This window comes from Phocoena sinus, chromosome 5 (genome assembly GCF_008692025.1).
Source record: "Phocoena sinus isolate mPhoSin1 chromosome 5, mPhoSin1.pri, whole genome shotgun sequence".
NCBI classification, from domain to species: Eukaryota; Metazoa; Chordata; class Mammalia; order Artiodactyla; family Phocoenidae; genus Phocoena; species Phocoena sinus.
Window position 1 is genome coordinate 122,413,732 of NC_045767.1, and position 144,179 is coordinate 122,557,910.

The 144,179-nt window shown below is 39.3% G+C and overlaps 2 protein-coding genes and 1 pseudogene across 4 annotated transcripts in view; 1 reads left to right on the top strand and 2 right to left on the bottom strand.

Annotated features, from left to right (window-relative positions):
• ADH5 (alcohol dehydrogenase 5 (class III), chi polypeptide) overlaps positions 1-1,021 on the top strand; it is a 13,247-nt gene extending 12,226 nt beyond the window's left edge. For all 3 annotated transcript variants that reach the window (XM_032632366.1, XM_032632367.1, XM_032632368.1), the window contains 2 exons: positions 449-587; positions 726-1,021. In XM_032632366.1, coding sequence (XP_032488257.1) covers positions 449-587; positions 726-750 — 164 coding nt within the window. In that variant the 3' untranslated portion in view covers positions 751-1,021. The remainder of the gene's footprint in view (positions 1-448; positions 588-725) is intronic.
• Positions 1,022-2,611: 1,590 nt separating this feature from the next.
• Positions 2,612-3,111, bottom strand: LOC116754014 (annotated as a pseudogene).
• Positions 3,112-9,452: 6,341 nt separating this feature from the next.
• On the bottom strand, positions 9,453-77,861 carry METAP1 (methionyl aminopeptidase 1). Its single transcript, XM_032633140.1, has 11 exons — positions 77,646-77,861; positions 40,776-40,827; positions 34,813-34,928; positions 33,180-33,240; positions 28,942-29,033; positions 28,125-28,208; positions 25,287-25,425; positions 23,402-23,533; positions 19,505-19,648; positions 14,513-14,578; positions 9,453-10,986 (listed from the first exon to the last, which is right to left on the bottom strand). The coding sequence occupies exons 1-11, from the start codon at positions 77,757-77,759 to the stop codon at positions 10,823-10,825; spliced, it is 1,164 nt and encodes a 387-aa protein (XP_032489031.1). The 5' UTR covers positions 77,760-77,861; the 3' UTR covers positions 9,453-10,822.
• Positions 77,862-144,179: the final 66,318 nt, after the last annotated feature.

A 144,179-nucleotide genomic window follows, 5' to 3' on the forward strand; every position in this document is an offset into this window, starting at 1 on the left:
AAGATCACCTACTTTGCTTTTCAATTTCAGTTTTCTCTTCTGCGATGGTATCCTTATTGTTGAAATTAAAACCACAGAAATAGTCATGTATCACATCAGTTTTTTTCTTCCTTGAATTTCACGATTACAGAAATCTTTGCTGTTGTGGACTTAAATAAGCTTATTCTGAGACTTCTATCCTGTATGGTTTAAAAATCTCCATTAAGATTTAATGAGATTTTAGTAAACCTTAATACAGAAAAAGGCAAGTGCTCAAAAGGCATTTATTTTTTTCTTTATTAAAGATGTGCATTTCTTCTTCCTCTCTATGCTGATTTTGAAGTTTTTCATTCCTCTTTAGTTCGTGAAAAAATTCATTCTCTTAAATGTCTTTGTCACCCACTAAGTAATAAGCATACTGTAGAGATTTGTTGGAAAACTTAATGAATAGATGTATGATTTCTTTTAGGATGGAAGAGTGTAGAAAGCATCCCAAAGTTGGTGTCCGAATATATGTCCAAAAAAATAAAGATTGATGAATTTGTGACTCACAATTTGCCTTTTGACCAAATTAACGAAGCCTTTGAACTGATGCATGCAGGAAAGAGGTGAGCTTTCTCTTTAGCTGTTTAATGTAGAATGTGGTAATGATTTGGGGCTTATGGAGGGAGAAGGGTAAAAAAAACAGTTTTAGTGGTCTTCAAAGAAATCATTCAGAACCTGTTTATTGCTTTCTTCTCTTACAGCATCCGAACTGTTTTAAAGCTTTAAATTCAAAAGAGAAAAATTCTTCCATCCTTGTAACTAAGTCTTGTGGTCTGATTGGAGCAGCCAGACAAGCAGGAAGGAGCTCTTTCAAGTTCACAGCTTCTTAGACCTTCATTAACTGACTCTGGGGAATAATGTTTTCTGTATAAATTCATAAATGTCTAATCAAGGATAAGGCTAATACTGTCATAAGTCTGTTTTCTGGACTCTTCACATAAATAATTGCTGGCTCATTAAGGAATATTTTTAACATAATAAAAGGAATTTCTGCATATGTGTGGAAGTTGTCAGCTCTGTTGTATGTCAAATTCTTTGTCATCGTTGCTCTCCCCATTAACTTCATTCTTTAAAGGAAAGATGGAGGAAGAAGGGCGGTGGTGAGTATCTGAACCTTGTCTTCTACTGTCCTTGGTAACTTTCGCTTAACTTTTAAGGGTCTCAGGCCCATTTACTAAAGAACAGATGTCTCCAATCAGCAGTAGCACAGTTAATCAGAACCCAAATCTGCTTCTGTGAGATTATCTCCTTGTGGGCAAGTACCATGCATTGTTCAGACTTAGACTCCTAATTCCTAGTATGACATCTGGCCCACAAATTCATCATTGAAACTACCTTCTGAGCTTAAGTAGGTATATATGTGTTGTTGGTCACTCTGAACTATTTCAAGCATATGGAAAATATTTATATACTGAATACCCAAATTTCCAGTACTTATTTTGTCAGATCTTAACATCTTACTCTTCCAGGCCACTTTGCCTTTCCTCTCCTGCGGTATAGTCGACATCCAGAATTGGCTGTTTATCACTCCCATGCATGTTGCCGTACTTTGACTACATATATTCGTAAAGCCTTTAGTCTTCTGTATTGTCATACATGTTTTAAACATGATACTGTCTCATTCTGCAGCTTTCATTTTTCACTCATTATTTTGTGATTAATCCCTGTTGTAGGTGATGCTCCCATTCATTAATTTTAGTACTGTGCAGTAGTAGTCAATTATATGAACCATAATTTATCTGTCTCCAGTTGATGGCATATAGTTGTTGCCCCAATTGTTTCTGTATTGCTAACAACACTGTGGTGGAACATCCTTGTACATTGTGCTCAGTGCGTTAGTTATGAAGGATGTGTACCATAGGATAAACACATTTTAAACCTTATTAGAAATTGTCAGATTGCTCTTAAATGTGGTTGGACATTTTTGCAAATCAGATGGGTGTGAAATGACTTTAATTTGCCTTTCCCTTAATAACTAAAGTCTTTTTTTTTGGTTGTGGCACACAGCATGGTGGGATCTTAGTTCCCTGACCAGGGGTGGAACCTGAGCCCCCTGCATTAGGAGTGCAGAGTCTTAACCACTGGACCGCCAGGGAGGTCCCAAGTCTTTCATTCTTTTGGCCATTTGTATTTCCTTTTTTGTGAGGCATCTGTTCACATCCTTTGCCCATTTTTCTGTTGGATTACTTCTCTTTTTCTGAGTAATTTTTAGGGGTTCTTTATTCTAGATGCCAATCCTTTGTAAGTTTTATATTAATATATTTTATATTTCTTAATTTTTATTTTAGTATAGTCAAATCTATCAGTCTTTTCCCGGTGCTGTTAAGTAACATTTAGGTTTCTTTACCCTGAGCAGAATAAAGAAGCAAACGAAAATGATGCATAGTCTTACCATCCAGGTGATCCATTAACACAAAAATAAATACATGAAGGCAATACATCCAAGAGTTAGAACATTCAAATAGTAGAGAAAATTGCATAAGAAAAGCTACACTTCCCTTTTCCCCCCCAAATAAGGTGACCACTATTCAGTTTATGTATCTTTCCCATTAGTTTCTATGAATATAATAGCATTTATACATATACTTTAACACGAAGGAATACTATTAACACTATCCTGTGCTTCCCCCCGCCCCCCGGTCTCCATACCGTTTATTTCTCCGTCCCGGGAGGTGGGGTCGCTGGGGGCGGGGCGGGCAGAAAACCGCGTGCGGGCTGCGGGCCTGGGGCAGGGGGCTCCGGAGCGCGAAGTGCAGACGAAGGTGGAGCCGTTCCAGCCCACGTTGGCCGCGTTCATGTAGTAGTTGATGTAGATCCTGCCCGGGCTGACGCGCAGGCGTCACAGCAGCTTGCTGTCGGAACGGTTCTGCGCGCCGCCGATCTTGCCGATGCTGTGCAGGCTGCAGAGCGCGCACGGCTCGCTGGAAACCCCCAAAAGCCAGGAGTTGGTCCGGGACCACGTGCACCGCGATGTACAGCGCCAGCTTGCCCGTGGCCTGCCTGCGCCAGCTGCTGGGTGAGATCTGAGAGGAGCCCGTCCGGCACAGAGGCGCGGGGCACGTTGGTGTTCACCAGGAATATCGACATGACGGCTAGGGAAGGCGGGGACAGGGATACAGGAACCAACCGACTCTCGTGTGAACGGCGCCCCGCCTACTATGTGCCTTTTTCTTCTTTCTACATCATAGCATAGTTTAGACTGTTTTTGTGTCAGGACGTCAGATATGTCATGCACATACATATCTTTTGGTTGGATTGAAACCATGTGCTTTTTCTTGTTTTAATTCTTTTGACTGATGTAGCTTAATTACTCCCAAAGTTTGTGTTTCTGAGAGAGCAATATTTAGTTGACTGAAAACTGGTATAGTGGCAGTTATGGTCAGGACTTCTTTTTTGGATCTCTGGTGCATTTGAAGGACTAGGCAGTATGACCTAGCTTCTCTCATTTTACCTAGAGGGGTGGAGACCCAGTCGGGGCCCAGATGGCTCCAACCTATTGTTCTGGGTGAACTGGAAGAACAGAATAAAAATAGCTTCTACCCTAGCTATAGGAAGTGTGCTTTAATCTGATTTGTTTTAGCTCAGCCTTCCAGGAACAAAGTATATTATTGCCTTAAGCGACTGCAGTAACAGAATGGGTATATAGGGTAATAATGGAGGAGAACTAATAATTTTTTTGGTTTTTTTTCGCCTTTATTTTTCTTCTCATACATGAATTATACTTGAATGAGAATGGCAAACATTATGTTCTCCAATAATGAGAAAATAATTTTAAGATAGTAAAATAATGTAACTCCAATTCTTGTAGCTGGTCAATTAGGGAGTTTACTTTTCTGTCACAGTCATGTACATAGTCTTGAGCCAGCTAATTCAGTTTAACAAGTATGAGCATTTCCTGGCTGAAAGTACAATTGTCTCTTTCAAAGAACCAGTATTAAGAATCAATTTTACAAGATCTTTAATATAAAGATTCTTGGAACATGGAACTATAGGTATAAAGTATTTCTTGTTAAGATACTTTTAATACATCCTCTTGGATGGCATCTAAGTTGTTATGTATATTGCGAAACCAAATATTTTTTGGAAGAACATACACAACATAGGGCTAAAAAACATTCACTATGTGCATGTCAGCCAATCTATCCTGGTTGTCCAAAATGAGGACTCTACCACCTTAGAAGTATTGTCGGGAATTTTTTGAAGTTATGTTTAAACTGCTTTCTTGGATAAAAGGTATATAATTTTAACACAAGTCGCTAACCTCTGCTGTATTTTTCACGAAAGTTAGTAAAAAAAATTTTTAAGGATCCAAAATTTTACAATATTAGGATGTATCTTTTAACAGCTTTTTGTTTTTCATTGAAAATGCTGGTATACTTGGCATTTTTCAAATCTTTCCTGCTTTTCCATTTTCAGCATGTTGGGCTATTCTGCTTTCTATTTAACCCACCTAGTGATGTTTACTGTAGAAAGATAGTCCATATACAGGCTGACTTGGAATTCCATGTCTGACTTGGAATGAGTTCTTTACTACATGCACAGAGAACTAACATAAGGTAGAACCTGTGGAATGATGAGGTTATTGAGATGAGGGAAAAAACTGCATTATTTCCAAACTTTGTTACAGTGGAGCCAGTTAATGTGTGTACAGCTTAAACAAATACAGCTCCGAAAGATAAACACAATGCTACTTCCATTTATCCCATTTCAAAGCAAAATTAAATGTAGCTCACGATTCTCAAAATGTTTTGTTGATCTGAGAAACAGGGAACATATTTTTACATGCACAGATGCTTCAGAACATTTTCTGCATGGCTACCAATCTCCCAAGTAGGTTGATGATCAAAGTCCTAAAGTAACTGACAGTTCTTTGGGCCTAGAGATACTTTGTGACCCAGGAAAAACCAACTTTGCACTCAGCCAATTTTGTTTCAATTAACATGCAAGATCAGATTCTCTGTCAGCAAATACCCTGCAGAAAAAACAGACAGAAAACACATTTGGAAAACATTAAGTATATTTAAACGGTTACTTAGATAATAAGTACATAGAACTATACCAAGGAAATCATATCTTTAAAGATAACAACTAGGAAGTAAACCAGCACAGTGAACCGGTACGTACAAAGTCCTGCATTATACAAACTTCTTTTGGTGGAACTTTACAGGAACAGAGCAAGTGGGATGGGCTTTTAAGCAGATTGACTTTTATCAAACTGGACATCGTAACAATTCATTGAGAGGTAACATGTACATGCTCCCTTCAGGAAAGGAGTGCTAATCCACCACAGAACTACCCAGAGTTTAGATGTGGACTGAAATATTCCTGACTACCAAAAATATCTAGATATGTTAAACAAGATAAAACAGTGGAAATTTGCTTTAAAATACCTGTTGTTCTCTTTCTTAAATCTATATTTTAATATTAAATGTTCTTATCCTTGGCTATTTTGTTTTCTCAGAATCACCCAGGGCTCAGATTTACTGGTAAAGTTTGGAAAATTCTATTCTGAATTTTCTGTTGATGTCTGACCCAAGTACTGAAATAAAGCAAATTCGCTTTATAGTCACATTATATATAGAATAAAACAGTTGCTAAGTTGTGGCGTCATTACACAAATAGGATACCTCCATAGAGAAATATGGTGATTTGTCCAAGCCATTCAGCTAGTTTAAAAAATCAGAGAACTGGGCTTCTCTGGTGGCGCAGTGGTTGGGAGTCCGCCTGCCGATGCAAGGGACACGGGTTCGTGCCCCGGTCCCGGAAGATCCCACATGCCGCGGAGCGGCTGGGCCCGAGAGCCATGGCCGCTGAGCCTGCACGTCCGGAGCCTGTTTTCCGCAACGGGAGAGGCCACAACAGTGAGAGGCCCGCGTATCGCAAAAATCAGAGAACTCAGAGCCCTAGTGTCCTGATTGTTGATCTCGTGATCGTCTCATGACACCACAGAGCAAATATGCCTGCAAGTTTGTCATGTGTTTGTTGTTGGGAGTTGAATGAGGAGGCTTGAGTAATAGTAAAAGGGCCAAGCACCCAGGAGATGGAAGCAATTATTCTACTCAAAGCTTTGCAATAGTAAAAAGGCTGGACATTCACAAGAAAAATTATTAAAATACTTTGAACTCCAACAAACATCAGTGGTAAGTGAAAATCTTTCCAGGAAGCCCTTCTTGAGTGCTCCGCATATTGACTTTGGGGCACATTTTAGTGAGATAAACCAGTGTTGACACGTTTGAATGTAATCACATAATTACCATATACAGACAGTTCTGTTGTTCCTCACCACAGTCCCCAAAATGCAAAGCAGCAGGTAACAGGTAGCCAAGGCCACCTGACTCCTGGCTTTTTTTTTTGCAAAATAACCAAATGCAAACCACTGTTTCTCTTTTTCATACTTAGCAGCAAAAGGAAAAAGAGGTAAGGAAGGAGGCTGCCACCAAAGGCTGCTTGTGAGTTCAAACACAGTTGGACCACAGAATTTCGATGCATGGAACCTGTGCTGCCTTCCTTTCGATGTTCATTTTTTAAATGAAGCAAAACACATTAATAACTTTTAGAATATCAGCACAATGCAGCCTACGTTGTGAAACAATCTGTTCCTAAAACAATGTCCAGATGTTTTTTCCTACTCTATACTGAAAATAGGCTATACATCCACATTACAAGTGGTAATAATTTGCTCCTCTGGTAGCTAGAGAACTTGGTAGAAGCCACACACCATCAAATGTAGACAGAATCATATCACACTATCTCAACTGATTCCAGTATTTCTAACTCCCAGACCGCTAAAAAAAAATCTTCCCCACCTGTATAGCATGCTTTGCCCCCAAGATTCACTGCATTTACTGTTGAAAAATAACTTCATGGTTTATGAAATTTAGAATACTGCAGGATCAAAATTAATTACTTCAAATAGCTTTTAAACCAATACTCTGTACCCCCTTAGTGAAATATGTTCCAAGAATAGGAACTATCACAACTTTTACACTTACATTTTTGGTAGTGATTTTGGTATAGTAATTCTAAAATCATTTTACATGTCATGTAGAATCAAGCAAATAAGTAAATATTAATGTTGTTCAGAACCTAAGTTCTCACCATGGGATAAGGAAGATACAAATATGGAACAGGGAAGGGTGAGGAAGATTAGTGTTGAATTTGAAATCAAAGTATCAGAATGAATTCATGATTTATGAAAAATGCATTTGCTGGCTCTGTTCCCTGAACGGCCCTAGGAGCAATGACACCCCAGCAGCACCCAGATCTTGATTTCCAAATACCATTCCCCATGAAAAGAAACTAGGGCTCCTTGGAGAAGAAGCCAATTCCCAGGCTGGGGCAGGAAGAGTGTAAGATAAATCTAGAACATCTTGATATGGCAAAAAGCAAGAAGGTGCTCAAAGACTGACAGACACAGATCAAAATGACCCATAAATAAGCTTAAAGGTGCTTCCACTGGCCAAATACAGACCATTTAGAGTAACTAATTGAATTTTTAAAAACAACGAGCCCACACTGATACTCAAAAAAGTGCTTCTTTAGTAAAAGAATGCCAGCCAATAAATGCAGACAGAATGCTAGATTTAGAAAGTCCCTATTTGCAGCCACCAATGTAACAAAATAATGGATTCCGGCAAGGATTATTAATGAATGCTAAAATCATTAAGTGAACAGGATATCCAAATGGTCTCCAAGTATCTCCTCCCAAATTATTTGCTTAAGAAAGGGATCTTAAAATAGAAAATCTGAAAGAAACCTAGTGAGCAAACATATATCGGCAATAATGTGACAATGACAGTATGTGCCTTGTGATGTGATGTGATGCGATGCGATGAATGGGACACACCACATGCCATCTATGGAGTCTTCTGCCAAAACATTTATCCTGAACCTACTCATGAGGAACAATCAGGGAAGCACAGAATTCTACAAGCTAACTGGCCTGCTTTTTCAAGTCAGTTTCATAAAAGATAAAAAAAGGTGGAAGGATTGTTCTAGAGTTTAAAAAACCCTACAGATGACAACCAAATGCCATGGGTTTGGATTCTGCATTTTAAACAAGACAAACGCTTTAAAGTACGCTTGGGGGGAAACTGAGCCTCAGGTTTGAATGTGTACTATACATTAGATAACTCTATGAATAATCAATTCCTTGGGTGTGACAAGAGTATTATGATTGTGTAGGAAATGTCCTTATGTTCTAAGAGAGACACGCTGCAACAGTAGCAGGTGAAGTACAACAATGCCATTTCTCTCAAAGGAAAAATGCTTTTTATATAGAGAGATGTGATGCAATAACAATTGCTGAATACAGGGAAAGGATATATGGTTATCTCACTGTACCATCAACTTTTCTGTAAATTTGAAATTTTCAAAATGAAAAGCTAGAAGTAAAAAAAAGAAAAAACGGGGGGTGGGTGGGTAGGACAGAAATAGCTTACAGATACCAGGAGGGTGCATTTGGGGGCTTTAGCAAACTGGAGCATCCCACTCTCAAATTTAACCAAACTCAATGAAAAGCCAGAAGTGGTGACAGGACAAACTGAGGAATCAAGCTAAGATGGCAAATTCCTAAACACCCTCTTCCTGTTAATTTAGACATGTGGATGGCAAGTAATATAAAGGTGTTGGTGAACGGGTTCTAATGTACCTTTATACATTTTACCAGCAAAAGACATAAAATGAAAATAAAAGGCAAACACCTTTCCCTTCTAAATTATAATTCGAAGGGGGATGAAGGACTGTCAGGGGAAAAAAAGGATTATTTTAAAGTTAATACAAAAAATAAAAAGTTAACACACTGACATTTTTGAGAGTTGGCAGAATGATGAAACTACCCGAGATGTTTTCTCATCTAAACCTACTAAACAAACATTTGTAATCAGACATATACAATTAGACTAGAGGACATAATGTTTTAAAATCTCCCAAACCGAGAAAAGCATCATCACCAGTGTGGTGGTTATCTTTTAACAGCAACAAAAAAAACCTACCCACCAAGACTTTTTTCTTTGAGCTTATTTTCTAATAGTAGACACTGAGTAAGCCCACACTGTTAATTCCACTATCAGTACATAAAATGCTGCCTCACATATGCAGCAATCTCCACCTTAAACTATCTCAGAAATATGGTTGCATTTCAAATACTGCTGGTAGACTGCTGAACTAAACACAGTACTGGGATTTGTATATAGACATTCAACTTAAAAACGTATTTTTACTCAAATTTTATTTTAGATTATGAAATTAGCCTCCCCATTCCCACCACTTCCTTCTGAAATCCCCAACAAATACAGCAAAGTTAACAACTACGTGGTGGGGTAGTCATTCAAACTTTTTAATCTCCCTTTACACATTATATTAACATTCATATTGCAAGGCATTCCGTTCACAAATATTACAGTTTGATAAAAAACTTCACACACATACCAGATTCAGCCACTTTACTAAATCATTAAAATAATAAAAGTAATGAAAACATTATAATTCCTTTAAAGCAATAAAGGTCTGAGGCACTCTGGGAAAGATGTTCTTATACAAATGTAACATGTCAGTGGTATCGAATTATCTTAGAATAAACTTACCAGATACCTAGTAATCAAGTACTCTCTAATGACAATGACCTTGATCTGATATGTCTTCACTGGATGCACTCCCATTTGGACTGAACTACTGAAAGGAACACAGATGTTGGGCAGCTGAGGTCATTTCTAATGAGGTTCCCAACTATGTAAAGGAGAATTGTGGTAGCACACCAAGGACAGCTGCATCCCTGCAAGGCAACAGTCCAATTTCAAAGAAGTTCCTTTCTCATCCCCACCAGGTTTATTAAACATTAGAATTTCCAGACTCTGCTCACTGCTGGAGAGATTTCAGAACTGTCTTTCCCCATCAACCTCCACAGTGCAGCCTCCACCCTTCTCTGAAAATCTCCAAGGTATGCCTTTGAAATAAGAGAGAAGGGAGCGTTTTTCCTACCATTATGACCAAACAGAGGTCTGAAATAGCAACGTATTACAAAAATCCCATTCTCTGCAACAGCCAGCTTCCGCTTGGAGCGTGGCTATTTTTGCCATAAACTAGATTTTTTAAAACCTGATCATCTTTTTCCAAAGTGAATTTTGCCATAGCCATTCACGCACACAGAGTCCACACTGGAAAGTCTCACTGACCGAGTGCTTCCTTACACACAATTACGAGGGTAAATTAGCAGGGGAGGAGGGAGGCCAATTCCCAGCTGGGAATTAAATCACTGCAAATGATGGGTCCATTTACGACAGCATAGAACCCTGTCAGAATCAACACAAACCCCAGGTCACATAGTGTTTGGTAATTACATATATGGAATTTAAAATGTATACGTATATATTTCCATACATATATAATTAAAAAAAAAATCGGGAGCAAAATATGTTGCTAAAGTTTCAGGGATTCTCATCTCCAACATTCACCTGGAAAGCAGGTGGCTCTGAAGGCCCGGTTGTGGCAGTGATAAAAGCAACTAGAAGCAGGTTTAAGTAAAAGTGCTCAAAGGGCAAATGAGAAAACAGGGGTGCAGAGATTTTTTTGTGTGGGGAGAGGGGAGCATTGAAAGGAGTTGAGAAAGCTTCCTTTATTCTTCTTGGCTTTTTCAGACCCAAGACAAGTTCTTGAGGACACACATCAAATGCTGTAGTCCTTCCTTATCTATAGTCGAAACAAAACAAGTTATAAAAAATGTCCTCTTCCATCCTGTACTCTCAATAAAATGCCGAGTACAGCCAGAAGGTATCACTGAGATGTGCCATCTCGGGAGAAATTAAAATTGGGACATGAAGTGAGGCCGCGCGCTATCGAGTCGCCGGGTTAGGATTTCGCAGCCAGTGTCCGTGACCAGCAGGGTGTGCTCGAACTGGGCAGACCGTTTCCCATCTCTCGTCACTGCTGTCCAGCCATCCGGCCAGGTTTCATCCTGCCATCCGCCTTAAACAAACAAACACCAGTTCTTAATTCTATCACTCAGTTTGTTTTCTTAATAAACTCTCTAGGCAAGTGTACTGGCCTGTACTCCTATATCCTTGGATATCTCAGAAAACTAATTTTAAAATTCACTATTAAGATTCCTATTTACACTTCAACTGTAAAGCCTTTTCTATTTCATTTTGGTCTTTAGTCCAACAAAGTAAGAACAGTGTTTAAATTTTAAAACTTCACATTTTGTATACTTCCCAAATATTAAATCAAGTTGGTATGTCCAAAATAAAGGCACTCAGTTTCATTTTCAGAAACATAACTGATAACCACTCATCACAGAACTACAAGTAAGAAACTGAATTAATGAATTTAGCTCTCTCCTGGTATAACTTTGGAAACTGACTGAACTATAGCCGATGTATATTGTGAAGGAAATAGAGTAACTTCTTATACTTTTATTATAGCATTTAATTCCTGATATAATTTTTAAATGGCAGGCACAAAGATGGTGAGAACAGATTATACTCTGAAATTTTTATAGGCCACACCCCCTGTAACCAGAAAGAGGGCAGAGAAAAAGAGAGATTGGTGAGAAAATTTTAAAATTATTGGGAGTTCCCTGGTGGCCTGGTGGTTAGGATTCCAGGCTTTCACTGCTGTGGCCCAGGTTCAATCCCTGGTCGAGGAACTGAGATCCTGCAAGCTGTGCAGCGCGGCCAAAAAAAAAAAAAAATTATGATGAGGGAGAATGGGTTAGAGAGAGGGTTAGAAAGGAAACGAAGGGACAATGAAAAGAGCTGGGAGACAACACAGGAAAAAGAGAATGGGGGGAGGAGTGGGGCAGGGGAGGAGAGGCAACAGTGGAATGACAAAGTTCTGCAATTCCAGATACTACTATAAAAATGTGTTTACAGAGACTTTCTTATCTCCAAATTAGATGTAAAAAAAAAAAAAATCAATATTCTTCATTCTGAGTAATCTTTTTTGCCTTGGGGGTGGGGGGCCCACACTTTGCAGCTTGTAGGACCTTAGTTCCCTGACCAGGGATGGAACCCAGGCCCACGGCAGTGAAAGCGCCGAGTCCTAACCACTGGACCGCCAGGGAATTCCCATTTTGAGTAATCTTTACCAAAGATTAGGTCTTACTGCCTCAGACACATCCCAGAGTACAAAGTCTGCAGTGAAGTTACCTACTTTTGCAATATTAAACCCCAGTCTAAAAAGAAAATATGAGGTAGCTTAAAGAAAGTTAACTCATGCTTTGTCAACCATCTAAAGATGAGTAAACAGATATTTCTCAATGTAATGAATGATCTTTTCACAAACGGATTTAAGACATAATACATCGGGGTTTTTTAATAAATTTATTTATTTATTTATTTTGGGGCTGCGTTGGGTCTTCGTTGCTGTGCGCGGGCTTTCTCTAGTTGCGGCGAGCGGGGGCTACTCTTCATTGTGGTGTGCAGGCTTCTCATTGCAGTGGCTTCTCTTGTTGCGAAGCATGGGCTCTAGAGCACATGGGCTTCAGTAGATGCAGCGCGCGGGCTCAGTAGTTGTGGTGCACGGGCTTAGTTGCTCCACAGCATGTGGGATCTTCCCAGAGCAGGGCTCAAACCCATGCCCCCTGCATTGGCAGGTGGATTCTCAACCACTGCACCACCAGGGAAGCCCGACATAAATACATCTTTAATTTTATTGTCATCTGCTAAAACAGATCCTTTACTAATGTCAAGTTAAATATATTAGACTACTATTCTAAGGAAATTCAAATTCTTCTTTGGATTAGAGACCTTCCACTAAGAAGCTGGGATTTAACCTAGCTGAGTTACACTGAGGTATATTTGTTATAATCTGACGATTGTCTGAACCAGCTCAACACTGTGTTATTTGCTTACTCCCGGAAATACCACTTCATGTCTCACCAGCTAAGTGCCAGTTAATGGAAATAGGTATGTAACCAAAATGACACTTTCCTCTCACTGTCTTGCCTTTCTCTGCTAATATACTCCATGCTCTTGCAATTGGTTACATATGATCATTATTCTTATTCCAGGGAATGACAAAACAATACCTTACATTTGTACAGCCCTTTAAAGGTACTTTGCGTTAATACAAATCATCTCACTTAATTCTTACAGCAGCCCTGGGGATTCAGCAGGATAAAGATTGTAACTTCCATTTTACAGAAAAGGGAACAAAGGACCAGGTTAAGAAGGCAGCCTCTAAAACAACCTCCAATGCTCCTCTCCCCTTGAGTGTGGGCTGGATTTAGTGACTCACTTCTAAGGAAAAAATCTGGGAGAAGTGATGGGATATCACTCTGAAGATTAGGTTATAAAAAAGACTGGAAGGATCCCAAGGGGACGCATCCTTTAACACAGGGACCAGGACACAAGAGCCCTACTACTGTTGCCCCACTCTGCATCCCCCAATCCCAGCGAAGAACTGGCAGAAAGCAAAGGTGAAGGCCTCATGAAGGAGGCCCCAGTTATTACTGACAGCCTCAGTGGGGGGCTCCAATCGTGACACCAACCATCACTGCCATGTGCCTGTCACAGTGACCAACAACAACGAGGACATAGAACTGCCAGTGCTAAGCGTGTCTATGCTGTGCTTTTTCCACAGTAGTTGTATGACACCACCTGACGATATGAGTGCAGACCCTCAAGCGGCAGAATGGCTCATGAGTTTAGAGTCCCACAAATTCTGCCACATAACTAGCTAAGTGACTTTGGGCAAGTTACTTAACCTCTTCAAAAATCAGTTTCCTCTCCTGTATAATGGGGATAGCACCTACCTCATAAGTTGTGGAGAATTAAATTATATAACTCCGCCGCAAAACGAATAGCTCGGACTTCCCTGGTGGCACAGTGGTTAAGAATCCGCCCGCTAATGCAGGGGACACAGGTTTGAGCCCTGGTCCAGGAAGATCCCACATGCCACGGAGCAACTAAGCCCGTGCGCCACAACTACTGAGCCTGTGCTCTAGAGCCCGTGAGCCACAACTACTGAGCCTGCGTGCCTAGAGCCCGTGCTCTGCAACAAGAGAAGCCACCACAACGAGAAGCCCACTCACCGCAACGAAGACCCAATGCAGCCAAAAAATAAATAAATAAAAATTAATTAATTAATTAAAAAAACAAAAAGACAAAAAAAAAACAACCAAATAGCACTAACTTCTTTTTTCCTCCTCTTCCTCACCCCCATCAAGACAAGAAAGAATTTCTACACAGGTTTGATGGAGGCACCTAATTATTACAATGCACCCTTTGACAGGATCTTTATGAAAACGGACCAGGATTCAAGTACTTCAGCATCTACTGACAGCAGGCAAATTACCGTGGAGAAGGTATTGCTTTCTTGCCAACCCTTACAATTTTCAGTTCTCTAACATGATACTGAATCAAGTTAGAGATAGGATGGGGAGTGGAAATGAAGCAAAAAGCAAGTAGAGCAGACTACTAATCTGATCATGAGTAACCAAAAGTAAATAAAACTTCAATTAAAGAATGTTACAGCATCCCTTTTTTCTCACCTTCACAAATCATTGGCTCAATTGTAAATACGTGGCCGGCCTTCATCACTCCAACTGCTTTATTTTCTGAAATTAAAAAAAAAAATCTCAGAACACAGCAAAAAACCTACAGCATATCGTTAAGCAGCTCCCTGGGAAAAGTACACAACTTATATTCCCATGAGTGATTCTTAAATTAATGACTTTCTCCTCTCCTGATTCCCCTTGCTTAAAGCAGATCATTCAACAAACAGGGATTTTACTGAAAACCGCCTACTCTGGGGCAGATACTGTCCTAGGCATATGTCATTTTGTTTACGTCTTCTCTAGGAAAATACAGAGATGCCCTAGGCTGGATCTCAGATGTGGTTATCGCTTCTATAAAAGGAAAAGTGCCCCCATTTATGTTATAGCAGGGTTAGAATTGCAACCATGCAACCCAGCAAAGCGCCACACTCATGGAGGTATGACGCTTTAAAGAAGAAGACATTTCGAATTCCACGAGAAGCCTCCTACCTCTTGGGTGCGTGTAGGGGTGTGGATGCGGGTGGAGATGGGGGCACAGCCCAGAGAAACAACTGCACCATTTTTAAAAAGTTTTGTAAATTGTCTTATCTTCGGAGGGGGACAAAGCCCCGCACACTAACCTACTTTTCTTTAATGCTGACACGATTATTCCTTTCTATTGGAAACAAAAAATCCATTTCTCCCTCCAAAGACTTTTTGTCCAAGTTCACCAATACAAAAGTATTTTTCAGGATCATTGTGAGAAACTCAACTATCAGTGCCCAGGCGTGCCATCTCCCCAAGAAGGCCAAAAATTTTAAACAGGGATAGGCCTTTTTAGACAATCTCAGACGAAAATGGAGAATCAGTTTAAAGTTCAAACTGTCAATAAAAACCAAAAACTGGTAAGAGCATCGGTAAACAAGTGACTGCATTTGCGCTGCCTGACCACCAGGTGGCGAAAGCACCGGCTTTCAGGGGTTTTCTGCGTAAGGCTGCGGTTCTTCTGGAAGGCAACCCATGTGTCGAGGGAGGCAGACCCTGCTCAAGCTGCTCTGCCTAGGTATGGTCTAACCTCTCACCCGCACGTTTACACTCCTGCACGCCCTTCCTTGTTAATAGCTATCACGCCGCTTTCCGCTATCTTAGGTATTGCCAAAATACACTTATTCTACAGATTCCAAATCAGGAGTTTCTAAATTATTATAAAACTCTGAGGGGCAAAAATAATCTTTTTATTTCTAATTTCATGAACTTTCTCTCCAAATGACATGCAATTTACTACATATATAGACTTGGTCATATTCCCTTGGGGATATCAAACAGAAAATGTCAAAGAGAGTCAGTGTGGTGTCATGGAAAGAAAAAAGGATAAAGGAATTGATAGCTGTGCTGTCCAGTAAGGCAGCAACTGGGTGCATGAAGCTAGGCACTTGAAAAACGGCAAGTCAGAATGTACATGTAAAAATATGCCGATTTCAAAGACAAAAAAAGCATGTAATATATCGCAATGTTTTTTTTACACTGATTAAATGTTGAAATGCTAATATTTTTAATGTAATGGATTAAATAAAATATAAAATTAACTCCATCTGTCTCTTTTTACTTTTTCAATATGACCACTAGAAATCTTAATATTACATATGTGCCTCATATACACTGGACAGCGCAATACAGAGAATCCAAGTTCCACTCCTGTTTCTGCCATTGATTCATTGTTGTAGAAGTTACAACTCCCAGCTAACCCTGACTCATGGTTTCAGCTTCTCAACAAGGCTCACTCAAACAAACATACATCGTCTAGCGACTACACTATAGCAGGTACTACTGCTGAGTGCTTTTCCAAAAGTGTGTACCTGCTCTACCGTCTGCCTCCCAGAATTACCGTGATATATACATTCTAAAGATAGGGTAGTATCACCTTTACTTCCGAACCATAATGACAAAGAAGCACACTAAACTCTCATCTAACAAGGACTTCTCTTACACGGAAGGAGGTGGAGGGAAGTTACACAACAATTTCCTGGTTCCGTGCTCAGGTGCTTAGGAATATGAAGTTACAAGCCAAAGCAGGGATCGTTTACATCTCAAAAGGCCTCTGCAGTACAGAGACTCTCTCAGCAGCTTCCGTTAACGCGTCCCTAAAGGGACCACACATATTTTGTTTTATCTAAACCCGATTAACACTTGACTTTTCAAAAACATATCAGTTGGATGAAATGAAGTATACCTGGGTCCTTGTTTCTTTTTTCAGAATTTTTATATCTAATTAAAGAGTTTAACATGAAACTCAAGCGCCATCTCCTGTGTATGGGTGGTATGGTATTTTGTTGACACCATCATCACTGACCTGTGTCTCCGTCTCCCGTAAATTCTATTTCCTTCAAAAATAATCTCTCTTTGTGACACATAAAATAATCTCTCTTTGTGACACATGCACACTACTGTGTATTGATATGAAGTCGGTAACTCCTAAGGGCCTCTACCGAAGAGCACAGGGAGCGCTACATGGGAAAAGGATCTGAACAACAGTGGGTACAGGTATGTGTATAACTGATTCATTTGCTGTACAGCAGGAACACAACAATGTAAATCAACTGTACTCCAATCAAAATTAATAGACATAGACAGATAGACAAAAAGTCTCTATCTAGTCCATACCTAAACCTAAGTTTGTTACCTCTGCAAGTAAGGGCGCTTTTTGCATTCCCTCCCTTGCACACTCTTGCTCCACACACAAAACACACACACGTACACGTGTGGCACACGCCAGTGTCATCAGAATAGCTACTTCCATTCTGTTAAAGGCAATGCACATCAGGTGATCACAGGGCTTACCAGGAAGGAATGAAGTTGGCTACCTATTTTCTATTGCTAGCTTCTATTTCAAGCACAATTCCAGCTGAAATAAAAAGGACTATGTGGTCTGCTGATAAATGCTTATTGATTTATGTCAAATGCTGTGCCCTAAGTGACTTCTCTAGCTTCTCCTGTTGAGACGTTTCTCACTCTTTCCCTTTCTCTTCACAACTACTGACGTCTTAGATTTTACCACCTCACATCTGGATTACGACAACGGTGCATCAGGCTGACGAGCCTGGCTAACTCACACCGGCAATACATTCTAGACACCACTGCTAACTTTTCTTCCCCAAGTGGCAATTTCACCTTGCCATTCTTCTGCCAAAAAATGTTCTACAAATCCCTAAAAGGAAGTCAAATATCCTCGATCTGGCACTGCCTATTTCTAGTCCTTAACACATAATTCTCAGCCCAAGCTTATCTTGTCTCTGTTCAGTCTCAACTTGAAGCACCTATTCATGCTTCCCCACCACCTGGAATGCCCTTCCTCATCTCTCCAGCAAAGCAAAATCTCAATCTATATTTCTCCCACAAGACCCAGCGCCAAACTGCTTCAGTCCTTCCTAGGCAGCACGGGAAAGACTGACTCTAGAAAGCCAGACAGAACCTAGGTACCAATCCTACACCTGACATTTATTTACTAGTTTGTGTGGACTTGAATAAATACATCACTTCCCTAAACACAGAATCTGCTTTTTAAAAACAGGGCTAAGAGGGCTTCCCTGGTGGCACAGTGGTTGGGAGTCCACCTGCCGATGCAGGGGACGCAGGTTCGTGCCCTGGTCCGGGAAGATCTCACATGCCGCGAAGCGGCTGAGCCCATGAACCATGGCCGCTGAGCCTGCGCACCTGGAGCCTGTGCTCCGCAACGGGAGAGGCCACAACAGTGAGAGGCACCGCAAAATAAAAAAAAAATAAAATTAAAAAAAATAGGGCTAAGAAATTATTCAGAGTTGTGATGATCAAATGAGATAATGTATATCATCACCATCATCATCATCATCACTCTAAAAGTTAACACGCATTATCTCACTTAATCCTAGTAACAGTTCTAGGGTAGGTACCATTCCCTGCTGTTGTGCATATGAGGAAAAACGTAAGCACAAGGAGGTACATGAAAGTGTCTACATAGCAGTGGCTCCTACATATTTGTTAAATTCCTTCTTAGGTCACTTATTGTGGACGGCTTTCCTTTCTAGCACTAAATAACAGAGTCACCCCTGCATGTCTTAACTCTCCAAGAGAAAGGTTTCTGTAAGACATTAATCGCCCAAAACTTCCTTTGTTAATCTATCAGACAGCACTCAATTTGAGAAAAGGTACTTTTTTTTTTTTTTTGCAGTACGCAGGCCTCTCACTGTTGTGGCCTCTCCCGCCGCGGAGCACAGTCTCTGGACGCGCAGGCTCAGCGGCCATGGCTCACGGGCCCAGCTGCTTCACGGCATGTGGGATCTTCCCAGACCAGGGCATGAACCTGTGTCCCCTGCACTGGCAGGTGGACTCTCAACCACTGCGCCACCACGGAAGCCCAACAAAAGGTACTTTGTCGATCCCCCTCTATACCAACAAAGAATACAGTAGGTGACGTGTACTGAGAACTCAAATCAAACCCAGCTGAACCAATTTCATTTAAGGAATCAGAATGCATGTGGCAGAGAGTACTGGCTGTTCACCAAAATTACTAGTCTCCTTCTCTTCCCGAGTACTCAGCTGGATTACATTTCCCCACCTCCCTTGCAGTTAGTGTAGCCATGTGACTGAAGTCCTGCCAATGAAAAGTAAATGTAAGTGATTTATGCCAAGTCCAGGCTGGCCCATTAAAACCTCCCAAGCATACCCCTCCATGCTTCTCCCCTTGTCCCCAATATCTGTACGACTAGGAGGGGAACCCCCAAAGTGATCTTGAAAGCTATAGGTTGAAAGTGACAAGAGCATGGGTCAGAGAATAACTGTCCCACCCCCCCCCAGAGTGACCAAACACATATGCTGTGGACTGTTATGTGCCTTGTGTTTACATTTTGGGGGGGTCTATTTATAACAGCTAATAGATTACTTTAATAAATACAAAACAGTAGGTCCTGTTAAATGTTTGAATATTTGTTGAATGAATAGTTAGCAAATACCAAATCTTTGGACAGTACTTACTGGCATAGTGGGGTACATTGGGGGCCGTATGAAAAAGCTTGTGGATTCCATGCCCACAATAGCTTCGAACAACTGAAAATCCATTTGCTTGGGCATGCTTCTGAATAATGTTTCCCAATTCTCTGTATCGAATACCAGGTTTCACTGAAAGGAAAAGAGAAGACTCATGACAAAGAGAAAGAAAAACTAATAATTACTAAGCAATCACTGTCTATGCCAGGAACCTTTCTGAAGGCTTTACACACCTACATTCCGAGACTTTCAAGATGAGGAAACCGAAGCACAAAGAGGCTATACTGCCAGGAGACGGCAAAGCTGAGATCCAAGCCAGCAGCACCTGGGTTTCCTCCTTTGCTGCAGAAGAAGAGGGTGTGTGCAGCAGTAAGGGGCTGGGAGAGGCACCGCTTCCTCTCTGAATAAACAAGAGAATGGAACACACACTTCTCTTCCTCGTCTTCCCTAAGGTCAGTGTGCTTTCCATTAAAGCGAGCAGAAGAGATAAGAGAGGAAAGAGCATCAGGAGAAAAAGGAATGTCCAAAAAGGAACTTGACTTGTCCTCAGTTTTAGTCTGGTCAATTTCTCAAAGAATTACTTCCCCTGGGCTTCTTTATCCCCATGAAAGTGGTTCTCAAATTATTCATAGTTGCCTCTGCAGAAGGTCTTAGGAGTAGGATGTAGAAAGGTACTTCTCACTGTATATTTCCAGCCCCGTTTAATTTTTATGACTTTTACCACTCATTAAATAAAAACCCAAAGAAGAGGTTCTTATTGCTGCTACAGCTCTCCTAGCATGGAGACTCCTAGGGAACCCGGCCACGGTTCTGGGGGTCCTCCCACGCCCTACAGTCCCCTACTGTGCCTCTCTCATCTCCAACCTAAGGTGCAGGCACAACACATCCTCTCCCATCAATCAAATTTCCAGGTGAACGGCTCAAGGCATCACTTTCATAACATTTACTTGCTCTTAACCACATGTTCCAGCTTGACTTTTTTTGGGGGGGCGGGAGGTTAATGATTTTTGAGGAACATGCTGACTTGCATAATGATTTTCTTGCATTTCCATCCAAGCCGTCCTATCAGCCCCAGTCAGCAGGGAGGAAAGGAAAATTTTAACCATGGTGCACAACACACAAGAAACTGTTCAACAACAATGACAGAGGGTGAGAGAGGAGACTTCTCCCCTAATTCTCAAGCCAGAGGGAATTCTGGTCCGAGGGAAGTACACTTCATAATATGTGGAGACATTTCTGGTTGTCACAACGAGGACTGGTGGTGCAAACGGCCTCTAGCGGGTAGAGACCAGGAATGCTGCGAAGCATCCTACAGTACGCAGGACAGGCTCCCACAGCAAAGAATTATCAGACTCAAAATGCCATTAGCATGTAGACTGAGAAGCCCTATTCTAGAAGGCTAATTTCATAGCTGGTCAAGCTCTCTAGTGCTCTGCACCAGAGTGGGCAGCTAAATTATTGGAAAACAAGAGGCAGGAATGATACATACAAATGTGTTAATAGCACTTTCCAGAGAATGAAGCAACTTCTATTCTTTCCTGTCTACTGTTAATGAAGACTTTGGTTTTTTGTAGTTTCTTAGCAACTTTTATTCCTCTGTCACTGTGAAACAACATTCCCGCTGTCTGGTTATTTCAACTCACAGAGAAGCAAAAGGGACATAAACATTGAACACAGAAACCCTAAAAATGATTTAAAGCTTCCAAAATGAGAAACTAAATATTAAAGTCCTCATCTCACAATACCAGAGAATATCGAAGTTTTTAAGTATAATCAACAGTGAAAAATAAGGAAAAGAATATCTCACATATTGATATATAAATATAATCACATGCTTTCATTTTTCATTCCTCTGACTTCATTAAATTAGTAAAAATTGCATCATATCCTATATTTTTGCCTAAGAACCCTGTCCTGTCCAATACATTGTTGATGATATATCAGATTTATTTAACAGGGGGTAGGGGGTGGATAATACACTGAACAATAAGGTTGAAATGCTGTGGATTTTAACTGAAAAGTTATTTGCCCTCAAACTGTCCTTTGTAATAGTCTATTAACATTTGCAACAAGACTCTCCTTCTCTTTCCTCACAAGATATGGCATAAATTTTTAAAAACCTGGATGAACTGTTGTATGTGAGAAAAATCCCACAGAAATACACCTCTACCCAAAGATATTATTCACTGCAATAGCAAGATGTATGGAAAACACCAAAATCCAGTAGGGGAATAGCTGTAGAAATTTTTATACTGCGGAATATAATATATAGCCATTAAAAGAATGGAGATCTACGTATACAGGTATGTACGTATTCTAATATGGAAAGACCTCTAAGATATTACTGGTTGAAAAGTACCAAATTATAGAATACCGCAAATCTTATGATTCCGTTTAACCTAACTAAATACATACATACAGTTATGTGTGTTTCTATGTGTGTATTAACGTACTGCAGAGAAAAAATCCTAAATGTTAAAAGTGGACACCTCTGGGGACTTCCCTGGTGGCGCAGAGGTTAAGAATCCACCTGCCAATGCAGGGGACAGGGGTTCAAGCCCTGGTCCGGGAAGATCCCACATGATGCAGAGCAACGAAGCCCGTGCGCCACAACTACTGAGCCTGCGCTCTACAGCCCGCAAGCCACAAGTACTGAGCCCGTGTGCCTAGAGCCCGTGCTCTGCAACAAGAGAAGCCACCACAATGAGAAGCTCACGCACTGCAACGAAGAGTAGCCCCCGCTCGCCACAGCTAGAGAAAGCCTGCGCGCAGCAACAAAGACCCAACGCAGCCCAAAATCAGTAAATTTATTAAAAAAAAAAAAAAAAAAGTGGACACCTCTGGAGAAGAGAGATTAAAAAACAAAAAAGGAGAGACCAATGTAAAGGAAGATCACTCATTTTTCTCTTATAATCTAACACATTCTTTCACAAAATAATTAAAAAGTAGGAGAAAAGTTGCACTCAAGAACTATCCACAAGTCAGAAAGAGAAGAACAAATACTGTATGTTAACACATATATATATGGAATCTAAAAACAATGGTTCTGATGAACCTAGGGGCAGGACAGGAATAAAGACGCAGACATAGAGAATGGACTTGAGGACACAGGGAGGGGGAAAGGAACCTGGGACGAAGTAAGAGAGTAGCATTGACATATATACACTACCAAATGTAAAATAACTAGCTAGTGGGAAGCAGCTGCATAGCACAGGGAGATCAGCTCGGTGCTTTGTGACCACCTAGAGGGGTGGGATAGGGAGGGTGGGAGGGAGACACAAGAGGGAGGAGATAGGGGGATATATGTATATGTATAGCTGATTCACCTTCTGAATCAGCAGAAACTAACACAACATTGTAAAGAAATTATATTCCAATAAAGACGTTAAAAAAAAAAAAAGTAGGGCTTCCCTGGTGGCGCAGTGGTTGGGAGTCCGCCTGCCGATGCAGGGGACGCGGGTTCGTGCCCCGGTCCGGGAGGATCCCGCATGCCGCGGAGCGGCTGGGCCCGTGGGCCGTGGCCGCTGAGCCTGCGCGTCCGGAGCCTGTGCTCCGCGGCGGGAGGGGCCACAGCAGTGAGAGGCGCGCGTACCGCAGGAAAAAAAAAAAAAAAAAAAAAAAAAGTATCCACACATTCCTCCTCATTTATCAGCCAGAGAAAAGGAAGATAAATCATAGAAGAGTCAAAAGAATAAGCAATAGTCCGGTCCATCCTCATCAAGGGATTCCCAAATCATCCTTAAACCTACTACTGCCAAACCCAAAGCTAACTCAGGTAGGATAGAGGCACAGCTGGGAGGGATAAGGCATGCACAGTATAGTGACAGGTCACTCAAGGCCCACACCACACAGTAGCTCCAGCGGGTGCCCAGCACTGAGCCTGACCTGCATCAATGGCTTGCATCAGGCACTCATACGTGGTCTGAACCAATTTCCGAGCTCCCTCATCCACGTCTCCAACAAAAAACGTCTCATTCAGGTCCCCATGATAACCATTGCGATAAAGAGTGATGTCCACTGCAAAAGAATGTGCAAACATAAAGACCACACTTGTTTTTTATCTCAAAATTGAAGTTAACTTTCTCCAACATGACAGAATCAAGCAGCTTAATGAGAAAGATAACTTCTGCATTCACAAGTGACACCGATGAATACATACTTAATGCCCAAGAGACACTTCTTGTCTGTAATGCAAATGAACTCACTGTGGAAAACAGGTCCGTGGTCTCCCAGCACAAGCCAGACGGTGGGCTTTAATACTCTTACAGCAGTGGTTAGATCGTTTACGGCAGAAGAAAAATGTATCCCCGGATACATTCATGCAAGATCAATGACCCAAGTTAAGAACATTAAATGAAGGACTTTGCCATGTTTTGACATTAAACAGGAAATACTGCTTTCATTAGTTATCTTTAACGACTTTTTCCTCATCCTAATGAATCAATAAATAGAAACATTTACACTATTCTACACTTATTTTTCAAAGACTCATTTGCCTTTCACTGATTTGTGACTATTCCTGTGTTTAAAAATACAGATTACCACTACACCACTAAACTACACTAAATGTATACTACGGAGCACATTAAATGAGTATTCTTAAACCATAAATTTTCAATCCACTTAAAATATCGCAATATAGGTGTGTTGGCTCTAGCACAACACTCACGTTCCTGAAAAACCTCACACGTTATGTGTGTAATAAAAATAATAAGGCTTATATGTGAAAAACAGCATTGGGCAGACCCCTCAAAACTTATGGAACTTTATAAACAGATACTCTAACTGAAGCAAAAACAGTGTCAGGGCTTCCCTGGTGGTGCAGTGGTTGAGAGTCCTCCTGTCGATGCAGGGGACACGGGTTCGTGCCCCGGTCTGGGAGGATCCCACATGCCGCGGAGCAGCTGGGCCCGTGAGCCATGGCCGCTGGGCCTGCGCGTCCGGAGCCTGTGCTCCGCAACGGGAGGGGCCACAACAGTGAGAGCCCCACGTACCGCCAAAAAACAAACAAACAAGCAAAAAAAAAAACAGTGTTGGTCAAGTCCCCACTACCATTCACAGCCAGCATCACAGTTGGTCCATTCTCTGTAGCCTTTAACACCTGGGCTCAGGCTTCCTTGTTTGATATATAGATCCTTGAAGATATCTGATTACTAAAGAGACCAAGTTCATCAATATTAAAGATACCATCGAGGGGAGCCTAATTCATCAACATTTTTTCAATCACAGAGGAAAATGTTTTTTGCAGCTTCTTTCTCTGCACTTGGAGTTTCCCAAAATAGCTTAACACAGTGGTCCCTAAAGCCACTTTCTGAACTTCTTACATCAAGGACAATACTTCTGCAGAATTTTTAGCGTTTTTTCTTAAGAGCTTCATATATTACTAATGATTTCTCTTTATCTGTAAGAAAGCCTGCCCTGATTTCTTCAAAACCAATAGTGGACTAAAAGGAATAAGCAGAAAAAAATCCCACTTGAATCAACATTACTTCCACACTTCACTGACATCTTTCCCCTATTTACCAATCACATAATGATCATCTGCATTAAAGAACCTGTATCAAGCACATCATACTAGAAGCACCTTGAAAGCAGTTAAACATCTTAAAACCATAAGATAGGTTTCCAGAGATTTTCAATTTATTTTAAGTTTTAAATATGACAAAAGTAAAAGACAGGAAGCAAGTGAAGAAAATGCAAGTCACTATTAGACTCCCAAAGCCTTGCTGTTTCTTTGCTAACAGTGACAAAAGTCACACTTATTTCTTACCATTAACAATATCACCTTCTTGCAAGGGCCGTCTGTCTGGAATTCCATGGCAGATCACTTCATTCACTGAAGTACAACAAGACTTTGGGAAATTATAATAATTCAGGGGAGAAGGATAGCAATTTCTTGCAATGCATGCCTATAATAAATTAAAAATACGGAGAGGATAATCTGGAATGTGCCAAAGAAAAAGTTAATCTGTATACAATTAATCATTTTAAAATTTGAAAAACGTGGAAAATTTTGTTGTACAAGTGCTCCTAATGAAGAACTTATTTAAGATTTTATTTTAGAAATCCTAGTAGCTATTACCTTAAACAGCAGATAAATAGTAGGGTTTGTAAGTCAGACCACAGGCAAACCAGTTTACTTGATAATCGCAAAGGAAAAGAAAATTCACATATTTCAAATACTTACATATACAGATGTCACTATATGAAGATTTTATTTTAGAATTACCTACTCCTTATTAAAAACATATTATTTAAATTTAAAATTTTAAATTAATGTGCACACTTCATGTAGTTATAATTTCTTATATAGAAACAAGCCTCTATCCCTAATAATAAAATAAAAGTAGTAAAAATAAAAATACTAGTAATAATTAAGAGATGGTAAAGTATTCCCTGAGACATTTTAACCACTACATTCATGTGGAACAACAAAAGAAACTCTAAGAAAATGATCTGGTTCCCCATAAATAAGTCTTATTTTACTTGGATGTTTTTATACAGTGGTAGTCAGAGCATACATAATTTCTCTTTCCACATTGCCACAGCCTTCCTACAAATAATTTTAAAATAGTTGCCTAGAATACACTTTGAGGAATGTACTATAATTTTATTGGCAATTCTAGTATTGAAAATTTATATTAGTTTCCTCAATTTCAAAAAAAATTATGATCAATAACTACATGCCTATCATTTTTCCTTATATTTAACGATATGCTTCTGTATTTCTTACAGCAGTATAAATACTAGTTAAGAGCACACAGAAGCAGATTGCGTTGACTGAAAATGCCAACTCCATTACTTACAAGTTGTGTAACCCTGGGCAACTTAACCTCTCTCTGTCTCAGTTTCCTTATCTATAAGATGGAGATGACAGTAGCATCTATCTCATTGAGTTGCTGGGGAAATTAAATGAGTTAATAAAAGAAGCACGTAAAAGAGCACCTGGCCTATAGGAAGCATTCAAACTGCTATTAATGCATACCACATACAGCTGACACGAACAACCTGGGGCCACAGCGGGTGGGGGAAGGATGGAGGGGGAGGGGGGGGCACTGACCCCCTGCGCAGTCCAAATTCCACATATAACTTGACTCCCCCAAAACTTTACTAATACCCTACTGTTGACCTTACCAATAACAGACAGGTTAACACATATTTTGTATGTGTTATATACTGTATTCTTTATATTATATTATTCTTTGTATTATATACTGTACTCTTACAATAAAGTAAGCTAGAGAAAAGAAAATACTATTCTAAAAATCATAAGTAAAAAAAGAATGCCACGTGGTGAGGCCAAAGAATTTTTTTAAATTTTTAATTAAATTTTTTTTAAAAATCGAAAGGAAGAGAAAATATATTTACAGTAGATATATATATTTATTAAAAAAAGATGAAAGATCTTTTTCATCACATGAAAAGATCCATGCAGGGACTTCCCTGGTGGCACAGTGGATAAAGACTCTGCGCTCCCAATGCAGGGGGCCCAGGTTCGATCTCTGGTCGGGGAACTAGATCCCACATGCATGCCACAACTAAGGAGCTCACCTGTCACAACTAAGGAGCTGGTGAGCAGCAACTAAGGAGCCCTGGAGCTGCAACTAAGGAGCCCACTGCAACTAAGACCTGGTGCAACCAAATAAATAAATAAATACTAAAAAAAAAAAGATCCATGCAGTTCAAACCTGTGTTGTTCAACGGTCAACTGTACTTTATAACATGGAACAATACCCAAAAATCAGGATTTATAAAATTCCAAATAAAAAAATGTTCTAAACATTTCTATAGCTCAAGACACATTGCCAAATTTCCTTCCAAAAGGATAGTTCCAATTTACAATACCACCACCATGCAAAGGAGTACCAATTTCACCATCTTCCCGTAGGCAATGGACATAAACATCTTTAAAATACTTACTAATTTAGTAGGTCTTTATGACTTGCATTTGTTTGATTACCAGAGCAGGTTTAACTAGTTTTCCATGTGATTTATTAACTAATTATTGCTCTTCTACTATGAATAACCTAATCATATCATATATGTACTCATCTACTGTAGGGTATTTTTTTTTGTTTTTTTTTTATGATCATGAATATTTATTTACTAAAGGGTTTTAAGGTCTCTCTTTGGTGGATAAGCAATCTTTACTTTAAAAGTATACCTATACCATATTTACTACAAACATGTATCTGGTCTGTTTGTGGCCTTGTTATTACAGATATAAAAAGGAAGATGTTTTCCTACTAATCTAGTTTCAGAAGTTATATTCTTTTTTATTTCAAAATATTTGATGCATGTGGTAGCGTGATTTACTTAAAGCGCTAATAAAGCTAATCATCTTATAAAAGCTAAACTAAAATGTTATGAAATGTGAGGTTTCAGAAACAAGATATTTCAAGCTTACCTCAGACCCCAATACCACAGATACTTAAAGATGGGAATAATGACTGTTGAATACTTTCTATATTTGAAACAAAGTGAAAACTTTGCTTTCAAATTAGCCAAGTGTAGATATTCAGAACTTAGGCTTACTTAATTTTTACTTTAATGTTTTAGACTAAACAGTATGAAAAAATTTTTCAAAGCATAAAATTAAAATTCTTACTAAGTGTACAGCATGATCTATTTCTTCAGTAGTTACACCTGGTTTAATCATATCAGCAGCAATGTCCAGTACTTCTCTGGCAAGCTGTAAAAGAGAAACACTTCATACATTCAAGAAGAAATGAAATAGAAATAGAAATCTGTACCCTTTGGACTAACTTAGATTTTGTAGGATATTGATAATACGAACCTCACTTTGCATATTATAATCCTGAATTTTCAGTTTACAACCATTTGTATGTATTTCTAACACCCATTAATAAAAGTGTATGCATGTGTGTGTAAACATATAAATAAAATTGGGCTAACTAGAAAATAGCTTAATAAGTACGTCTGACTGATTTCTATGTGAAAATGTACATCCTAAGTAATCTAAACAATAATGAACTGATGAAGTTTGAAGCTTCTCACAATTCTACAATGGGGAACGGAAGGGAGGGAAATAAAAGAATAGATGAATGATTTTCCTCAAAGAACCACAGAAAATAACTATTACATGTAGAATGGATAAACAACAAGGTCCTACTGTACAGCACAGGGAACTATATTCAATATCCTAGAATAAACCATAATGGAAAAGAATATAAAAAAGAATGTATGTATAACTGAGTCACTTTGCTGTACAGCAGAAATTAACACAACATTGTAAATCAACTATACTTCAAAAAGTAAATAAATTTTAAAATAAAGTAAATATGGCTAGTCACAGTTTTACTATGTAACATTTGCTACCTTTATAAATGAGCAAATCATTGACTTCATGTGTTATAACTACTTAAACATGTTCTATCCCATGGGCGGGAGAAAAAAACTCTTACCCTACATACGAGTCGCATCCCTTCTATATCTTCAGATGAGAGTAACTTAATTTGAGAAGTACCTTTAAGAGCCTGCTCAGATTCAGACATTCCTGGTAAAGAAAATCAGTAAGTAAAACCAAAATGAACAAAAAGACGTAGTATATATTAGCGTAATTATCCCCTAGGTGATATAATAATAGTCAGGTCTCACTATTTCACACCATGGTATTTCATAATATGGGAGGGTCCAGGTCAGGTTTTCTGAAAAACTACTTGCAACATGAAATTTGCTAAACAAACTGAAAGAACAATTTTAAAGAACAAATTTCCAAATCTATGAGAAATCATTCAAGATTGAGTACTTATTATTTGCCAGGGAGTGTGTTAATAAGGTCAGTAAGTGATTCTCATTTGAAGAGCACCATACACTTTATAACTGTTTTCATGATCATCATCTCATGAAGCAAGTATATTATCAACAACTGATAAATTAATTACACTCATTTCTTTTTTGAAACCGGAACCTAAGTCAGTGTTTTTTAAATGGCAGTTTGTGGCCCTTTAGTGGCTGTTAGTGGGCTATGACTAATATTTTTTTATAATAAATAAATGGAATAGAAAATAATAGACTATATCATACAGGATAAGTAAGTAAGCAAGTAAGTGCTGTTGTAAAATGTTTGACTGTTAATTTATACACACACACACATATACACAGATCATGCTATAAAATACAGTTCTCTGGGTCATAGTAACAAAGTTTGAAAAATACTGCCCTAAGAATTTTCACTAATAAAATTAGCTTAATTGAAGTTATTCATACATTTAAAAGCATTAAAGCCAGTATAATAATTATTTCAAAATCTGACAAAAAGAATATAACCATAAACTACTCTTTTTATAAATGCTGATATAACAATACCAAATAAAATATTATCAAACAGAATCCAAAAAACATAGTACAGCATGACTTCAGTGAGATTCATATTGGAAAGGCAAGGATAGTTCAATATTAAACTATTAATATAACTCATCATAGCCATAGATTAAGTAATGAAAAATAAATGATCATCTAGAAAGATAAGTCTGATAACATAGCTAGCTACCACTTTTACATGATAAATATAAATCTCAAGCCAAGAACCAACATCATGGAATGCCCACTATCAGCACTAGTATTTTTAGCACTGTTCTGACAGTACTAGCAGATGTAGTAAACGAGAGAAAGAAACAAGACATATAAAATTAGGAAGAAAAGGAAAAACTCCTTATCAATTTCAGATATGATTATATATCCCTAGAACAAGGGAATACCTGGTAAATGACTAGAAATAAGAATTCGGCCAGTTGGCAGATAAGAAAAATATATAAAAATCAATAACTTTCCCATATACAAACAAGCAAAAAATACAGAAGATATTATATTCACAAGAATAACTTAAAAAGATAAAGTATCCAGGAATAACTTAACCTTAAAAAGGCCTAATGAAGGAAAGAAAAACATACCCTGTTCTTGGATAGGAAGACTCAATATTGTAAAGGTGTCAATTCTTCCAAAATTAGTCTATAAATTTAATACTATCCCAATAAAAAAATGGCAACAGGACATTTTTGGGAACCAGACAAGCTGATTCTAAATTTCACATGGAAAAACAAACATGCAAGAACAGCCAGGAAAATTCTGAAAATGAGGAAAGGCGGGGGCAACAAGGCCTATCAAGTATTAAAACATGATATAGCTGTAATAATTAAGAGTTTGGCAATGGCATATGATTAGACAGATGGGTTAATGAAACAGAACAGAATCCAAAAACCTAAAGACGTGAAGGTTTAATATAGTGATACAGCTTGCATTTTAAATCAGTAAGAAAGACTAATTTTTAAAAATAACTTGTGATGTCACAACCAGATATTCTGCTGGGAAAAAAATTAAGTTGCATCCCTACTTAACTCCTAAAGATAAATAAGTTTCAGATGGGCCAAAAATTTTATCACACACAGAAGAAGAGTAAAACTATAGAAATAGAAGAAAACATGGGAAAATATTTTTATAATCTCTGAACCCAAAAGGTCTTTCTAGGTCATAAAGCCACAGGCACCTTATAAGAAAACACTGATGAATTTTACTACAGAAGAATGTTGAAAGTTTGTCATAAATGTAATGTTACAAAGACAAAAATGTAACTGCTTGATTGGGAGAAAACATTTCATAGTACATACATCAAGAGATTATTTTCCTTAATATAGAAAGAGCATTTATAAGTCAGTATGGAAAAAACTAAGTAATCTAACTGGGGGGAAAAAAATCTAAGGATATGAATAGACAGTTCAAAAGGAAAAAAATACAAATGATTTTTAAAAATATAGAGACGCTCAACCTTACTCAAAATGCAAATTTAAGAAACTGCAAAATACCATTTTTCATCTTTCAAATTAGCACAGATCGCAAAACTTGATAAGATTCTAAGCTGGGGAAGATATACGAAAAGAGGACTTCCCAGGTGGCTCAGTGGTTAAAAATCCGCCTGCCAACGCAGGGGACACGAGTTTGAGCCCTGGTCCAGGAAGATCCCACATGCCAGGGAGCAACTAAGCCCGTGTGCCACAACTACTGAAGCCCACGTGCCTAGAGCCTATGCTCCGCAACAGGAGAAGCCACCGCAATGAGAAGCCCATGCACCGCAATGAAGAGTAGCCCCCGCTCATGGCAACTAGAGAAAGCCCGTGCGCAGCAACGAAGACCCAATGTAGCCAAAAATAAATAAATTTATTTAAAAAGAAAAAAAGATACAGGGAAAGCGACTCTCATATGTTTTTATCTGGCAAAAAAATCTCTGAGATTTATAATACCACTCAAAATTTTTAAAAATGCATGTATCCTGTGATCTAGCTATTTCACTTTAGGCAATTAACCTACAGAAATACTCTCAACATGTGGACAAGTATGTAATTATAAGAACAATTCCTGCAGTCAAATTGTTAGAAGTAAAAACCTGGAAATAATCTAAACATACATTAGTAGGAGTCTGGTTTAATAAATTGTAACATGTCCACACAATGGAATACTTCAGTCATTAAAAAGAAAGAAATGGTTTTATATCGGATTATATGGAATATTTACAACATAAAATATAACAGAGCAAGGTGAAAAGGTATATATAGTTTGTTCGTTTTGTGTATAATTGGGTGGGGGCGTGTTAATGTGTGTACACACAACAAATATCTCTGAAAAGTTGTACAAGAAATCATTAATAGTGATTACTTCTGGGGAAAGGTACTCACTTTTCACTGTGCAACATTTTATCCTATTACAATTTACCTTATCTATGTACTCTTTAAAAATACAATCTAAAACTATATTCAAGAATATTAAATACAGTGTAATGAAATTATACATCCTCAACAGTATTCTATCATTCAGACTCTTTTCCTTCAATTTATCTGAAACAGTGGAATTTAACTAAATTTTCAAATTATATTCATAAGGACTTAATACAGTTCCCTTTTTTCCTTTGAGAAAAAAGCAAAGGTAGCTTAGCTCAGTAGATTAAACCACATTCAACCATTTTTGACAAGCAAACTCAGTAATTTCACATAATCCAACTTTAGCCTATGCTGTAAAGCACCTATCTTCTCTGCATGTCTCACTATCATTAACCACAAAGGGAGAAGACAATAGAACCCACCCCAGGAGTGTTGAAAGTATTAAATGGAGTAATACATGTAAAGAGGTTGGCACAGTGCCTGACACACAGTTATGAAAAAATATCAGTTATAGAATCATCAGCATCACCACTACTATTATTATCATCACCATTACTACTATCTATGTAGTACATCACCATTACTATCTATGTCTATTACTGCTACAGTCCAGAGTCTTTAGTTAGGCATGCATTCAAGGCCTCCACCATCTGTTATTTCCTAGATGGATATTATTTAATTAAGGTTGGAGAACATGCTAAAATCAAAACTATTTTTAAAATCTAGAATTTGATATAACAACACTAAATACAATATTATGTTGAATGTAGCCTTTAACAGCCACATAAACAATGTTTTCAGAATTGATTAGATTTCTAATGAGAGGAAAGAATCTTTAATGCTCTCAAATGTTCTAGTGTGCCTTGAAAACATATTTACATTTATTAGAAATCCAGCACTGAAACTTTTCTACTAAAACAGCACTCTTTTCCTCTGTAGTAGTCAGCAAGCCCACAAATTGAAATATGAAGAAACAGCACAGCAGAATTTACCTAAAGGGTGATCAGCATAATCTGGTCTTTGAATATAACTTGGCACTGGCCTTGTTGGCATCTGAAAAAAAACGAAGAGGTTAGATGTATCTGATTCAAACGTGAAAGTAACTTTCATTATTAAAATCTACTAACAGGGCTTCCCGGATGGCGCAGTGGTTGAGAGTCTGCCTGCCGATGCAGGGCACATGGTTTCGTGCCCCGGTCCGGGAAGATCCCACATGCCGCGGAGCGGCTGGGCCTGTGAGCCATGGCTGCTGAGCCTGCGCGTCTGGAGCCTGTGCTCCGCAATGGGAGAGGCCACAACAGTGAGAGGCCCGCGTACCGCAAAAAAAAAAAAAAAAAAAAAAAAATCTACTAACAAAGAAAATAAAAGTGGGGGAATAAACACCAAATTCAAAAGTTCATTCATTTCATTTAAATCAGGGGTCCCCAACACCTGGCCAGAGACCCGTACAGCACAGCAGGAGGTGAGCGGTGAAGCTTCACCTGCCGCTCCCCATCACTCACAGAAGCGCCTGAACCACCCCCCAGACCCTGCCCCGTGGAAAAACTGTCTTCCATGAAACCAGTCCCTGGTGCCAAAAAGGCTGGGGACCGCTGACTTAAATGAAAAAAAAAGTTTTAAATGACATCTTAAATATCACAACATATCTGTTTTGTGAAGATCGAGCCTAGTGCTAATGCCACCCCCTTTCCCAGGATATGTAAGGAATGGGGAGAGTGACAGAAGCCATTAAAGATTTAAGATTACATGCAGACAAGGAAGGTGCCCGTGTTGTTCCAAACAAATTGGTGAACCACAATCAGTAACAAAATGATGTCTCAAAGTAAATGTACACCAATATGTTCCTGGACATTATCTCTGGGAGCTACAATTAAACTTTCTTATATTTTTGATATTTTTCCAAATTTTAAAAATTAAAGATGTATCTCTCTTTTTTTTTTTTGCGGTACGCGGGCCTCTCACTGTTGTAGCCTCTCCTGTTGTGGAGCACAGGCTCCAGACGCCCAGGCTCAGCTGCCATGGCTCACAGGCCCAGCCACTCCGTGGCATGTTGGATCTTCCCGGACCGGGGCACGAACCCGCGTCCCCTGCATCGGCAGGTGGACTCTCAATCACTGTGCCACCAGGGAAGCCCCGATATATCTCTTTTATAAAAAGAATACAACAGTAAAAAGAATTTAAGTATTTGAGAATGAGTTGAAAATAAATTTCAACTTAAGTCAATTCCTAGGTTAAGACTCTGACGTCAGTCTGCCAAGAACGCTGGAAGGAACAGGAGTGGCAGAAAAGCCATATCAAACTTAAGGTAGAAGAATATCACGCTGAAAAAATTTTAGAGAAGTAGTAATATACACTACCATTATGTTGGCCTAAAAATATCTATTCTACCTCATTCTTTCTTAAATATTAAAGAATCCTTCATCTCAAATTTTTCTACTTCATCCATGATTGCCAATTATCCCTACTAACTTCTAAATAATGTACCATAAAAGTTAAAAAGCTAGAATGTAAACTTAATCTTGATCATATGATTCATAATTGGAATACAAATTATTAAGTATCATTTTTAGGAAACTGAAAATTGGTTTAAAAGAATGTTAAATTTTTATTACCTTATTTACTCACCAGTGGATAATGTGGTCTGAGTTTACCAGTATATCGATAACCTGCCCATGGGTCAGTGTTGATATCACCTTCCACAGTCCAGGGAGACACAGATTCTCGCTTGGCCTTTTCATCTTCTGGGAGATGGACAGATGAATGAGAGAAAGAAACACCTCAGTGGTCAAGCTACTGAGCAGCAGCATACTTTAACTATCACCATTTGAAAGCCAAGCCAAAGAGCCCAGGCACAAAATCCAGCAAACTTCTACCCTAACCTAAGTCACCAAAGCTACCGCTTTCTTGCTACGTCCACATCCCTATGACTCCTCAAAGATCTAAGTGTCTTGGGAGAAAAAGCCCAAACTAAACATATTCTCATTTTTTACACAATGTTGAATAGGAACAGCTCATAGCTGAACTCCTTTTCTCAAGTAAATACTAAATGTATTCTCTCTACAATGTCAATTTATAGGAAGCCTGCTTTTTGAAATACAAAATTTGAGCCTGGGGAAAACTTCCCAACTGAGAGCAGATATTACAAATGGATTCTGTGCTTTTACTAAAAGAACAGATTCTAAATAATCCCAAAGCAAATTTAAAGTAAAAAACAAAAACTTCTCACTTAGTTGATGAATGACTTTCAAGTTAACATTTTAAGTTGCTTAGAAAATTTGATGAGTACCATTTGCCTTTTCTCAGGAAGGAGGTAACAGAAAGAAGTAGGTAATAGAAGGAAGTAGGAAAAGGCAAAGATAAGGGGAGGGAACAATCAATCGGAAGTTACTGAAAATTCATTAGAAAAATTAAGAACCAAACACATACCTTACTACCAGGTTAGTTAATAATATACAATGTTGTATTTACTGAAATACACCTAAAACTCTTCACACAGAACCTACCCTTAATGGTATCTGAGCACATTAACTGCAGTTCTTATCCAAAAACCGAAATAAAACTACTAACCTAAGAGTTTAAATGGCAGGAATTCAAATCCCTCCTACACCAAGTAGCAGCCTATACACCTCCCAACGCACACCAGTGTCTTCCTGACTATTGTAATGCTAGCACAGGTTTTAAAAGGCAATCTCCAAATAATTTTAGAAGTGTACAAGGAAAAAACTCCCCCCTTTAAGCAATCTATTTAAAATTGATTTCGGACAGATGGAATCATGTCATCTTAAGCTAAAGAGGAATGGTGAAATGGGTGAAGGTGATCAAAAGGTACAAAATTCCAGTCATATGATAAATAAGTCCTGGGGATAGAAATTACAGCATGGTGACTAAAGTTATCAACAACAAGAAAAAGACAATCTAATCTCATCTTCTCATTTTACATATGAGGAAACTGAGGCAATATGGTTCACATGGGCACAGAAATGTGGAAATGCTGCTTCCCAGTCCAGTACTCTCTCCAAAGAGCATGTGGTCAACTTGGGATCGAAAGGCCCTTAAGGGGCAACTGAAAAGAGTGCAAAAATACCACCAATCCATTCACAGTGTTTTGGAAGAAAATACAATTATAATATTACATATAACGTAAAGGAATAGAGGGGACTTCCCTGGCGGTCCAGTGGTTAAGACTCTGAAGTCCCAATCACGGGGCACGGGTTCAAACCCTGGTCGGGGAACTAATAAGATTCCCTCATGCCACATGGCGCAGCCAAAAGAAAAAAAAGTAAAGGAATAGAAAAAGAGAAAGGAGAGCTCTACTACACTACTAAATTTTAGATATCTTTCTCCCCTATGAAATTCAGGAAAGTTTTCCTATTGACATTAACATTCACACGAAACTGTTTCTCATTCCAGGACAGTAATGGACTCCATTCACTGCCACTAGGGTCAAACATTATAGAAAATAGTTTAAAATGCAGGCCAACTTACACCTGCTTTAGCTGTGATTGCATCAAGCGCTTCTGTCTGAATCATAAACTTCAAGAATAATTTTCACCAGAACAGGACAGAACAACAATCAAGATGCAGGCTTTTTGCTTTAACATCATCCAAGGGAGGGTGAAAATGAAGGATGCAAAATCTTTCCTTCCTACTGATCTGGATTCTGAACCTTCCACAATCGATTTTCAAGAGAATTGAAAGCAGACCTCCAACAAATAATATAACCCAAAAGCTATCTAAATAAGAATGAAATACGGCAAGCCCTTTTCTAGTCTCTAGGTATAATTTACTTAGGGAAAGTTTCTCTTCCGAAGTAAGTTTTTCTTAATGTAAACTATTTACGGATCAATTGATTTAAGCCCCTAAGTCCCAGACACATACGTAATAAAAATCTAATAAATATGAATTGGACTGGGGGTTGGTAACAAAATTGCATACTAACTGGTCTTTTTCAAATGACTGTGAAAGCACAGGACAGCATAAACAAACATCTGTAAGCTGTCTTTCAAACATCACAATGCAACAGGGCTAGGTAAGCTGCAGGTGGTGTCAAAGAGTACCTGATATGTGCAAGATCAGGTACCAAGTACAGCACACCTTTCTTTCTTTCCTCTTTAAAAGGTTCTGTGCAGGTGGCCTCAGCTGCCACAAAAGAACTGCCCATATCTAAGCTTTGCCTGGAACAGAATCTTCTGATCACAATCCTGACTCAGTTTTCCCAGAGATGATTATTAAATGGCTACTGAGCACTTACTACGCACTGTACATACACCAAGCACTTACATAGATTTGTTTATTTAACACTCAAAATAAATGCATGATTTCGGCAGCTTGGAAGTGAGGCTTAGAGTAATCCGTACTCACAAAACTTGGTGGAACTGGTTTTGAAATATTATCTAATACCTTCCCTCCGCAATCCAAAATTCAAGCACACTAATTTGGAAGGGTAGAAGAGTAGAATAAAAAGTATTATTTAGAGGTGTTTTTTTTTTTTTTTTTTTTTTTGGCCGCGCTGTGCGGCTTGTAGGATCTTATTTCCCCGACCAGGGATTGAACCCAGGCCATGGCAGTGAAAGCGCCAAGTACTAACCACGGGACCGCCAGGGAATCCCACAGAGGTTTTTCTTTTGTGTTGTTTTTTTAAACGAGTTTTTATATCATATCTTTGGCTATTCAAAAGATACTTGTCGGGACTTCCCTGGTGGCGCAGTGGTTGAGAGTCCGCCTGCCGATGCAGGGGACACGGGTTCGTGCCCCGGTCCGCAAAGATCCACATGCTGCAGAGCTGCTGGGTCCGTGAGCCATGGCTGCTGAGCCTGCGCGTCCGGAGCCTGTGCTCCGCAACGGGAGAGGCCACAACAGTGAGAGGCCCGCACACCACAAAAATAAAATAAATAAATAAATAAAAAGATACTTGTCAACCATGTCCACCTTTTACTTTAGGAAAATGGGAAGCAAAGAAACACACTGAGTATATCAGTGGTGAGTGTAAAAAGTGTAGAATAATATAGTATTGAGATGTGAAGTGCTACAACTTTTACAGATCAAAGGCAATGGTACTGTGTAAACTCTGGCAGGAGATATGTGTAACAAATATGCACCCAAGCATCAGCATTACATGCATTTAAGGGCTTGACAACCTAACTGGTCTTCTTTACTATGACACATAAAAAGTAAATTCTGCTCTTAAGTCATTTAACTCACACTTGAAATATTCCTAAGGCCTGATTAGCTTCTGCAACCAAGAAAACTCCAGGTCCAAATGATTTCACTGGTGAATTCTACCAAACATTTACAGAAGAAATAATACCAATTCTACACAACCTCTTCCAGAAAATAGAAGCGGAGGAAATGTTTCCCATTCTATGAGTCCAGGATTACTCTAATGCCAGATCCAGTCAAAGACATTAAAAGCAAATTACAGACCAATATCCCTCATGAACATAAATATAAATGGGTCATCTTTAATTAGAGATCAGTTCACATGAACTGTTTGCTACATTATTTCACTATTATTTCTTGGAATGAGGTGCTATCTTTTAAGATGCCCTGGTTCCTTCCCAGCCCAACATTCTTTTGCCCTAATCCCTTTCTCAAAACTCTTCTTAGCCCTGGAGATCACCTTTCCCCACATCATTCCCTCCTCTAGGACTGTCATCCACAATGGTAGTTGGGGTCAATTTATTAGGGCGTGAAAGACACAGGGCTGGCAGCTGAGGGCTGACTCTACCCAACACAGCCCAAAGTGATCAAGAACATTAAGCTCACCCACTGAAGAAATCATCCCCTAAGATCCAAGAGGGCACAATCTGAAACACGGCACCATACTAAACTCTAGAGGTATAAGTAAAACACAAACCGTCTTAGTCCAATGCAGTAACAACTACTTAGGAAACACCAGCTGTTTAATTCTCTTGCAGTGTAAGTCATAATGAAATAGCTCTATCCTTAGAAACCCAATATTGAAGAAACTAGCACACTTCAATGAGTTGGCAAACACTTGCAGTAGAGACCCATTCTTTATTTATTTATTTATGGCTGCATTGGGTCTTTGTTGCTACACACGGGCTTTCTCTAGTTGCCGCAAGCAGGGGCTACTCTTCGTTGCGGTGCACGGGCTTCTCATTGCAGTGGCTTCTCTTGTTGCGGAGCACGGGCTCTAGGCACACAGTCTTCAGTAGTTGTGGCACGATGGTTCAGCAGTTGTGGCTTGTGGGCTCTAGAGCACAGGCTCAGTAGTTGTGGCACACGGGCTTAGTTGCTCTGTGGCACATGGGATGTCCCCGGACCAGGGCTCAAACCCGTGTCCCCTGCATTGGCAGGCTGATTCTTAACCACTGCACCACCAGGGAAGACCCAAGTTCTTTTAGTAACATACTCTTTCACCTCAATCCTTCAGTTCCCTGTGCTTTAAGTTCCTGAATATAAAATGTTAATAATTGGCTCAAAGAGCTCTAAAAATACCTAACACATTTGATATACAGTATTTAAAGTATAAGTGAATAAAATAAAATGGCATATTTAAAACTATCTCTACACTTTGCAGGTAGCAAATCCTGCCATTTATGCTTTTTAAACTCATTTATTCACATCATGTTTCCTCATCTCTAACCACATTTCCTCCCACAATAGCCTAGCATTTCCATTAAATGTAGACTTCGCTTTATACAACCACAGAATATATGTCTTTTTAAAATTTTTATTTCCTTTTCCTTGAAATGGTGGTTAAACTGACCTCAATGAGATTTTTAAGGTATATACACACATAAAACAATCTACCAAACTTTATTAAATCAGCAAATTCCTTAAAAATATAAAGTAGATGAACTAAAAATACCAAGATCAGTAAGTTGAAAGAAAACCTTATACCAAGAACCACGTACTATCTGCCAATCCACCCATAAGGATGGCAATGCTGTAAGAAAAAAAGCCCTTGTCAATTTGCAAGTAATTGTGACGAGTTGTCCTGAGCTAGCTACACTAACGGCTTGAATTTATAGGATGAGTCGCGAAAGCAGAAAAGGCCATTCGAATCAGCAATAGATCAGTGTGGTTGACAGCAATAGCTAAAAAGCAGCCAATAGTTTCACTTTGTGGTGTCTCAAAAAGGAAAACTAAACATTAGACTGTAAGTAATAACATTAAAACACCCAAAAAACAAAGCGATATAATTTTGAGTTAGACAAAGCAACTGAAATTGAAACTAAACAAGAACAAAAGCGATTTGATTAAATGAAGCCAGATAGCTCGTGCGTCCTTGACTACAACACACAAAGGCTTCTAGCAAAGGAAAGGGGGTGCCAGATGCCAAAAGTTTAGGATGTCCTCTGGTATTGCTCAAGCCAGATCCCACTCGCGGCAGCCATCTCATGTTTTCATGTTACATATGTGAAACAAGATTAACAGAGGTATTAGTCATGTTTTATTTAAATGATTACATACCACAAAGAACAAAACATGTCCTAATTCTAGCTTTTGGAATTATACCATCAGAACATTCAAATATACGCTTTCAGACCAGGAAGAATTCTTGTCTTCTGCACAAAGCCACTTCTAAGAAAAATGGTATAGAGATGTGTGACTTTACTTACTTGCTTTCTTATGTAGTAACTTGTGAGTAGCCCAGCTTCCTTTAAAACATTCCTAAAAGGAACAAACATGAAAATTAGTGTCAGGCTTTCCTTCCTTTTTTTTTTTTAAAATAAATTTATTTTATTTATTTATTTTTGGCTGTGCTGGGTCTTCGTTGCTGCACACGGGCTTTCTCTAGTTGCGGTGAGCGAGGGCTACACTTCACTGCAGTGCAGGCTTCGCTTTGCGGTGGCTTCTCTCGTCGTGGAGCATGGGCTTCAGTAGTTGCGGCATGCAGGCTCAGTAGTTGTGGCTCACAGGCTTTACAGCACAGGCTCAGTAGTTGTGGCGCACGGGCTTAGTTGCTCCACGGCATGTGGTATCTTCCCGGACTAGGGAGCGAACCCATGTCCCCTGCATTGGAAGGCAGATTCGCAACCACTGCGTCACCAGGGAAGCCCCCAGGCTTTCCTTAATTAGAAATATTTTAAAGAACTTTATATATAAGAAATAGTTATTGGAAACCTTATTTGCGAAAATCAACAACTGTAACTTCACTACATTAAATATTTGGAAAAGCTTAAAAATGATAATGCCTATTTTAAAACTCATTTCATAAAGCAACCTAATGGATTAGAGACCTAAATGTAAGATCGCACACTATAAAACTCTTAGAGGAAAACACAGGAAGAACACTCTGACATAAATCACAGCAAAATCTTTTTTGATCCACCTCCTAGAGTAATGGAAATAAAAACAAAAAGAAACAAATGGGACCTAAAGAAACTTAAAAGCTTTTGCAAAGTAAAGGAAACTGCTAACAAGCTGAAAAGATAACCCTCAAAATGGGAGAAAATATTTGCAAATGCATCAACAGACATAGGATTAATCTCCAAAATATACAAACTGCTCATGCTGCTCAATACTAAAAAAACAAACAACCCAATCAAAAAATCGGCAGAAGACCTAAATAGACATTTCTCCAAAGAAGACATACAGATGGCCAAGAAGCACATGAAAAGCTGCTCAACATCACTAATTATTAGACAAATGCAAATCAAAACTACAATGAGGGGGCTTCCCTGGTGGCGCAGTGCTTGGGAGTCTGCCTGCCGATGCAGGGGGCGTGGGTTCATGCCCCGGTCCGGGAGGATCCCGCGTGCTGCGGAGCAGCTGGGCCCGTGGGCCGTGGCCACTGGGCCTGCGCGTCCAGAGCCTGTGCTCCACAACGGGGGAGGCTGCAGCGGTGGGAGGCCCGCGTACCACAAAAAATAAAAGTAAAAATAAAATGAGATATCACCTCACGCCAGTTAGAATAGGCATCATCAGAAAATCTACAAACAACAAATGCTGGAGAGGGTGTGGAGAAAAGGGAACCCTCTTGTACTGTTGGTGGGAATGTAAATTGATACAGCCACTATGGAGAACAGTATGGAGGTTCCTTAAAAAAATAGAATGACCCAGCAATCCCACTACTGGGCATATACCCTGAGAAAAACCATAATTCAAAAAGACACATGCACCCCAATGTTCATTGCAGCAGTATTTACAATAGCCAGGTCATGGAAACAGCCTAAATGCCCATCGACAGACGAATGGATAAAGAAGATGTGGTACATATATACAATGGAATATTACTCAGCCATAAAAAGGAACAAAATTGGATCATTTGTAGAGATGTAGATGGATCTAGAGACTGTCATACAGAGTGAAGTAAGTCAGAAAGGGAAAAATAAGTATCGTATATTAACACATATATGTGGAACCTAGAAAAATGGTACAGGTGAACCAGTTTGCAGGGCAGAAATTGAGACACAGATGTAGAGAACAAACGTATGGACACCAAAGGGGGTAAGTGGTGGGTGCCGGTGGGTGGTGGTGTGATGAATTGGGAGACTGGGATTGACATATATACTAATATGTATAAAATAGATAACTAATAAGAACCTGCTGTATAAAGAAATAAAATTCAAAAAATAAATAAAGCAACCTAAACTTCAGATTACATACTTCAAATAAGCCAAAAAACATTAGTCAATATTGTAAATAGTAGCTATAGTTATATTTCAATTTCATGTCATCAAATTATTTTGAAGTATTTGAAAAGAACTCTGAACCAATAAAGTAATCATACACTGCGGGAAATAAAAATAAGGAAAATTTTGCAGATTCTTCCATGATTTATAGTAGTTTGACTCCCAGTTAGTCATATCCACTTTGTTTACTATGTGCTGACAGCCCTACTAGACTAGACTGTAAGCTCCGTGAGGGAAGGGACTATGTCAAGTTTACCACTATATCTCCAGAGCCAAGCAGAGCGCCTGGCACATGGAGGAGTTTCAGTGAACACCTGAATATTGATCAGAATGGATAAATAAATAACTAGAAAGACTAGACTTTTCAGTTGGGAAAATACATTTGTGTGACATAATTCAGACACCAGTAAGTAGTACTGAATTGGGAAAATGAATTCAAGTAGTAAATTGAATTCAAGTAATGAACTCAAGTAATAAATTGGAAAAATGAATTCAACCAGACATAGATTTTACTGGTGCTTTGACTTTTATAGTCTTTCCTTCAAATAATTTAAAATTACTCAAATAAATCATTACAAATACTAAGAAATTTCACAAATCCCTACAAACGTTTTGACTTTGCAAACACACAAAAAAATCCAGGAATAAAAGGAAAGCTAAAGAAAAAATAGAAGGAGAAAAAAAGAGAAATCCCTAGGACTATGTAGTAATCAACACCCATTACACCAGTGATGCTAAAAGTTGCTTTCCCTAGAGATTTACCCAACAGCCTCGGCTGGTTTCCCCCTCCAGGGCCAGACCTTCACTACTTCCCCTTCACTCCCCTCGCATCTTCCACAACCAGCAGCAGTTGAGTCAAAGATCCCAGATGAACCCATTACCTCCTTCCTACTACAACCTACAACCTCAACAGACTTCAACTGTATAAAAAGGTGTATGCAACATTAAAGACTTCTCCAGTTTTGAAGCTGAAACCGAGCTCAGTCTTTTGGGGAGGATGGGAGATATAGGAGGCAGAATAATGGTGCCTAAAGACGTCCGTGTCCTAATCCTCAAAACCTGTGAATATGTTAGTTTACAACTAAGGTAAAGGGGAATATAAGCTGTTAATCAGCTGACTTCGAGAATGGGGAGACTATACTGTTTACCCAGATGGGACTAATGTGATCACAGGGTCCTTAAGAGGTGGAAGAGGAAGGCAGAAGGAGTCAGAGAAAGATGTAATGATGGAAGCATGGCCACAGAAATGTTACATTACTGGCTATGAAGACAGAGGAAGGGAACCACCAGCCAAGGGATGCAAGAAGCCTCTAGAAACTGAAAAGAGCAAATAACACATTCTCCTAGAGTCTCCAGAAAGAAATGCCAACCTGCCAATACCTGCTTTTAGCCCTGAGACCTGTGTCAGACATACTGAACTGCAAGATAACAAATCTGTGTTGTTTTAAGCCACCAAGTTTGTTGTAATTTGTTTTGGCAGCTATAGAAAACTAATACAGGAAGGAAACTAGAGTTACCCCTATCTGTTGTCACTGCAAAAACCACTCACAACTGGCACAAAAAATCAATTCCTCCCCACCATGGAGTTATAGGAAATTGGCAGAAAAACAAGTATTTTTCTATGATTTTACCACAAAAGAGGATTATTAAGATTAATCGAAAAGTCCCAAGAACTAAAAAGGAATAAATTATTTCTTCAGTATTAACCGATTACATCAGGGGTTGCCAACCCCCGAGCCACAGACCGGTACTGGTCTGTAGCCTGTTAGGAACCAGGCCGCACAGCAGGAGGTGAGCAGCGGGTGGGTGAGCGAATGAAGCTTCATCTGTATTTACAGCCGCTCCCCATCGCTCGCATTACCGCCTGAGCTCCACCTCCTGTCAGATCAGCAGCATTAGATTCTCAGAGGAGCGCGAACGCTACTGTGAACTGCGCATGCACGGCATCTAGGCGGCGCACTCCTCATGAGAATCTGATGCCTGATGATCTGAGGTGGAGCTGAGGGGGTGACGCTAGCGCTGGGGAGCGGCTGCAAATACAGATTCTCATTAGCGGAGAGGTCTGACTGCACAGAGACCTTAATCAATCAATTGCTTGCAGACTCACATCAAAACCCTATCAGTGAGTGGCAAGTGAAAATGAGCTCAGGGCTCCCACTGATTCTGCATTATGGTGAGTTGTATAATTATTTCATTATGTATTACAATGTAATAATAATAGAAATAAAGTGCACAATAGATGTAACATGCTTGAATCATCCCGAAACCATACCGCCCCCCCGCACCCTGGTCCATGGAAAAATTGTCTTGCACGAAAGCAGTCCCTGGTGCCAAAAAGGTTGGAGACCTATGCATTACATAAGAAAGGAAAACTCAATGTTGAATTGTAATAGGAAGACAATCATAGTAAAAACTGTAAATTATCATTTACTAAATATATGTGCACTATACACCTATATCTCATTTCATCCTCACAAAAACCCTGCGAGGCAGATGACACTGTCCCCATTTTACAAATGATAAAACTGAAGCACAGATAAACTAGATAATTTGTCTGTCACATAACAGAACCGTACCTGGCAGAAGAAGGACTCAAAACCAGGATTACCTGACTACAGGTCATGCTTTCTCACTGTTTTACAGTGTGTGAATGGGCTGGGCGGGGTGGGGGGAGGGGTGTTTTGCGCATACTCAATTCAAAGCACTGATTTAGCACCAAACCTGGAACTAGAAAACACAGGTGTGATTAAGCTATACCATGTGTTAGCTATACCATTATAAGCTCTAAAATTTTACCTTTAAATCTAGGGAATGATGACACTTACTACCAGTTTAATGGATCCTCAGTTGCTCCACCTATAAAGTGGGTTGATTTTCTCCAGGAGAAGATCACATAGCAGATTAAAGGAGATAATGCAACTAACATATATAAAAGTAGTTAAAGTGTCTAGCACATAGCAAGTATCAACGTATGACATCTTAGTGCTTATCACCATACCCAGCATTAAGCAGGCTTTCTCCACAACCGTTAGGGAAGAAACAAAGATAATGTGATCATATACACAAAAGCCTTCTAGCGGATTCCCTGGTGGTCCAGTGGTTAGGTCTCCACGCCCTTTCACTGCCAAGGGCCTGGGTTCAATCCCTGGTGAGGGAACTAAGATCCCACATGCTGCACAGTGCAGCCAATAAAAAAAAACCTTGTAGGGGCTTCCCTGGTGGCGCAGTGGTTGAGAGTCCGCCTGCTGATGCAGAGGACACGGGTTCGTGCCCCGGTCCGGGAAGATCCCACGTGCCGCGGAGCGGCTGGGCCTGTGAGCCGTGGCCACTGAGCCTGCGCGTCCGGAGCCTCTGCTCCGCAATGGGAGGGGCCGCGGCAGTGAGAGGCCCACGTACCGCAAAACAAAACAAAACAAAACAAAAAACCTTGTAGCTGTAGAAGGAAACGTGAACTGCTTTCATCACTTTCCAGGACAGACTGCAAGCTGCCTTTTTCATAGCCATCCTCCCCTTTCCTCAACAGCCAAAGAATCCTGCTAGAGTGGAGTTGTGGGAACACTGCTAAAAACATTCCCAGCCTCCTTGAAGCTGCAGGTGGACACGTGACCCAGTCTGGCCAACCAAGTGTAAGCCCAGTTGTTGGGTGGGGCTTCTGCAAAGCTTCTGAGAAAAGAAACACCTATCTTTTACTCTTTGCCCTTTCCCCTCTTCAAACCCGGAGATGTTGCCTGAAGTGAAGTAGCAGTGCTGTGCCTGCAAAACGACAAGCACACCCCAAGAAGCCTGGGTCCCTAATGACTTTGTGGAGCTGCTGTTCCAAGTCTCAACACATCCACCTCCAGACTCCTCATCATAGTAGAAAAACAATAACAGAGACGTCAGTAAAAAACTCCACAACTTTAGTTTTGGTGGATATACTGGTTAGAAATTGCATTGGATTATGAGGTACGAAAACTCAAAGAACACTGGGATAAACAATCACTCACCTGTTTAATAAAAGACAAAAAGGGGGCTGGAGGAGTGATGGGTGAAAGCAGCAATAATAAAATCCCTGGAACCTGTAAAATGTTACCTTATTCGGGAAAGGGGTTGCTGCATATGTGATTAAATTAAGGATTTTATGATAGGGAAATTATCCTGGATTATGCAGGTTGGCCCTAAATGCCATCATCACGAGTGTCCTTGTAAGAAGGAGGAAGAGGGGGGTTCACACACAGAGAAAAGGAAAACGTAATGTGCCTAGGAGGGCAGAGATCAGAGTGATGTGGTAGAGCCCCTGGAGGGAGCGCGGCCCTGCCAGCACCTTGATTTAGGTTCAATGAAACTGATTTTGGACTTCTGGCCTCCAGAACTAAAAGAGGATAAATGTCTGTGTTTTAAGCCACTCAGTTTGGGGGATTTGTTACAGCAGCCACAGGAAACTAATACAGTGACTAACAAGACATCAGGGCACACACTAAAACAGGGTGAGGGACTAACTACAGTCTTTCTGAAGCTTTTTCCACTTACATGTACTTATTTATGGACTCAACTCCCAATTATCCACGGTAATTTTTAAATGGGGCAAGCAAAGTCACATGACTTACTTTAAGAAACCTAACTTCAGTCAGCAATTTCAACCTCTTCTCTTCCTTCCCTCTCCAAACTATTCCTCCTCATAGACATGATTGGCAAAAGTGACAAGACAGACTGGAGCTTCTTGTTTTCCTTCTTCCAGTCTAGCCTACAGCAGAGATGTTTATGGTAGTAAGACTGTCAGCAAGGAAAAGGTCAGGGATGGAAGGAAGGGAGTGAAGTGAGAAGTTCAGGGCAGGTCCTAGGACCGCAGTCTGAGTCCACCAAGCCCAGAGGCAAAAATCCCACCATGGCAGCATGGTAGGCATGCTACTGCCATCCTTCACTTCCAGGCCTTAACTCCAATGTTTCCTGAACACCAGGCCAACCATCTGCATACCAACTATGCTTGGTACAATTTTCAATTCATTTTTATTATGCCAGCTCAGAATAAACAACTGAATGTCTGCCCAATGAGAACTAAGTATGGCTAAAGTAGCTTACATGTCTCCTAGGTATTGATATAGCCAGTACTACAGCAATACTGTGAACAGTCTTCCCTGAAAAAAATCAAAGATTCCAGCTAAATAAACCCCTTTAAAGAAGCTTAAGATATAACTGAATCAGGATCCAAAAAAAAAAAATCAATAGGTAATTTGAAAAGGAAAACAGTTTGAAAACTAGAAGAAATTTACAATTTTCTAGAAGATGAAATTTGCCAAGCAGCCGATTTCTCACTCAATAGCAACTCTACTCTGTCTTATATCTTATGTAAAATTGATAGAGATTTTTTAAATGCTACTATATTAATATATCCCAACACAAATAACCATTTTTAAAATGAATTTTATCTTCTACAATGTAATAATTTTAAATGCTTGCTCAGGGTCATATATAATATCTTGAATGTCCAAATATTCAAATGCAGATTGGAAAGTGAACATCTTTAATGTATAATGATACCATCTAGGCTTGAGTATACATTTCACTGTATCAGTTCCTATAGTACAAGACTTAACATTTTCAGACCACTGAAGCCTTTGAGAATCTTGGGAAAGCAATCATTCCCCTCCACAGAAAAAAAATATATCCATGCACATATAAAATACATAGTGCCATGTAGTTGTAATGTGCACTCTGTACTTGTATGTATGAATGAATGAATGAACAGACTTGTATGCCCATGTTTATATGCGCATAGGTGCTGGGCATTCAGCAGTGAACAATATAGGCCTATTCTAGACAAATATTACATGGCTAATCACACAATTTACTACATAGTTTAAGTCATAAGGGCTAAACAGAAAAAATACACAGTGCTGTGAGAAGAGGTAGAAGACAAGAGCTAAAGACAGAGGCAGAGATAAGAGCCTGTTAAAAATTCTGGTCTATTTTAATGACAACAGAAAAAGCCATTAAAGGGTTTTAAATGAAGGAACAAGCTGATGAAGACTTGAGTTTACAGCATCCCTGATCTCCATCCACACACCCAAAATTAAAACTTTAATACACAGAACGGTCCTGAAGAACTCCATAAAGCTGATTTTTAATACAGGCAGTCCTTGCTTTGCATAGTAGTAAACAATCATACAAGCTGCAACTGTAAAAAGCAATATTCAGGGCTTCCCTGGTGGCGCAGTGGTTGAGAGTCCGCCTGCCGATGCAGGGGACGCGGGTTCATGCCCCGATCTGGGAAGATCCCACATGCCGCGGAGCGGCTGGGCCCATAAGCCATGGCCGCTGAGCCTGTGCCTCCGGAGCCTGTGCTCTGCAACGGGAGAGGCCACAACAGTGAGAGGCCCGCCTACCGCAAAAAAAAAAACAAGCAATCTTCATAATCAACAGGGAAAATTACAATTGTTCCATGACCTTTAAAACTTTTTATCAAAATATTAAAAATTCTCTTGGGCTTCCCTGGTGGCACAGTGGTTAAGAATCCGCCTGCCAATGCAGGGGACACAGGTTCAATCCCTGGTCCGGGAAGATCCCACATGCCACAGAGCAATTAAGCCCACGTGCCACAACTACTGAGCCTGCGGTCTAGAGCCCACGAGCCACAACTACTGAGCCCACGTGCCACAACTACTGAAGCCTGCGCGCATAGAGCCCGTGCTGTGCAACAAGAGAAGCCACTGCGGTGAGAAGCCTGCGCACCGCAACGAAGAGTAGCCCCCGCTCGCCGCAACTAGAGAAGCCTGTGCACAGCAAAGAAGACCCAACACAGTCATAGATAAATAAATAAATAAATAATTGAACAAGAGGTTTTAAAAAATTCTCGTACTGTAGGTTATAAATATACAGGAAACTGAAAAAGTAAAACTAATATTTGCTTAGTATACTGTAATTTAAAACATTAGATATATTGAAAATTAGAGTATTTTATTTATTTAAAAACTTATCAAGACTAATTTGAACATGTGTGCCTTCTTCCCACTGTATAACTCAGTAAACAGAATGAATATCTTTGTTATGCTTGGCAGATTGTCATACTCTTTTTTAGGTTTAAAACAGCTTCCAAATTTTATCCTTTGCGCTCTCAATACCTCTGAGAGTTCTTTTAATGTAAAGTTTTTTGTTGGTGTCACTTCCCCTGAGACACCATCATTCTTTTCATCACAACCATTTTCCTCATTTATGTCAACAAGTCTGTCCGACTTCCTCTGGCTGCACATCTATAGAGTCTCTAGAAAGGTGGGCAATGTCAACACTCCCCTGGGTCAGCTGTTTCTTCCACAACTCCATTTATGTTCCATTTAGATTTCACTTCCAGCATTAACACTTAGCACTTCTTTGTTGCACTTCCATCTTTGTTAGCCAATTCCTTCTTTCAATGATCCATTTTTGTAAAATGTCACATAAGTTTATCATTGGGAAACAAGAAAGCTAGGCAACTACAGGCTCTGCTGTCTGCAAGAGAACCGAGTGACAGATGCACAGGGACCAATCGCTGACAGGCTTTGAACGAAGTGGAGGGACTGGTCACTCACTGATCAAGATGCACCACTGTGATTTACGCAGTGATCTGAGGACTGAGAAGCGAGCAATGAAGTCTTATGCACTTCACGTCATCACTCATGTTGTTGGGAGACTGGTTTTAACTACTCTATGATAACTAGATTCATGCATATCAAAACTGCAAAATAAGATCTGCCTTTATATAGCTGGCAACCCAATACAACCTATTTATAAAACTTTTCTAAATAGGTTATGTGAACAAAGTACTTTTGCCTCACCCAGCATCTTTTTTTTACCCTCACAGAAGCTGACACATATTTCCTTAAATAAAATAACATCTCTATCCCAACAGATTCATTGAGAGAACACAGAAGTTTACACACCAATTTAACTCAAGAAAGGGAGGGGAAAGAACGAACCATCAGAGAGGAGCGATAAAAGAAGCATTTAAAATGTTAAAGAAGGGCTTCCCTGGTGGCGCAGTGGTTGAGAGTCCGCCTGCCGATGCAGGGGACACGGGTTCGTGCCCCGCTCCGGGAAGATCCCACATGCCGCGGAGCGGCTGGGCCCCCGGAGCCTGTGCTCCGCAATGGGAGAGGCCACAATAGTGAGAGGCCCACGTACCACAAAAAAAAAAAAAATGTTAAAGAAAATTAGTACTTTCACCTAATTTTTTTAACACTACAAAAAAATCCATTGCCTACTTACTACTAAGGATAATTCATAAAGGGTTTATAGGTAGGGACAACTCAAAACTCACATGATTTTCTAAATTAAGTTTAGGGCAGCAGCTAAAATCATGGACTTTGAAGTCAGACAGACTTGTCCCATAGCTTGATCATTTATTAGCTGTAAGGGTAAAAAAAAATCTTAATATCTCTACGTTCCACTTTCCTCAACTGCAATGTAGGGAAAACTGTGTAAAAATGTGTGGCCAATAACAGTTTTATCAATTTTATTATTTTTTTAAATAAATTTATTTATTTTTGGCTGCATTGGGTCTTCGTTGCTGCGCGCGGGGCTTTCTCTAGTTGCGGCGAGCGGGGGCTACTCTTCATTGCGGTGTGCGGGCTTCTCACTGCGGTGGCTTCTCTTGTTGTGGAGCACATGCACACGTGGAGCACGTGTGGGCTCTCTACGTGCACGGGTTTCAGTAGTTGTGGCTCGCAGGCTCAGTAGTTGTGGCTCACGGGCTCTAGAGCGCAGGCTCAGTAGTTGTAGCACATGGGCTTAGTTGCTCCGCGGCATGTGGGATCTTCCCGGACCAGGGATCAAACCCATGTCCGCTGCGTTGGCAGGCAGATTCTCAACCACTGTGCCACCAGGGAAGTCCCTCAATCTTATTATTTTTAAAAGCAATTTAAACTGGAAATTTGAAAAGATGATGCACCTGTATATTTTTAACATGTCTGTGTCAACCCTGCCCTGAATTCTTAGCTTATGAAAACTTATGGCAGTTAGGCAGCTAGTGATGACTGTAACCTTTGTAGCTGACTAGCATCACTGTCCACGGAACTTGCGCACTGGGGAAGGGGATGCAAGAGTCGGGAAGAGGGACTTCCCTGGTGGTACAGTGGTTAAGCATCTGCCTGCCAGTGCAGGGGACACGGGTTCGATCGCTGGTCCGGGAAGATCCCACACATGCTTCAGAGTAACTAAGCCTCTGCACCACAACTACTGAGCCCACGTGCTGCAACTTCTGAAGTCCGCTCACCTAGAGCCCGTGCTCCGCAACAAAAGAAGCCACCGCAATGAGAAGCCCGAGCACCACAACGAAGAGTAGCCCCCGCTTGCCACAACTAGAGAAAGCCCACGCACAGCAACGAAGACCCAAGGCAGCCAAAAATAAATAAAATTTAAAAAAGAGTCAGGAAGAACCTTAGGTTTGAACAGGCTCTCCAGCCAACACAGAGACCATCACAGAGAACAGCCTGCCAGCTCAAGGTGTGTGAGCACACTTGTGACTTATGTTTGGCAGAATTCTAAGCTATTTAGACACGAAAGGAAACCTTAGGAAGCCAGGTTTTAGGGTTGTTTTTTTTTAATTTTTTAAATTAAAGAAACATTGAGCAGAGACATCAGTAGCCACTGTAAAGGAGACAAAAGTCAGAGGTTCACAGATTTAGTCCAACTACAAAACCCAAACAGAATGTATGGCACAGCTATTTAAGGAACCACTGAACTGGTAGTCTACCATTCTCCCCCACCAAAATCACCAGGGGCAACATGGAAGTGCCCACCGGGGCACAAACACAGAGCAGTCCAGAAGCCCTCTAATTCTGGCTCAAGGAACAGGAAAGGGAACTCCTAGTGCTCAGAATACAGTCCACCTTCTTTTCTTGTTTCTCTCTTCTCACACCCCAAACCCCAAGTGATCCTGAGGCGACCCACAGTCGCTCATAGGAGTCAAAGTTCTGAGGAAGAGGCATCTCCTCTCTCATCAGTGAAGCTGTGGTCCAGCGAGGGTGGGGCCGAACGCCATTGCTTTCTTCTCTCTGTGTCCTCCTGTCATTTGGCCCAGACAAAGGCACTGTCATGAAGTATGCAGCAAAGCAGGTAACTAAAACCGCAGCTTTCTGGCCAGAGGACCAAAAATGAGGATTCCCAAGGAACCGGAAAGTACCAGGAAGGAGCACCAGAAAGTGACCCCATAAAGTTGTTCATAATACAATACTGATGTGTGTGAGAACAGAATAGAAAGACCATCGTCCAGGTCTCAGGGACAAATCTGAATGGCACTGCTAGGTTTTGAAAACTGAACTGACACTGGACCCAAAGAAGGCATGTTAGAACTTGCAAGCTGAACCTAACCAGATTATTAGCCAGCTAAAACTTAAAATATCAACATTCTTCACAAGATTTAAACAAGACTCAAGATCTCATAATATTCAAAATCCCTAGGATACAATCTAAAATTATTCAGCATATAAAGAACCTAGACAATTTCAATTTACAAGGGAAATGAGTCAACAGACACCAATGCTAAGATGACACCAATGTTGGCATTAACTGACAAACACTTTAAAGCAGCTATTATTAAAACATTCCAACAATCAATCAAAACACTCTTCAATCAATGGAAAAAAAAGAAAATCTTCGCAAAGAAGATGTAAAGAAAAACCAAATGAAAATTTTAAAATTGAAAAATACAATGCCAAACTAAAAAATTAATTGGATGTACTCAATAGCATAATGAAGATGTCAAAGGAAAGATGCAGTGAACTAAAAGATTGAAAGAAATTATCCCATTTGAACACAGAAAAGATTTTTTTAAAAAAAAATGAACAGAGCCTCAGGACCTATATGACATAACAAAGAAAATTACTAAGGGTAAAAGGAAAATTACAGAATTTTTTTTTAAAAGGTCAATTAACTAAGATGATGTAACAGTCTAAACTGTATATATCAAACAACAGAGCTTCAAAATACATGAAGCAGAAAGTAACAGAAGTGCAAGAAGAAAAAGAAAAATCCACAATATAGTTGGAAACAAAAATCAACAACCATTCATGATAAAAACTCTCAGTAAACTAGAAGAGAACTTCCTCAACTTGATAATGATCATCTACAAAAAGTCTACAGATTATATCATATTTAATGTGAAAGACACAGTGTTTTCTCCCTAAGATCAGAATCAGACAAGGATGTCTACTTTCAACATGCATATTTCAACATCATACTGGAAGTCTTACAATGCAACAAGGTAAGAAAAATATAAAAGGCATACAGACCGGAAAGGAAGAAATTAAACTGTCCCCATTCAAAGCTGACATAATTACCTATATAAAAATACCAAGGGAGGGCTTCCCTGGTGGCGCAGTGGTTGAGAGTCCGCCTGCCTATGCAGGGGACGCGGGTTCGTGCCCAGGTCCGAGAAGGTCCCACATACTGCGGAGCGGCTGGGCCCGTGAGCCATGGCCGCTGAGCCTGCGCGTCCGGAGCCTCTGCTCCGCAACGGGAGAGGCCGCAACGGTGAGAGGCCAGCGTACCGCAAAAAAAAAAACCAAGGGAAAAAATCTCCCAGAACGAAAATATCAGTTTAGCAAGGCCATAAATACAAGGTCAACGCACGAAAACCAACCATATTTCTGTATACTGGCCATGTGTAATTGGAAATACACAAAGTAACACCATTTACAATCACTCCTCCCAATATTAAATAAATAGTATAAATATAACAAAAGACGTGCAGGAGCTGTATGCTGAAAACTAAGAAACAATGATAAAAGAAATCAAGTAAGAATTAAATAAATAGACATCCTGTGCTCTTGAAGTAGAAGACTAAATACAGGAAAGATGTCAATTCTCCCCAAATTCATTTATAAGTTTTTGTTTGTTTTTGTTTTTTTGCGGTACGCGGGCCTCTCACTGTTGCGGCCTCTCCCGCTGCGGACCACAGGCTCCGGACGCGCAGGCTCAGCGGCCATGGCTCACGGGCCCAGCCGCTCCACGGCATGTGGGCTCTTCCCGGACCGGGGCACGAAACCGTGTCCCCTGCATCGGCAGGCGGACTCTCAACCACTGCGCCACCAGCGAAGCCCCATTTATAAGTTTTAAGCAATTCCAATCAAAATCCCAACAGGAGGGGACTTCCCTGGAGGTCCAGTGGTTAAGACTCCACACTCCCCATGCAGGGGGCTCGGGTTCAATCCCTGGTCAGGGAACAAGATCCCACATGCCGCAACTAAAACTCCCGCATGCCACAAGGAAGATCCCGCATGCTGCAGCTAAGACCCGGCACAGCCAAATAAATACATAATAAATAAATAAATAAATAAATAATTTTTAAAATCCCAACAGGATTTTTTTTAACATAGAAAAGCATGATTCTAAAGTTTATATGCAAAGGCAAATTAGAATAGCTAAAACAATTTTGAAAAAGAATAAAACTGGAGGTATCATACTTTTTCTTATATTAAGGACATAATTTTTTCTATTTCTACTCTTAAAATAATGTTATTAGGAACTGGTATTGAATCCTATCAAATTCATTTTAAGCATCTTCATAAGCGATTTTTTGTATCTGATGTAATGATTTGATGTATTATATTAATAACTTCACCTATTATTTAATGATTTCTACCTCCCTGAAATAAACTAGCTGACTATGGTGGATTATTCCTTTACATACTGCATAATGCAACTTAGTAATATTTGTTTTACGAAGTTGTAGGCATTTTATGTCTCTCGATATGTATTGCTGGATATTTTAATCCAGGGTTTTCTTGCTGCTCTTTCTTCCCTTTCCTGTCTACCTGCCATTTCACTATTACTACCAACCCTTATTATTACTGGCCAACAGATAATAGGGAAGGATAATATTCTGCTTCAAGATCTTGTCTCAAAAATAAAAATAGCCCTGTCATCATCTTAATGAGTAAAAAGGACCAAGTGGTGAGTATCTATAAAGGAAGGTTCCCATCAAGCTGGGTTAGCACGACATCACCTTCCATTATAGATAAAAGCCTGTCCAGCCTTGACATTTGCTAATGGAAACTACCATTTGGTGAGGGACTTTCTTGTGCCAGGCACCTTACATGTACTATATCATTAAAACTTCACACTAATCCTAGGAACTGCATATTAATATTCCCATTTTACAGATGGGGAAACTAAAGCAGGAAAGGGGTAAATAATATGAACCAGTTCAAACAGCTGTTGGGTGGCAGAGCTAGAACTGCAACACAGGGCTCTCTGGCTCCAAAGTCTACTCTCTTTCTATCTAGCTACAAGGCTCACAGGACAGTGCTCTGAAGAAGCAATGGCTCAGTAAAAGGGATAAGATTCAGCTCTGCACCACAATCTCCCACCCCAATCCCTTGCCCTATGCATCTCCTCCATCTGGCTGTCCCTGAGTTGTATCCTCTATAATAAACTGGTAAACATAAATAAAAGCAAAAACAATCTAGCAGCATATAGAGGAGAGAGGAAGAAGCAGGTGAGATCTAGGTAAAAGGAAACAGATTTAAGAAAAAAGGTTAAATTTTTAACTTAAAAAAATTTTTATATAAATATGAAAAATACATAAACATTTCTCAGTGCATACTAAGAACTGGCAAAGGATAAAGTCAAAGAAGAAACGAAAGACTGGTCTCAAACAGAATCATACTTACCACTTATTAAACATTCCATAATTAAATGTTTTCATCCGCAGAGCTTATATTACTGTATGTTAATTCTCTTACCGTTAGTAATTATTTTCCTACTAGACACTATAATAAACCATGTTATCAAGAAAGTTTCTTATTGAATTCTGTTGACTAATATGCTGATTAAGAGATGCATCATGTTCTTTGAAAACACCTTGGGATACATAGCAAACTGTTAATATTTAATAGAGATCCTGGGGAATTAGAGATAAATTTGGGGAGAAGCACTCATCACTTCAAAATTCTCTACAACTATCATGTATTACCATTTTTAATAAACAAAATATAATATTACTATAACAAAATAATTTCCGAGATTTTCATGGAATTAAAACACATACACAGAAAAACACTCAGCATCAAAACTATACTGAATAGAATTTAACCATCCTGATGCATCAGTAGCTCCCAGAAAGGACTTTACATAAACAGAATAAACTCATTAACTTTAAATTACAATATTGTAAAGTTATTAAATGCTAAGCAAGGGAGTTCCCTAGTGGCCTAATGGTAAGGATTCCAGGCTTTCACTGCCATGGCCCGGATTCAATCTCTGGTCTGGGAACTGAGATCCTGCAAGCTGCGGGGCACGGCCAAAAAAAAAAAAATGCTAAGCAAATCACTTCACTAGATTACTAATTCTTCATGTTGGTAAAATGCAACCTCTAAATAGCAAAAACGAGCAAACTTTGCCAGAATGTTATACAGCATGACTTTTTAAACTCCTTCTGGTGGGTTACAAGCAAGTCCTTTCTTCCTCATTTTCAAATAAAGAAAACAAAATAAATCAAAAAACTACCTGCCTATTCAAGAAGACCTACTAGACACAAGGTAGAGGAAGGAATACGGTAACATTAAAAAGTTCAGGAAAATGTCCTTTCAAGAAGATACAACAAGCCTATTTTATAAATTCTAGAGATACTGCTATTAGCAACCACATTGCTGTACTGTGGTTCCATAACTATAAGACTTGGTTGTTTCTATTTTGAAACTTTCAACAAATAGAAGGTTTAAGAGTTGCCAAAATCAATCATTTAATATTAAATGAGTGCTCAATATATAAAACGCATTCCTGAATTTGAAAGTACCTATTCTGGGTCCAAACTAAGGTATTCCATGTAAAATTGCTATTAAATACCTTCTACCATCACACACACATACATACACACACACACACACACACACACACACCTCTAACAAAATTATTTCTAACTAAAGGGCATAAAATATAAAACTGCTACCCATATGTGGTTTAAAATTAGTAACAAATGCTTTATAACCCTAGAAAGGAAAATATTTTCTCAAAATGTTATTTCTCAAGGAAATTTTCCATGAAATATTTTAAAAAGATGTACAAGTCAGGGCATGCTACATTAGAGAAGAAAAAAGAAAACCACAGGATGATGTGAGATGATCCCCTCCCCATCCCACCCACCTCCCTACAAAAAAAAGAAAAAAAAACTCACTATACAACAGATCTAGAGATGGACTAAACCAGGTTGGAGAGGTCAGAAGACTCTGGAAGAGACTCTTCAAGAACACGAAACCAAGTAAAGAATACCAAGTATGTTTAAATATACTAAAAAAAGACTTAAAAAACCAGAGGAAGGGTGGGGGTAATTAAAGACAAGTACACAGAATGCTAAGTCATGAGTTACACAGGAAAGGAAAGGTAATCACTATGTAATAATATTACATAACACTTATATAGAGCCTACTATGTGCTAGGCACTATTCTAATTACATAGGTTAAGTGCTAACAACCGTATGAGCTAGATACTATTTATATAATACTCATTTTACAGATGAGAAAAGTTGAGCCGTACAGAAGTTAAATGACTTGCCCAAGGTCACACAGCTAATAAGTGGCAAGTAGACTACATGACTCATAACCACCTTACGAGTCAGAAGACAGGCACATGGCAGGTGAGGAGTGTAATAGCTAAACCCTTCTTCTGCCATTCCAGGAAGCCTAGAGAGAAGGCCTAAAACCAGATTATCAAGACAGAGCAATTTAACCATGTATTTTAGAGGTATGGAATTAAGTGCCAAAATAATCTGTTGAAAATGGTGAAAGATAAATAAGTTCTGGGGATACAATGTACAACATGATGAGTGTAGTTAACAATATTCTACTGTATATTTGAAAGTTGCTTAAGAGAGTAAATCTTAAAAAGTTCTCATCACAAGGGGAAAAAAACTGAAACTATGCGAGGTGATGAACATTAACTAAACTTACTGTGGTAATCATTTCACAATATATACATGTATCTAATCATTATGTTGTATACCTTAAACTTATACAATGTTATGTCAATTATTTCTCAATAAAACTGGGATAAAATGTTGAAAGAGATATCTGGTATAGGGTGTTAGGATTATTTGACTCTAAGCCATGTGCATGTCTTTTCAAGAATCAAAGCCATATTTAAAAAATAATAATTGGGGGCTTCCCTGGTGGCGCAGTGGTTAGGAATCTGCCTGCCAGTGCAGGGGACACGGGTTTGATCCCTGGTCCAGGAAGATCCCACATGCCACAGAGCAACTAAGCCCGTGCGCCACAACTACTGAGCCTGCGCTCTAGAGCCCATGAGCCACAACTACCGAGCCTGTGTGCCACAACTACTGAAGGCTACGCACCAAGAGCCCGTGCTCTGCAACAAGAGAAGCCACTGCAACAAGAAGCCCACGCACCACAACAAAGAGTAGCCCCCACTTGCCGCAACCAGAGAAAAGACCACACGCAACAATGAAGACCCAATGCAGCCCAAAATATAAAATAAAATAAATAAATTTATTTAAATAATAATAATAATTGGTATAATAATCTCTAAACTGTACAGTGTATATATATTAAGTTTCCTTTCCTACAGACAGTATTTTAAGTTGAATGCCATTTTCCAGCTGCGTGAAGATTCCATCTAAAAGACAAACTGTTTTCTTATTCTGAGTTAAGGCATCTTGTCACTTGAAGCACACTTTAAAACAATTAATACAGCATTAAGGCAATGTGTTTATACTTTCCGCTCAGTGTTACTAACCAGACAAGTTACTCTTTGCCCCACAACTAAGTATCCCCCCAGTGGCAAAAACACACAGCTCACCTCTTTCAGCCTCTTCCTGGGGGACATCACCTTAAGGTGAACAAGGCTTGACAGACTGGCATCAAGGAACACAATCATGTTATTCTTTTCTTTTCACATCAATCTCACATCCTTCCTAACGTTGTCGTCTTCAGTGACCCAGCTCTTACAGTGGGTATGTCTACACATTCACCATTATTTGTTGATTGTTCCTAGCTTCTCCACTCAAAAGGTAATGTTATTTACAACAGGAAAACATACAGAAACCCAATCATCAAATCTTCTTGAATTCTAAATAAACAAAGATTTTCGATTCTATTTGCTAATGCTTGCCATCTGGAGTGTATCAGAGTAGATGCCAAGTTTTTCTTTGTACTGCTACTGATCACAGAACTCTTGTAAAAAGAAATCTAGAGCAATCTTTTGAATTTAAAACAGAACGAAGAGCTGCTCTGAGACAGGAGCAGCGAGGGGGAGCCACTCTCACCTGTGCCCAATTTCATATCTTCTCTTTCAAAGCAATTAAGCTTAAATAAGCAGATGCCCTCCTCTCCTCCATCCAAAACTTACCTTCCTGCAAGAGTTTAGAAGATAACAAATGACTTTAAATACCACCTTCTCTGTAAAACTCCTCCTGTCCCCCAGTGACAAATGACATTTCTTCTAAACCCTTTAGCAATTACTGCCTCTACAATTCAATTAATAATCTATTTCATTGTAATCTCTGTTGATTTGATCTCGGGTAAACTTTGAACAAACTAAAAGCAGTGTAAGTTTTTTAAAGGAACTATATTTCAAAATGCTTCTCCTCTACTGTCACTTCAAAGTAAAAAGCCCAAGACAATGTGTAAAGACCAACATTTAAGATTTGGTACACACCTTAAGTTAAGGTACACACCGTAAGTATTCATGGTAAACTAATTTTTTCATATCTATTCTGAAAAGTCATAAGCTATGGACCAATTACCAAGATTTTAAAATAATCCTCCTTGATTCTATTTCAGCAAACAAACCCCACGTTCAACAAGATTATGAACATACTCCTAGAAAAGCAGAACATGCTTCACATTTTTCAGACTACCTGGTATTCTGAAGAAGTTTACAATGCACTGGGGATCAATGCTATACCACATCGATTTTTCTCCCAACTATGTTTTCAATGTAGCTATCATCAACTAACATTTTGAAATTCATCACATTCATTGAAAAGTAGCTATCCAAATAAATAGCCTTGTATTTTCCTCAGAGGATTTCAGAGTGTTTTATACGTGGTTCATGAAACTTACATCAAATCCCAGCTTTAATAAGAGGACTAAGAGGATTATTCTCATTGAATAAACTGAGGAACTGTCTTACAAAACAACTAACTTAGCTAAAGGCTTATATTTCAAAATACATGAAGATTTGGGCTTCCCTGGTGGCGCAGTGGTTGAGAGTCCGCCTGCCGATGCAGGGGACACGGGTTCGTGCCCCGGTCCGGGAAGATCCCACATGCCGCTGAGCGGCTGGGCCCGTGAGTCATGGCCGGTGAGCCTGCGCGTCCGGAGCCTGTGCTCAGCAACGGCAGAGGCCACAACAGTGAGAGGCCCGTGTACCACAAAAAAAAAAAAAAATGCTTAAGATGGTGACGTCTCTATGTCTTTTTTAACCACAGTAAGAAAGAAATTCATTTTTTAAAAAGTTACAAAACTGTATACCTATGTATAATAAAGAACAACGATCCTGTTTTTGTTTTCAAAAGATAAAAACAACAGGTAACATTTAAATGTGTACTACATGCCAAGCACTGATTTAGGGACTTACTATGCATTAACTGTTAATCCTTACAACTCTAAAGGGTAGGTACTATTATTTCCCATTCTACAGATGAGGAAACTGAAGCACAGAGAGATTAATTAACATGTAAAAGAACCACACAGCTAATTAATCACAAAGCCAGGATTTAAATGCAGGCCCTCTGTACACAGTATCCATGCTCTAACCTCTATGTAATATATACATAAAAGTCTGAAAAGACAAAAACCAAACTGTTAACACTCTCCTAGGATATGATCATGACAGAGTTTTCACTTTATAAACTTCTGTTTTAAATTTATGCAAAGATCATGTACTGCTTTTTATACTGAAAATACAAATGAAGGTATTTACATTTTGAAAAAATATACTCAATGGAACAGCAAGGTCTCTACCCTGCTAACAATCATTTTATTTCCTTATATTTCTGTACTCAGACTCTTTACCACCGTAAAGCTAATCTACCTCCCATAACACACGTCTCAGCTTGCTCCTGCTTCCATAAACATATCCTTCCCCTGGAGAGAATGTCCTCTCCTTTGCACTGATACACACCCTTTCACTTACTTTTTTTTTTTCTTTCAGTTTATCCAAATTCAGGTTATTTTCTTTTATATCTTTATTGGAGTATAATTGCTTTACAATGCTGTGTTACTTTCTGCTGTAGAACAAAGTGAATCAGCTATACATATACATATATCCCCATATCTCCTCCCTCTTGCACCATCCTCCCACCCTCCCTATCTTCTACCTCTAGGTGGTCACAAAGCACCGAGCTGATCTCCCTGTGCTATGCAGCTGCTTCCCACGAGCTATTTTACATGTGGTAGTGTATATATGTCAATACTACCCTCCTGCTCCATCCCAGCTTCCCCTTCCCCATACCATCTCAAGTCCATTCTCTACGCCTGCGTCTTTATTCCTGTCCGGCCCCTAGGTTCATCAGAACCATTTTCTTTTGAATTCCATATATATGTATCAGCATATGGTAATTGTTTTTCTCTGACTTACTTCCCTCTGCATGACTGACAGACTCTAGGTTCATCTACCTCAGTTCAAATAACACAATTCCGTTTCATTTTATGGCTGAGTAATATTCCATTGTATATATGTGCCACATCTTCTTTATCCATTCATCTGTCAATGGACACTTAGGTTGCTTCCATGTCCTGGCTATTGTAAATAGAACTGCAATGAACATTTTGGTACATGACTCTTTTTGAATTATGGTTTTCTTAGGGTATATGCCCAGTAGTGGGATTGCTGGGTCATATGGTACTACTATTTTTAGTTTGTTAAGGAACCTCCATACTGTTCTCCATAGTGGCTGTATCAATTTACATTCCCACCAACAGTGCAAGAGAGTTCCCTTTTCTCCACACTCTCTTCAGCATTTATTGTTTCTAGATTTTTTGATGATGACCATTCTGACCGGTGTGAGGTGATACCTCATCGTGGTATTGACTTGCATTTCTCTAATGATTACTGATGTTGAGCATCCTTTCATGTGTTTGTTGGCAATCTGTATATCTTCATTGGAGAAAAGTCTATTTAGGTCTTCCACACATTTTTGGATTGGGTTGTTTTTTTGATATTGAGCTGTCTGAGCTATTTGTACATTTTAGAGATTACTCCTTTGTCAGTTGCTTCATTTGCAAATATTTTCTCTCATTCTGAGGGTTGTCTTTTCGTCTTGTTTATGGTCTCTTTGCTGTGCAAAAGCTTTTAAGTTTTATTAGGTCCCATTTGTTTATTTTTGATCTTATTTCCATTTCTCTAGGAGGTGGGTCAAAAAGGATCTTGCTGTGATTTATGTCATAGAATGTTCTGCCTATGTTTTCTTCTAAGAGTTTTATAGTGTCTGGCCTTAAGTTTAGGTCTTTAATCCATTTTGAGTTTATTTTTGTGTATGGTGTTAGGAAGTGTTCTAATTTCAGTCTTTTATATATAGTTGTCCAGTTTTCCCAGCACCACTTATTGAAGAGGCTGTCTTTTCGCCATCATATATTCTTGCCTCCTTTGTCAAAGATAAGGTGACCATATGTGAGTGGGTTTACCTCTAGGCTTTCTATCCTGTTTCATTGATCTACATTTCTGTTTTTGTGCAGGTACCATACTGTCTTGATTACTGTAGCTCTGTAGTATAGTCTAAAGTCAGTGAGCCTGATTCCTCCAGCTCTGTTTTTCATTCTCAAGATTGCTTAGGCTATTCAGGGTCTTTTCTGTTTCCACACAAACTGTACAATTTTTTGTTCTCGTTCTGTGAAAAATGCCAGTGGTAGTTTGATAGGGATTGCATTGAATCTGTAGATTGCTTTGGGTAGTAGAGTCATTTTCACAATGTTGATTCTTCCAATTCCAAGAACATGGCATATCTTTACATCTGTTTGTATCATCTTTGATTTCTTTCATCAGTGTCTTATAGTTTTCTGCATACAGGTCTTTTGTCTCCTTAGGCTGGTTTATTCCTAGGTTGGTTTATTTTATTCCATTTGTTGCAATGGTAAATGGGAGTTTCCTTAATTTCTATTTCAGCTTTTTGCTGTTAATAATAGGAATGCAAGGGATTTCTGTGCTACTTTACCAAATTCATTGACGAGCTCTAGTAGTTTTCTGGTAGCATCTTTAGGATTCTCTATGTATAGTATCATGTCAGCTGCAAACAGTGACAGTTTTACTTCTTGTTTTCTGATTTGTATTCCTTTTATTTCTTTTTCTTCTCTGATTGCTATGGCTAAAACTTCCAAAACTATTTTGAATAATGGTGAGAGTGGGAAACCTTGTCTTGTTCCTGATCATACAGGAAATGGTTTAAGTTTTTCACCACTGAAAATGATGTTGGCTGTGGGTTTTTCTTATATGGCCTTTATTATGTTGAGGTAGGTTTCCTCTATGCCCACTTTCTGGAGAGTTTTTATCATAAATGGGTGTTGAATTTTATCAAAAGCTTTTTCTGCATCTATTGAAATTATCATATGGTTTTTATCCTTCAATTTTTTAATATGGTTTTTCACATTGATTGATTTGGTATATTGAAGAATCCTTGCATTCCTGGGATAAACCTCACTTATGTATGATCCTTTTAATGTGTTGTTGGATTCTTTTTGCTAGTGTTTTGTTGAGGATTTCTGTATCTGTATTCATCAGTGATATTGGCCTGTAGTTTTCATTTTTGTAACATCTTTGTCTGGTTTTGGTATCAGAGTGATGGTGGCCTTGTAGAATGACTTTGGGAGTGTTCCTCCCTCTGCTATATTTTGGAAGAGTTTGAGAAGGACAGGGGTTAGCTCTTCTCTAAATATTGATAGAATTCACTTGTGAAGCCATCCAGTCCTGGGTTTTTGTTTGTTGGAAGATTTTTAATCCAGTTTCAATTTCAGTGCTTGTAACTGGTCTGTTCACATTTTCTATTTCTTCCTGGTTCAGTCTTGGAAGGTTGTGCTTTTCTAAGAATTTGTCCATTTCTTCCAGGTTGTCCATTTTATTGGCATATAGTTCTTGTAGTACTCTCTCATGACCCTTTGTATTTCTGCACCGTCAGTTGTTACTTCTCCTTTTTCATTTCTAATTCTGTAGATTTGAGTCTTCTCCCTTTTTTTCTTGATGAGTCTAACGGTTTATCAATTTTGTTTAACTCACAAAGAACAAGCTTTTGGTTTTATTGATCTTTGCTATTGTTTCCTTCATTTCTTTTTCATTTATTTCTGATCTGATCTTTATGATTTCTTTCCTTCTGCCAACTTTGGGTTTTTCTTGTTCTTCTTTCTCTAATTGTAAGGTTAGGTTGTTTATTTGAGATTTTTCTTGTTTCTTGAGGTGGGATTGTATTGCTATAACCTTCCATCTTAGAACTGCTTTTACTGCATGCCATAAGCTTTTGGTCATTGTGTTTTCATTGTCATCTGTTTCTAGGTATTTTTTGATTTCCTCTTTGGTTTCTTCAGTAATCTCTTGGTTATTTAGTAGTGTATTGTTTAGCTTCCGTATGTTTGTATTTTTTACAGATTTTTTTTCCTGTAATTGATATCTAGTCTCATAACGTTGTGGTCAGAAAGGATACTTGATACAATTTCAATTTTCTTAAATTTACCAAGGCTGATTTGTGACCCAAGATATGATCTATCCTGGAGTATGTTCCATGTGTACTTGAGAAGAAAGTGTATTCTGTTGTTTTTGGATGGAATGTCCTGTAAATATCAATTAAGTCCATCTAGTCTAATGTTTCATTTAAAGCTGGTGTTTCCACATTTATTTTCATTTTGGATGATCTCTGTCCATTGGTGAAAGTGGGGTGTTAAAGTCCCCTACTATTACTGTGTTCCTGTGAATGTCCCCTTTTATGGCTGTTAGTATTTGCGTTATGTATTGAGGTGCTCCTATGTTGGGGCATGAATATTTACAATTGTTGTATTTTCTTCTTGGATTGATCCCTTGATCATTATGTAGTGTCCTCTGTGTCTTTTAATAGTCTTTATTTTAAAGTCTATTTTGCCTGATATGAGTATTCCTACTCAGCTTTATTTTGATTTCCATTTGCATGGAATATCATTTTCCATCCCCTCACTTTCAGTCTGTATGTGTCCCTAGATCTGAAGTGGGTCTCTTGTAGACAGCATATATATGGGTCTTGTTTTTGTATCCATTCAGTCAGTCTGTGTCTTTTGGTTGGAGCTTTTAATCCATTCACATTTAAGGTAATTATCAATATGTGTGTTCCTATTACCATTTTCTTAATTGTTTTGGTTTTGGTTTTGTAGGCCTTTTCCTTCTCTTGTGTTTCCTGCCTAGAGAAGTTCCTTTAGCATTTGTTGTAAAGCTAGTTTGGTGGTGCTGAATTCTCTCAGCTTTTGCTTGTCTGAAAAGCTTTTGATTTCTCCGTCAAATCTGAGTGAGATCCTTGCTGGGTAGAGTAATTTTGGTTGTAGGATTTTCTCTTTCATCACTTTAACTATATCCTGCCACTCCCTTCTGGCCTACAGAGTTTCTGCTGAAAAATCAGCTGATAACCTTGTGGGGATTCCTTTGTATGTTGTTACTTTTCCCTGCTGCTTTTAATACTTTTTCTTTGAATTTAATTTTTGTTAGTTTGATTAATATGTGTCTTGATGTGTTTTTCCTATGGTTTATCCTGTATGGGACTCTATGTGCTTCCTGGACTTGGGTGACTATTTCCTTTCCCATGTTAGGGAAGTTTTTGACTATAATCTCTTCAAATATTTTCTCAGACCCTTTCTTTTTCTCTTCTTCATCTGGGACCCCTATAATTTGAATGTTGGTGCATTTAGTGTTGTCCCAGAGGTCTCTGAGATTGTCTTCGATTTTTTTTTCATTCTTTTTTCTTTATTCTGCTCCTCGGCAGTTATTTCCACCATTTTGTCTTCCAGCTCATTTATTCGTTCTTCTGCCTCAGTTATTCTGTTATTGATTCCTTCTACTGTATTTTTCATTTCAGTTATTGTTGTTCATCTCTGTTTGTTTGTTCTTTAGTTCTTCTAGGTCCTTGTTAAATGTTTCTTGTATTTTCTCCATTCTTTTTCCAAGATTTTGGATCATCTTTACTATCATTACTCTGAATTCTGTTTCAGGTAGACTATTTCCTCTTCATTTCTTTGGTCTGTTGGGTTTTTACCTTGCTCCATCACGTGCTGCGTATTTCTGTCTTCCCATTTTTTTAAATTTACTGTGTTTGGGGTCTCCTTTTTGTAGGCTGCAGGTTCATAGTTCCTATTATTTCTGGTGTCTGCCCCCAGTGGGTGAAATTGGCTTCCTGGTTAGGGGGACTGGTGCCTGTTCTGGTAGATGGGGCTGGATTTTGTCCCTCTGGTGCGCAGGGACGCATCAGGTGGTGTGTTTTGGGGTGTCTGTAAACTAAGTATGACTTTAGGCAGCCTCTCTACTAATGGGTGGGGTTGTGTTCCCATCTTGCTAGTTGTTTGGCATGGATCATCCAGCACTAGAGCTCTCTGGCTGTTGGGTGGAGGTGGGTCTTAGTGTTGAGACAGAGATCTTTGGGAGAGCTCTCGCTGATTAATACTACATGGAGCTGGGAGGCCTCTGGTCATCCAACATCCTGGACTCGGCTCTCCCACCTTGGAAGGTCAGGCCTGAAACCCAGCCTGAGCACCAAGACCCTGCCAGCCACACGGCTCGGAAGAAAAGGAGGATAATAAATAAATAAATAAATAAGAAAACGAACAGGGCTTCCCTGGTGGCGCAGTGGTTAAGAATCCACCTGACAATGCAGGGGACATGGGTTCGAGCCCTCGTCCAGGAAGCTACCACATGCCACGGAGCAACTAAGCCCATGCGCCACAACTACTGAGCCTGAGCTCTAGAGCCCGTGAGCCACAACTACTGAAGCCTGCATGCCGAGAGCCCGTGCTCCACAACGAGAAGCCACCGCAGTGAGAAGCCACGCACCACAACGAAGAGTAACCCCCACTCACTGCAACTAAAGAAAGCCCATGCACAGCAATGAAGACCCAATGCAGCCAAAACTAAATAAATAAATAAATTTATTAAAAAAAACAAAACTGGGGCTTCCCTGGTGGCGCAGTGGTTGAGAGTCCGCCTGCTGATGCAGGGGACGCGGGTTCGTGCCCTGGTCAGGGAAGATCCCACATGCCACGAAGCGGCTAGGCTCGTGAGCCATGGCCGCTGAGCCTGCGCATCCGGAGTCTGTGCTCCGCAACGGGAGAAGCCACAACAGTGAGAGGCCCGCGTATCACAAAAAAAAAAAACAAAACTGAACAGAGACTCAAAACAAATGGTAAAAGCAGACAAAATCACACAAAGAAACATATACACACACACTCACAAAAAGAGGAGAAAGAAAAAAAAAAGGAAAAGAGCAACCAAACATAGAAACAAATCCACCAATGGTAACAAGCACTTAAAACTAAACTAAGATAAAACCAAAACCAAAAATAGACATAAAACCAGAAACAAATTAGACACAGAAAGCAAACCCCAAGTGTACAGCTGCTCCCCAAAGTCCACCGCCTTTTTTTGGGAGCATTCATTGTCTATTCAGATATTCCACATACACAGGGTTTACCAAGCCAATTGCTGGCATTTAGTCCACTGCTCCTGAGGCTACACAGAGAAATTTCCCTTTCTATTCTTCGTTTGCACAGCTCCTGGGGTTCAGCTTTGGTTTTGGTCCCTGAGGGCGTGTTGGCCGCCCCCAGGCATCTGTTTCCTGCCCAGATAGGAGGGGGTTAAGGCAGTGGCTGATTAGAGCTCTCTTGCTTACTCAGGCCGAGGAGAGGGAGGGGTACAGCAGTCACAGATGGAATGCGGGGCATGTCTGTGGCAGCAAAGGCCAGAGTGACACTGCAACAGCCTGAGGTGCACCATGTGTTCTCCTGGGGAAGTTGTCCCTGGATCACGGGACCCTGGCAGTGGTGTGCTGCACAGGCTCCCAGGAGGGTGAGGGTAGTGACCTGCGCTTGCCAACAGGATACTTGGTGGCAGCAGTAGCGGTCCATGCCCGCCTCTGGGGTCCAAGATGATAGCTGCAGCTTGTGCCCATCTCTGGAGCTCACTTAGGTGGTGCTCTGTCACCTGTGGGAACACAGAGCAGGAAGCCCCTCTCCTCGCGCACTCCAAGACAATGGTCTTTTGCCTCTTCAGCAGCTCCAGACTTTTTCCCAGACTCCCTACCTGCTAGCTGTGGTGCACTAGCCCCCTTCAGGCTGTGTTCATGCAGCCAACCCCAGTCCTCTCCCTGGGGTCTGACCACCGAAGCCTGAGCCTCAGCTCCCAGCCCTCCCCCCATGTTGCACTCGTAGGTGCAACACAGGAGCACCTCAATATATAAAGCAAGTTTTAGAATACTTGCAGTGATTTCATTTATAAAAATCTCAAAAACACCAAAACTAAACAATGTATTATCTAAGGAATCAAACATGAAAAGTAAATGAATGATAAACACAAAATTCAGAATAGGGAGTTCCACTTGGGTGAGAGACACGTAAGAGCCTTCTGGTTTTACTTGCCTTACTAATAATGTTCTTTTTAATAACTTAGATGGTTAAGTATAGAGGCATTTACTATATCACGTTTCTTTAGATCCTATGGATGACTTACTGTTAGTTTTTTATTCTATTCAACATCTAATAAAAACAAATGAGTAAAAAAAAAAAAAAAAACTTATAGATCCTGACTTTAAGGTGCTTAAAAACCTCAATTCAAAAGCAACACTAAATCACATAACTGCATTTATATTTTTCTCCACATATTAGTAGTGAACAATGCAGAGTTATCAGTATTCAAATAGTTAAACCCATCACTAGCACCAATTAGTGGAATAATCAGTAAGAAAATTAATCCCCATTCAGAGGGAAAAAAAAAAAAAGCCATGCCATGTCTAAAACCTAATGGCATTTACATTTACCTATTTTACTAAATGATTTGAGCTCATAGCTTGATCGATAAAGCAGGATAACCTTCAGAATCTGATGCAAAGGGCTGCCCTTTTTTACCTTTTATCAAGGCAGAACCAATAAATACAAGTTCAAAATATGGAAAAGTCTCTGTTGCCTCCCACTATATGATGATAAGGAAACTGCTAAAGCCACAAAATTTCACTTATACCCAAACCACTCTTTAGAGGCCTGAGCCTATGACCCAGATAAATGTCACACTAGCCAACTCCAGCTGACAGGGATTTTAGGAATGCTTTCCAACAGACATGGCACAGCTCTGGTATATCAGGAAGAAGTCCCCACTGAACTTAGCTATAAAACAGATAGGTTACTAGAGACAAAAACAGGAAAGAACTTTTTTTTTTTAATGGTAAGAAGACTTTAACATGAGATCTACCCTCTTAACAATTGTTAAGTGTCAATAATAATTTACATTGGGACTTCCCTGGCAGTCCAGTGGTTAAGGCTCCACACTTCCAATGCAGGGGGTACGTGTTCAATCCTTGGTCAGGGAACTAAGATCCCACATGCCGCAGGGCACAGCCAAAAAATTTATATATATATAATTTACATTGTTGTGAGTACAATGGTAAAGAGCAGATCTCTAGAGTTTACCCATCTTACTTGACTGAAATTTTATGCCTACTAATTAGTAACTCCCCATTTCCCCCTTCACCCAACCCCTGGCAACCACTCTTTGAGTGTCTGATTTTGACTATTTCAGGTACCTTTTGTAAGTGGAATCACACAGTATTTGTCTTTCTGAGACTGACTTATTTCATTCTGCACAATGTCCTCCAGATGCATCCATGTTGTGGCACACTGCAAAATTCCCTTCTTTGTTAAAATTGAATAGTATTCTGGGCTTCCCTGGTGGCGCAGTGGTTTGAGAGTCCGCCTGCCGACGGGCCTGGTCCGGGAAGATCCCACATGCCACGGAGCGGCTAGGCCCGTGAGCCATGGCCACTGAGCCTGCGCATCTGGAGCCTGTGATCCGCAACGGGAGAGGCCACAACAGTGAGAAGCCCGCGTAACGCAAAAAAAAAAAAAAAAAAAAAAAAAATTGAATAGTATTCTGTTATATATTTATACCACATTTTGTTTATTTGTTCATCCATCCATGGATATGTAGGTTGTTTCCACAACTTAGCTATTGTGAATGGTGCACAAAAGGAAAACTCTTTGCAATGAATAATTGAGGGGAATTTTCAGAGGGCCCCCTTTCCTAGGTTCAACTATAGCTGCTAAATACACACATTGAGAAAGGCAGGCCTAGCTTACAGGGTGTGTTGAATTGTTCTTTATTCAAAGCCAGATCTGAGATTGATATCAACCAAAGAAAAAAAAGATTTATAATTGTTGAGCTGCCCAAGCATGAATAAGCAAATGCTTCATGTTAAAACTGTGAGGTCAAGAGAGGTTCAGGATCCAGCAGAAAGGATAATTATATTTATATTTGGTTACATTAAAACTTTAATATGGAGAGAATCCCAATGGTTGCTCTATAGAGTACTCCTGCCTATATTACATCAACTAAATGGATTTGCTATTAATACCAAAGACAATTCCTCATTTATAGAGAAGGAGCTACCATGCTAAAGCTCCTCCCTCTTGTCTAGAGCTGGGTATGTGTTTAGCAATGGGCTTATCTGTCTGTCATCCCCACCAAATTATTAAGACCAAACTAAAAATGTTGTAAGTATGCCAAATCTGAAACAGACTAACCCCCACCAAAAGAAAAAGTGACTAAAACTTCTACCACAAGCTATATCAATAGTATAAGATCACATCTACTTCCAGTAGCCCTTCAATCTCTAAAACAGTAACTCAGAGTTAAAGATTTGTTCAACTTTTTACTATCTACCAACCAAATGATGCTTGGTTTTCACAAGTTCTACTGGAATAAAAGTATAATTCATGACAAGCATTTATAATACAAACATGTCAATAAAAGGAGATCTCCATTCACCACCAGAAGTTTCTCAAACTAGTAACAATCCATTGACTACACTGTGAGAACTACTAGCAGCTTGGGGTGCTTCAATCCTTGGTTCCTGGGTTTCTGTACCAGTCCTACTATTATCCTATACTCCCGAGTAAATCAAAATGATTTAAATTTCACAAGAACATTTATTGAAGAGCAGTTAAACAGTAGCTAAAAAAATTGAAAAGAAAGTAAATTCAACCATAAGTGAGTAAATAAAGGACGGTACACCGATCACGTTGTATATTAGTCCAGCCACTACAAAGGATAATATGAATGTAGCTATTACAGACATTCCCAATGTGTTAGTTAAGACGTAAAAGTAAGCAAATTCCCTAAGATTATGTATATTATGGTACCATTCTGACAAAAACACATACAAGTATATGCACATAAATGTATATAAGAATATATAAATGTGTTTGTAAGAATACTCATCAAAAAACTCACAGAAATAATCACTGGGTAACTTTTCACCTGCATTTTCTAATTTTTTCTACAGCAAAAGTTATTTTTGTTTAAAAAAAAAAATCACAACCTCTCTAGACCTTCATCCTATTCATTTTTTAATAAGAAGCTAAGACAGTTGTACCCAAACACCAACCTTACAACAATATCTAGGCATAGTGTGAGGTAATGTGAGGAATTTAAAGAAAATCCCTAGAAATAAAAAGTATAATATGGTAATACCTCCAAGGAGGATGAAGATGAGTTCCAGAAACACTCCGCATTCTCAGGAACTTTGTTACCAAAGGAGAAAGCGTCTTAGAGGGCAGGTCTGCATTTCAAAGATGCTACATGTTGGAAGGGCAATTCCTTCCTCACTTTCCAACTCCAACATACAAGATGCCCACCCACTTACTTTCTTACTGAAGACCCAATCAGTCACCTTACATCACCACTACTTCTTTGAAAGAACCTATTGCAAGAATTTGTTCAAAATGTTCATAACAAACGATGCTTCTCCATTTCATAGAATATGTTTATTTACTGCTTATATTTTTATTTTTTTAAATACATCTTTATTGGAGTATAATTGCTTCACAGTGCTGGGTTAGTTTCTGTTGTACAACAAAGTGAATCAGCCATATGCACACATATATCCCCATATCCCCTCCCTCTTGAGCCTCCCTCCCACCCTCCCTATCCCACCCCTCTAGGTGGTCACAAAGCAAAGAGCTGATCTCCCTGTGCTATGCTGCTGCTTCCCACTAGCTACCTATTTTACATTTGGTGATGTATATATGTCAATGCTACTCTCACTTTCCCCCAGCTTCCCCCTCTCCCCACACCGTGTCAAGTCCATTCTCTGTCTACGTCTTTATTCCTGCCCTGCCACTCGGTTCATCAGTGCCATTTCTATTTTTTTTTAGATTCCGTATATATGCATTAGCATATGGTATTTGTTTTTCTTTCTGACTTACTTCCCTCTGCATGACAGACTCTAGGTCCATCCACCTCACTACAAATAACTCAATTTCATTTCTTTTTATGGCTGAGTAATATTACATTGTATATTTGTACCAAATCTTTATCCATTCATCTGTTGATGGACATTTAGGTTGCTTCCATGTCCTGGCTATTGTAAGTAGTGCTGCAATGAACATTGTGGTACATGTCTCTTTTTGAATTATGGTTTTCTCAGGGTATATGCCCAGTAGTGGGATTGCTGGGTCATATGGCACTTCTGTTTTTGGTTTTTTAAGGAACCTCCATGCTGTTCTCCATATTGGTTGTATCAATTTACATTCCCACCAAGAGTGCAGCATTCCACTACACCCTTTCCAGCATTTATTGTTTCTAGATTTTTTGATAATGGCCATTCTGACTAGTGTGAGCTGATACCTCACTGTAGTTTTGATTTGCATTTCTCTAATAATTAGTGATGTTGAGCATCTTTTCATGTGCCTCTTGGCCATCTGTATGTCTTCTTTGGTGAAATGTCTATTTAGGTCTTCTGCCCATTTTTTGATTGGGTTGTTTGGTTTTTTTTATATATATTGAGCTCCATGAGCAGTTTGTATATTTTGGAGATTAATCCTTTGTCTGATGTTTCATTTGCAAATATTTTCTCCCATTCTGAGGGTTGTCTTTGAGTCTTGTTATGGTTTCCTTTGCTATGCAAAAGCTTTTAAGTTTAATTAGGGCCCATTTGTTTATTTTTGTTTTTATTTTCATTACTCTAGGAGTCCTTAAACATTTTTAAAACTTCCTTATATCTGACTGTAATAGTATTAGACATAAGGCTATGTGTGTAATAAAACTATTTACTGAACACTGTGTGAGGCACTTCGCATGCTCTTATTCACCTTCTCCTCAGCTCCATAAAGAGGGTGTACCATTAGCCCTCTCATAAAATAGATGACTTACCCAAGGACATGGTCTCAAAAATTTTAAACCCAGGTCAGACTCCAAACCCAGGCAGGCTCCTTCCACTTATATTATACTACCTTTTAAGTTCTTATGCCTTATGAAGGGCTGCAGATCACTCAGGTCCTTCTCAGCAGATCCTCCTACTAAGGACAAGACAGCATCTGCCCTGGGGTGTTCACTAAGGGCTTGATTGCTCTTTGCTTTTCCTTCTCAGGCCCAATGACCTTTCTTCTTTCATTTAATGAACTGAGTGCCCACTGTGTACAAGGCACTTAAAAGAAATACAAAAATGAGTACAGCACAGCCTCCATCCTCAAAAAACTCTTACAAACTGTTAGGGACTACAAGTAAACTACTAAATTACTATTAAAATTGGTCAACTACTATTGAATAAGATGGATACATCTATAAAGAAATACCATCAAACATCAGGAACTCCTGAAAGGCTCGATTTCAAGTAAAACGGGTTTTACTCATTAAAGGACCAAAATTTTTCTTAAAATTAAGCATCCTAAATAAAAATATTTCTATCTGCTTAAGCATAAACTCAGTATAACAATAAAAAGAGCTAACACTGATGAAATGCACTGCTATGCTAAGTGTTTTACATACACTTAGTATTTAGTCTTTAGTATTTAGTACCAACCCTGATGTTGGTACTATTCATGGACCCATTTTAAAAGGCTATAACAAAAAACAAAGATTATCTACCTAAAGCACACAGCTGGTAAGTAATGGAGCTGTGATTCAAATGCAGTAGTCTACCTCTTTATTCTGCCTTTTGATACAATGACTCAAGCATTTATTGACCACCTATTGCATACAGCATTGTGTTGAGAAATGAGGATAGGGAACTGAACAAGATAGCTTCTTCATGACTTCACCTTCTGATTAAAAGACAGATAAACAAGAACAAAAATGAAATAATTACAGATTGTATAAAATGTTATAAAGGGAATAAGGTGGTGTGACAGGGTAACCGGGAAAGGCTTACTTCTGTTACGGCTCTTGTAGTTTTGTTCGGTTTGTTCCCAAAGACAAGCTGGCCAGATAGCCAGGCTGGGGACCAGAGGAGCAAGGAGAAGAGAAAAGACAGATGACTGCTAGTGAAAATGATCAGAGAAGTGGCACGAAGCCCTAGTTACATCACAAATGTGGAAACTGGCTTAGGAAAAGTTAATGATTGATCAAGGTCTCAAGCTGGGACTGAAAGAATAGCTGTGATTTCTGAAGACAGGTGCCCTGACTATGGGGCTAGAATCCTGCAAGCAATGGTAACTCTATTTGTTATAGGTGGCAGTAAGCATAGTCAGACTGTGCTATGCTAGGGGAGAAATAACTTCTGTACAAAAGGTTTTCTTCCTTTGATTTTTGTGTGTGTGTGTGTGTGTGTGTGTGTGTGTGTGTGTGTGTTTATTTGCAAGGTGGGAAACTACAGCAGGGAAATGAACTAAGAGAAACTGGTGAGAAATTTTTAAAACTGACTAAAGGACGTAGTAACAGAAATGAAGAAAGAGACAGCTTTGAGCACCATTCAGGATATATTTGACTACAGGTATAACAATGGGACTAGAAATATACCTGCAGAATCCAACATGAAATACCTACTGTACTGAATAAACCCTGCATGTTTTCACAAATGTGTTGGCATTTTTCCATAAACCCCAATGAGCCAATGTTCTTTCTACTGAATAAAACCATGCCTAAGAGAATATCACCCATCCCTGATGAATATGGCTTCATAGTATCTTTTTAAAATCCCAGCAGGTAAGTCTGTGTACATATTAATTCATTTAACATTACCAAATGCCAACTAAATTTAAGCACAACATAAACCACATTAGTCTACTCATGCGGTACACAATTTCCAAAGATAAACTACTGTTTTTTTGTTTTAAGTCCAGGTCCCACACAAGCCTCAACAAATTATAGAATTTGAAAATTATTTTAAAGAAACAAAAGGACTCAGACCACTTTTAGCATGTTGAGTAGTCCCAATGCTATTTTTAAAATGAGCAACACTTCTCCATGTGCAACTTTTTCCAAATGATACTAACAAGGTCAAGGATCATATCCTATCTGAAAACAACACCTGTACAACATAGCTAGGATCTCTTACAACCGTTTGTCTACAAGTGCTGGACCTTAAGGATTTTATTTATACATTAATTTTACATACATCTTTATGTTTACACAGTTTATATTTGAAATATTTATATTATTGCTCTTATATATTTGTTTTCCTTCTATTCGTTTATATTTTTACATATAACAGTGCTACAGTGTACTAACCTTTGAAAAGAACCTCCTTAGGTTTTACCAAGATTTCACATTCATTAGATAATTTGGGCCTCAGAACAACCTTGTGAAATATGCAAGTAGAAGTATCATCTTCCCCTCTGCACAGAGGTGCTCAGCAAGATTAAGTAACTTGACTAGTTCAAGATCTCACAGTCAACGGCAAGGCCAGGGCCCTGACCGTGCCTTCAGACTCTTTGTTCATGCTCTCCTCGCGGAACACTACCGATTTAGTACCTTAATATTCACGTGCCTCTCTTCAACAAATCCGGACTGTAACTAAAAGCCGTACCAATGCCGCCGGGCCAATACTCCGGGCGTCTAAAGGCAGCCGGAACACTAGTGCTCTTCAGTAAACATAAACACCAGCACACGTTGCAGTCCGGACCCCATTCAGTGCTGGCTTTGCTCCACCGCACAAAACTTGTTAAAATACACTACGGCTTTAAAGCATAACTCTTAATGGAACTGTCTTTTTCACTCGGTGGTAAATTCAGTAAATCAGGGGTGACTCATACTGTTAACTTATGGTTTTGTAAATTAATAATTTTGGATGCCAAAGGAAAAGAATGAATTACACAGATCCCTCTCCATCCTCAACCCCAAAGTTGCCGAAGTGTCAATGCGCAGCAGTAAAACCTACGGACAGAGGTGGGTGGGGCTGGTATACCTCCTCTCTGCGACCCCCACCGTCCCAGGTAACTCACTCTTCAAAGGCCAGCGGGTCTCTTCCGACCCCCAATCCCGTAGGGACCAGAGTGACTACCCGGCCCCGCAGCCCCCAGCGACCAAGATCAGAGCCCTGCCGGGAGCTGCAGCTGTGACGACTCGCACAGCTGGGGCTGCCGCCTTCCCCCGGCGTCCCCACCTGTCCCGGGTAGCCCGCACACCTGGCAGCCCCAGCCCGGGCAGAGGATGCGCGGTGAGAACCGGCCCCTCAACGCGGGGCCCCAGCGCGGCCGAGCGACTCAGGGCAAGTCCGCTTCCGCCCCCAGCCCACATGGCCGCGGCCGCCCGCGCCAGTACCCAGCGTGCGCCCCGCGCGGCCAGGATCCGGTGAGGCCCCAGATCCCCCGGAGGAGAGAGGGGGCGGCGGCGCTTCAGACTGTGGGGAGGAGGAAGCGCGGCCGGCGCGACCGCGGGGGTAAGAGGAGGAGCATGTCCCGACCGGCGGCGAGGTCGGGCGGAGAGGGGAGGGGGGGCGGCGGCGGCGCCGCTGGGGAGCCGGAGTCTACCTGCGAGCAGAAGTACGAGCCCTGTATCCCCAGCTTGATGCAGGTGGGACACTGGAGCTTGGCCTCACTGCTGCAACCGTCCGTCTCGCACACACGCGTCTCCACGGCCGCCATGCTGGCTGGCTGATGGAGGAGCACCTCACCGAGGAAGAAGGGGAGGAGGGAAGGAGGAACTGCTGGGCAGAAGGAGGGCAGGGGTGGGGAGAGAGGCCGAGCCGGGGGAGGAGCTCGGCCCGCCAGGCCTGGGCGCGGGAGGAGGAAGAGCACCGGGCCTGCCCAGACCACGCTGCGCGCCCCGCCCCCGCCCCGCGCGCGCAGCTGGAGCCCCGCCCCGCGGCCTTGGCCCCGCCCCCGCCCGAGGCCCCAGCCTTTTCGCGGCCCGCGTGCACGTGGGGGCCGTAAGGGTACCTGGCAGGGCGTTCGGCCCCTCCGTGCTGTCCTGCTTGTAGCCGCGGCCAGCGCGACCTCCTGGCGCCCGGCGGAGAAGGCCCGGTGCGGCCAACTGGGAGAGGCCCTCTCAGTTCCTAGAGAGAGCTCCCCAGTCGTCCCTTACTGACTGGATCCCAGGGTCTTGAACGTCTCCCATACTCTCAGGCGGTTGGAAAGGGCGCTCCATTCCTCTGAGTTGGTCCACCCGGCAACTCCTTGGAAAAGGAAAGTAATTCCCTTTTTAAAGTTCTGTTTCTCGCGGATAGTGTCTGATCTGAGGCCTGAGGACCACCGCTCATTCACAAAAAAAGGAGCCAGGGAACTGTCAATGGAGAGGTGGGCTGGGACTTGAGTCTGGCTTCCCTTGTGCCGGATTTTTTTTCACACCACCGCCCCTCCATTCACAATGTACAGTGCTACTGATGGTAACACAACTACTAGGTAGTCAATACAAACCGTAGTTTTTTGTATTATCCCAGTTGATAGTTTAAGAGGTAAATAGGGGAAAATTTTGTTGATCATGAAATGTCAGAGTTGATAGGAGCTTTAGAGTTCATCTAATACAAACCTCTTGCCTAAATCTCTTCAACTGCATCCCAGATCTGCCATTTTCTAATTTGTGCTTGAATACCTCCTGTCACCAGGGAAGAGAGAGGAACTAGTATTTTTTTTTCTGATAAATTTTTAAAATAATTTTTATTGAAGTTTAGTTGCTTTACAATGTTTTGTTCGTTTCATCTGTACCGTAAAATGAATCAGTTATATGTATACATATATCCACTCTTTTTTAGATTTCCTTCCCATTTAGGAAGTATTTATTGATCATCAACTTGTTAGCGCAAGTTCGTGTACCCAACGCACAGTGAGGGCAAACACCAAAACGTGGGCGTTTGGAGCAGAGAAAGGTTTATTGCAGGGCCATAAAGGAGACAGGTGACTCATTGCTCTAAAAAAAAACCCAAACTCCTTAAAGGGTTTCAGCAAAGCATTTTTTTAAAAGCCAGGTTGGGGGGCGGGGGTGGGGGAGGAGTTGCAAGGTATGTGATCAGCTCACGCACAATTCTCTGATTGGCTGAAGGTGCAGGCAACAGGGAGGTGTCACAGGGATTAACATTATCAGTCCTTAGGCTATGGGGAGATCTGGGGCTATGTGCTCATGGTCATCAAGTAGTTAATACCTTCCTTTCAGTGGGGGGGTTTTCACATCTGTAAAACAACCATGGAAATGTGCATGAAATGCTGTTATCTAGGTACTTCAGAGAGACTAAAGAAGAGGATATGAGAAAAGGCCTGTCACAGGAAGGCCCCATAGGGTCCTGCTCCATTACAAACTAAGTGCTGTTAACTTTGTGTTATCTAATCCATATTTTTAAAAAACTTTCCATATTTGATAGATGAGAAAAGCTCTTTTTTTTTAATTTTCTTTTTTTTTTTTCTTGGCTGTTTTGGGTCTTCGTTGCTGTGCGCAGGCTTTCTCTAGTTGCGGTGAGTGGGCTTCTCATTGTTGTGGCTTCTCTTGTTGCAGAGCACGGGCTCTAGGTGTGTGGGCTTCAGTAGTTGTGGCACGTGGGCTCAGTAGTAGCTCGCGGGCTCTAGAGTGCAGGCTCAGTACTTGTGACACACGGGCTTAGTTGCTCCGCGGCATGTGGGATCTTTCCAGACCAGGGCTCGAACCCGTGTCCCCTGCATTGGCAGGCGGATTCTTAATCAGTGCGCCACCAAGGAAGCCCTCTTATTTAATTTTTAATTGCTTTGTTTTGTTATATAAGCAATAAAATAAATAATGTAATAAAATCAAATAATAAATTTTAAAATTTATATACACATGAGCAAAAAAGAAGTCAAGCACCAAATATATGTATATATGTATGTGTATATGATATGTGTATATGCACATATAGCACATATATATAGAATATTTTAAACAAAAACTGGACCGTACTATGCAGAGTATTTAGTTACCTGTTTTGTTCAAGTTGTGAACTTCCTTTATTGCCATCAGATATACTTTATTCCAGGGAATTCCCTGGTGGTCCAGTGCTTAGGACTCCACACTTCCACTGCAGGGGTCACGGTTTGATCCCTGGTTGGGGAACTAAGACCGCATATACTGTGCAGTGCAACCAAAAAAAAAATATATATATATATATATATATATATATATATGTACTTTTTGCACATAATTTTAATGTCTGCATAATATTCCATTGTATAATTTACTGAGCCAAATTAAGTAATAATAGACATTTAGGTTATTTTTAATTGTTATGGATTATAAACAAGGCTTCTGTGAGTACGTTTTTAGTTCAAACTTTACATAAATCCTTACTTACTTAGGATATAGTCTTAAAAGTGGAATTGCTGCATCAAAGGATTGTCACTGTTGTTTATTCTTTTTTATATAGTTTGCCAAATTTTTCCTCAGAAAATGTGTAAAAATTTACACTCTGGTCAGAACTGTATTAGAGATCTTATTTCCTGAGACCTTACTAGTGCTAGGTATTATCTATTTTTAATGTTTTTCATTTTGATAAATATGTAAATCTATTTGTTTTTAGATTATAGTAAGGCCGAACATTTTTCTATGATTATAGCACTTCCATTTCTTCTTTTATGTGTTTGCTTTTGTTAAAATTTCTTTTTTGCAGAACAATACTAAACAAAGAGTCAACACAACTTTGCCACGATACCATCGCCTAAACACATCAGTGTTTCATCTGTCCTAGTTACCTTCAATCCTTATTCACTTGCATATTAAATGTTTACATATTTGCAGTCATTGATGGAATATTTTGCTCTGCATTTTCACATAGCACTATGCCATGGATTACTCTTAGATTTAGAGAAACAGTAAGTCCCATTCCTTTTCTACACAATAGCTCTTTATGTATTTGGTACTATCATGTCTTATGGTTTCTCAGTTCTTACAATATTCCCTTGTATTTTATAGTATGTTTATTTTATTTTATTTTACATCTTTATTGGAGTATAATTGCTTTACAATGGTGTGTTAGTTTCTGCTTTATAACAAAGTGAATCAGTTATACATATACATATGTTCCCATATCTCTTTCCTCTTGCGTCTCCCTCCCTCCCACCCTCCCTATCCCACCCCTCTAGGTGGTCACAAAGCACCGAGCTGATCTCCCTGTGCTATGCAGCTGCTTCCCACTAGCTATCTATTTTACGTTTGGTAGTGTATATATGTCCATGCCACTCTCTCACTTTGTCACAGCTTACCCTTCCCCCTCCCCATATCCTCAAGTCCATTCTCGGGTAGGTCTGTGTCTTTATTCCTGTCTTATCCCTAGGTTCTTCATGACATTTTTTTTCTTAAATTCCATATATATGTGTTAGCATACGGTATTTGTCTTTCTCTTTCTGACTTACTTCACTCTGTATGACAGACTCTAGGTCTATCCACCTCATTACAAATAGCTTAATTTCGTTTCTTTTTATGGCTGAGTAATATTCCATTGTATATATGTGCCACATCTTTTTTATCGATTCATCCGATGATGGACACTTAGATTGTTTCCATCTCCAGGCTATTGTAAATAGAGCTACAATGTACATTTTGGTACATGACTCTTTATGAATTATGGTTTTCTCAGGGTAATGCCCAATAGTGGGATTGCTGGGTCATATGGTAGTTCTATTTGTAGATTTTTAAGGATCCTCCATACTGTTCTCCATAGTGGCTGTACCAATTCACATTCCCACCAGCAGTGCACAAGTGTTCCCTTTTCTCCACACCCTCTCCAGCATTTACTGTTCTTAGATTTTTTGATGATGGCCATTCTGACTGGTGTGAGATGATATCTCAATGTAGCTTTGATTTGCATTTCTCTAATGATTAATGATGTTGAGCATTCTTTCATGTGTTTGATGGAAGTCTGTATATCTTCTTTGGAGAAATGTCTATTTAGGTCTTCTGCCCATTTTTGGATTGGGTTGGTTTTTTTTTTGTTATTGAGCTGCATGAGCTGCTTGTAAATTTTGGAGATTACTCCTTTGTCAGTTGCTTCATTTGCAAATAGTTTCTCCCATTCTGAGGGTTGTCTTTTGGTATTGTTTATGGTTTCCTTTGCTGTGCAAAAGCTTTGAAGTTTCATTAGGTCCCATTTGTTTATTTTTGTTTCTTTTTCCATTTCTCTAGGAGGTGGGTCAAAAAGGATCTTGCAGTCATTTATGTCATAGAATGTTCTGCCTATGTTTTCCTCTAAGTGTTTGATAGTTTCTGGCTTTACATTTAGGTCTTTAATGCATTTTGAGCTTATTTTTGTGTATGGTGTTAGGGAGGGATCTAATCTTATACTTTTACATGTAGCTGTCCAGTTTTCCCAGCACCACTTATTGAAGAGGCTGTCATTTCTCCACTTTACATTCTTGTCTCCTTTATCAAAGAGAAGGGGACCATATGTGCATGGGTTTACCTCTGGGCTTTCTATCCTGTTCCATTGATCTATATTTCTGGTTTTGTGCCAGTACCATATTGTCTTGATTACTGTAGCTTTGTAGTATAGTCTGAAGTCAGGGAGCCTGATTCCTCCAGCTCCGTTTTTCATTCTCAAGATTGCTTTGGCTATTCGGGGTCTTTTGTGTTTCCATACAAATTGTGAAATTTTTTGTTCTAGTTCTGTGAAAAATGCCAGTGGTAGTTTGATAGGGATTGCATTCAATCTGTAGATTGCTTTGAGTAGTAGAGTCATTTTCAAATGTTGATTCTTCCAATCGAAAAACATGGTATATCTCTCCATCTATTTGTATCATCTTTAATTTCTTTCATCAGTGTCTTATAATTTTCTGCATATGGGTCTTTTGTCTCCTTAGGTAGGTTTATTCCTAGATATTTTATTCTTTTTGCTGCAATGGTAAATGGGAGTGTTTTCTTGATTTCACTTTCAGATTTTTCATCATTAGTGTATAGAAATGCCAGAGATTTCCGTGCATTAATTTTGTATCCTGCTACTTTACCAAATTCATTGATTAGCTCTAGTAGTTTTCTGGTAGCATCTTCAGGATTCTGTATGTATAGTATCATGTCATTTGCAAACAGTGACAGCTTTGATTCTTCTTTTCTGATTTAGATTCCTTTTATTTCTTTTTCTTCTCTGATTGCTGTGGCTAAAACATCCAAAACTATATTGAATAAGAGTGGTGAGCGTGGGCAACCTTGTCTTGTTCCTGATCTTAGTGGAAATGCTTTCAGTTTTTCACCATTGAGGATGATGTTTGCTGTGGGTTTGTCATATATGGCCTTTATTATGTTGAGGAAAGTTCCCTCTCTGCCTACTTTCTGCAGGATTTTTATCATAAATGGGTGTTGAATTTTGTCGAAAGCTTTCTCTGCATCTATTGAGGTGATCATATGGTTTTTCTCCTTCAATTTGTTAATATGGTTTATCCCAGTGATTGATTTGCATATATTGAAGAATCCTTGCATTCCTGGAATAAACCCCACTTGATCATGGAGTATGATCCTTTAAATGTGCTATTGGCTTCTGTTTGCTAGCATTTTGTTGAGGATTTTTGCATCTATGTTCATCATTGATATTGGCTTGTAGTTTTCTTTCTTTGTGACATCCTTGTCTGGTTTTGGTATCAAGGTGATGGTGGCCTCGTAGAATGAGTTTGGGAGCGTTCCTCCCTCTGATATATTTTGGAAGAGTTTGAGAAGGATAGGTCTTAGCTCTTCTCTAAATGTTTGATAGAATCCACCTGTGAAGCCATCTAGTCCTGGGCTTTTGTTTGTTGGAAGATTTTTAATCACAGTTTCAATTTCAGTGCTTGTGATTGCTCTGCTCATATTTTCTATTTCTTCCTGATTCAGTCTTGGCAGGTTGTGCATTTCTAAGAATTTGTCCATTTCTTCCAGGTTGTCCATTTTATTCGCATAGAGTTGCTTGTAGTAATCTCTCATCTTTTTTATTTCTGCAGTGTCAGTTGTTCTCCTTTTTCATTTCTAATTCTATTCATTTAAGTCTTCTCGCTTTTTTTCTTGATGAGTCTGGCTAATGGTTTATCAATTTTGTTTATCTTCTCAAAGAACCAGCTTTTAGTTTTATTGATCTTTGCTATCGTTTCCTTCATTTCTTTTTCATTTATTTCTGATCTGATTTTTATAATTTCTTTCCTTCTGCTAACTTTGGGGTTTTTTTGTTCTTCTTTCTCTAATTGCTTTAGGTGCAAGGTTAGGTTGTTTCTTCGAGATGTTTCCTGTTTCTTAAGGTAGGATTGTATTGCTATAAACTTCCCTCTTAGAACTGCTTTTGCTGCATCCCATAGGTTTTGGGTCGTCATGTCTCCATTGTCATTTGTTTCTAGGTATTTTTGATTTCCTCTTTGATTTCTTCAGTGACCACTTCGTTATTAAGTAGTGTATTGTTTAGCCTCCATGTGTTTGTATTTTTTACAGATTTTTCCTCTAATTGATATCTAGTCTCATAGCGTTGCAGTCGGAAAAGATACTTGATGCAATTTCAATTTTCTTAAATTTACCAAGGCTTGATTTGCGACCCAAGATATGATCTATCCTGGAGAATGTTCCATGAGCACTTGAGAAAAATGTGTATTCTGTTGTTTTGGGATGGAATGTCCTATAAATATCAATTAAGCTCATCTTGTTTAATGTATCATTTAAAGCTTGTGTTTCCTTATTTATTTTCATTGTGGATGATTTGTCCATTGGTGAAAATGGGGTGTTAAAGTCCCCTACTATGATTCTGTTACTATCAATTCCCCCTTTTATGGCTGTTAGTGTTTGCCTTATGTATTGAGGTGCTCCTATGTTGGGTGCATAGATATTTACAATTGTTATATCTTCTTCTTGGATCGATCCCTTGATCATTATGTAGTGTCCTTCTTTGTCTCTTCTAATAGTCTTTATTTTAAAGTCGATTGTGGCTGATATGAGAATTGCTACTCCAGCTTTCTTTTGGCTTCCATTTGCATCGAATATCTTTTTTCATCCCCTTACTTTCAGTCTGTATGTGTCTCTAGGTCTGAAGTGGGTCTCTTGTAGACAGCATATATATGGGTCTTGTTTGTGTATCCATTCAGCCAATCTGTGTCTTTTGGTGGGAATATTTAGTCCATTTACTTTTAAGGTAATTATCGATATGTATGTTCCTATTCCCATTTTCTTAATTGCTTTGGGTTCGTTATTGAAGGCCTTTTCCTTCTCTTGTATTTCTTGCCTAGGGAAGTTCCTTTAGCAGTTGTTGTAAAGCTGGTTTGTGGTGCTGAACTCTCTCAGCTTTTGCTTGTCTGTAAAGGTTTTAATTTCTCCATCAAATCTGAATGAGATCCTTGCTGAGTAGAGTAATCTTGGTTGCAGGTTTTTCTCCTTCATCATGTTAAATATGTCCTGCCAGTCCCTTCTGGCTTGCACAGTTTCTGCTGAAAGATCAGCTGTTAACCTTATCGGGATTCCCTTGTTTGTTATTTGTTGTCTTTCCCTTGCTGCTTTTAATATGTTTTCTTTGTATTTAATTTTTGACAGCTTGATTAATATGTGTCTTGGCGTATTTCCCCTTGGATTTATCCTTTATGGGACTCTGTGCTTCCTGGACTTGATTAACTATTTCATTTCCCATATTAGGGAAGTTTTCAACTATAATCTCTTCAAATATTTTCTCAGTCCCTTTCTTTTTCTCTTCTTCTTCTGCAACCCCTATAATTGAATGTTGTTGTGTTTAATGTTGTCCCAGAGGTCTCTGAGACTGTCCTCAGTTCTTTGCATTGTTTTTTCTTTATTCTGCTCTGCAGTAGTTATTTCCACTATTTTATCTTCCAGGTCACTTATCCATTCTTCTGCCTCAGTTATTCTGCTATTGATCACATCTAGAGTATTTTTAATTTCATTTATTGTGTTGTTCATTGTTGTTTGTTTCATCTTAATTCTTCTAGGTCCTTGTTAAATGTTTCTTGCATTTTGTCTATTCTATTTCCAAGATTTTGGATCATCTTTACTATCATTATTCTGAATTTTTTTTCAGGTAGACTGCCTATTTCCTCTTCATTTGTTAGGTCTGGTGGGTTTTTATCTTGCTCCTTCATCTGCTGTGTGTTTTTCTGTCTTGTCATTTTGCTTATCTTAGTGTGTTTGGGGTCTCCTTTTTGCAGGCTGCAGGTTCGTAGTTCCCGCTGTTTTTGGTGTCTGTCCCCGGTGGCTAAGTCTGCTTCAGTGGGTTGTGTAGGCTTCCTGGTGGGGGGGACTAGTGCCTGTGTTCTGGTGGATGAGGCTTGATCTTGTCTTTCTGGTGGGCAGGTCCACATCTGGTTGTGTGTTTTCGGGTGTCTGTGGACTTATTATGATTTTAGGCAGCCTCTCTGCTAATGGGTGGGGTTGTGTTCCTGTCTTGCTAGTTGTTTGGCATAGGATGTCCAGCACTGTAGCTTGCTGGTCGTTGAGTGAAGCTGGGTGCTGGTGTTGAGATGGAGATCTCTGGGAGATTTTCGCCATTTGATATTATGTGCAGCTGGGAGGTCTCTTGTGGACCAGTGTCCTGAAGTTGGCTCTCCCACCTCAGAGGCACAGCACTGACTCCTGGCCACAGCACCAAGAGCCTTTCATCCACATGGCTCAGAATAAAAGGGAGAAAAAGTAGAGAGAAAGAATTAGTAGAAGTAGGAAGAAAGAAAGGAGGGAGGGAGGGAGGGAGGAAGCAAGGAAAACATGAAAGAAAGAAAGACGATAAAGTAAAATAAAATAAAGTATGATAAAATATAGTAAAGTTATTTAAATAAAAAATAATTATTAAGAAAAATATTTTTTTTAAAAACGGACGGATAGAACCCTACATCAAATGGTGGAAGCAAAGCTATACAGACAAAATCTCACACAGAAGCATACACATACACACTCACAAAAAGAGGAAAAGGGGAAAAAATCATAAATCTTGCTCTCAAAGTCCACCTCCTCAATTTGGGATGATTATTCAGGTATTCCACAGCTGCAGGGTACATCACGTTGATTGTGGATCTTTAATCCGCTGCTTCTGAGGCTGCTGGGAGAGATTTCCCTTTCTCTTCTTTGTTTTCACAGCTCCCAGGGGCTCAGCTTTGGCTTTGGCCCCACCTCTGCGTGTAAGTCACCGGAGGGCGTCTGTTTTTCGCTCAGACAGGACGGGGTTAAAGGAGCCGCTGATTCGGGGGCTCTGGCTCACTCAGGCCGGGGGGAGGGAGGTGCACGGAGTGCGGGGCGGGCCTGCGGCGGCAGAGGCCAGCGTGACGTTGCGCCGGCGTGACGTTGCATCAGCCTGAGGCGCGCCGTGCGTTTTCCCGGCGAAGTTGTCCCTGGATCCCGGGGCCCTGGCAGTGGTGGGCTGCACAGGCTCCCCGGAAGGGAGGTGTGGATAGTGACCTGTGCTCGCACACAGGCTTCTTGGTGGCGGCGCAGCAGCCTTAGCTTCTCTTGCCCGTCTCTGGGGTCCGCCCTGTTAGCCGCAGCTTGCGCCCGTCTCTGGAGCTCCTTTAAGCAGCGCTCTTAATCCCCTTTCCTCACACACCAGGAAACAAAGAGGGAAAAAAAAGTCTCTTGCCTCTTCGGCAGGTCCAGACTTTTCCCCGGACTCCCTCCCGGCTAGCCGTGGTGCACTAACCCCTTCAGGCTGTGTTCACGCTGCCAACCCCAATCCTCTCCCTGCGCTCCAACGGAAGCCCGAGCCTCAGCTCCCAGGGCGGGTGAGCAGACAAGCCTCTCGGCTGGTGAGTGCCGGTCGGCCCTGACCCTCTGTGCGGGAATCTCTCCGCTTTGCCCTCCGCACCCCTGTGGCTGCGCTCTCCTCCGCGGCTCCGAAACTTACCCCCTCCGCCACCCGCAGTCTCCGCCCGCAAAGGAGCTTCCTAGTGTGTGGAAACCTTTCCTCCTTCACAGCTCCCTCCCACTGGTGCAGGTCCCGTCCCTATTCTTTTGTCTGTTTTTTCTTTTTTCTTTTCCCTACCCAGGTACGTGGGGAGTTTCTTGCCTTTTGGGAGGTCTGAGGTCTTCTGCCAGCGTTCAGTAGGTGTTCTGTAGGAGTTGTTCCACGTGTAGATGTATTTCTGATGTATCTGCTAGGGTTGGAGGGTCTCCTGCAGAGGCGGGGCATGGCTGTGCTCATCATGGGAACAAGGATACTGGCAGCAGAAATTCTGGGAAGTACTCCTTGGTGTAAGCGCTCCCAGAGTCGGCCACCAAAAGGCTTCTATAGTACGTTCAGATCCCTTGTAATCTTTGTCCATCTACTCTGGAGAAATTCCAGTTTGTTGACCTCTGTTGGGTTGTGTCCAGGACTGAGCTAATCAAATAGAGGAACAGGAATTTCTGAAAATTCTAGTTCAAAAGACCCTCAGGGTTCTTCACAGGGAGACTAGAAACTCTCCTGCTCTTGCTGGCCATCTCCTCTGGAGGCTGCTGCTTCCTTGCATCTTTAGGAAAGCAGTGCTTGGGGCAGTTAAGAGCCCAGATGTTGTATTAAGATAGACACACCTGGGTTGAAACCTCTACCTACATACCCCCTCCCTTAGTCATGTTTCCATGGGCCACTTGTTTAACCTCACTTTCCATATCAGAAAAATACAGATTAGAGTACCTACCTCATAGAGTTTTGTCATAATTAATTTGGAAACACTTTGTGAAGTGCTTAAGAGACCAATAAGTTATAATTATTATCAATACTAGTTAGCCTTGCCATCAGCTCCTCTTTCTTTGGTCCCCTTCACCCCCACAAGACAAGCTACTGAGTGATATAAACTTCTTAAGACCACCTTTATGGCTGGTTTTGGTTTTGGGGTTGTTTTTTTTTTTTGAGTTTTTTTTTGGCTGCGTTGAGTCTCTTTGCTGCGCACGGGTTTTCTCTAGTTGCGGTGAGCGGGGGCTATTCTTTGTTGCAGTGCGCAGGCTTCTCAATGCGATGGCTTCTCTTGTTGTGGAGCACAGGCTCTAGGCACACGGCTTCAGTAGTTGTGTCACATGGGCTCAGTAGTTGTGGCTTGTGGGCTCTAGAGCACGGGCTCAGTAGTTGCAGCACACGGGTTTAGTTGCTCCACGGCATGTGAGATCTTCCCAGACCAGGGCTCGACCCATTGTCCCCCTGCATTGGCAGGTGGATTCTTCACCACTGTGCCACCAGAGAAGTCCCTGGCTGTCCTTCAGATAAGCAATTTTATGCTTTTTTTTAAGCATGAAAAAGTGACAAAACATAGTTTTATATAATTATGTCAGACATAGTCCTGTTGTATTCTTCTCTTCCTTCTTCTGAGATTTTTAAGTCAAAATCCCCATTGGACATCGGTTTCTGTTTTAATTACCTTGGGCAAAGTTCAGCAAACCCACTTACAGGCAGAAAAATGGACTTCAGAGTCTCAGATGAGAATTTGGCATTTCTGAGAGTCCTTTGGCCCTGGAGGCACTTGTTTTCCTGGACTTTTGCACAGAGAAAAGCATTTTTCAGGTAGTGTCTAAGCCCATGCCCAAAGCCATCTGCCCAACTTGCTATTCTGTTTCAGGTGTCCACAGACAGTTCACATTCAACATGGTCAAAAGTAAACAATTGTCCTCTATTTGGCACTTCTGTCACCCCCTTTAAATCTGCTTTTTCTCCTGAATTTCCCATTTTGTTTAGTGACATCCTTTCTACTGTTATCTCACAAGTTAAAAATTAGGCTCTCTCAGGAGTTCCCTGGTGGTCTAGTGGTTAGGATTTGATACTTTCACTGCCATGGTCTGGGTTCAATCCCTGGTCGGGGAACTGAGATCCTGCAAGCCATGCAGTGTGGCCGAAAAAAAAAAAATTAGTCTCTCTCTTCTTCCGTATGCCCCTACATCAAATTATTTACTCAATCCTATAGGTTTTATCTTCTAAGTATTTGTTGTATGTGTTCTCTCTATACTTTGGCTTTAGTTTTAGTTGAGGCCGTTTTATGCCTAAGCTTTACAGTAGCCTCTTAACTACCTCTAATTCCATTGAATCTGATCCCTGCCATCAAACTGATTGTTCTAAGAGACAAATCTGATCATACCTTTCCCCTGCTTAACATCTTTCACTAATATGGGGCCTATGGAGCTGGAGCCAGGGTCAGAGAGGTGACCAGAGCTCGCAGAATTGGGGCCAATGAAACAGTCAGAGCTAAGGGGATCTCTGGGACCACCAAGGCCAAAGCTAAGGAGATAATCAAGGATCAGAGGCTTGGTACATAAAGGGGAAATAAGAAAATAAGTAATTAAATTAAAGATACTGAGATTCAAATTTTTCACTGTCTAAGGAGGGAGTTTAAAATATGGAAAGGCTGAAGGCTAGAATGAATCATGTAGTGTTGTATTGGAATTAGAAGTATCAGCGTGAACTCAAATTTTGATACATAGATAATATAGACGTGTGTGTGTGTTTGTGTAAGTAATGCTTTACCCACTGAGAGGGCCTAATGGCAATGAGCACATCTGATTTCCAGATCTTGGTTTCTAAATACCATTCCCCACTAAAAGGAATCAGAGCTCCTGGAGAACTGGCTCATTCCAGGAGCAGGGTAAGTACAAGGTAAGTCTGTAAAGTCTCATTGTACCAGAACATAAACTAAAACTCAAAAATGATGGAGACCCCTGCAACTAAGACCCGCTGCAGCCAAAAATATAAATAAACAAATATTTTTTTTAATAAATAAATGATGGAAAGTATAAAAAGGACATAGTAGCCAATTTGAAGGAGCTCCCACTGGCGAAACTGGAGACAATCTGAGCATCAGAATAAACAATGATAGTATCAGATTATAACCCATTTAAAAAATGGTCATCCATGAGCCCATACGGATAAAAACACATAAATAAACACACAAATGAGGGGCAAAAGTAAGCACTTCTTTATAATAGAATGTCGGATATTAAGTGTGGAAGAAATGAAGTCATTAGAAAATCACTGTTCGGCAACCATTATAGTAATACTTTTTTAGGCAGGAGCCATCAATGGGTGCTAAAACAATTGGGGGAGAATTTGTTAAGAAACAGGGTATTTACATAGCCTCAGTGTAACTCCCTACAAAATATTTATCATTTAAGAAGGCAAAATGGTAACTTCACAGCTGAGAAACATTGAAAGTGCTTTCTTAACTATGTTATCAAAGTTAAAATCACCAGGAAGAGGACAAATCAACTTTGTGCACCTCCTAATATGAAATGCTGAGAACATGGTATATCTTTTGTGGTGTTCTTGCCAAAAATGCATAATTGATTCTAATCATAGGAAACATAAAACAAATTGAAACAGAAGACAATCAACAGTATAATTGACCTGTACTCTTCAAAATGCCAATGACCCAACAGGGAAAGATTTGAGGAACTATTCCAGATCAAAAGAGACTAAAGCCACATAACAATTAAATGTAACACTTGAAACTGGGTTGGATCTTGGACCAAAAGAAAAGAAATGTTTTTGCTGTAAAGGAAATGGGTTATGTTTGATCCCTATTTGATCTCTTGGTGAAATTATAATTCTGTTTCTTCAAGATCCAGCTCAGATATCACTTTACCCGTTAAATTTTTGCCGACCTCCACAGCTCTAGTTAATCAGTGGCTTCCACTGTGCCACCTCTAAACCAGGTACAAGGTGCTATTGTTGCCATTAAGGATAATTTTAAGTAACATTTATTAAGAACTTACTATATGCTAAGCATATGATCATATGTTTATAAGTAAGTATAGATACTAATGGGTTTACTTTTAATCCACATAAGGACCCTATGAAGAAGGTACTAGTACTAATCCCATTTTTATCTCTCTAGCCCAAGTTCACATAACCAGTAGGTGGCTGAGCCTGGACTTGAGTTCAAGTCTGTCTGACTACAAATCCCATGCTCTTCACCACTGTACTCATTACCTTTAATCTTTCACCTGTTTCTCCTACTAGACTGTAACTTTCTGTGACAAGAGGGTAATATCTTATTTTTTTCTCTATTCCCAACCGTTAACCCTATCACAATTCTTGACATATAAGTGCTCAGTAAATGTTTTTCCTTCTTAAGTTTTTTGCAAATATGAATTATGTCAAATGTTCAAAAAAGAAGAAAGATATGTGTACATGTTGATTGAAAGAGAGAGTTGGGGGTGATGGGGAGAATACCTGTTCTATCAGAATGCAGAAAGAAGCAGAAGACACTCTCAAGCTGGGTAATTTGAGAAGAGTGAAGAATTTAATAAAGGAACTAGGGACTTCCCTGGTGGTCCACTGGTTAAGACTCTGAGCTTCCACTGCAGGAGACGCAGGTTCAGTCCCTGGTCAGAGGCCACAGGCACTGCCCAAAAAAGAGACAGACTGTATACTAAGGCATGGACAGTGTCTTGGAAAACCAAAAGAAATACTACAATAACTGAGAGTTAACAATGAGGCAATATTTACATTTCTTGGTCTGAAGGAATAAAGGGAATTGAAAATAAGTTGCAACTGCCCTCGAAAATCAAAGCCACAAGTTTCCGTATTCAGATCCAGTGGAAAATGGATCAACTATATTTCCTCTTTCTATAGTAGCCTTTTCACTGATGGATGCTAAAGAATGCTTTGTGCCTGCTGAAGAAATATTTCTAGCCAAAATTGAGAAGTTTATTAACATTCAGCAAAATAGTTTTTTGGTTCTGTCTGCTACCCTACATGGGGCCCGAGGAATGGAAACTGATGTTCAGGATTCAGCGGAGACTCCTGGGTAGTAACTTATTGGATACTTCCAGTACACTACACAATAAATGCAAATAAATGCAAAACCCGGAGTCAGCTGAGAGGAGAGGGCCTCCTAGCAGGAGCTGTGACTTTTGGTTAAGAGACCTAACCAACCCAAAGCCACCCCAAAATCAGGAATCTGGGACCTCATTCTCTTCCTCCCTTTCAATCCTCTAAAAGCTACAAGGATAAGGAACCCATTGATCTACAGCGAAGCATACAAGTCAGCCCCAAAGGGCAGAGGACCAGATTGAGAAGGGTGGAAAATGGATCCAGAGGGGCAAATGGAAGATCACCCAGAATAACGTTGTACCTACCACCTCTCTTAAGAAATGGAATACGGCCAATACGGTTGAAGTCCTCAGTGTACCCCTCCCCAGTCACATCCCTCTACTTCCTCTCCTCCAGTGCTGCCATAAAGATTCTTAGACTTCTGCATAATATGTTATTTTTAAAATAAAATTGAATAAAATAATTTTCTGAAAAGGACTAACACCTTCCTTGCTCTGTCATATTTTTATACTTGAGAAGCATCATGGTATTATCAATGGGCTAGGAGTCGGAAAACTCTGATCCATGTGTCTAGTTCCAAACCCTTTGTCTTGTGCAAAGCAATTAAAATCTTTCAGCTTTTGTTTCCTCATCTGTAGAACATTGTTATGAAAATCAAATGAATTGGTACCTATGAAATCATTTTGTAAACTGGAAAGCACCAATGAAAGTAAACGATCGCCGTTTATGTCTGCCCCCCTTCTGTATATAACATATCCTGTAAGAGCAAGAACCTTGTCTCTCTTGTTTGTTTGCTGTTGTGTCCCTAGTACCCAGAATGGGGGCTGGCACAGTATAGGAATTGCATTAGTATTAATCAGGGAAGGCTAACTGCTGTAACAGACAATCCCAAAACACTCAGTGGCTTAAGAAAATCAGAATTTATATCTCCCTATGTCAGCATCAGTTGTAGGTCAGTCAGGGAAGCCTTGCTCTCTCAGTCAATCAGAGATTCCGGATCAGTCATTTATCTCTACCACATCCTAGGTCCTTGAAATCCTTACCCAAGGATAGGCTGGCACAGGAGCTTTCCTGTGCATGAGATTTAACAGGTCACTGCTGGGAGTGGTGTAGTTCACTTTAGCTCATCCCATTGGCCAGAAGTCAGTCACTGGCCGCATACAAGCGATGCTAAAAGACATAGTTTACCTGTAGCTTCAAAATAAGAGAAAATGAGTTTGATCAGCATCTAGCCAGTCATTGCTATGGCTTTCACTAAATATCTGTAGAATAAATACATGAAAAATTAATGAAATACATACAAATGAATGTAGCCTAAGATCCACTTTTGTTTTTTAGCTTCTCAGTAATGGCTTAATTTTTTTTAATTGAAATATAGTTGATTAACAATGTTGTTAGTTCAGGTATACAGCAAAGTGATTCATATATATGTGTGTGTGTGTGTGTGTGTGTATATATATATATATGTACATATATATATATATACACACACACACATGTATATATACATATATATATTCTTTTTCAGATTCTTTTCCATTATAGGTTATTACAAGGTATTGAATATAGTTCCCTGTGCTATACAGTAGGTCCTTGTTTTTTATCTATTTTATGTATAATAGTGTATATCTGTTAATCCCAAACTCCTAATTTATCCCTCCCCCAACCCCTTTCCCCTTTGGTAACCATAAATTTGTTTTCTATGTCTGTGAGTCTTTCTATTTTGGAAATAACTTCGCTTGTATCATTTTTTTAGATTCCACATATATGATATCATATGTTTGTCTTTCTCTGTCTCACTTCACTTAGTATGATAATCTCTAGGTCCATCCATGTTGCAGCAGATGGCATTATTTCATTCTTTTATGGTTGAGTAGTATTCCATTGTATATATCTTCTTTATCCATTCACCTGTCTGTGGACGTTTAGGTTGCTTCTGTGTCTTGGCTATTGTAAATAGTGCTGCTATTGAACATTGGGGTGCATGCATCTTTTCAAATTAGAGTTTTCATCTTTTTCGGATCTATGCCCAGGAGTGGGATTGCTGGATCATATGGTAGTTCTATATTTAGTTTTTTAAGAAACCTCCATACTGTTCTCCATAGTGGCTGCACCAATTTACATCCACACCAACAATGTAGGAGGGTTCCCTTTTCTCCACACCCTCTCCAGCATTTGTTATTTGTAGACTTTTTATGATGGCCATTCTGACAGGTGTGAGGTGAAATGTCATTGTAGTTTTGATTTGCATTTCCCTGATGATTAGAGATGTTGAGCATCTTTTCATGTGCCCATTGCCCATCTCAATTTCCTCTTTGGAAAAGTATCTATTTGGGTCTGCTGTCCATTTTTTGATTGGGTTGTTTGGTTTTGTTTGTTTGTTTGTTTTAATACTAAGCTCTATGAGCTGTTTGTATATTTTGGAAATTACACCCTTGTTGGTCGCATTGTTGGAAAATAATTTCTCCCAGTCCCTAAGTTGTCTTTGTTTTGTTTATGGTTTCCTTTGCTGTGCAAAAGCTTTGAAGTTTAGTTAGGTCCCATTTGTTTATTTTTGCTTTTACTTCCATTATTCTAGGAGATGGATCTAAAAAAATATTGCTTCTATTTATATCAAAGAGTGTTCTGCCTATGTTTTCATCTAGGTTTTATAGTATACGGTCTTACATTTAGGTCTTTAATCCATTTTGAGTTTATTTTTGTATATAGTGTTAGAAAATGTTCTAATTTCATTCTTTTACATGTAGCTGCCCAGTTTTCCCAACATCAACTTTTTTTTTTTTTTTGCCACACAGCATGCAGGATCTTAGTTCCCTGGCCAGAGATCAAACCTGTGCCCCATGCAGTGGAAGCGCAGATTCTTAACCACTAGACCACTAGGACAGTCACCAGCACCACTTACTGAAGAGACTGTCTTTTCTCCACTGTGTATTCTTGCCTTCTTTGTTGTAGATTGACCATAAGTGTGTGGGTTTTTTTCTGGGCTTTGATCTATGTGTTCATAGATCTGTTCCATTGATCTATGTGTCTGTTTTTGTGCCAGTACCATGCTTTTTTGATTACTGTAGCTTTTCTAGTTAATTTTTCTAATGCATAGTATGATAAAAAATTTTTTTTAGTTATAGGCAGAGCCAGTGCTTGACCTACAGGTATTGTAAAAATTGCCTGACCTATTTTGAGGAGACAGCTTGACCTTTATTAAAATGCTTTAATTTTAACATGTACACATTTTAATTCTACTAGAAAGTGGTTTCTACAATTAATATTAACATTGTACACACTTGTGTGTGTTTTTATGTGTATATGTACACAGAGTAGCAAAATAACAGAAGGATGCGGTTACACAAATTCACATTTCAGCCAGGAACAACATAAAACATATCCCTGTGTGCTTCTATACAATATGTATGTGTTCATCAGATGATATTGTAAACTATATCTCCAATAATGATTTTTACTCATGAAATGAAATAGAATTAGTGTTTTTTGCTAAAAACCTCTCTAAAAGTCAGTATATTCCTTACTGTGTTGCTGTAGATAGCTTTTCTGCAATATTCTTTTTCAGTTTATAGAGAACCAGATTATAACAGGCTGTTTACAATTCTAAGCAATGACATCTTTTCCTTCTTATTAAATTATAAAGCACCCAATGCATTTTAATAGATGCTTCGATTAAATTATGAGTATGAATAACAAAATTTCTGTTGGTCCTGATTTGCAACCAATCAGGATGGGGGGAAAATTCCCACACCTACCTTGTACATAAATACAGAGGCTCTTAAAATATTTAAAATGAGACATTTGTATTTAAAACCATATTTTAAATAGACACAATAAACATTATTTGATAAATATTTGTTAGTACTTTTAAGAGGGTGTTTTTCTCACTTTATCAATAAACATCTACTAGAGATAAACTAGAAAATATAACAAAAATATTTCTTTTATAAACCCAGTTTTAAAACTACCAACAAGTAGCTTACTGAGAAATGTATTAATATCAACAGGAAGAAATTTAGAAAATTTTATTGAGAGACATAAATAAATATAAAGACAATATTTATATATAGGAAGACAAACTTCTTTTTAATTGATGTATAGTTGATTTGCAATTTGTGTTAGTTTCAAGTGTACAAACTTTTTTTTTAAATGTCAGTTTATCCCAAGTTAATATATAAGTTAGTTATCATTACAGTTAAAATTAGTAAGATGTTATTATAGTTTTGTTAATTATTGAAATTATTTTTAATTTTTTTTAAACAGTCAAGGATAGGCACAAGATTATGGAAGAGAAATAATAAATTAAAAGGGAAGCCTAATTTTACCATATATAAAACAACATATGGTACCAGTATAATAATATAGTCCCATGGGATAAAATAGTCTAGAAAGCAGAATGATAGTGTCCAAAAAATAAGAATAACTGAGTTCAAATTCTGATTAATCCCCTTTCTAGTTAGTTTCTCCTTGCCTGCCTTTTACATAAAAGAATTTATTCACATATGATGGATGAAAGTATTACAAATCAATATAGAGGGGAAGAATGTTTGACTAAATAATCTAAGGAAAATTAGGTGGCAATTTGGAAAACAAAATTTTTTAATGATAAATCAAGAACAAAAGTAAAGGGCTTCCCTGGTGGCACAGTGGTTAAGAATCCACCTGCCAATTTAGGGGACACGGGTTAGAGCCATGGTTCAAGAAGATCCCACATGCCGTGGAGCAACTAAGCCCGTGTACCACAACTACTGAGCCTGTGCTCTAGAGCCGGCGAGCCACAACTACTGAGCCTGCATGCCACAACTACTGAAGCCCACTCATCTAGAGCCCGTGCTCCACAACAAGAGAAGCCACCACAATGAGAAGCCCACGCACCGCAACGAAGAGTAGCCCCCACTCGCCACAACTAGAGAAAAGCCCGCACGCCGCAACAAAGACCCAACTCACCCAAAAATAAAATTATAAAATAATAATAAAATAAATTAAAGAACAAAAGTAAAAATTTAAAGGTAATAAAATTAGCCAAAGAATAACTGAAAGAAACAAAATTGGATATTTAGAAAACCTCTGAGAGATTTTCTAGGTCTATGTTTAGAAATTATTTAAAAAAGACTAAGTCCAAATTCAACTTTATCATGTACTTATTGAGCACCTACCATATCCTAAGCATTATTATAGAATCTCAGGCTAGATCAGTAAACAACAGACAACACAGAGTTTGTATTCTTGAAGATTCCAGCAAGAATCAAATAAATATCAAGGATAAATAACTTCTTTCAAGAAAAATAAAGAACTGTGTGGTTACTGGCTTATAGACAGATGTATAAATCAGTGGAATAGAACTGAGAGTCCAGAAAAAAACCCATACATTTATCTTCCAAAAAGTTGGAAACCACACAAATGTCCACCTACTGCTGAAGGAGTTTTTTAATGTGTTGTATCTGTATAATGGGATAGTATTCAGCCATAAAAAGAGTGAAGTACCTGCTACAACATGGGTAAGCCTCAAAAGCATTATGCTAAGTGAAAGAAGCCAAACACAAAAAGCCACATATTGTATGATTTCATTTACATGAAATGTCCAGAATAGGGAAAGCCATAGAGATAGAAATTAAGTTAGTGGTTTCCAGGGGACAGGGACAAGAGAGAATGGGGAGTGACTGAGGGTTTCTTTTCAGGTGATGAAAATGTTCTGGAATTAGTGGTGACAGTCTTATCGTTGTTCTTTTGAAAGTGATTTTTTTTTTCCCTGTGAATGCTTTTAAGATTTTGCTCTTTGTCTTTGGTGCTCATTAGCTTTGCTATGATGTGCCAGACATGATTTTCTTTCTATTTGCTAGGGTCTAGAGTTTATTGACTATACGGCTTGATATCTCTTGTCGGATTTTGAAAATTCTTAGTCAGTATCTCTCATTACACATATGTTAAAAGTAAATTGCAGTTACACATATATTCAGTTTCTTATCAGTGTCCCATATGATTCTTATGCTCTTTTTAATATTTTCTATTCTTCCTCTTCTCCAACCTTCTGTCTGAATACAAGCCAACCCTTGTGCTAGGAACCCAAAATGTTATTATTTGGTGGTTTTTTCTCCTGATCTTAAATCTTTCAAGAAAATTGTCCTCCTATCTCCTGCCAAAGAGGTGTGTATATCTGACTGCCTCAACACCCAGGAAAGAGCCTTCATATTTTCAGTTTTTTTTAACATGTTTACTGGAGTATAATTGCTTTAAAATGTTGTATTACTTTCTACTGTATATGCATATTTTCACTTTTTTCTCCCAGTCAGCTCCTGGAGGCACAGCTTCCTCTTGTGCAAATCTCATGTTTTCATTCTCATTTTCTTTGATCTTGTGGGTTTTGATATATATTTTATTCTTTTACTGCCTCTTTAATGAAGCTTTGAGTAGAAGAAAAAATAAGTGGTCACTCTGCCATGTTGAACAGGAAGTCATATGTACAGTACTATTCAGTGCTGGCAAGAGTGTCATAAAACAAAGCATTCTAATAGATTTCTGATGCTAGTGTCCTTTTTTAAAAAGGTCTTTAAATCTGATCTCTCTTCTGAGAAGAAAACCTAAATAAATCTCCTAAAATTCAAAATTAAGAATATTTTCTATGCATAAGGATATTCACAGTAGCATACTTACTGAAAGATAAAATTTATATTAACCTAAATATCTAATGATCTGGTACTAGATAAATAAATCATGGAGTCTACATATAATAGAAAATTGTACAGCCCTTTAAAATTGTTTATAAAGATACGTGTTAACATAGATAAATGCTATTACATTATGTTCACTGAAGAGGACAGAATTTTTTTTAAACTTTACAGAAACAAACACAACTCAAAACAGAAACATAGGGACTTCCCTAGTGGCACAGTAGTTAAGAATCCACCTACCAATGCAGGGGACATGGGTTCGAGCCCTGGGCCGGGAAGATACCACATGCCACCGAGCAACTAAGCCCATGCACCACAACTACTGAGCCTGCATTCTAGAGCCCGCAAGCCACAACTGCTGAAGCCCATGTGCCACAACTACGGAAGCCTGTGCACTTACAGCCCATGCTCCACAACAAGAGAAGCCACTGCAATGAGAAGCCCGTGCACCTCAACAAAGAGTAGCCCCCACTCACTGCAACTAGAGAGAGCCCACACTCAGCAACGCAGACCCAAAGCAGCCAAAAATAAATAAATAAATAGATAAATAAATAAACAAATAAATTTTTTTTTAAAAAGAACTACAATTCTGCAGCCTGCAGAAGGAAAACCACATTCAAATAAAGATAGACAAAATGTAAAGACAGAAGACTTTGTACCACATGAAGGAACACGATAAAACCCCAGAAGAACAACTAAGTGAAGTGGAGATAGGTAACCTTCCAGAAAAAGAATTCAGAATAATGATAATGAAGATGATCCAGGACCTTGAAAAAAGAATGTAGGCAAAGATCGAGAAGATGCAAAAATTATTTGACAAAGACCCAGAAGAATTAAAGAACAAACACCTAGAAGAATTGAAGAACAAACACCTAGAAGAATTAAAGAACAAACAAACAGAGATGAACAATACAATAACTGAAATAAAAAATACACTAGAAGGAATCAATAGCAGAATAACTGAGGCAGAAGAACAGATAAGTGACTTGAAAGACAATGGTGGAATTCACTGCCACGAAACAATAAAGAAAAAAGAATGAAAAGAAATGAAGGCAGCCTAAGACACCTCTGGAACAACATTAAATGCAGCAACATTCACATTATAGGGGTCCCAGAAGGAGAAGAGAGAGAGAAAGGACCTGAGAAAATATTTGAAGAGATAATCATTGAAAACTTCCCTAACATGGGAAATGAAATAGCCACCCAAGTCCAAGAAGTGTAGACAGTCCCAGGCAGAATAAACCCAAGGAGAAACACACCAAGACACATAGTAATCAAACTGACAAACGTTAAAAACAAAGAAAAAATATTGAAAGCAGCAAGAGAAAAATGACAAATAACATACAAAGGAACACCCATAAGGTTAACAGCTGATTTCTCAACAGAAACTCTACAAGCCAGAAGGGAGTGGCATGATATACTTAAAGTGATGAAAGGGAAGAACCTACAACCAAGATTACTCTACCCTGCAAGGGTCTCATTCAGATTCGATGGAGAAATCAAAAATTTTATAGACAAGCAAAAGCTAAGAGAATTCAGCACCACCAAACCAACTCTACAACAAATGCTAAAGGAACTTCTCTAAGTGGGAAACACAAGAGAAGAAAAGGACCTACAAAAACAAACCCATAGCAATTAAGAAAATGGTAATAGGAACATACATATCGATAATTTCCTTAAACGTGAATGGATTAAATGCTTCAACCAAAAGACACAGCCTCACTGAATGGATACAAAAACAAGACCCATATATATGCTGTCTACAAGAGACCCACTTCAGACCTAGGGACACATACAGACTGAAAGTGAGGGGGTGGAAAAAGATATTCCATGCAAGTCAAAATCAAAAGAAAGCTTGGAGTAGCAATACTCATATCAGATAAAATAGATTTTAAAATGAAGAATGTTACAAGAGACAAGGAAGGACACTATATAATGATCAAGGGATCAATCCAAGGAGAAGATATAACAATTATAAATATATACACACCCAACATAGGAGCACCTTAATACATAAGGCCACTGCTAATAGCTATAAAAGAGGAAATCAACAGTAACACAATAATAGTGGGGGACTTTAACACCTCACTTACACCAATGGACAGATCATCCAGATAGAAAACTAATACGGAAACACAAGCTTTAAATGACACAATAGACCAGAGAGATTTAATTGATATTTATAGGACATTCCATCCAAAAACAGCAGATTACACTTTCTTCTCAAGTGCTCACAGAACATTTTCCAGGATAGATCACATCCTGGGTCACAAATCAAGCCTCAGTAAATTTAAGAAAATTGAAATCATATCAAGCATCTTTTCTGACCACAACGCTACGAGATTAGAAATGAATTACAGGGAAAAAATGTAAAAAACACAAACACATGGAGGCTAAACAATACGTTACTAAATAACCAAGAGATCACTGCAGAAATCAAAAAGGAAATCAAAAAATACCTAGAGACAAATTGCAACGAAAACACGACCATCCAAAATCTATGGGATGCATCAAAAGCAGTTCTAAAAGGGAAGTTTATAGCAATACAATCCTACCTCAAGAAACAAGAAAAATCTCAAATAAATAATCTAACCTTACACCTAAAGGAACTAGAGAAAGAAGAACAAACAAAACCCATAGTTAGCAGAAGGAAAGAAATCATAAAGATCAGAGCAGAAATAAATGAAATAGAAACAAAGAAAACAATAGGAAAGATCAATAAAACTAAAAGCTGATTCTTTGAGAAGATAAACAAAATTGATAAACCTTTAGCCAGACTCATCAAGAAGAAGAGGGAGAGGACTCAAATAAAATTAGAAATGGAAAAGGAGAAGTTACAACAGACACCGCAGAAATACAAAGCATCATGAGAGACTACTACAAGCAACTCTATGCCAATAAAATGGACAACCTGGAAGAAATGGGCAAATTCTTAGAAAAGAATGTTCCAAGACTGGACCAGGAAGAAATAGAAAATATGAACAGAGCAATCACAAGTAATGAAATTGAAACTGTGATTTAAAATTTTCCAACAAACAAAAGCACAGGACCATATGGCTTCACAGGTGAATTCTATCAAACATATAGAGAAGAACTAACACCTATCCTTCTCAAACTCTTCCAAAAAATTGCAGAGGAAGAAACACTCCCAAACTCATTCTATGAGGCCACCATCACCCTGATACCAAAACTAGACAAAGGTACTACAAAAAAAGAAAATTACAGACCAATATCACTGATGAATATAGGTGCAAAAATCCTCAACAAAATACTAGCAAACAGAATCCAACAACACATTAAAAGAATCATACACCATGATAAAGTGGGATTTATCCCAGGGATGCAAGGATTCTTCAATATACACAAATCAATCAATGTGATACACCATATTAACAAATTGAAGAATAAAAACCGTTAGATCATCTGAATAGATTCAGAAAAGGCTTTTGACAAAACTCAACACCCATTTATGATAAAATCTCTACATAAAGTGGGCATAGAGAGAACCTACCTCAACATAATAAAGGCCATATATGACAAACCCACAGCAAACATCATTCTCAATGGTGAAAAACTGAAATCATTTCCTCTAAGATCAGGAACAAGATAAGGATGTCTACTCTCACCACTATTATTCAACGTAATTTTGGAAGTCCTAGCCATGGCAATCAGAGAAGAAAAAGAAATAAAAGGAATACAAATTGGAAAAGAAGAAATAAAACTGTCAGTGTTTGCAGATGACATGATACTATACATAGAGAATCCTAAAGATGCCACCAGAAAACTACTAGAGCTAATCAATGAATTTGGTAAAGTTGCAGGATACAAAATTAATGCACAGAAATCTCTTGCATTCCTATACACTAACAGCAAAAGATCAGAAAGAGAAATTAAGGTAACAATTCCATTCACCATTGCAATGAAAAGAATAAAATACCTACGCATAAAAAAAAAAAACAAAAAAATAAAAAAAAAATACCTACGCATAAACCTACCTAAGGAGGTAAAACACCTGTACTCAGAAAACTATGACACTGATGAAAGAAAGCAAAGATAACACAAGCAGATGGAGAGATCTACCATGTTCTTGGATTGGAAGAATCAGTACTGTGAAAATGACTACACTACCCAAAACAATCTACCAATTCAATGCAATCCCTATCAAATTACCAGTGGCATTTTTTACATAACTGGAACAAAAAACCTTAAAATTTGTATGGAGGCACAAAAGACCCCATATAGCCAAAGCAGTCTTGAGGGGAAAAAATGGAGCTGGAGGAATCAGACTCCCTAACTTCAGTCTTATTACAAAGCTACAGTAATCAAGACAACATGGTACTGGCACAAAAACAGAAATATAGATCAATGGAACAGCATAGAAAGCCCAGAGATAAACCCACACACCTATGGTCAACTAATCTAAAGGAGGCAAGGATATACAATGGAGAAAAGACAGTCTCTTCAGTAAGTGGTGCTGGGAAAACGGGACAGCTACATGTAAAAGAATGAAATTAGAACACTCCCTAACACCATACACAAAAATAAACTCACAATGGATTAGAGACCTATATGTAAGACTGGACGCTATAAAACTCTTAAAGGAAAACATAGGAAGAACACTCTTTGACATAAATCACAGCAAGATCTTTTTTGATCCACCTCCTACAGTAATGGAAATAAACACAAAAATAAGCAGATGGGACCTAATGAATCTTAAAACTTTTGCAAAGGAAAGGAAACTACAAACAAGACAAAAAGACAACCCTCAGAATGGGAGAAAATATTTGCAAATGAATCAACAGAAAAAGGATTAATCTCCAAAATATATAAACAACTCATGCAGCTCAATACTAAAAAAACAACCCAATCAAAAACTGGGGGGAAGATCTAAATAGACATTTCTCCAAAGAAGACATACAGATGGCCAAGAAGCACATGAAAAGCTGCTCAACATCCCTAATTATTAGAGAAATGCAAATCAAAACTACAATGAGGTATCACCTCACACCAGCTAGAATGGGCATCATCAGAAAATCTACAAACAACAAATGCTGGAGAGGGTGTGGAGAAAAGGGAACCCTCTTGCACTGTTGGTGGGAATGTAAACTGATACAGCCACTATGGAGAACAGTATGGAGGTTCCTTAAAAAACTAAAAATAGAACTACCATATGACCCAACAATCCCACTACTCAGCATATACCCAGAGAAAACCGTAATTCAAAAAGACACATGCACCCCAATGTTCATTGCAGCACTATTTAGAATAGCCAGGTTGGAAGCAACCTAAATGCCCATTGACAGACAAATGTATAAAGAAGATATGGTACATATATACAATGGAATATTACTCAGCCATTAAAAGGAACAAAACTGGGTCATTTGTAGTGACGTGGGTGGATCTAGAGACTGTCATTCAGGGTGAAGTCCAAAAGAGAAAAACAAATATCATATTTTAACACATATATGTGGAACCTAGAAAAATGGTACAGATGTACCAGTTTGCAGGGCAGAAATAGAGACACAGATGTAGAGAACAAACATATGGACACCAAGGGGGGAAAGCTGCAGGGGGTGGGGTGGTGGTGTGATGAATTGGGCGATTGGGATTAATATGTATACACTGATGTGTGTAAAATTGATGACTAATAAGAACCTGCTGTATAAAAAATAAATAAAATAAAATTCAGAATTCAGAAAAAAAGAAAAGCATAGAAGAAACATCTCCAAATATGGACAATACTTACCTTAGGATGGTGGAACAATGACAAATAGGGTTTTTTTATATATACTTTTATATTTTTCCCAGTATGCCTAATGAATGTGTGCTTTCTTAAAACAAGGAAAATGGGGGAAACATTATTTTTAAATGAAGAAACATTATTTCTTTAACTTACATACTATGCTATTTATAATAATATGAAACCCACATTATTTGTCCAAAATCTCCTATTTCTTTTTAATTCATTACAAGTTCTGGATTTCAGTTCAGTTATAAAGATGGGGATTTTTCAACATGAATTTCTTAAAAATAGTGTTTAAGTAAGAATTCTGGACTCACAAGCCTAAGAAACCCCTGGACCATCTTCTCTACATTTCCTAGAAAACACGTTTCATTTACAGTTCAGCCTCAGAATTAATTGAGTTAAATTCTGTGCTAATACAGCTTTAAAATGCAGTGCCTCAGATAAATATCAACCAAGCACTACAAAGTTTAATTTGAGATATGTGTTCCACATTACAATCTGATCTCCCTCCATACTGTTTAACAAATTAAAATGGCAAGTGGCATCATCCTTTTTGAGGCAGCAAGAGATATTGAAGAGTTGCTTGAATTTATCTCTGCTGAAATATTCTACAATGTGTTACACGACTGTTCTAAGATTGATTACACATACAAGCTGAAGTAAAAGTTAATTTTTTTTTTTAGTGGGTATAGAGATGTGGTGTAAAATAAGCACCATTCTGGTTTTCTGTTTTGAGTGCTTATGATAAATTTAAAAGAAGTGAAATATTTGAGTAATTAGAATTAGGCAAGTATCCATAAATTGTGGAACATTTGACATATACATTAACACCAAAGCCACATTGCAGATTCTGAACTTTATTTCTCATATGAACTGTGAAAATAATGCACAGGCTAGCAAGATCTAAAAGAAGAAAACTTGATTACCAAGGAACATAACATTTATATGCATGAAAATAGCCTTTCATATTCTGTTTATGTTCACAGCAACCCCTTTTAGCAAAGAGAGAGCCCCAGGAAAGAAGCAAAGTGAAGTACAATTCTTTTATCTCTTTCCCTTTGGGCTCAAATTACACAGAATGGTTTGTTTGCTTTCCAATAGATGGCGGGAAAGACAACTGCAGTACACCAAACAAGCATCTGTTTGTTTTACAGATTTATCAGCTTCTTTCCTGGTAGCTCAGCCAAGCTTCTTAGGAGGCCCTCTACAGCTGCCATTTTGCCCTGCTTGGTGGTCACTCACAAGAAATGAGCTTACTGATTCCTATGGCTTCCTTTCTTAGCAAAATGGTCCTTTCCTATCAGTGCTTTCCAAGTTACTCTATTTGCATAGCTTTGTGACTCTCAAAGGAACACATACCATGTAGCATATAAATTAGGAAATTTATAGCATCCATTCATGGATCTTGATTTATGGCAGGACTCCCATTTCAGCTCTATTCTGGGCATGTCTGAAAGCAGTGCAAGAAGTGAGATCTACAGGGGCTAGCAGGAAAGGCTCAAAGCAGAGGTCAGACATGCTACCAAGGTCAGAATGTTTTTGTGGGAAAGCTACCTCATCTAGCTGTGAGTATAGCTGCTGTTGTGAGAATAACCAGTGTAACTGTGTGATGCTACTTAATTATCTCTGGATAATTCAAAAGTGTCAATGTACAACCTGGGATTGCATAATCTATCTACTTTGCTTCATTCCAATGTCATCAGCATCAAAATGAATAATGCAACTGAATGATGCAATTCACTCTTTCCCTATCTTACAGTTAAACCATTATTTCTTCTCAAGTACTTGGTACATTTAGGCAAGTTTTATGTTTCAATAATAGTATTTACAGGGACTTCCCTGGTGGTCCACTGGATAAGACTCTGTGCTCCCAATGCAGGGGGCCCGGGTTCTATCCCTGGTCAGGGAACTGGATCCCACATGCATGCTTCAACTAAGACGTTCACATGCCACAGTTAAGGAGCCTGCATGCCGCAACCAAGGAGCCAGTGACCTGCAACTAAGGAAGCCCACGAACCACAACTAAGGAGCCCTGGAGCTGCAACTGAGGAGCTTGTGAGCCTCAACTAAGGAGCCTGCCTGCCGCAACTAAGACCCAGTTCAACTAAATAAATAAATAATAAAATAAATAAATAAATATAAAGGAAGTATGCCTTACCATCCTGGCTATACAAACATAATAATAATAATAGTCTTTACAACAAGAATATTAGTAATGCATCTCTAAGGAATCTCAAGTAATTTTATAATCATTACTGTTTTACCCATGTATTCTGATATATTTTAGAAAAATGAAGAGGATATATTTTCAATGCCTTATGTCATTTCATCTTATTTAAAGCATTGATATTATCTATAAGTACTTGATTCTATAATTTATATAACTGAATAAGACATGACCATAAAATACTTTTGGAGGGTTCTCTGAAAAGTCTGATATTACTGAGCCTGCACTTTTACGGCTTCCATCCTCTTTTAAAATAAAAATAGAGGTCCCCAACTAAATCATGTTATGTTCCTGAGAGTCTCAAATATTGAAGGAAAACATATTTGCCATAAGATCTCTCTCTTCGGGACTTCCCTGGTGGTCCAGTGGATAAGACTCCATGCTGCCAATGCAGGGGGGCCGGGGTTCGATCCCTGGTCAGGGAACTAGATCCCGCATGCATGCCGCAACTAAGAAGTCTGCATACCACAATTAAAGATCCCACATGCGCAACTAAGACCCGACGCAGCCTAAATAAATATTTTTTTTACAAAAAGATTTCTCCTATTTCACTTAGGATGAAAGATTTTGATGAACTTATGAGATTGTTGAAAGAATCTAACACTTAGTGATATTCAAAGATTGAAATGCAATCAGCTTAGTGGGGATATTTCTACTTATCTGAAGAGCTGGATTATTTGTCTCAACTCAGAAAATAAAGGATCAGCTTCTAATATACAGGGGTTTCATAGGATGCAAGAAGAGAACTCTTGCCTGTGGAATTAGCAAAGTAAAAACTGTTTGTTTTACAAATTTAAAGATTGGTTCATGTATAAAGAATCCTGCCCACGCTGTGCAAGATTATACTTGTGATGACAGGAGATTTCAAGAAGCAGAATGCTGATTCTGAGGTCGTAGGGCCTTTGGGGCTGTGTTAGTTTGCTAGGGCCACCATAACAAAATACCATGGACTGGGTGGCTTAAACAACAGCTTATTTTCTCACAATTCTGGAGGCTAGAAGCCCAAGATCAAGTTGTCGACACATTTGCTTCCTTCTGAGGCCACTCTGCCTGGCTTGTACATGTCCACCTTCTTGCCGTGTCCACACGTGGTCATCCCTTGGTCTGTGTTGTCTCTGTCCTAATATAAGAATACCAGTCATACTAGATTAGGGCCTATCCACATGGTCTCATTTTACCTTAATTACCTCTTTAAAGGCCCTATCTCCAAACAGTCACATTCTGAGGTGCTGGGGGTTAGAATTTCAATAAATGAATTTGAGGGGGCACAATTCAACCAATGACATTGGGAAATATGCTATCCTGGATGTGTCAGAATCTAGATCCAGGAAATGTGGAAGCAGTTCACAGTATTTCCCAATGTATGATCTTGATTATTCACATGATAATGCTAGAAGACCCAGGAGAAGAAGCCTCAGCATACAACAGTATTTGCATACATGGTCACACATTCAGAATAGAAGAGGAGTCAGTTACTGCTTTATGCTTTAATTTTTCATAAAGATCAGTAAACAGTTACAATATTTTCTTCCCAGAACCTTTGTCAAAATTGTTTACATCATCTCACTTAATATCCGTGTCCAAAACATCTGTTTGGTTAGAACATCTCAACCATGTATTTATCAACAAATTTGTAAGTTTTATCCAAGAAGTGGGTATCTATATGATGTATTTGTCAGAATAGGCTAACTGCTGTAACAAACAACCCTCACATCTCAGCACATTAAAGTTTATTTCTCCTTCATACAAAGTCTAGTCGGTATTCCTGTTTGTGCAGCTCTCCTAGGCAATTTTTCTCCAAGTGGTTACTCAGAGAACTGGGCACTTTCCATCTTATAGCACTACCATCTTAAACAGGTGGGTTCCAAGGTTTCCATGGGAGGGTAATAGAACATGCAGAAGGCACTCCAGATATTTACTTCCTTGACCTGAATGTGAAAGCATATCACTTCTGTTCACGTTGGCTAGAACCAGTCATATGCTCTTACTTAGATTCAGAGAGACTGGAAAATATAGTCTTTGGCTGGACAGCTGCTCCCCAGTAACAACTCTCCACTATGAACACAGAATCTGAACATTTAGCTGTCGGCTAGCCCCCTCTGCTATGCACAGGAACTCCAATGTAGGTTTCTTCAAATTCAGTTGCATTGCAAATGTGGTGGCTAAAAGCCAGACTACCCAGCTAGAATCCTGGCTCTGGCTGCTTATTGGCTGTGTGACTTTGGAAATACTGCTCACCTCTAACCACCTCAGCTTTCTCATCTGTAAAATGGGGATTTTATTCAGAGGTTTGACCTGACTCACTGTAAAGCACTTGGAATAATGCCTGGCCTGTAGCACTCTATAAATGTTACCTATTATTATTATTTACATGTCTGTCCCCACCACACTCCTTGTGAGATAGGCTCAGAAAGTTTCAGGAACCCATAGCCCTAAATGCAGCAGAGATGACCCAGGTGGCCAACAGAGGTGGCCATGACTGAATGAATGGACCAATATTCTCTCTTGCAAAGGCTGAGTGTTTAACACACAGAGTATGTCAGCAGTTTATTACAGGAGTGGAATTCAAAAAATGAAAAGAACAAAACCAAACACCCAGAGAAAAGGCAATGATCAGAAGCCATGAGACAATAAAAGCCAAGAGTTGTCAGACACCATGAATGGGAAAAGCTAGGAAAGACAATGGAGAGAGTGGAGTAGCGGGAATAGCGGCCGCAGAGAGTAGCTGAGTCACCAGAATGGTGTAGGACTGCAACAGGGACCCGTGGCCTCATGAGAACACAATGGCATGAACTGCTAATATCCCAAACGACCTTCCAGGTTCATTCCAGTGGGAGGAGGGTCTGACTGTAAGACAGACATTTGTCTTCCTTATTTTACAGCCCCATCACTTAAGATTTCCTAGCATGTCATTTTGGCTTGGGATTTGAAAAAGCCTGTCAGTATAGCCACTGTGATTAATTTGAAACTTAGAAGTGATCTTGGTACTCTTTTCTGATAATACAAGTATTAGTGGCTGTGAATCTCAGTTCACAGATATAGATGTACAAAAAGTGTTCTACAGCAAGGTGCTTCCTGATTCGGAGCCCCACTACCCCCTTCCACTGGTGTGTGGAAACTTAACCTTGTTCATTCTTAGAGCTTGACCCCAGCTTACTCAGGATTGTTCACAGTTCTGGAGTCTAATGCAGTGCCAAGGCATCCAGCAGATTGGTCATCTCTTCACAGCCCTTGACCACGCTCTGTCCACATCATCCCTTCAGGTCCAGCAGCTCTGAGCTGCTTCTGCTCCAAGTCTGCAGCACGGATATTTTTACCAAGGCTGAGAATTCCATGCTTGGGGACTCATGTGACCTGCAGTTGTTCCTTTCTAGGGTCCGTCTTGCTCCCTCCCTAGCAATACTACCCGAAAGTATGATCCAGATTCCCATGTCCAAAACCCAAGTCCTCTGGCCCTTATTGAGCCTAAAGAATCTTTTTGCCTTTCCTTTTTTTTTCTTTTCTATTTTTTAAATATTTATTTATTTATTTGGCTGCACCGGGTCTTAGTTGCAGTACGTGGGATCTTCGTTGTGGCATGCAGGATCTTTTAGTTGCGGCATGCAGGCTCTTACTTGCGGCATGTGGGATCTAGTTCCCTGACCAGGGATGGAACCCAGGCTCCCTGCATTGGGAGCACAGAGTCTTAACCACTGGGCCACCAGGGAGGTCCCAAGAATCTTTTTTTTTTTTTTTTTGGGGGAGGGGTACACAGGCCTCTCACTGCTGTGGCCTCTCCCGTTGCAGAGCACAGTCTCCGGACGTGCAGGCTCAGCAGCCATGGCTCACGGGCCCAGCCGCTCCGCGGCACGTGGGATCTTCCCGGACCGGGTCACAAACCTGGGTCCCCTGCATCGGCAGGCGGACTCTCAACCACTGCGCCACCAGGGAAGCCCCCCAAGAATCTTTTTTTCTTAACAGAGAGAAGTTCTTTTACTTCAACTTTCTCCAAGCCATTTTGTCCCTACCTGCACTTTCTCTCTTCTACAGAGACTTAGCCTTTTGAAATAAAAGCCAGAAAGTTTTCCAGGCGACTTCCATTTCCATCCTTACTACACACACTTCATCTTGATGAAGAAAGCACAGACCTGGCCACCTACTTATATGAGAGGGCAGGGAAGGGGGAAAAAAAGAGGTAAAAGTTAAATATCTCAAAATATTTTGTGTTCTTCCTTTATTTCTTTTTGCCATAGATACCCGGAAGCTCAGGTTCAAATTTTATGGTTAGTACATGTAACAATTATAGACCCTTGGAATGAGGATATTTACTAGTTTATTTTTCTTATATTCTGATTTCTGGTTGTTCATTCTCATTTTATTATTTGGTATACCTTGTAAACAAATACATTTACCTACCTATTTAAATCCCCATATTGATTTTTTTTTAACTAATAAAATTCATTGCAGCAGTGTGGAGTGTAGCTGCGGTCTAGCAGGTTACAGTAATAGAGACATACTCAAGCTACCAGAACTCAATTAGACAGAATATGGCCTGGGAAGAATATGGCAAGGTCCATCCTGATGTCCAGCAGTTCTAGTGACTCAGTAAGCTTCCAATGGCCTCCATTGTCTGCTCGACCATAACAGAGACTCAGTTACTCTCTGTGTCTGATTGTCCTGCTCTAGATGCCACCAATTAACTGACCATCTTTCTTCTCTCAACATAATGGCATTTATTTATTTTAGCTTCTCCTTATTGTTGACTTCTCCTACTTAAAGACTTCTACTAGTTACCTTTTCTCAATCTTGGTCTTTCAGTTTTTGCCTTTGCTACCATTTGAACACCTCCCAAAGAAAGATGATGTTTATCAGACTAATTAACTGCAATTATTCCCAACTGAGTTTTCGTGATACATCGACTCATAATTTATTTTTTCTCACTAGGTTACTAATTTATTATAAAAGGATATTAAAAGATACTAATCAACAGCCAGATGAAAAAATACGTAGGGCAAGATCCCAAACAAAGGAGCGTCTGTCCTTGCGGAGCTTGAGGCCCAGCACGGTGGCCTGAGGAACCCATGTGGAAACCGGTTTCCCCACATGGAAACTCCGAAAAAGGGTCTCAACTCATAGGTTATTATTGACTAAATGGGTTATTGACTTTTCTTGGCTCTGGTAACTGCCCTTGTTCATGTCAGTTGTGGCTAAGGTATCAGGGTACTTTCATACAAGGAGAGAATTCTATGCAGAAATAAACTCTGGAAGAGGACTATAGAGAAGAACCTCTTAGAAGGGGCTGTGGGCAGACAGCTATCCTAAAACTTAGCTTGTTCAGTATTACCATTAATTAAAGGTAGGGTAAATAAGGCAAATATTGCTCTCAGAATATGAAAATATATCCTTTCCCTCTGGGGATAAAACCCCCACCCTGACACATGCAGACATGGTTTGGCTCCACGATCTCTATGAGGCACTGACCAGAGTCCAAATTAATATATTTCCCATAGTCTGGGATATTTAGTCTTAAATAAGACCTCATACAATGTGGTAGCTTGTGACTACAAAATGGGATTACACTTTCTATTTGTCTCTAACTTTTTATAATACAAGTTCCCAAGTGGCCCCTTTAAAATATCCCCGATAGGGCTTCCCTGGTGGCGCAGTGGTTGAGAGTCCGCCTGCCGATTCAGGGTACGCCGGTTCGTGCCCCGGTCCGGGAAGATCCCACATGCCGCGGAGCGGCTAGGCCCGTGAGCCATGGCCGCCGAGCCTGCGCGTCCGGAGCCTGTTGCTCCACAACGGGAGAGGCCACAACAGTGAGAGGCCCGCGTACCACAAAAAAAAAAAATATATATATATATATATATATATGTATATATATCCCCGATAGTTCTGATGATAATTTGTGATCTCTAGATTATTTTATATACCCATTTGCCCAGCTCCCACTAGCTTATAGATGCAAATAAGGTCATGCTAAGCGGAATAACCAACTAGTGAACAACTGATGTCATCCCCTGCATAGTACAGGACTCCAGTCCCCTTCACTTTCTTGAAGTGTTTTAGGCATCTTCAGTGGGTGTCTCACATATGCGCACAAACACACCCTGATTCAGCAGCCACCCACCGGGTATCACATTCGCTCGCTGGAACCTGGAGCTCTTCCACCAGCAACGAGTTTCTGCTGGCATGGTAATTTCTGCGGGGTTCCACTGATGTTCAGGGAGGCTTCTGGATCACATGATGGCCACTGCTGGCACGAAGTTCCCTGCAGACATTGCTCTGGTTCCACAGGGCATCTCAGCTTCTGCTCTACACCAGCAAGCATGGCAATTCTTGCTGGTCTCAGCCACTGCTCTGCCTGGCAGTGTCTCTGACCAAGCACCACCCAAAGGCACTAAAGGAAAATGCTTCTCCCTGTCACTTCTCACAGGGGGAATCCAAACCAGCAGTGTCGGTATCTTACAGTCTTCAGTAAAACAGCACTTTCAATTTTTACTTAGAGCCCTCTTTCTCCCTAGGTCCCAGACACCCACTCAGGGGATTTGTAAATGAGAATGTGCTTAATGACAGCCACCAGGCTGCCAAGATCACTATTCTCTTACTAAGGCTCTCTTACAAGCTCAAGTCCATCGCTTCTGACTTGGTCTTTCTTCAAGGTGATTTCTCCCAAGAGGCAATTTTGTCCTCATCTAAATGATTCCTGTTGGGCCCACCTTACCAGTTTGCCAGACATTCCTGCTCTTACCTGAAACTTAACCTAATTTCAACTTGGGACTCCCTGCTATGCTTCAGTACTATTTGGTGTATTTTTCTTCCCCAGTTCTATCTGCCAGATTAAAATGAGATCTTCAGGTAATGTGCATAAATACTTATGCTCTTTCCACCACTAAAAGAAAACCAAGGCATCCCTATAGACATTAGCAAGTGCTAACACAGTGACAGAAAATACTGTAAAGATGAGAAAAACAAACCCAGTTCATGTCATAGCCAACTACTTAGTCTAATATATGTAATTAATTATAGACTTGCCAGCTTTCAGCAGTTTTGCAGAAATTATTACACAAATAATGAATCATTGAAATCCAGAATCTCAGAATAATTAAGAAAGCTGTCAGTAATTCATGGGACTGAAAAACAAAGAAAATAAAGACCGAATCTGTCATGATTGCCTATTTTAGCTTTGCTTAGAGCAAATTTTTTTATCTAAATTAAACAGAATTAAATAAAGAAAATAAAATGAAGTTTTGAGCTAATTTTGTTGAGAAATGCCAAAAGCATTCATAGCAGATTCAAGAACAATTTACCATGAACTCGAAAGTTAATCGCAAATCTGATTATAAATCACTAATATAATGGATTGAACTATTTTATTTCATACCGATTTTAAACATTCTTCAATTTCTGTAGTACTTGTTGGTTATTTATTTGGTTGGTTTTTAATGTCTGTACCATTCCCAGAAGAGCATTTTTTTTCATAGTATGCACTCCAAATAGTATGATAAATGAAGGAGCAAATGAATGATTGGCATGTATAAGAGAAGGAATATTTCCCTTAAGTATTTTGGCTTGCCTTCTTGCAGCAGCATGTCAGAGTGACTAGGACCCACACCAGAGCCAGACAGTCTGGGTTTACATTCTGACTCTGCATCTGTCAGCAGTGTGAACCTGTACAGTGCACTTAACATCTCTGTGCCTCAGTTTCCTCATTTGAAAATGGGAATAATAATAGTGCCTGTCTCATAGGGTGTGGTGAGGATTAGATGCAATTTCATGTATAGAGTCCTTAGAACATTGCCTGACACATGATAAAGCATAAGTGATTTCCATTATTATTCCTTTAACACATATGAATACTCCATTTTAAGTAAAAATGAAAAAGAAACTTTAAAGAATTTTGAACTTTCAAAACTATCTGTAATTAATTTATTTTAGGTAAGGTGAAGACTAAACCTTAAGAACTCCGCAGGATAGAAAATGTCATGCTTGCTGAAGAGAAACAGATACTCAGGAGACGTGACCATGAAGTAAGAGAATTCTGAGGTTTGGGGGAAATCCTAGTGGCAAGAGATAGTACTGATGGGCAAGGCAGAAGCAGAGGTGAGAGGTCCCAAATCACAAAGAGACTCAAGAAAACCAAAATAAATATTACCAGTAGACACACCGCAGGTCTGGTCACCATATGAACATGATCTTAAAAGATTTCAACTCAGTCTTTGAGAAATTTCTTCCCTATGGAATGATTTATTCCATTTCGTAAATGGACAGTGTAAAGAGATACCTATGGTCACATCCCTGAGGCCCATCTCTGATTTGTTCCACAGATGGGGTTCTCAGTTACATGCAAGTTAAGACTCAAACTAATAGAGTCCCACCTCCAGCACACCTTGTGTGTATGTCTTTCTGCTCCTGCTTTAGCATCATGCCTGAAGGTGCAGGCGCCTGCTCGGCTGGCAAGTACCCACATAGTTGCTGTCACTCTGTAGAGCTTCCCCCACTTTAATGCTGTTGTCATTTGACATTTATCACTATATTTGCATTGCTGTGTTTCTTGTAGTAAAATTCAGAGGAAAATAAAACCTGGGTTTTATATTTCTTAAAAAAAGAAGATAACATTATTCTTTTTTGCAGCAAAAAGTATTTTATTTTACCCTGGCTGTTTCATGCATTTTTGCAAGCTGCCCTCCCTGGTAGGTATGAGTTTGTGGGCTATGTTCAGAAGCTTTGCTTATGTCGAACCTTATAGAAAGTCATACCAGCTATTAACTTGGTAAAGATTTCAAAAAGAATGGAAATACCCAGGACTGGCTTCAGATGTATGCCTGTAGTATTTTATTGTTAAGAATAGCATTGGTTATTTGTTTCAGATAAGTAATTACTATGATAAGAAGGGAGTAGACTGCAATTTTAGTTTGAATCTAAGGTGAGTACTGAAATTTTATTTTTTTTAATTCAGTATTTTTTAAACAAATTTTTAGTATTTATCTAGATGAGTTTAACTGTTTATTTCTTTTTATATATATATTTCCTTTTTGTTTTTTTGGCTAGGTCGGGTCTTAGCTGCGGCACATGGGATCTTTGTTGAGGCATGCAGGATCTTTTCGTTACGGCGCGTGGTCTGCTTGTGTTTCTCTCTAGTTGTGGCGCTCGGGCTCTAGGGTGTGTAGGCTCTGTAGTTTGCAGCATGCAGGCTCTCTTGTTGAGGCGCACGAGCTCAGTAATTGTGGTACGCCAGCTTAGTTGCCCCATGGCATGTGGGATCTTAGTTCCCCCACCAGGGATCTAACCCGCGTTCCCTGCATCAGAAGACGGATTCTTTACCACTGGACCACCAGGGAAGTCCTTTTTAACTGTTTATTGTCATCAGTTTTGTATACAACATACATACATATGATAGGCTTTTAATAAATGCATTACTTTGCCATGATTCATATTGACACAGTTGGTATATTTTTCTAATATTTTATTTGAAATATTTTTTCTCTTTTTTTTTAAATTGAGATATAACTGACAAGTAACATTGTGTTAGTTTCAGGTGTACAATATAATGATTCAATATTTGTATATACTGCAAAATGATCACCACAATAAGTCTAGTTAACATCCCTCACGGTACATAGTTACAAAATGTGTTTTCTTATGATGAGAACTTTTAAGATCTACTCTCTTAGCAACTTTCAAATATGCAATACAGTATTATTAACTATGATCTCGGGTAGCCTCAGCCTGCAGCGGCTTGAAGCAGGATTTCTGTTCCCTGCCAGAGACTGAGGTCGGGCAGTGGCAGTGAGAGCCCTGAATCCTAGCCCCCAGACCACCAGGGGCCAGTGGCCAGTGACAACACCCTGGCCCGTCAGCTGTGTAGAAATGAATTTCCACATAGAGACGGAAAGTAGAGAACCGAGTGAAGTGTTTATTAGGAGGAAAAAGAGTATAGTATGTGTGGATAGTCACAGAGGTGGGCTCAGAGAGACAGTCGTGTCCTCTTGGTAGTTTGAATCACTTTTATAGGGCATGTCTTCCGGATTTCCTTTGGCCAATCATCTTGCTTTGCCTGTTTCTGAGTCCGTATCTGGTATATTTCAGGGTCCTCCCCTTTGTGCCTGCGCATCTCTTAGCCAAGATGGATTCTAGCAAAGAGGCCTATGGGTAGTTGACATCACTTACTATGGGGTGGCGCCCCCTCCCCTTTTGATCTCCAAGGAACCTTTCTGCACATGTGTAGTTGGGAAGAGCTCCTTGATTTCGAGAATGAGGAATATGTGGTCTTTTATCTTATCTGGGTAGGGCCAAGCCTCCTCCATCATACTGCTTTTATGGAATTTCTGCTATTATGGAGTTTCTATCCACAGGGGAGAAACTGTTCAGCTTGGGGCCCATCTATCTCCTGCCTCAACTGTAGTCACCATGCTATGTACTACATCCCCTTGTTTTATTTTATAACTGAAACTTTGTACCTTTGACCCCTCTCACCCATTTCAACACTTCCCACCCCACTTTTTCCTCTATTTTTAAGTGATTATTTCTGTAGATTTAATTTTTAATTTTTGTTCTTTGTATTTTATGTCAGAATCAGGTTAGCCTCATAAAATGAACTGAGAAATTTCCATTTTTTATATTTGTGGCAAAGTATCTAAATATGATATGTAGTATCAGTTCTCTGAAATCTGATATAATTTATCAGTTAAACCATTTGGGCCTTTTGTTTTGGGGAGAGTTAACAGTTTGACATCTTCTCAATTTCTTCTGTTGTTACTATTGTATTTAGCCATGACTCCTCTGGGCTAAATTCTTTAATTTTTCTTTTTTTTTAAAAAATCTCTTCCAGATTTTTGGTTACACTCCCTTTCTTGTTTCTAACAGTATATTTATTTTTCTCTCTTTCATTATAATTTAGTGTGATCAGGCTGAGAGTGCCTGAGGTACTCATCTAACAACAGGAAAGGTCTTGTCAATAAATCCTCTCCACTGGCCATGATTCTCCCTCTCTTGGACAGTGCTTGGATGGGTACTGTCTAAATTTGTTTCCCTGACTCTTCTCATTCAGCATTTTGATAACAGACCAGACCCCTGCTGTCTGACACATTCACACATTCTTCCTTTAGATATGTTAATGCTTTCTATCTTTACAGTCCAGTTTGGTTGGTCTAGAACCACTCTATTTAAGGTGACTTTACCTATTATTGGGTTTTGCTTTTAACATGAAAATAACATTTATTTTCTGATTTTAAAAACAATACAAGCTCGTTATAAAATATTTAAATATTCCAGATATTCCAGAATAGCATAAAGAATGTAAAATTGACCAGAGAACCACTAGCCAGTTAAAACCACTGTTAACATTTTGGTAAACATCCTTCCAGATCACCCTCAATTAAAATGAAAAAAGTATCACATCATACATGACTTTTTATATCCAACTTTTTTACTCAACAATATGCTGTAGACATTTTTCCATGTCAGTAACTACAATGTATGTCATCATTTTAACAGGTATGTATTATTACACAGTATGTATGTTCCACATTTATTTGTGTTTAATTTTACGGTTGAAGTATCAGAGGAAAATCTTATTTCCCTTATTTTTAAATTCTTGAAAGTTATCCCCCCAGAATGTCCCCAGAACAAATACCCACTTTTATTTAAGTTTACCATGTGCCAGGTTCTCTGCTAAGACTTTATGCATTAACTTAATTTAATCTTCTTACAAGGGCAGGGAGCCTGGAGTGAAAACCAAAATCATCAACCACCTTCCAGGTGACAAGGTACCATAGATTTTCCACAAAAAGGTAATTTTTTTCCCACTTGTTTTCAGAGTGCTCTTGAAGACACCATTGACCTTTTAGGATGAAACTTCACTTCAACTGACATTTATTGGGCTGTTACCAACATTGATTTGAGATCTAGTTTCTTCACCTATAAAATAAGATAGTTGGATTAGTTGTTTCTAGGACTTTTTTCCAGCTCTGAAATATTTGATTCTGGGTAGAGGACAGTGTGACAGGTGGGTTTGTGCGTTTTCAGGGGGAAAGGGTAAGACAAAATGATTGTAAAATATTCCTTACCATCCAAGTGTTTATATCAGAGAGGACAAATATATAGACACCTCTTGAAGTATAAAAGTTAAATCTTTTAAATGGAATTTTATGAGCACACATAGGAGAACAAATTGACTAAAGAAGGCAAAGAAGACCTCATGGAAAAGGTGGAAATTAAGCTGGGCTTGAAGACTAGATAACAGCAAAATGTGCAGATCTACAGATGTGTGGAGATTTAATCTGTGATTTAAGAGGGAAAGTAGATGGGATGGAAGGTGTGTCAGATAACTTGCATTTGTTCCTTTGGGTCCCCTCTTCACTGTGCTCCACCTTGAGTCCTTCTCTGAAGGACTTGAGCATCTCTGGATTTTGGTATCTGTGTGGGGTCCTGGAACCAACCCCTGTGCATACTGAGGGATGACTGTACTTTAATTGTTTTGCATTTTAATTTTTTAATGTGGAAAATTCCAAACATACACAAAAGTAGTAAGAATAATAACAAATCTCATTTACCCATAACCCAACTTTAACTGTTAATACTTGTGCTATTCTGATTTAACTGCTTTTTCTTGCAACTATAACAGCCTTATCAGGCTGTTACATCGGTCCCATTTTCTTTGTTTCTACTCTAATTGCCTTACTTTGGACCATCATCACTTGCTCTGTGCCTTGGGAAGTTTACTTGCATTGGTAGACTTGCTTTTCCTCTGGCTTCCGGCTGGGTTCAGCTAACCTGAAAATAAGAGGATAGGGGAAGACTGAAGTAGGAATACCTGTTCCTGGCCCCTTCCTTGCCAAGTTTCCATGGCTCCCTCTACTGAAGGCACGGATCTTGTTTAGAGTCCAGCTCCATTCACTTCCCTCTCTAGATACCGGTAATGCTCCTTCTCCTTGCTCCTTCAGACCTAGAGGTCCCATCCCAAAGCTATCCTTCGGGTACTGCACCATGTTCCAGTTTCTCCCTAAACTTTGCCCATGTCTTGTAAATAATTCCCTTACGAAACTCTCCTTGAATTACCCAGTTTAATATGCTGTCCATTTTTTAAATTGAAGTATAGTTGCTGTACAATATAAGTTACAGGTGTACAATATAGTAATTTACAATTTTTAAAGGTTATACTCCATTTATAGTTATTATAAAATATTGTCTATATTCCTCGTGTTGTACAGTATATCCTTGTAGCTTATTTTATACCTCTATATCTGTGAATCTGCTTCTTTCTTGTTATGCTCACTAGTTTGCTGTATTTTTAAAATTCCACATATACCTAATATCATACAGTATCTGTCTTTCTGACTTATTTCACTTAGCATTATGCCCTCCAAGTCCATCCATGTTGCTTCAAATGGCAAAATTTCATTCTTTTTTGTGGCTGAGTAGTATTCCATTGTACATGTATACCATATCTTCTATATCCACTCATCTGTTAATAGACACTTAAGTTGCTTCCATTTCTCAGCAACTGTAAATAATGCTGCTATAAACATTGGGGTGCATGTATCTTTTCAAATTAGTGTTTCTATATTTTCGGAAATATACCCAGGAGTGGAATTGCTGGGTCATATGTTAGTTCTATTTTTAGTTTTTTGAAAAACCTCCATACTGTTTTCCACAGTGGATACACCAATTTACATTCCCACCAACAGTGTACAAGAGTCCCCTTTTCTCCACATCCTTGGCAACATTTGTTATTTGTGGGGTGTTTTTTTGTTTTGTTTTGTTTTGTTTTTTGATGATAGCCATTCTGACCAGTGTGAGGTGATATCTCATTGTGGTTTTGATTTGCATTTCCCTAACGATTAGTGATGTTGAGTATGTTTTCATGTGCCTGTTGGCCATCTTTCATGTCCTCTTTGGAAAAATATCTGTTCAGTTCTTCTGCCCATTATATAATCCAGTTGTTTGTTTTTTTGATGTTGAGTTGTATGAGCTGTTTATATACGTTGGATAGTAATCACTTATCAGTCATATCATTTTCAAATATTTTCTCCCATTCAGTAGGTTGTCTTTTCATTTTGTCGATGGTTTCCTTTGCTCTGCACAAACTTTTAAGTGTAATTAGATTGCATTTATTATTATTATTATTATTGCATTTATTTTTGCTTTTATTTCCTTTGCTTTAGGAGATGGATCCACAAAAATATTGCTGCAATTTATGTCAAGGAGTGTTCTGCCTATGTTTTCCTCTAGGAGTTTTATAGTATCCAGTCTTACAATTAGGTCTTTAATCCATTTTAAGTTTATTTTTGTATATGGTATTAGAGAGATGTTCTAATTTCATTCTTTTCCATTAGCTGTCCAGTTTTCCCAGCACCACTTATTAAAAAGAGTATATTGTATATTCTTGTCTCTTTTGTCATAGATTAATTGAGCATAAGGGTGTGGGTTTATTTCTGGGCTCTCTATCCAATTTCACTGACCTATATTTCTGTTTTTGTGCCTGTACCATACTGTTTACTATAGCTTTGTACTACAGTCTGAAGTCAGGGAACGTGATTCCTCCAGCTCTGTTCTTCTTTCTCAAGATTGTATTGGCTATCTGGAGTCTTCTGTATTTCCATACAAATTTTAAAATTATTTTTTCTAGTTCTGTGAAAAATGCTATTGGTATTTTGATAAGGATTGCATTGAATCTGTAGATTGCCTTGGGTACTATGGTCATTTTAACAATATTGATTCTTCCGACCCAAGAACATGGTATATCTTTCCTGGGTTGTCTTCACTTTCTTTCACCAGTATCTTATAGTTTTCCAAGTACACATCTTTTGCCTACTTAGGTAGGTTTATTCCTAGATATTTTATTCTTTTTGATGCAGTGGTACATGGCACTGTTTCCTTAATTTGTCTTTCTGACAGTTCGTTTTTAGTGTATAGAAATGCAATAGATTTCTGTATATTAATTTTGTATCTTGCAACTTTACCGAATTCATTGATGAGCTCTACTAGTTTTCTGGTAGTGTCTTTAGGATTTTCTGTTTATAGTATTGTGTCATCTGCAAACAGTAACAGTTATACTTCCTTTCCAAATTAGATTCCTTTTATTTCTTTTTCTTCTGTGATTACTATGTCTGGGATTTTCAAAACTATGTTGAGTAAAAGTGTATGCCACACATTCATAAAAGAAAAAGTGTATGCCATCCATTTTTTGCTGTTACCTTGATACTGTATCTATGATTAAGGAATCATTAAATGTCTTCACATTTTAATAATTGTGAAATCATGATATATCTTATCCATGATGTATAAGGTCCACCATGCTCCTTGGACTCATACCTAAAAGCTGTTATTATATCAATGATGTATCATAATCAATGGTATCTTAGAATGGAAGAACTGTAGTACGTAGTGAAAGATATTCTCAGGAAAGGCTAAAAAGACCCACTTCAGATTCTTGTGGAAATAAGAAAATTTGAATTTTATTTTGTAGGCAACTGAGAGCAATTCTTGGGCTTCTAAATAGAGTGCCATAATTAGGCTTGTGATATAACAATAATCTTTCAACAGTGTGGAGGGTAGACTGAATATAGAGGTCTGAATACAGGAAGATCAGTTGGGCTGTTATTACAATAATTTAGGGGAGAAAAGTGATGATGGTCCAAAGTAAGGCAATTAGAGTAGAAACAAAGAAAATGGGACCGATGTAACAGCCTGATAAGGCTGTTATAGTTGCAAGAAAAAGCAGTTAAATCAGAATAGCACAAGTATTAACAGTTAAAGTTGGGTTATGGGTAAATGAGATTTGTTATTATTCTTACTACTTTTGTGTATGTTTGGAATTTTCCACATTAAAAAATTAAAATGCAAAACAATTAAAGTACAGTCATCCCTCAGTATGCACAGGGGTTGGTTCCAGGACCCCACACAGATACCAAAATCCAGAGATGCTCAAGTCCTTCATATAAAAGGCATAGAATTTGCATATTCTGTATCTATGCACATCCTCTTGTATACTTTAAATCATCTCTAGATTACTTATATCTAATACAATGTAAATGTGATGTAAATAGTTTCAGGCATGCAGCAAATTCAAGTTTTGACTTCTGGAACTTTCTGGAATTTTTTCCCCAATATTTTCAATCAGTGGTTGGTTGAATCTGCACATGCAGAACCCATGAATATGAAAGGCTGACTATAATGCTTTTTTTTTTAATATGAAAAATGTCTTTCAAATACAGAAGGATTTGCACCAAATGGAAGAAAAATTAGAGAGAGGCATAAAAATTAGCGGTTAAGAGCACAATCTCTGAAAAGGGATTCCTGCACTGTTGATAGGAATGTAAATTGGTACAGCAACTATGGAAAATTGTTTGAGGTTCTTCAAAAAATTAAAAATAGAGCTACCATAAGTTCCAACAATTCCATTTCTGGGTACTTTTCCTAAGAAAACAAAAACACTAATTCAAAAATATGTGTGCACCCCTGTATTCTTAGCAATATTGTTTACAGTAGCCAAGATAGGAAAGCAACCTAAATATCCATCAACAGATGAATGGATAGAAAAGACGTGATATACATAACTACAATGGAATATTACTCAGTCGTAAAAATAATGAAATCTTGGGACTTCCCTGGTGGTCCAGTGGCTAAGACTCTGCACTCCCAACACAGGGGGCCCAGGTTCGATCCCTGATCAAGGAACTAGATCTCACATGCTGCAACTAAGAGCCCACATGCTGTAACTAAAGATCCCTCATGCAGCAACAAAGATCCCACATGCCACAACTAAGACCCAGCACAGCCAAATAAATAAACATTTTTTGAAAATGAAATATTGCCATTTGCAGCAACATGGACAGACCTAGACAGTATTATGCTAAGTGAAACAGAAAAAGACAGATACTGTATGATTTCACTTATATGTGGAATCTAAAAAATAAAACCAATGAACCAACATAAAACAGAAACAGAGTTATAGATACAGAGAAAAAACAGGTGGTTGCCAAAGGGGAGAGGGTGGGGGAATGAGTGAAATAGGTGAGAGAGAGTAAGAGGTACAAACTTCCAATTACAAAATAAATGAGTCATGGGGATAATATATACAGCATGGGGAATATAGTCAGTAATATTGTAATAACTTTGTATGGTGACAGATGGTAACTGGACTTGTGGTAGTGACCATTTTGTGTTGTATAGAAATATTGAACCACTATGTTGTACACCTGGAACTAACGTAGTGTTTTAAGTCAATTGTACTTCAACAAAAACAAAAAGAAACAAACAAACAAAAAACACAATCTCTGAACAAGACTGAGTTCACTTCTGAATCAGAAGTCTAAGATCCACAAAGTCTTCAAGCTGCCCATGACTCAGTTCTCTTCCTCTTTCTCCCAAACCACAGAAGTATAATAATTATAACAGCGAACACTTACAGAGCCTTGACTATGCACCAGAAACCATTTTTTAAAATTAGTTTTTATTGGAGTATAGCTGCTTTATGATGTTGTGTTAGTTTCTACTGTACAGCAAAATGAATAAGCTCTACATAAACATATATCCCCTCTTTTTTGGATTTCCTTCCCATTTAGGTCACCACAGTGCATTAAACCACTTGGTTTTAAGTTTCTTGGTTAAAATCACAATCCCATTGTGCTTCTCTATAATTATACCTAAGTCACCTTTATTGATTTTGGTAATTTCTACTCAGTATTGTGGGGATAGGCTTTGTTTTGGCATTTCCCTCTGACTTATTAAAAAGCCTAGAAACTTACTGAGTCCAAGGAGGCCTGTTCTTTGCTTTTTGGGTTTTTTTGTTGTTGTTGTTTCAGAATTGTTCTATTTATTTCTTTATTTTTTATTGAAGTATAGTTGATTTACAATGTTATGTTAGTTTCAGGTGTACATCACAGTGATTCACATTTTTACATATATATATTCATATATATTCTTTTTCAGATTCTTTTCCCTTATAAGTTATTACAAAACATTGAGTACACTTCCCTGTGCTATACAGTAGGTCCTTGTTGGTTATATGTTTTACACACTTGTTTTTGGCTGCACCATGAAGCATGTGGAACTTCCCTGACCAGGGATTGAATCCGTTCCCTATGCAGTGGAAGCTCGGAGTCTTAACCACTGGACCACCAGGGAAGTGCTATTTTTCTATTTTATATATAGTAGTGTGTATATGTTCATCCCAAACTACTAATTTATCCCTCTCCCACGCCCCTACCCTCCTAACCCCACCTCCGTCCCAAGGAGGCCTGTTCTAATTCCAAACTGCTTAGCTGCTGAAGAAGAATTAAAGAATTGGCCTAGTTCACTAACAGCTGTAGTTCAGGGGTATGATTTTGTCTACTAACATAACAATGACACTCTTGCTCGTCCAAATTGGGGCCAAGTACCCTCAGTGTAGGCCCCAAAGTTATAACATTTTAACTTATATTTGGGAACACACACTCCAAGACAAGTAGGAGGTGAGGTGGTGAGGGGGAAAGCTTCCTGGTGATCCACATGCTATGCCATATAGGGCTTGGTCCCTATCCCCAGATGTCCCCTTTCTTCATGGCTAATTCTTGGTGCCTTTGGTGTCCTTCACTACCAGGGCATCAGTTGGGACTGGCTCAATCTATTAAATAGATTGTAATAAACTGGAATATCAAAAGAGAAGAGGTCAAGGTCTTGGTTCCTTTTTACCCAGGAGGCTCCTTGTTTTCTATGAAAATTTTCATATGAAGAGGCATTAGGAAGGGCAGGCTTTGTCAAGCCACAAAATAAAGGGTAAGGAGTGCCTGTGTTCTTACATTTACACAACTAAGAGCAGCCATTCCAGTGGCTCTTCTCAGAAAAAAGATATGCTCTAAAGGGAAATTCTGTCTCCACGTAGAGTAGCAGCTGGCCAATTTTTATATTTGTTTTTAAAAAATGTCAAGTTCTACCCAATGAGGCAACACATTATTCTTCCTCATTCCATTCTCACTGGGGAAGCTACACATCACGTTGTATCATTCCTTGCCTCTAGCTCCTTGAACCACCTGAATTAACTCCCTACCCCATTTTGTTACTATGTTTTAAATTATTGGTTACAGATCTATCTCAACTACCTAGGTCTTAGAAACATTTGAATTAGGCCTAAAGAACTTTCTCTTGCCTCAGATTCCTCTAATTATTTATTTTTCTTTCTTACCTATCTAGACTCCAAAGCAGTTTGTGACCTCCTATTAGTATTTTATCAATTTCATCAGCTTGGATTTTATTTCTCTTGCAGTCATTCTTCTCCCAGAGAGTAAGCAGCTATTCTTTCTTCATTTCAAATCTACAGAATCAGTTTCTGTTACATTCTATAGAGTCAGGTTTTATTTTTTTAATTAATTAATTAATTTTTGGCTGCGTTATGTCTTCATTGCTGCGTGCAGAATTTCTCTGTTTGCAGCAAGCGGGCGCTACTCTTCGTTATGGTGCGCGGGCTTCTCGTTGCGGTGGCTTCTCTTTCTTGTGGAGCATGGATTCTAGGTGCGCAGGCTTTAGTAGTTGTGGCACGCGGGCTCAGTAGTTGTGGCTCGTGGGGTCTAGATCACAGGCTCAGTAGTTGTGGTGCACAGGCTTAGTTGCTCTGCAGCATGTGGGATCTTCCCGAACCAGAGATCAAACCCGTGCCCCCTGCACAGGCAGGCGGATTCTTAAACACTGTTCCACCAAGGAAGTCCTGGTTTGTTTTGTTTTGTTTTTTGCGGTACACGGGCCTGTCACTGTTGTGGCCTCTCCCGTTGCAGAGCACAGGCTCCATGGCCATGGCTCATGGGCCTAGCCGCTTCGCGGCATGTGACATCTTCCCGGACCGGGGCACGAACCCGTGTGCCCTGCATCGGCAGGCGGACTGTCAACCACTGTGCCACCAGGGAAGCCACCAGGGAAGCCACCAGGGAAGCCCCCTGGTTTATTTTTTTATCACACACAATACCTCTGTTGGTTTCCAAGTATGTAACGTTCCCCTATTTCTGTTGCTTAAAAGACTTTAAAGGTATCTTGGGTCTCCTATCTTTGTTATTTCTTCACAAACTTTGGTACACTATACATGTAGGCATATAAAAAATTTCAAACACTGTAGACGTGTAGAAAGTGAAAGTCTCCCCCATGATCCCTTCCCCCTTCACATTACTCAGAGATAGCCATTCTTAATATATTGATATGTGTCCCTCTGAATATTTCCAAATCATCATTCTTTCAAAATATGCTTTAGTTTTTACCCTATTGTTAGAGATTATGCATTTTATAACATCTAGGTTGGTCAATCTGGATAATTATTCATCTTTGTATGATATTAAGCTCTTTTCTTGGTTTTTCTTCTATACTAAACACTCCCTTCTTGGTAGCGTATCACTCCTTCCCCTTTTCTGTAACCTGCTCTTCCCTCTCCTCCAATTCTCTGACTCACACGAGTCATTACATTGTTACAAATGCTACCGCTTCCTCCAGGCAGAGTTGACTGGTCCAAGAGTGCATTTATAACACAAATTAGGCCAATCATAACATCCCACCATTGGTGAACTTTATTGATTTGTCCAGGTGTGGGCACCCGATTTAGAATTCATCCTTCCCTGGGATTACATAAACATAGGATCATTGCAGTCATTACCATTATGGTGACAAAGCCTGTAATATGTCAGTGAGGGTTAGAGTTTTTGAAAGTCATGTTTCCTAGAATCTTCAGAAAGCAAGTGTTGACAGAAAATTAATCAGTTGATCTAACAAAAAGAATGGAAATTTTCATCCAAGCCAAATTGAGGGTTGTAACCTGGGAAGAGCATCTCAGAAAGCTCTGAGAACTGTTCCACCCACTAGAAGCCAAAATACAGTTATACAAGATTTATGAGACAAAAAAGCTGTACATTACATGATGTATGATTGACAGTTTACTCAATCTGGATCTGCAAGTACAAAGTGATGGTCATCGTGACCCCTTACAAGATCAAGAAGAAATTTCACTTACATTTTCGCTATTCTATTACCAATAGAGAAAATGCAAGAAACGTTAAACAAGGACCTAGAAGAACTAAAGAGGAAACAAGCAATGATGAACAACACAATAAATGAAATTTAAATACTCTAGAAGGGATCAATAGCAGAATAACTGAGGCAGAATAACGGATAAGTGACCTGGAAGATAAAATAGTGGAAATAACTACTGCAGAGCAGAATAAAGAAAAAACAATGAAAAGAACTGAGGACATTCTCAGAGACCTCTGGGACAACATTAAATGCACCAACATTCGAATTATAGGGGTCCCAGAGGAAGAGAGAAAGGAAGGGAATGAGAAAATATTTGAAGAGATTATAGTTGAAAACTTCCCTAATATGGGAAAGGAAATAGTTAATCAAGTCCAGGAAGCACAGAGAGTCCCATACAGCATAAATCCAAGGAGAAACATGCCAAGACACATATTAATCAAACTATCAAAAATTAAATACAAAGAAAACATATTAAAAGCAGCAAGGGAAAGACAACAAGTAACACAAAAAGGAATCCCCATAAGGTTAACAGCTGATCTTTCAGCAGAAACTGTGCAAGCCAGAAGGGACTGGCAGGACATATTTAACGTGATGAAAGAGAAAAACCTGCAACCAAGATTACTCTACCCAGCAAAGATCTCATTCAGATTTGATGGAGAAATTAAAACCTTTACAGACAAGCAAAAGCTGAGAGAGTTCAGCACCACCAAACCAGCTTTACAACAAATGCTAAAGGAACATCTCTAGGCAGGAAACACAAGAGAAGGAAAAGACCTACAATAACAAATCCAAAACAATTAAGAAAATGGGAATAGGAACATACATATTGATAAGTACCTTAAATGTAAATGGATTATGCTCCCACCAAAAGACACAGATTGGCTGAATGGATACAAAAACAAGACCCATATATATGCTGTCTACAAGAGACCCACTTCCGACCTAGGGACACATACAGACTGAAAGTGAGGGAATGGAAAAAAATATTCCATGCAAATGGAAATCAGAAGAAAGTTGGAGTACCAATTCTCATATCAGACAAAATAGACTTTAAAATAAAGAAAATTACAAGAAACAAAGAAGGACACTACATAATCATCAAGGGATCGATCCAAGAAGAAGATATGACAATTATAAATATCTATGCACACAACATAGGAGCACCTCAATACATAAGGCAAATACTAACAGCCATAAAAGGGGAAATCAACAGTAACACAATCATATTAGGAGACTTTAACACCCCACTTGCATGAATGGACAGATCATCCAAAATGAAAATAAATAAGGAAACACAAGCTTTAAATGATACATTAAACAAGATGGACTAAATTGATATTTATAGGACATTCCATCCAAAAACAACAGAATACACATTTTTCTCAAGTGCTCATGGAACATTCTCCAGGATTGATCATATCTTGGGTCACAAATCTAGCCTTGGTAAATGTAAGAAAATTGAAATCATATCAAGTATCTTTTCCAACACAACACTATGAGACTAGATATCAATTACAGGAAAAATCTGTAAAAAATATAAAAACATGGAGGCTAAACAATACACTACTTAATTACGAAATGATCACTGAAGAAATCAAAGAGGAAATCTAAAAATACCTAGAAACAAATGACAATGGAGACACAACGACCCAAAACCTATGTGATGCAGCAAAAGCAGTTCTAAGAGGGAAGTTTATAGCAATATCATCCTACCTTAAGAAACAGGAAACATCTCAAATAAACAACCTAACCTTGCACCTAAAGTAATTAGAGAAAGAAGAATTAAAAAAAACCCAAAGTTAGCAGAAGGAAAGAAATCACAAAGATCAGGTCAGAAATAAATGAAAAAGAAATGGAGGAAACGATAGCAAAGATCAATAAAACTAAAAGCTAGTTCTTTGAGAAGATAAACAAAATTGATAAACCATTAGCCAGACTCATCAAGAAAAAAAGGGAGAAGACTCAAATCAATAGAATTAGAAATGAAAAACGAGAAGTAACAACTGACACTGCAGAAAGGATCATCAGAGATTACTACAAGCAACTCTATGCCAATAAAATGGACAATCTGGAAGAAATGGACAAATGCTTAGAAATACACAACCTGCCAAGACTGAGCCAGGAATAAATAGGAAATATGAACAGACCAATCACCAGCACTGAAATTGAAACTGTGATTAAAAATCTTCCAACAAACAAAAGCCCAGGACCAGATGGCTTCACAGGTGAATTCTATCAAACATTTAGAGAAGAGCTAACACCTATCCTTCTCAAACTCTTCCAAAATATAACAGAGGGAGGAACACTCCCAAACTCATTCTACGAGGCCACCATCACCCTGATACCAAAACCAGACAAAGATGTCACAAATAAAGAAAACTACAGGCCAATATCACTGATGAACATAGATTCAAAAATCCTCAACAAAATACTAGCAAACAGAATCCAACAGCACATTAAAAGGATCATACACCATGATCAAGTGGGGTTTATTCCAGGAATGCAAGGATTCTTCAATATATGCAAATCTATCAACGTGATACACCATATTAACAAATTGAAGGAGAAAAACCATATGATCATCTCAATAGATGCAGAAAAAGCTTTTGATAAAATTCAACACCCATTTATGATAAAAACCCTCCAGAAAGTAGGCATAGAGGGAACTTTCCTCAACATAATAAAGGCCATATATGACAAACCCACAGCCAACATCATCCTCAATGGTGAAACACTGAAACCATTCCCACTAAGATCAGGAACAAGACAAGGTTGCCCACTCTCACCACTCTTATTCAATATAGTTTTGGATGTTTTAGCCACAGTAATCAGAGAAGAAAAAGCAATAAAAGGAATCTAAATCAGAAAAGAAGAAGCAAAGCTGTCATTGTTTGCAAATGACATGATACTCTACCTAGAGAATCCTAAAGATGCTACCAGAAAACTACTAGAGCTAATCAATGAATTTGGTTAAGTAGCAGGATACAAAATTAATGCACAGAAATCTTTGGCATTCTTATATACTAGTGATGAAAAATCTGAAAGTGAAATTAAGAAAACACTCCCATTTACCGTTGCAACAAAAGGAATGAAATATCTAGGCATAAACCTACTTAAGGAGACAAAAGACCTGTATGCAGAAAATTATAAGACAGTGATGAAGGAAATTAAAGATGATACAAATAGATGGAGAGATATACCATGTTCTTGGATTGGAAGAATCAACATTGTGAAAATGACTCTACTACCCAAAGTGATCTACAATTCAGTGCTATCCCTATCAAACTACCACTGGCATTTTTCACAGAACTAGATCAAAATATTTCACAATTTGTATGGAAACACAAAAGACCCCGAATAGCCAAAGGAATCTCGAGATCAAAAAATGGAGCTGGAGGAATCAGGCTCCCTGACTTCAGACTATACTACAAAGCTACAGTAATCAAAACAGTATGGTAATGGCACAAAACCAGAAATATAGATCAATGGAGCAGGATAGAAAGCCCAGAGATAAACCAACACACATGCGGTCACCTTATCTTTGATAAAGGAGGCAAGAATATACAATGGAGAAAAGACAGTCTCTTCAATAAGTGGTGCTGGGGTAACTGGACAGCTACATGTAAAAGTATGAAATTAGAACACTTCCTAACACCATACACAAAAATAAACTCAAAATGGATTAAAGATCTAAATTTAAGGCCAGACAGTATCAAATTCTTAGAGGAAAACATAGGCAGAACACTCTATGACATAAATCACAGCAAGATACTTTTTGACGTGCCTCCTAGAGAAATGGAAATAAAAACAAAAATAAACAAGTGGGACCTAATGAAACGTCAAAGCTTTTACACAGCAAAGGAAACCATAAACAAGACCAAAAGACAACACTCAGAACGGGAGAAAATATTTGGAAATGAAGCTACTGACAAAGGATTCATCTCCAAAATTTATAAGCAGCTCATGCACCTCAATAACAAAAAACAAACAACCCAATCCAAAAATGGGCAGAAGACCTGAATAGACATTTCTCCAAAGAAGATATACAGATTGCCAACAAACACATGAACGAATGCTCAACATCATTAATCATTAGAGAAATGCAAATCAAAACTACAATGAGATATCATCTCACACTGGTAAGAATGGCCATCATCAAAAAATCTAGAAACAATAGATGCTGGAGAGGGTGTGGAGAAAAGGGAACACTCTTGCACTGTTGGTGGGAATGTGAATTGATACAGCCATTGTGGAGAACAGTATGGAGGTTCCTTAAAAAGCTACAAATAGAACTACATATGAACCAGCAATCCCACTACTGGGCATATACCCTGAGAAAACCATAATTCAAAAAGAGTCATGTACCAAAATGTTCGTTACAGCTCTGTTTACAATAGCACAGTCATGGAAGCAACCTAAGTGTCCATGAACAGATGAATGGATAAAGAAGATGTGGCACATATATACAATGGAATATTACTCAGCCATAAAAAGAAATTAAATTGAATTATTTGTAGTGAGGTGGATGGACCTAGAGTCTGTCATACAGAGTGAAGTAAGTCAGAAAGAGAAAAACAAATACCATATGCTAACACATATGTATGGAATCTAAGAAAAAAAATGTCATGAAGCACCTAGGGGTAAGACGGGAATAAAGACACAGACCTACTAGAGCATGGACTTGTCGATATGGAGAGGGGAAAGGGTAATCTGTGACAACGGGAGAGAATGGCATGGACATATATAAACTACCAAATGTAAAATAGATAGCTAGTGGGAAGTAGCTTCATAGCACAGGGAGATGAGGTTGGTGCTTTGTGACCACCTAGAGGGTGGGATAGGGAGGGTGGGAGGGAGGGAGACACAAGAGGGAAGTGATATGGGAACATATGTATATGTATAACTGATTCACTTTGTTATAAAGCAGAGACTAACACACCATTGTAAAGCAATTTTACTCCAATAAAGATGTTAAAAAAAAGGAAAATGAGGAAATGTTACCTTTTAAGGAATTGTCTTATTGATACTAGGAGAATTTTGCTTTCTATGGATGAGCAGGTATTTCTGTGGATGGTGGAGGTTTGGTAGATGTAATGCAGATACACAATGCACAGCAGAGGGGAAAGAGGAGGCCAAAGTGCAGAGAAAATTTTTTATATTCAAAGTTTTCTTGTCTTGCCATAAAATATGAATTCTATTTCACACAAATTTACAGTGAGAGGGAATAAAACAAACATACAGAGAGCAAATAAGAGATGAAGTTTTGAAGCCATTCATGTTCCCTATTCCTGAGAACTAATTTCATTCTTGTCATTTTCAAGTTATTCTAATTAAACCAGATTCACAAGTAATTCCCCCTTTTTTGCTTATGCTGTGTCTCTAAATAACATATCCTCTTTAGTTTAAAAACACTCTTATTTCATTCCTCCCATTTCTGTAACATTACTTTGTTTAGGTGATAACAAAACATTTTGAGGTATGCCATAAACATTACACAGGCTGTTCTAAACTTTATTTTCACTAATAAGATCCTCAAAAGTTGTAAGCACAGGATGCTATTTCTTCAGGGAGTACCCATGTAGAATCTACTGGAACTGACTACCAATACGTTTTCCTTGTTACCAGTGCATGAATGACAGCATGCCTGTGCATATACACACTCAGGATCATACTCTGTTCTTTAGGCTAGAAATCACTAAGACTGATGTAAGAGTCACACAAATAGATTTCCTCTTCTTATACAACTACAGTTTTCATACTTTAAAGCACATCCTCCGTCAGTTCTATTCACAATGTCTTGATGGATTACATGGCATATTAATTACTAGTATCCAAACTAGTAGTTCCATTTGGCAGTTTCTGACAAAGTACCATTACATTAATTTCTTGAAAATTTTCTTGAGGCTGGCAAACAGTAATCATTTTAAATCAGAAAATATTACTAACCCTTATAAATTACATATGAGCAACAATACAAAAAAAATTTTTTTTTGGCTGCATTGGGTCTTTGTTGCTGCATGCAGGCTTTCTCTAGTTGCAGCGAGCAGGGGCTACTCTACGTTGCGGTGTGCAGGCTTCTTATTATGGTGGCTTCTCTTGTTGCGGATCACGGGCTCCAGGCACGCGGGCTTCAGTAGTTCTGGCGCATGGGGTCAGTAGTTGTGGCTCATAGGCTCTAGAGCACAGGCTCAGTAGTTGTGGTGCATGGGTTTAGTTGCTCCATGGCATGTGAGATCTTCCCGACCAGGGATCAAACCCGTGTCCCCTGCATTGGCAGGCAGATTCTTAACCACTGTACCACCGGGGAAGTCACCTATAAAAATATTTTTAAAAGTTCAATATTTAGGAAGGATGCTTTAGGACTGTGGGGGAGGTTGGAGGGAAGTGTGACCTAGGAGGGATACAAAAGGCATTGCAACAGTATCTGCAACAATTATTCATTTTTTTATAACATCTTTTTTTAATTTAATTTAATTTTTTTTTTTACACAGCAGGTTCTTATTAGTCATCAATTTTATACACATCAGTGTATACATGTCAATCCCAATCACCCAATTCAGCACACCACCATCACCACCCCACCACAGCTTTCCCCCCTTGGTGTCCATACGTTTGTTCTCTACATCTGTGTCTCAATTTCTGCCGTGCAATCCGGTTCATCTGTACCATTTTTCTAGGATCCACATACATGTGTCAATATACAATATTTGTTTTTCTCTTTCTGACTTACTTCACTCTGTATGACAGACTCTAGATCCATCCACATCTCAACAAATGACCCAGTTTCGTTCCTTTTTATGGCTGAGTAATATTCCATTGTATATATGTACCACATCTTCTTTATCCATTCGTCTGTCAATGGGCATTTAGGTTGCTTCCATGACCTGGCTATTGTAAATAGTGCTGCAGTGAACATTGGGGTGCATGCATGTGTCTTTTTGAATTATGGTTTTCTCTGGGTATATGCCCAGTAGTGGGATTGCTGGGTCATATGGTAATTCTATTTTTAGTTTTTTAAGGAACCTCCATACTGTTCTCCATAGTGGCTGTATCAATTTACATACCCACCAACAGGGCAGGAGGGTTCCCTTTTCTCCACACCCTCTCCAGCATTTGTTGTTTGTAGATTTTCTGATGATGCCCATTCTGACTGCTGTGAGGTGATACCGCATTGTAGTTTTAATTTGCATTTCTCTAATAATTAGTGACATGGAGCAGCTTTTCATGTGCTTCTTAGCCATGTCTTCTTTGGAGAAATGTCTATTTAGGTCTTCTGTCCATTTTTGTATTGGGTTGTTTGTTCTTTGAATATTGAGCTGCATGAGCTGTTTCTGTATTTTGGAGATTAATCCTTTGTCCGTTGATTCGTTTGCCAATATTTTCTCCCATTCTGAGGGTTGTCTTTTCGTCTTGTTTATGGTTTCCTTTGCTGTACCAAAGTTTTAAATTTTCATTAGGTCCCATTTGTTAATTTTTTTTTTACTTCCATTTCTCTAGGAGGTGGGTCAAAAAGGATCTTGCTGTGATTTATGTCATAGAGTGTTCTGCCTATGTTTTCCTCTAAGAGTTTTATAGCGTCTGGCCTTACATTTAGGTCTTTTTAATCCATTTTGAGTTTATTTCTGTGTGTGGTATTAGGAAGTGTTCTAATTTCATTCTTTTACATGTAGCTGTCCAGTTTTCCCAGCACCACTTATTGAAGAGACTGTCTTTTCTCCATTGTATATCCTTGCCCCCTTTGTCATAGATTAGTTGACCATAGGTGCATGGGTTTACCTCTGGGCTTTCTATCTTGTTCCATTGATCTATGTTTCTGTTTTTGTGCCAGTACCATACTCTCTTGATTACTTTAACTTTGTAGTACAGTCTGAAGTTAGGGAACCTGATTGCTCCAGCTCTGCTTTTCTCTCTCAAGATTGGTTTGGCTATTCAGAGTCTTTTGTGTTTCCATGCAAATTGTGAAATTTTTCGTTCTCATTCTGTGAAAAATGCCAGTGGTAGTTTGATAGGGATTGCATTGAATCTGTAGATTCCTTTGGGTAGTATAGTCATTTTCACAATGTTGATTCTTCCAATCCAAGAACATGGTATATCTCTCCATCTGTTTGTATCATCTTTAATTTCTTTCATCAGTGTCATAGTTTTCTGCATACAGGTCTTTTGTCTCCTTACGTAGGTATTTTATTCTTTTTGTTGCAATGGTAAATGGGAGTGTTTTCTTAATTTCTCTTTCAGATTTTTCATCATTAGTGTATAGGAATGCAAGAGATTTCTGTGCATTAATTTTGTATCCTGCAACTTTACCAAATTCATTGATTAGCTCTGGTAGTTTTGTGGTAGCATCTTTAGGATTCTCTATGTATAATATCATGTCATCTGCAAACTGTGACAGCTTTACTTCCTCTTTTCCGATTTGGATTCCTTTTATTTCCTTTTCTTCTCTGATTGCTGTGCCTAAAACTTCCAAACCAATATTGAATAATAGTGGTGAGCGTGGGCAACCTTTTCTTGTTTCTGATCTTAGTGGAAACGGTTTCAGTTTTTCACCATTGAGGACGATGTTGGCTGTGGGTTTGTCATATATGGCCTTTATTATGTTGAGGAAAGTTCCCTCTATGCCTAGTTTCTGGAGGGATTTTATCATAAATGTGTGTTGAATTTTGTCAAAAGCTTTCTCTGCGTCTATTGAGGTGATCATATGGTTTTTCTCCTTCAGTTTTTTAATATGGTGTATCACGTTGATTGATTTGCGTATATTGAAGAATCTTTGCATTCCTGGGATAAATCCCACTTGATCATGGTTTACGATCCTTTTAATGTGCTGTTGGATTCTGTTTGCTAGTATTTTGTTGAGGATTTTTGCATCTATGTTCATCAGTGATATTGGCCTGTAGTTTTCTTTATTTGTGACATCTTTGTCTGGTTTTGGTATCAGCATGATGGTGGTGTCGTAGAATGAGTTTGGGAGTGTTCCTCCCTCTGCTTTATTTTCGAAGAGTTTGAGAAGGATAGGTGTTAGCTCTTCTCTAAATGTTTGATAGAATTCACCTGTGAAGCCAGGTGAATTCTGGTCCTGGGCTTTTGTTTGTTGGAAGATTTTTAATCACAGTTTCAATTTCAGTGCTTATGATTGGTCTGTTTATATTTTCTCTTTCTTCCTGGTTCAGTCTTGGCAGGTTATGCATTTCTAAGCATTTGTCCATTTCTTCCAGGTTGTCCATTTTATTGGCATAGGGTTTCTTGTAGTAATCTCTGATGATCCTTTGTATTTCTGCAGTGTCAGTTGTTACTTCTTGTTTTTCATTTCTAATTCTATTGATTTGAGTCTTCTCCTTTTTTTTTCTTGATGAGTCTGGCTAATGGTTTATCAATTTTGTTTATCGTCTCTAAGAAGCAGGTTTTAGTTTTATTGATCTTTGCTATTGTTTCCTTCATTTATTTTCCATTTATTTCTTACCTGATATTTATGATTTCTTTCCTTCTACTCACTTTGGGGGATTTTTGTTCTTCTTTCTCTATTTGCTTTAGGTGTAAGGTTAGGTTGTTTATTTGAGATGTTCCTTGTTTCTTAAGGTAGGATTGTATTTCTGTAAACCTCCCTCTTAGAACTGCTTTTGCTGCATCCCATAGGTTTTCGGTCCTTTTGTTTTCATTGTCATTTGTTTATAGGTATTTTTTGATTTCCTCTTTGATTTCTTCAGTGATCTTTGTTATTAAGTAGTGCATTGTTTTGCCTCACTGTGTTTGTATTTTGTGTGTGTGTGTGTGTTTGTATTTTATACAGATTTTTTTCCTGTAGTTGATATGTAGTCTCATAGCGTTGTGGTCAGAAAAGATACTTGATATCATTTCAATTTTAACAATTATTCATTTAAAAAACTAAAACAGAACTTCCCTGGTGGCACAGTTGTTAAGAATCTGCCTGCCAGCGCAGGTGATATGGGTTCAAGCCCTGGTCCAGGAAGTTCCCACATGCTGCAGAGTATCTAAGCCCGTGCGCCACAACTACTGAGCCTGTGCTCTACAGCCCACGAACTACAACTACTGAAGCCCCCGCACCTAGAGCCTGTGCCCTGCAACAAGAGAAGCCACCACAATGAGAAGCCTGAGCAAAGCAATGAAGAGTAGCCCCTGCTCGCCACAACTAGAGAAAAGCCCTCATGCAGCAATGAAGACTCATTGCAGCCAAAAATTAATTAATTAATTAATTTTAAAAAAAGAAACAGACTCACAGATGTAGAGAACAGACTTGTGGTTGCCAAGGGAGTGGGCGGAGGGAAAGGGATGGACTGGGAGTCTGGGATTAGTAGATGCAAACCATTATGTTTAGACTGGATAAACAACAGAGTCCTACTGTATAGCACGGGGAACTATATCCAATCTCATGGGATAAACCATAATGGGAAAGAATATTTTAAAAAACAAAAAAAGAATGTATACATGTGTGTAACTTTTTTTTTTTCCGGCTGTGCCACACAGCTTGCAAGGAATCTTCGTTTCCCAACCAGGGATCGAAACTGTGCTCTCTGCAGGGGAAGCGGGAGTCCTAACCACTGGACCGCCAGGGACGTCCCTATAACTGAGTCACTTTGCTGCACAGCAGAGATTGAGACAACATTGTAAAACAACTAAACTTCAATTTAAAAAGAATTATGCGTCAACTTGACTAGGCTTAGGGATTCCCAGATAGCTGGTAAAACATTATTTCTTGGAATTTCTGTGAGGGTGTTTCTGGAAGAGATTAATGTTTGAATGGTACACGAAGTATGATAGCCCTCATCAATGTGGGTTGGCATCATTGTTGAGGGACTGAATAGAAGAAAAAGATGGAGGAAGGGTAAATTTGCTCTCTCCTTGGTTTGGGACATCCATCTTCTCCTGCTCTTGGACATTGGTGCTCCTGATTCTCCAGCCTTTGGACCGAGACTGGGACTTACACCATCAGCTTCTCAATTCTTGGGCCTTCGGACACGGACTGGAACACCCAACATTTGCTCCTCTGGTTCTCAGGCCTTCAGACTCAGACTGAATTACACCAGTGGCTTTCCTAGTTTTTCAGCTTGCAGACCACAGATTGTGGGTCTTCTTGGCCTCCATAATTGTGTGAGCCAATTCCTATAAGCCATATATATATCTTATTTATGTCTCCCGTTGATTCTATTTCTCTGGAGAACCCTGACTAGTACAATCACCTAATGTCACTCAGTGGGAAGGTCTTGCCCTCACAACCAGGGGCTAGAAATTTGGTATTGGAGATTGGAGACTATAAAGTCAGTTTGTTTGAATGCTGAATTTTTACCTGTTCTCAATCCAAGCAAAAATAGCAGGGACATTAGAAATAACATTTCAGGATTTTAGCATTACTAAGTATAGAAATGAGTAAGCTATCCATGTAAGTATAACAACATTCGGCCACATTCTCAAAGTGTATTATCCTAAATGGCGATAATAATCCTTTAGGTCATGGCACATGAATTATTTACATAGCAATTTTTTAAAAATATGTAAATCACAGATTAAGTTGCCAGATGTGTCACATTGTGACTTAATATTTTCATTCTTTGATTTACATATTCAGCTTAATATATGTACTCAGTTTTATGACAAGTTATACCATTATATGTTTTCTAATTTGTTCATAAATTATAAATTAAATCATCAACTTCTCCAGGTCAGTTCAAATGCTAGTACATATTCTTTTAAATTTTTTAAAAATATACTAAATATAGGTATTCTTCTATACCTATGTATCAAAATATAATTATTCAAAATTTTAAACTGTCATCTATGTATATTTATTGTTACTGGTTGGGTTCCCTGGGAAGCAGACTCTGACACAGAGCTTGCAGCAACAAGCCATTCATTGAAGATGAACCTTGGGGGCTTCCCTGGTGGTGCAGTGGTTAAGAATTCACCTGTCAATGCAGGGAACACGGGTTCGAGTCCTGGTCCAGGAAGATGCCACAGAGCAACTAAGCCCGTGCACCACGACTACTGAGCCTGAGCTCTAGGGCCCACGAGCCACAACTACTGAAGCCTGCATGCCTAGAGCCCATGCTCCACAACAAGAGAAGCCACTGCAATGAGAAGCCCACGCACCGCAACGAAGAGTAGCCCCCATTCGCCGCAACTAGAGAAAGCCTGAGTGCAGTAACGAAGACCCAACATAGCCAAAAAAGAAAGAAAGAAAGAAAGAAAGGACCTTGGTGGCTCACCATTGTGTTGACAGCAGTTTACCGCTTGTGCTGCTTAGATCCACTTTTTTAAAAATAAATTTATTTATTTATTTTTGTCTGAGTTGGGTCTTTGCTGCTGCGCGCGGGCTTTCTCTAGTTGCAGCGACTGGGGGCTACACTTCGTTTCGGTGCGCGGGCTTCTCATTGCGGTGGCTTCTCTTGTTGCAGAGCACGGGTTCAAGGTGTGCGGGCTTCAGTAGTTGTGGCTCATGGGCTTTAGAGCGCAGGCTCAGTAGTTGTGGCACACAGGCTTTGTTGCTCCTCAGCATGTGGGATCTTCCCGGACCAGGGCTCGAACCCGTGTCCCCTGCATTGGCAGGCGGATTCTTAACTACTGCGCCACCAGGGAATCCCAGATCCACTTCTTCACATACATTCCAGAACACCTCCTCCCAGATCCAGTACACCTGTTTTCTAGAGGAAATTTAGAAGTGGAAGATGAGTGAAAAGAATTACAGCCCTGGGACTTCCCTGGTGGTCCAGCGGTTAAGACTCCACACTCCCAATGCAGCGGGCTCAGGTTTGATCTCTGGTCAGGGAGCTAGAGCCTTCATGCCTCAACTAAGAGCCCACATGCTGCAATGAAGTTCCCGCACGCAGCAATGAAGACCCCGCACGCAAATGAAGACCCTGCGTGCTGCAACTAAGACCCGGTACAACCAAAATAAATAAATAAATAAATAAACAAAACAAAACAAAAAAAACTCTACTATACACTCAAGATTCTTATCACCCTCGGAGAACACCTTTGCTGGTCTTGGTAGCTTGCCCCATGGTTTGGTCCAGGTTCTTAACCTACAGGTCTGATTCGCAGGGTACCATGCCCTTCTTTGGTACCTAATAGTTTATATACTTGTCCATTTGCCATCAAAATTGGTCAAGAGGTACCCAAGTGGATCTTCTGGGCACCAAGCATATCCTCCCAACAGGCTGGATATGAGGGTCAGTTATTTCTGACAGAGTGATGATTCCTCTCTTTGTCTCCTGAGTTGCCAATGACAGTAGCTCGATCAGCCTTGGTAAGTGAAATTCATCTTTTGGGGCCCATGTGCAGTCACCATGGATATTCTATTCATGCACCCACTGGTCAAGCACTGAAGTGGCTGATAACAGAGGCTGGGTACCATTAAGTGGCCAAGTCATTTTGTTTTCTTAGTTGTTTATAGTTCTTCCATGATCAGTGCTGTCTGGTGGACATTAACATGGGATACAAAGATCCTAATATTTTGTGTTCACTCTCATCTGTTTATCCACTCTACTCCAGACCTACTTGACTCTAATTTTGTAATCTTCCTTCAGTTCCCCGTCCAGATGGCCAAGCCATTCACCCGTGGCATGAGTTTATACATGTTCTAACCCTGGGCCACTTATCTTTCCACATACAGTGGAGGACCGAGGGCACAGTGTACCCTTTGGGAGGAAATTCACTCACCAGCTTTTTTTGTTTTTTTGTTTTTGGCTGCGCTGTGCCTTCGTTGCTGCGTGGGCTTTCTCTAGTTGCAGTGAACAGGGGCTACTCTTCGTTGTGGTGCGCGGGCTTCTCATTGTGGTGGCTTCTCTTTTTGCAGAGCATGGGCTCTAAGTGCGCGGGCTTCAGTACTTGCAGCACGTGGGCTCAGTAGTTGTGGCTCAAAGGCTCTAGAGCGCAGGTTCAATAGTTGTGGCACATGGGCTTAGTTGCCCAGCGGCATGTGGGATCTTCGCAGACCAGGGATCGAACCCGTGTCCCCTGCATTGGCAGGCGGATTCTTAAGCACTGCGCCACCAGGGAAGTCCACTCACCAGCTTCTTTTTAAGGCCACACCTGTATGGGGCTGTAGTGACTCTTCTCTTTTTAGCTTGCATCCACGTATTGAGGTAACCCAGCCATGATTCAAGATTGAAATTTTCTCTTCCATCAGCTGTTCCTGGGAAATTTCCCATATAGCCAAAGTGCAAATGAAGGAGAGGTGCTGATGCCACCTGCTTGTGCCCACTGGTCCTGCTTATGCTGAATCCCAGATGTACCACTTTCATCTCATAACGAATCATTGCTAGGCTGCCTAACCTTGTGATTTGGTGAAATAGGTCTGAGAGAACCCACCTCATCGGTGTAGTTACCACCATATGGTTACTTGGTGTCCAATGGTCACATACTATTCTTCTACCGGGGTCTAATAGCATGCCAGAAATTGTTTTCCAAGAGTAAAATTCTCTGCTACAAATGTCATGGCCTTGCTCTAGAACCCCAGAGACCTGCATTGTGATTATCCCACTGGGGTTTGACAAAAATTCCACAGAGCATTTTTTACCACCATTGATACCTCTAACATCATAGATCTTCCAGGTAATACAGCCCAAGGGTCAGATTGCACCACAATCTGATACTACTTCAAAGCCCTTTCTCCTCTGGGCCCTACTCAAAGCTAGCAGCCTTCCTTATCACTTGATCCCAGATGTAGAATATGCTGCCTTTATAACCTAAAGAGGCATATTTGATGTTGGGCCTCCTTTTTCACTGTGGGGTATGTGAGAGGCAATAGTTGGTCCTTTAGTTTGGATGGGATATCCTGACATGCTCTTGACTATTGGACCCCCCAAAATTGTATTTTTGTGGCAGGTTCCTGAATCTTAGTAGGACTTATCTTCCACCCTCTGGTGCACATATGTCCTGCCAAGGTCTCCAATGTTGTAGCCCTTTTCCAAAGTATACAATTGCCCAAAGAAATGACCAGAGATTAATTTGGAAAAGAATTGGGAAAATTATTTCCCCATTACTGGCCATAGTTCCTTTCGCCTGGGCACCCAACTCCTTCAGCTTATGGATTTTGAGTCTGAAATCTGGCTCAGATCCAGGAATTGGGCAAAAGATTGTGATATTTTATTGGCACAACTGCCTTCAGCTTCCTTATCACCCATCATTGGTTTTTTTTTTTTTTTTTTTTTTGGCTGTACGCGGGCCTCTCACTGTTGTGGCCTCTCCCATTGCGGAGCACAGGCTCCGGACGCACAGGCTCAGCGGCCATGGCTCACGGGCCCAGCTGCTCCACGGCATGTGGGATCCTCCCGGACCGGGGCACGAATCCGTGTCCCCTGCATCGGCAGGCGGACTCTCAACCACTGCGCCACCAGGGAAGCCCCATCATTGATTTTTTGATGGTGGAAGTTGAATAGTACCCTTGTTGGCTACCTGTCTATTTTGCACCTAAAGACTTTATGTCCAATTATCTATTCACAATTTTGAGGGACAGGTCCCATTGACTGCTATACACTTTTCAATTATCATGTATATTCTTATCAATCCTTACTGATTCAAAGATTAACAACTAGAGAATCTAGATGAAGGTTTACAGGTGTTTAGTGTACTGTTTCAACATTTTGTAGATTTAAAAATTTCCAAAATAAAAGTAGAGGAACAAAGGTAAAGGCTATGAGTAAACAAATACAGAAACTAGTGACAAAAGTCGTCAACTATATATATATATTTTAGTTTTATGGGATTTTTCTTCCTTTACAATATTAGAATCTCTTTTTTTTTTTTTTGGCCATGCCGTGCAGCACACAGGATCCTAGTTCCCTGACC

Coding starts and splice junctions, on each gene's coding strand:
- METAP1 (XM_032633140.1), bottom strand. CDS start 77,759: ATGGCGGCCGTGGAGACGCGTGTGTGCGAGACGGACGGTTGCAGCAGT. Junction 34,929..40,775: donor GTTACTACATAAGAAAGCAA/GTAAGTAAAGTC, acceptor TCCATCTCCCAG/AAGATGAAAAGGCCAAGCGA. Junction 14,579..19,504: donor CAATGTACCCCACTATGCCA/GTAAGTACTGTC, acceptor TTTTAATTTCAG/AAAATAAAGCAGTTGGAGTG.